The sequence below is a fragment of the Miniopterus natalensis genome, chromosome 19 (assembly GCF_054644295.1).
Source record: "Miniopterus natalensis isolate mMinNat1 chromosome 19, mMinNat1.hap1, whole genome shotgun sequence".
Classification (NCBI taxonomy): domain Eukaryota; kingdom Metazoa; phylum Chordata; class Mammalia; order Chiroptera; family Miniopteridae; genus Miniopterus; species Miniopterus natalensis.
The window spans coordinates 9,327,262-9,447,803 of NC_142099.1; the positions used below are offsets into that span (position 1 = coordinate 9,327,262).

At 46.9% G+C, this 120,542-nt stretch overlaps 1 protein-coding gene across 2 annotated transcripts; it reads right to left on the bottom strand.

The window, feature by feature from the left end:
- Window positions 1-5,622: 5,622 nt before the first annotated feature.
- PDE4DIP (phosphodiesterase 4D interacting protein) lies at window positions 5,623-108,419 on the bottom strand. Of its 2 annotated transcripts, XM_087827735.1 has the most exons (47): window positions 108,365-108,419; window positions 105,374-105,525; window positions 92,395-92,505; window positions 77,432-77,508; window positions 74,797-74,920; window positions 74,451-74,626; window positions 72,824-72,941; window positions 58,211-58,342; window positions 57,402-57,521; window positions 57,069-57,161; window positions 56,729-56,941; window positions 56,143-56,301; window positions 55,229-55,342; window positions 54,900-55,037; window positions 53,775-53,954; window positions 52,447-52,641; window positions 51,626-51,793; window positions 51,410-51,491; window positions 49,986-50,077; window positions 47,262-47,378; window positions 46,812-46,949; window positions 45,715-45,827; window positions 44,465-44,592; window positions 35,586-35,674; window positions 30,570-30,802; window positions 29,943-30,378; window positions 28,702-28,894; window positions 27,689-27,805; window positions 26,523-27,051; window positions 24,840-25,075; window positions 23,894-23,945; window positions 22,565-22,788; window positions 21,799-21,951; window positions 19,711-19,875; window positions 16,159-16,410; window positions 15,500-15,631; window positions 14,705-14,824; window positions 14,045-14,234; window positions 13,421-13,545; window positions 11,977-12,216; window positions 11,095-11,208; window positions 10,322-10,548; window positions 8,890-9,018; window positions 7,703-7,841; window positions 7,358-7,404; window positions 6,443-6,494; window positions 5,623-5,785 (listed from the first exon to the last, which is right to left on the bottom strand). In XM_087827735.1, the coding sequence occupies exons 1-47, from the start codon at window positions 108,390-108,392 to the stop codon at window positions 5,640-5,642; spliced, it is 7,308 nt and encodes a 2,435-aa protein (XP_087683861.1). In that variant the 5' UTR covers window positions 108,393-108,419; the 3' UTR covers window positions 5,623-5,639. The 2 variants fall into 2 exon arrangements, with proteins under 2 accessions (XP_087683861.1, XP_016078876.2); XM_016223390.2 differs by lacking the exons at window positions 6,443-6,494; window positions 72,824-72,941; window positions 74,451-74,626; ... (3 more) ...; window positions 105,374-105,525; window positions 108,365-108,419 and adding an exon at window positions 64,919-66,117 and having other exon boundaries at window positions 5,697-5,785.
- Between the last annotated feature and the right edge of the window lie 12,123 nt (window positions 108,420-120,542).

A 120,542-nucleotide genomic window follows, 5' to 3' on the forward strand; every position in this document is an offset into this window, starting at 1 on the left:
GAGGCAAGAGCATACAATGGAGTTAAGACAGTCTCTTCAATAAATGGTTTTGGGAAAATTGGACAGGTACAAGGAAAAAATGAAACTAGATGACCAACTTACACCAGACACAAGAATAAACTCAAAATGGATAAAAGACTTAAATGTAAGTCATGAAACCATAAAAATCCTAGAAGAAAACACAGGCAGTAAAATCACAGACCTCTCACGTAGCAGTATTTTCACTGATACATCTTTTGGGGCAAGAGAAACAAAGGAAAAAACGGGACAACATCAAACTAAAAAGCTGCTCAGCGAAAACAACAAAATGAAAAGAGAACTCACACTGTATGGGAGAACATATTCACCAATGATACATCTGATAAAAGAGTTAATTTCCAAAATATATAAAAAACTTACATAACTCAACAGGAACCCAGAATTGGATCTACAATCCCATTGCTCCTCCTGTACTTGTTGCTTAAGGGCAGAGCAGGGTCTGCTGCTGCAAGCCAGCCAGGCTGCTTCCTTCTCCTCCTGGTGCCCACCTCCCCTGAGAGCTGGTTGAGGGGTACAGCAGTCCCACAGGTGGGAGGAGGCATTGCCCTCCATATTTAAGCCAGAGGTGCTACATAGCCAAAGGGACAAAAGATGTGACGCTCCCCACTGTTCAGCCTGGCTGCCCAGCACCAGGAGAGGAGGGACTGCGGAGAGCCCACACCTGCAAACTTGCCCTAGAGGTCTCAGGGTGCAGCGAGGGGACCCTCCGCATTCCCCATAGCCTCCACTTCTTGGGTGGTGGTCTCAGCCCCAGTCCTGGGACCCATGCCAATGACCCTAGTGGTGGTTTCTCTTTCTTGGCGGTGTGAACATGTGTCCACAGAGTGATGGGCAACCAGGTGGAGAAACTGACTGACCTAAGTTATAAAAGAGTTCCTATGGCCTACCTGATGGGTGTGGACCAGAACTACAGGCCTCACATGGATGTCTCCTACATCTTTACATATATATATAATTTTTTTTTTAATTTAGAGAGCAAGGAAAAGAGAGTGATAGAGAGACGGAAACATCAATGAGAGAGAAACTTCGATTGGCTGCCTCGTGCACGCCCCCTACTGGGGATTGAGCTCGCAACCTGGGCATGTGCCCTGACCGGGAATCAAACCAGGGACCTCCAAAGCCCTGCCTCTAATTTTCCCAGCACCATTTATTGAAGAGACTGTTTTTACTCCAGTGTTGTTATATGGCCAGGTCACTCCATGTGCTTGCAACAGGATGAAAACAGTGGAATTCACCCCAAAATAAGGAAATGCTCGAATGCCATTCTCCTAAACAGAAGCAGAAGGCTGCATGGCACAGATGGCAGCTGGCATGCGACTCGAACACAAGAAAAGAGTGGCATGGTACTTTTCAGTCTTTTTTTTTTTTCCATTCAAATATTTGTGGATTCATTACTAAGCTTTGTTGACTGGTCCCTCGGGTAATAAAGAACTCATGAAAAAACTGAACTTAAATTTACAGCCCTTTCCACATTTTCCAAATGCATCTTAATTGAGGCCAGGAACACTAGGTTTCTAAAGGGTAGTTTACGTCGTCCCATGAAAGTGGCATAAGATGAGCATGCAATTGGCATAAGTTCAGAAGCAGAACTTGGACCCGCGGGGTGGCATTTAGGACCCAAACAAGGGCGAACTTACTTCTGTTCTGCATCACTTTCCAGACGTGAGCGGGCGGCTCTGCTCCACGAACCGTCCAGGGGCCCTGACGTCCCTCAGGGGATTCAGTCACCCACGCGGTCAAAACTGTCCCAACACCCGCGCTCCATCCCGCGGGGCGAGGAGACGGGAGGACTCGGGCACAGAGTCTCCTTCTAAGGGCAGGCCCTTGCCCGGAGCTTAGAGACAGGCCAGGCCTTCTTGTGGGGGAGGCTGGGGCGGGCCGTCAACAGCCGGAGGGCCTGGGCCCAACCACAGCTCGGGGGGAGGGCTCGGAGCTTAAAGAAGATGGACACAGGCGCTGGAGGGGTTCGCCCAGCCACACCCCATTTAAAAAGGCACCTGTGTGCGTGTCTAGGCCGGAGTCTGTGTACTTTCAAAGAGCTGGATTTCCAGAGCTACCGGCAAGTTTTTTCTCTTGTTGCCACCCTAGCACCACCTCCCCAAATCCTCTTTGCCCGGGTGCAGGCGGCCTCCGGGCCCCGCAGCAGGAAGGGGTGGCTACTTCCCCGCACCGAGTAGGCCGTGGCCTGCAGGCGGGCTCGGCCTCCCCGCTCCCCAGCCCACCCGCGCCGCCTCCTCCTCCAGAAGCCCGGCTCCTTGAAGGATCTGCCACCTGCTGTGGCCCGTGCTGACCCTCAGGCCTCCCATGTGCTTTCCTTCAGCCACCAAGACCCTCAGCGCCTCGGTCTGTCTCCCCCGCCCCTGCTCCTGTTGCCATGTTCTGTGACTTCGGCTCCCTGTGGGAACCCCACCCCCAGCAGTGACCCCTCAAATCCTTATCCTCCTCCCTTGGACTCTTTCCTCTCACACCGCAAGGCCCATTCCCGTGGTCGTGCCTTGGGCCTTGCCACAGAGCCATCAGCACGCTGCCCCCAAGGTATTGGGGTTAACCCCTGGTCTCCCGCGCCTCCTCTCGCCCTCCCGGAGCACCCCCTCTAGGGCACCGCTCCTGCAACTGCGACGCCGCGCCCCACGAACCCACGGACGCCACCGGGTCTGTTACCCACCATCCCCTCCCGCCTGCCTTCTGCCCTTCTGCGATTTCTCCTTCACTTCGCGTGTCTTCAAGGTTCATCCACGTCGTAGCACCTATCAAGATTTGATTCCCTCTTTAAAAAGGCTGAAGGAGCCTGGCCTGCATCTCAGTAGTTTAGCGTTGACCCATGATCCAGAGGCCAGGGTTCGATTGCCGGTCAGGGCGCAGGCCCGGGTTGGGGGCTCGATCCCCAGTAGGGGGCGCGCAGGAGGCAGCTGATCAGGGGCTCTCATCAGCGACGTTTCTTTGCAGATGTGATTACGTTAAGGGCCTTAATATGAGGAAATTATCCTGGATCCTCCAGGTGGGCGCCAGGTCATGACTACAGGGCGCCTTGAAAATGGAAGGGGCAGAAGAAGTCAGAATGATGCGATGTGAGGACTCTTCCCGCCCTGGCTGGTTTTGAAGCTGGAGGAAGGGACCACCCGCCAAGCATGGGGGGGGTGGCCTCTAAAGGCTGGAAAATGCAAAGAACCAGATTATCCCTGAGAACCTGCAGAAGGTGCGGCAGCCCCGGGCTCACCTTGACTTTAGTCTGGTGAGATCCCTGTTAGCTACGGCAGCTGCAGGATAGCACATTTGTCTCCTTTTAAGCCCCTAAGTGGATGGTAACTTGTTATGACAGAAAAAGAAAACCAGCGCAAGGGTCTAGCTCGCTCCAGCAGCAGCAAGGCCTGAGGGGAATAACCACCCTGTATAAATTTCGCCTTGATAGCTCGAGAGCTATTTTCACCTGGTTTATGCGCTATGTCAGGTACCTGCCATTCCCCCTCCCCTTCCCATCTTGTCTATTGGGCTCTCACCCGGTTCTCCCCACAGGGCTCACCCTGGCTCTTATTTGAATGACGGCACATCAGAAGACATGGTGGTCACACCGCCTGAATTTAAGAGCGGGCTCTGTTTCTGTCACATGGAAAGACTATAATTCACTAAAAATTAAATGTTGGAGACTCCTCCTCTCAAAAGAGGAGGGGTATTTTTGCAACTATTTTTAAGGCACAGGGCTACTTTTGGGCATTTCTCAAAGGGTGAAACACAAGGATGGCTTTGAAGACTTTTCCCAAAAGTAATTTGTGGCTGGATCCTGACCAGGTCGGAGATTTATATGATGTCCTATGTTGTTTTCATGAAGGTTACATACATAAATGTATTTCTCAGAAGCAACGCTTGAGTTCTCCACTGATCGCTGATTGTACGACCCATGCCTGCCGGCCCTGGCACAGGGGCGAAGGGAGAATTGCCCAGATGCTGCAGTAACCACAGGGCAAGTGGTCCTCAAATTTTACTACTTTAACTTAATGGTTTTGCTGACTTTTTACCCATTTTACTGAACCTGCCAGCGAGTCCCTCTGTCCTGAGAGCCAAAGACACTCACAGAATCATTCAAACAACTGAGTGTGAACACAGATGCCGGGGCCCCGCCGTCTACTGCGAAAGGCAGGCTTGTCTGTAGCTCAGGCGTGAGTCTATTAATGGATCTTTTTTGTTGTTTTAATTCTTTAACTGTTTCTAGGAAATAACTGTGGAGTGGCAGCTTTAATTCTGGAAAGCAAGAGGGCATAACTGAGGATTTTCCCCAGGAATATGTTAAGATCTTTAGGTCAACATTTATGGAATGACTTATATACTTTTTAATTAAATTTTATTCATTAAAGTAAAATAAATGTTTTTATAGTTTTGATTCAATGCTTTAAACGTTTCTTGAACTGTGGTCTGCAGCCCACCTGCTTCAGAATCACCTGGGATGTTTATGTTAAAAAAACGCAGATCCTGGGGCCCCCACAACTAACTCTCTTGGGTTTGGGGCCCAGGAAGTAGCTTCTGTAACCTCTACAGCTGACTCTAAGGCACCCCAAATTTAAGAACCACTCTTGATATTTTTAGACTACGGATTCTTACAAAATGGCAAGGAAAACTCTTTTCTTTTAAACGCAGACGTCAAGCATGAGACCGAGCTTCTCAAGGGCAGCCTTACTCTCTGTAAGACTCTTACACTCAGCCAGAGACCGAGGCAGACGCTGGAGACAAAGCAGGCGAAGGAAAATTCTTTATTCTTTATGCACATTTGCTCTAATCACCACCAGAAAAAAAAGTTTCGTTTCCTCTCTCGGACCCTGTCCACCAGTTACATCAGCCTTCAACCCATCGCTATAGCAACATATATAAATATATATTGTACATCTATACACACACACACACACACACTAAAGCACCGCGAGGACAGACTAGGTTTTAGCACATGTGGGCATCTCCCACAGGCCACCTGGAAAGGGTCACTGGTTTGCTTTACACAAGACTTCCCATGGGCCTGGTCTGGCCTTCAGTCCCCAATCCCCGGAGAGAAGTTAGGGTGTTAAAAAGGGACAGCGTATCTAGAGTGAGGTCGGGACGCTTTGGAGATCCTAAAAGAATAAAGTAGGTGCCAGGCTAAGCGTGAGATGGTAGCCGGGAGGTGACCCCTTTCACCATGAGGGTTCAAAGGCCTCAGGTGCTGCTGGGTGGGCGACGCCCAGCCTGACTGTGCCCCAGCTGAGCTGCCCGGTCAGGGGTGGCTCTGTGAGTGGCGTTGGCCGAGCCCCCTGTCCGGCAGGGCACCGCTGCTGTCCTGTGCTTGGACTGCTGAGGAGCTCCAGTGCTGGGACGCGCCCCCTCTGCGGGAAGCAGGGCCCCATCTCCCCTGAGCTGCCGTCTGAGGAGCCACGTGCTGCTGCTGGCTCCCATGCCCTGGGCGGCTGGAGGCGGCGCCCCAAGGTCCTCTACAAACTACCGTGCTTTTGCTTGGAGAAAGCGTGGCCTTGGCTGAAGTGTCCGTGAGCGCAGCAGGGGCCCTCTGCCGTCTGCCCCGCACGCCCGGCTCTGGCTCCTAGACCCCAGCGACGTGGAGGCCGGGCCGGGCCGGGCCTTCCTCAGCAGATCGGCGGCTGCACAAAAGGGGGGCAGGCCCATCCTTCCTGCTGCTTTAAGGACCGCTGGTGGCTGCGCTTCTTGCATGGCTCCTGGAAGGCAAGGGTCACAAGACTGGAGCGCACGGCAGAGCCCTTAGGGATTTCACCTGGCGACAAAAACAAAACCAAGTAAGGCCCTGTTATCGGGCCCTGCTGGTGGCCACGGAGGCTGGAGGGACAGCTGAGTGGTGACAGGAGCCAGGAGCACAGTAAGGGCCTGGTAAAAGGATGAGCTGCGGGGATGCTCTGTGGCCAGGGTGCAACTGGCGCCACCAGGTTAGTGGAAAGTTTCCCGCCTCCTCGTGTGGTGATGTCCCTGCTCAAAGCCACTGCACATGCGGTGGCCAGGTCCTACCACCCCCTCTCCTCAGGGGCCAGCTCACTCTCCAGTCACTCTGGAGCAAAACCACGGCTTTGTGCTCTCCCGGGAGAAATGCTCAGTATGACACATGCACACACAGAAACGGCCCATTGTGAAAAGGAGAGGACACTGTGCATGGGAGTCCCCGTTATGCCACATTTACTTAACGAGGAGAAAAGGGGCCAAGTCAGCAGGGACCTCAGGGGTCATTTAGGTTAGTGCCACCTCTCATAGATGAGGGGCAGCAGGCTCAGAGGCCAAGGAGCCAGCCAAAGCCACACAAACAGTTAGTGACAGGCCTGGGATTAGAACCCAGGCCCGGGCCCTTTGCAACGGCCCAGGCGACGTAGAGAGGAAACTCCCACACCGCAGAAGCCAGGGGTTGCTAAAGCCATTGGGTTACCTTTGCTGGGGCAGGCGTAAGGCTTTACAGAGGCAATCCTGGAACTGTTCTTCTAAACAGGCTCAGGGGAGAGGAGTCATCAGAGAAAAACAGAAGGGAATTAGCCAAAAAAGGGGAGGGGGTGCAGAGTTCAATCAGGGCCCCACATTCTCCTTGGTTACTGTGTAGGAATATGCTCGGCTGCTTACGGTGAAGCGTTCAAGTCCAGGTTAAAGACTTAGTTTCTGATTTGTAAGCCATTTCTAATATCTCAAGTTTTTCTTCAAAGTACTTGCTGGGAAATGTGTTAGCGTTTTAAGTAACTGGGGAAAATGTCTGCTGTGTACATCAAATCTTCCCCTTTAGGGCTCAGTCTTTATTTATCACATTCTTTTTTAGGTCAGTAAGACCCAGTGATTTTCTTGTGTGATATTGCTTAAGAGAAAAAGACATATCAAAACCAAATTGCTGCCCTCAGCCCAATAGTGTGCAGTGGAATCAATTTATTAGGTTGCATCTTGCTTTTACTTTTTTCATAAAATAACACAGAAAACCCCAGACCATATAACCAGCCTCAGGAGCCCTTTTACTGGAAACTAAGTCAGAGGCCGACTCCCACGTGGCCTCTGGCCTCCAGAATCAATGAACTGCGTTTCTCCCGTGGGCCCTGATGTGGCAGAAGAGGAGAGGTGACTGGAGCAAAGAGAGAAGATGAACCAATGTGAGAGTGACCCGGGATGGCCAGGAGGGAGCCCCTGGGGGGAGGGCCGAGGGGGCTGGAAACCAGAGGATGCCTGCTGACTTCCTGTGCTCCCACAAGTGGACCAGAAGCCTGGGTGGTCCGAGAAGGTGGCATCACCCACAGGCCCTGACGGCAGATGGAGATGGCTGTTGGGGTGGGCTCTCTGGCTCTGACTGGTGCAGTGGCTTCCTTACCTCTAAATTAGTCCTTGCCTTCTTCAAAACATCGTGTGTCCTGGTCACTGAAACAACAGAACAGCCCGACAAGGCGGAGATTACCAGCTGGGCCCACACTGGCCTTGGGTGTGTGTTCTAAAGTGTGTCTTCCTGGCAAGCTCAGCTCAGGTCTCCAGCTGTCCCCCAGGTCCCACAGTTGCTCTGCTTTCATAATGACTCATCGCACAGGAGGTTCAGGACATCACATCAGTCTCCCCCTCCCCCAGCCACTCTGGTCACTGTCGGTCCACAGCTCAGGTGGGGAGTCTGGAAGCACCCTCCTCCCCCCCTTCCTGTCCCACTCCCTGGCTGGGCGGCACCCACACTGGCTGAAGATGAACTGCTCCATGCTCTCCTTCTGCTGGTTGGCGGTCCTCAGGCGCTCGGCTGTGCTCTGCAGGAGGCTCTCCTGTCTGGATAGCTGGGTTCTAAGCTCCAGAAGCTCCCTTTTCATGGACTCTCCCTGGGGAACAGGGACAGGTTGGCTGTCAATGGGCAGAAGGCTCAAAGCACCCCATGCTTGTTGCTCCTTACAGGATTCTACAATCTTCCCAACTATTCTTGACTGGATTCCATGGAGGTCTCTAAAACCCTGCAATACTGACAGCTCAGCATGAGCCATTAGGTAGGAACATGGAGAACCGGGAAGCCCCCAAGCAGATTGCAGGCCTTGTCTCCTGCTGCTGAGAGGACCTGACCCAGGCCAGCTCGGAAACTCCCAGCTGTGAGCAAGAGTTCGAATTCAGTGCCGACATCAGTTATATCACTCAGCATGATGAGTGAGCCTTGGTAATAGGATTATTATGCCTGGGGAGACAGGGCTGTCCTGAGAGTCTGCAATTTTGTAAATATTTGTGCCAACCTCAAGGTGGCAAAACCCCCTCCTTTGGAATTAGCATAGTCAGGTCCCCTAAGGTGTTGGCAGTATAAATCTGGAGGTAAAAGCCTGGGAGGGGATTCTGAAACCTGCCTATCCAAGGTGCTGCCACCCAGAGAGCAGGCCCGAGGTCTGAGAGCACCCGGGGGTGGCAGACACTCCCTGGGCCTGACCCAAAGATGCAGATCTAAGTGCTAAGGTGGGTTCAAGTGGGTGGTTACAAGTGTCTGCGCATCTTGTGGTGACATTCTGGGATCCTGCTGTACTCTGCGGATGGCGGGTGGGTAGGAATATTGATGCATTAACCTGTCCCTGGACTTCAGCTCAGCCCAACTTGGGAAAGTTAAAGAAACTGAACATTTACAGGCTACCAGGGTTCTCATGTCTCTCCCTTCTCTATACCCTTTCTTTTCCTCTCTGATCTCTTATCCCGGGGTTGGGGCTGGGAGGAGAAGGGATGTGGTCAGAACTGCACATAAAGCAGCCACCACAGATGAGAGGTCCCCCAGGGACACACCTCTAAGGTCCGGTCTGTCTACCTTACCACTGGGCTCCTGATGTCAGGATTGGAGGGACTGGGGAGGCGGCAAGGTGATTAGGGGGCAGAACCGGTAAAGGATGCTGGTCCTCTTACCGCTTTGCCATGAGGGCTCGGCAAGGCCGCCCGCCAGAACATGGTGAGGAGGGAGGCCGACTCCTCCAGCACGTGGCGCAGGGCGCTGGTGCTGCTCTGAAGCTCCTGGACAGGGCTGCCGCCCAGCACCTGGGAGAAGAGGGAGGGAGCGGTGGGTGTCACTGGGGCTGAGAGGTCACTTTCCCCCAAAGCACAGCGGGCCCCATTCGCTGTCATCATCCATATTAAGCTTCCTTTGTGAGCGAGGCAGACACGGGCCTGCCTGCACCTGGGAAACCCTGACCTGGAAGCCCAGCGGCTCCGACCTCAGCAGTGACCTCCCACCTGCAAGGATTCATCTGATTCCAGCTCCCCCCACATTCTCTTTACTTCCAGGCCTGCTCCAGGCTCAGGAGTCATGATGGCATATTGATTAATTTGAATTAAAGGTACCTAAGGAAGAGAAGGTGCGAGACAGATACTCTGAGCCCCCTTTGCCCCCTGGAAGCAGGAAAAAAATCCCCCATGTGCTGATGACAGGTGTGTGAGTGTGGAGGGGGGTGGAGGTGGAAGGGGGCACAGAGGGGATAAATGGTGACTAGAAAAGAAAGTAACCAGTGAATGAGTGAAACACCAAATCAACGTTTCACTCTTACTCTCCTTTCCTCTCTCTCTCAAACCTGCATCCCAGACACAGGCCCTTGAGTGGGAATCGAACCCGTGACCTTCAGTGCCTAGGCTGACACTCTAACCACTGAGCCACACTGGCCAGGGTGCAGTCCCTAATTTTTGCACTGACACCCTCTGCCTTCCCTAAGTCACACCTTACGCCTCACCTGGGCTGGACCATGCGTAGCACCAGGGCCTGAGGGGCCGCTCTCCTCGCCTGGAATGGCCTCCTGCACCCGGGGAACCTGCACCGCCCCCGTGGCGTCCCTCTAGGAGCCTGCTACTTGCCTGGGATAACGGCCCTCACACCCGGAGGGCGGTGTCCAGCACTGTGCCGGGCACCCTTTGTTGTACTTATTGACTTTGATGTGTGTCTCCCTCTCTAGTGTGAATTCTCAATGTCTGGCCATCCGGGTAAGTGGTTTTATTGTCACCATGGATGGCCATGTGCCAATGGGACTGGACCAGAGAATAAGCTACCAATGGGTGCTCAGCACAGCAACACGTGGATGTCCACACCTAACAAGCGCTCTGCTGATGAGGAGGGCGAGGCTGGGTGGGCTCCTCTGGGGTCCTGAGGGGAAATATCAAGCCAGCTACATGGCGAGCAGAGCAGAGTCTACAGTGAAAACAGGAGATGGAGAAGCCGGGCCTGGCTGGGCATAAATGTAAGATGCACCTTCAGCTGTTGGGAGGTGGAGAGCATGAAAAAGCACAGGGAGAGGGAGCTAAAATGAGAGGAAGGGCACGAGGAAGGGGCACCAAGGGGCTGTGGTGTGCCCACCTCTGCGCCCTGAGCTTCGAGGCCGGGGCAGCTGCAGGCGGATCTCACAGCGGACGCAATCTTCCTGACCAGCAGCTTGCCTTCTCCGATCTGCTGCCTGAGGGCGCTGTAGTCATCGATGTGGCCCACGACGTGGCGGCCGTGCCTATGGGCAAAGGAGCCGTCGGCAGCATCGCCCTCCAGCTTGGGAGGGGTCTTCATCACTGGGGAAGCATCAAAACCCAGCTCTGCAAAACCAAACCACAGCAAAAAGCCCCAGTGTTACTTATAATCACGTTTCCAGTTCACCTCCATCCTAAAGGTACATCAAACACTGCCGGGCACCAGGAACAGGGAAGGCAGGCGTGGAACAGCATGAGGGTGGTGCGAGGTCCAGATGTTCTGGGTTTATCATCTTTCTTACATCATCTCACAATGACAAAATTGCCAGGAGGCAAATTCTGTGCTTGTTACAAACGAAATAGTCATGACAAATATTATTAAAAATTAAAAGACTGAAATTTCTGGGATAAGACACAGAGCACGAGATCAGGCTGGATTAGAAAGCACTTTCAGGAAGGGCCCGACTACAGTGCATGAAACAAGAGCAGAGCAGAAGGAAAACCACAGGACAAAGTGTGATGACAGGAAAGGCGGCTCATGAGTGGGGCTAAAGGCCTTGGGACACGCAGAGAAAACTCCCTAAATTCAGACAACGCATGTAGAAGACCAAAGGTTACTTGCAGTAGTAACTGTCCATCGCCAGTCCCTGAGTCCTCTAGTTGCATATTTACCATTTGTGCTACTGAAGATGCCCGAGTCTGAGCCGGGAGCCGCGGAGGAAGAGCCGGGGAAGCCCAGCGCCGGATTCATGCCGACATCCCGGACTGGAGGGGAGGCAGCGGGATCTGGGGAGTGAAGACAAGCAGGGTTTTCAGGAACCCGGACACACTGCTCACCAAGCGCACACCCAGCCACCACTTCGCTGGAGATCCGAGGCGGCCTGACTCGCCTCTTACATAGTCATCACCCACGTGCCACCAGTGAAACAAGAGCAAACCAACCACTTGGTTTGGAACAAGATGTTCCTAAAACTGAAGGGTGTTCCATGAGAAAGCAAGGTCTAGCTTAAGAAATTATTAGGTATATTTTTCTAACCCCAGTTTTAATTACAATTTTGTATGTAGTCTCTAATACTATGCTTTGTAACTAAGTAAAAATATACATAAATATAGGTAGCATGTATGTTAAAAATATTGAATCAAGGAATGAATAGACATATGGGCAACTAAACTCAGCATTCTAATCACCATTGTGATGAGTCAGGACTGGAAAAAACATAATAGTATGAGAATAGGAGACAGGAGCCTTGGCGGGAGCCCAGTGGGAGACCAGGCAGCAAGCCTACAGGGCAGGAACTGGAAAGTATCACAGACAGAAACCAGCCTGCTCAGGCCAGGGTGGCCTAGGGCCTGCTCCCCACTCAGCCTCTGGGGGGACGGGAGGTGCAGTGGCTGAGCCAGTGGGGCTGAGTCCTGGCTGGTGCTGGGGAGGCAGCAAGAAAGGGGAAAGCCTGGTTAGAAGGAGGGGACAACCATCATGGCAGCCCGCGTAGGGCAAGGCGTCCTACAGGCCTCCCCGCTGGCTAAGGGCTGCCTGCTGCCGTTTCCTCCTACCTTGGAAGAGCGGCTGCTTGTCTGCAGGGTCCCTGTTGGCCGGGGACTCCTGGCTGGCAGAGGAGGCGCCGAGGCTGGCTCTGCTGGTGCCACCATCCAGCTGCTGCTCCAGCTGCAGTCGCAGACTGTTGTTCACCTGAATGCTCTGCTCTAGCTGCCCTCTCAGGGCTCGGATCTCTGCCACCAGATGGCTCAAGTCACTGCTCAAAGTGACCTGGTGGCAGGCATCCCAGGCGTAAGCTGAAAGAAGAGACAGGACGGGTTGGTAGCCTCCATCCAAGCATTTCTCAGCATTTGTCAGAACACTCCTCCGTAACATTCCTTTCTGCCAAGGGCTCCACTGTCCTCTCAGAGTCCCAGGCCACACATCTGTGATGGAAATGTCACTTTTCCCGTGTGGAGTCTGGCACACATCCAAGTCTGGGATTTCACTGAAGCTCAAATTACCCACATGCACCTACAGGGCATTTGACTGGCAGATGAAGTCAAGCCTGTTATCTCCATATTGACTTTAGTCCTGCTGGCTAGTGAGCAGGGTCTTCTAAGACAGGAGGTCAGCACAGAACTAAAGAGGGGCAGGCGCTGGGGGAGGAGGAGAATTGATGACCACCCCCACCCCCTTAGGAGTCCATGTCTTCATTATGTTCCTGAGTTTGTCAATGTCCCTTTTACATGGTGGTGCCACGATCTGACCATATTTCTGACATGGTCTCACCATAGGGACACCACGCTCACATCGCTGTGGTCTCAGGCTGAGGTGGCCCTTCCAGAAACCTTGGCCGACAACTTCCTCGTGGAAACGATCATCTACCTCCCTCCCTCGATCTCAAGCCCACAAATGGCTACAGACCCAGGTTCCACAACCTGTGTTTCTACCACCGATATTTTTAATCAAGCTCAGGACTTTTCAAAATCATTATTTCAGTAGGTGGCATACATCTTCAATAAGACTGTAAAGTTTAAATCCAGCCTTGAAATTTAGGTCCTGTTAGTGGTATTTCCATAAAACAATTTCCATAGCTTTTCATTTTCTCCCTGGGGAAGGGGTCAGAGTGGGAGCAGGCTGCCTGCTACATGGGCTGTGTGGGTGGTCGGTATGTATTAGTCACAATATTCAAGGCCTTTTTCAGATGCTGACACCATCAGGACAGTTCTTCATATTTAAACAATGTCATTGTATAATCTGGGCCTTGATGAACTTGTTTCTGGCCTAGATGGTGGGTGAAGTTTAACCCTTGTGACCTATTTTTGAGGATGTCTAGGCTCCATCTTGCTGTAGTCACCCCTCTCTTTTGATTGGCAGCCCCAGGCCTGGTTGGTGGTTTTCTGAGACAGAATTGTGTAGCTTCCCAAGCTCTCTAAACTCCTGAGCTTAAGAAGACCTCACTGGGATTCTAACAAGGATAGGAAGCCACGGGGCAGGGGAGTCGGGGAGAACACACACCTTTCAGCCCCTTCTTGGAATTGCCATAAAGGGCCTCGTAGATCTGCAGCTCCGACTGCAGGGTCTGGAAGAGCTGCTGCTTCTCCTCACACTGCTGCTGCAGGAGGGCCAGCTTGTGCCGCAGCCTGGGGGGAGACGCGAGGCCTGCTGAGCTGGTAGCGCCTGGCTGCAGCAGGGCAATGCACTGGGAGCCAGCCTTTGCATCAGAGAGTTCAGCCCTAGCTGTGAACCCAGGGGTCACGGGGACCATGGCTTTGATTTTACAGATGTGAAGACAGGCTGGAGAGGGAAAGTGACTGTGCTTGTAGTCGTGTCATTAGCTACAGCAGCTGGGACACACCGGCACAGTGCTCCTACTGCCCTGGAGTGAGTGCTCTTCTCATGCAGCCAGGCAGTTAGAGAATCTATGCTGGGGACGAGCATCATGGCTGAAGTTCTGTCCTCTCAAATTTGGAGTGACACAGGCATCCCAGAGAAGCCCTTCCTTCTGTGCAAAGTCACCCATAAATCAGGAATAGCAAAGGGGAAACTGAGGTTTCAAAAAGGGGCGATTAACTATCTTGCAATCCCTTCTTCTACATGTGAAACTGGGGCCACCTTCCCTACCAGTGGGCTCCCCCGAACCTGGAGTCTTTCTCCTGGAGGGAGAGTCGTTCCTCCTGGAACTGCAAGATCTCCTGCTGCTTCTCCTTCAAGTCTTCCAGAAGCTGCTGCCGGTCCACCTTCTGGTGCTCCAGCTCCACCTCCAGCTCCTGAAGCCGGGACCGCGAGGTCAGCAGGGCCTCCTTCAGGCGCTCTGTTTCCTGGGAGTGCTCTGGTGGGCAGAACGCAGGAGCGTTTAGAGTGGGGGGCAAAGGCCAGCAGGAAGATGAGCCGAAGCACACAGAGCTGCAGGAACGTCTGGAGAGACTTGAGAATGTTTACAAGCACTCAGGTTCCTTCCTTTTCTGGTTCAAAACCAGCTGTGAGCTGGGGGAGAGGTAGACCAGACACCCAATATATACTCTGACAGCCAATGGCTACATATCTGCAGGCAGGTTTGCATGGAAGGGGTGGATTTCCTAGAGCTGCCTGCCCCTGGAGCCTGGGAGTCTGAGGGCACACAGTGGGCACCTCTCAGGAGCAGCCAGTCCAGGCTGAGAACGGCCATGGGAGTCTGGGTGAGTGGGCCTGGGTAGCTGCTCTTTCCACCTCCTCTTTGCTTCTCCAATGGGCAGGTGACTGGTGTGGCAAGGGAAGAAAGGGGACCAAGAGTGACCACAGCTTGTGGCTTTTGACACCCACCTCTGGAAACATGACTCAGCTGAGCCTGTAGGCTGCGGTTTTCTTCTCGAAGGGCTCTGTTCTCGTTGTAGAGCTGAGGTGTGGACTCCAGGCCCTGGCTGCAGAAGGTAGAGGTGGAGCCTGTCCAGAAAGTGCAAGCAGGCCAGTTACGCATTTGGGAAACAGATGCCTTCAAAGTTGCCACTTCTGTATCTCCAACGATACTGCCCCACCCGGCAGAAAACCACGAGGACGCGAGCCTGGTGGGCCTAGGCCTGGTTTCACACCCGTCTTCCTCTTGGTGGGTTCTCGGCTGCATCATTTCCTGCCCTCGATGTGGTCCTTAGGGAGGTTCACTCCCCTAAACAGCTGCTGCTGCACTGTGGGCAGGACAGGGTGTGTGGGAGGGATGGCCTCCCAGCAACAGCAGCCTGGGGGGACAGGAGGGGGAACCACCACTGGGTAGGTGGCTAGGGAGGGCCCCGAGACCTGGCTCTACCACCTGCCAACCATACGACAGGGGCGCAGAGGAGTCAGCAGGAAGTATGTGAGCAGGTTAAGGATGGCTGAGAAGCCCGGCTCTGGGGACAGACCTGGCTGGTTCTGCCAGAAGGAAGGTTCCTCTCTGAGCTCCCCTAGCCCCATCCACACAGTAAGGGCAATGGCACTTGCCCAGCTGCCTTGCTGGACTATCTGCAGGGAGCAACCAGAGCAAAGCCGACCGTGGTGCTTTGAAAACCCAGAAGCTGTGCCCGAGGGCCCTCCCTCCAGAAGCTCCGACCCACGATCAGACCGGGAAGCCCGTGGCCGGCCTACCGCTGCCGCGGGCCGTGGAGCTGAGCCGGTGCTCCAGCTGCTCCCGCAGGCGGTCGTTAATGCAGATGGACTCCTCCAGGCGCTGGCGCAGGTTCCGGATCTCACCAAGGTGCTCCTCCAGCAGGTCGGCCCCTGCAAGGAGAGAGGAGGGAGCCGGGATCCTGGTCACGGGTGGGGCCACACCTATCTGAAGGCGATGGGACAGGAGGAAGGGCCCACCCCCAGGGAGAGGGTAACAGGTGCAGAGGTGGGAGGGGTGCTAACGACAGCCGGCCGTGCCTGCAGCGCCCGCATCACCTGCGCCATTCTGCTTCGGGCTCAGTCTTTTTCTGCAAATGACAATCGTCTCACTGTTGGAACAGAGCTGCGCCCCAGCGTCACCTGTATAGCTAACCTGTCCACTGGGTGCAATGTCCTGGCCCTGACGAGGAGAGCCAGGAGTAGAGGCAAAGTCTGAACTGGGTTTCGTACACAGGATCTCCTTATGGGGTGGGGAGCTGGGTAGAAACGGCCACCCCTTCTGTAGTAATTCCTGGATGAGGGAAGCATGTCTGGGAGTGCCGGTGCCCTTTCACTTTATCCCCAGGGACCAGAGAAATGAGAAAGCCTCACCCAGGGAGGAAAGGCACAGACTCTAAATCAGGTTTCATTTCACTTGCCTGTGGGTTTGGAGTTCAGCTGGCACACAGAGGAGCCTGAGGACAGGTCCCCAGATGTGCTCCCTTTCTGGGGCCTCATCATATCCCACTGGCCGCTGCTGCCCAGGTACCTAGGCTCCAGGATTCTGCCCAGCTCTAGGGTGCCCCTCGGAGGAGAGAGGGGCTGGGCAGGGTTGAGGTAGTGGGAAGAGCTGGCTTCCAAGTGGCTGCCCCGCAATGTGGCCGGGGGGGTGGGATGGACGCTGTTGACACCTGGGCAGAAAGAAACACGAGTGAGAAACAGAGGAAAAGAATCAGTGAGGAAGTGTGTGACTGCTAAGAACAGACACTGGCGGGTGCATGTGGGATTTCAGAGATCCCAGCCACTGCGGAATACCAAGGAGATGGAGACATACACTAAAGGCCGTGTATTTGCCACCATGAGACACCAAGAGGCAGGGGACTGATAAAGTATCTGAAAGTCACCACTGTGCACAAAAGAGAAGCCCAGTGGGCCCAATCCTGGCTCCTGCTATAACTCCTATGGTAGAGTCTAGGGAGGTTCCAGGAGTAGAACTCACTCCCGAGTCAGGGGTCAAGGGTGTGATGGGTACAGCACTGAGCACACCTGTGACCAGGACTATTTTGTTGGCCTGTGAGTCCTTGCCTTCCCCAGAAGCTGAGCAGTCCGTTTTTCCTTTCCCTTCGGGGCTGTCAGAGGACAAAGGGGACATGAAATCCAACTAGACAGACATGGTGACCCCAGCTCCTCCAGACCGAAGAACTCCTTGTTTAGGCTGCGGGAGGCTCGATGGCAGGCGAGGGGTGACTGGGACCTCACCCAACATGATTCGCCACTCCTGTCTAAAGAACCCCTGAAGACTTGCACGGAGGGAGCGGGGGAGGGCCTCTCCTTTCACAGGCTGAAGCCTTCATAGATCTTACGAAATCATGGGCCTTCCCTTGAGCACCATCATCGCTGCTTCTGTGCAAAAAGCAGCCCGGCTTGGGGACAGACAGAGAGGCGGACAGGGCTGTAGTTTAGGATGGCCACAGTCACATAGCTGCTCTCTTGCAGGGACTATAAGGATGGGCGGCAGAGCCAGCAGGTAGTTCCACCCAAGCAAACAGGAGTGAGGTCACATTTCCTCCTGCAGAGCCAGGCTCCTCTGAGTGCTTATTGCCAATTTTTATCTCCATCTGTAATTGGTTCTCAGATTTGGCTACATACTGGATACACTTGGGACAACGTAAAAAACATATATACTGATGCCTGGACCCCCCGAGATGTTGCCCTAATTGGTATGGGGTACAGCCTGGGCACTGGATGTTTCTCAATCATCCCAGGTGGTTCTAACAGACAGCAACACTTGGGAAATGCTGCCATGGGTCTCTCCTTCCCCAGTTTTAAAATACAGATATCCATTAGGATGACTGGGAGTTAAAGAAGAGGGTGAAAAATGTAAGCCTCTACGTTTTACTTGGGATTTAATAAAGATGGGATTTCCTACCTCCTTCAACCCACCCAACACAAGGCAAAGGGGGAAATCAGTGGTTGTTGAGAGCCAGCTTACTGTTTCACCGAAGTTATACTAGGTTCCAAATCCATTAGCACCAGTAATCAGTGCTCTCATTTTCCCGTCTCCCTGGCCCCACAACACAGAGCACATGCCCCCCAAACATGCAAGGACACCCGACAGACTCTTGCACAAGATTTTAGCCCCACAGTGACCTGCAAAGCCGCCATGCACTGCTGTCCACACGAAAACTTGGTTCAAAGCAAACAAGAGACGCTGGTAAGTGATGGTCCTTTGGAGAAGACTGAGCCTCAGGAGGGCAAAGAAAGGGCTACAGTCTTCCTCACCAACGCTGGGACCACCCCAACTCTGGTCAACGCCCCAGACTAGATATGACTTCAACCCACATCACCAGACCCCTTTTTATGCAGTGTTCTCCTGCGTTTCCCTTGGACAAAGGTAAATCGACAGCTGTGGAAAGGGAAAAGTAAGCTTGATAACACGTGCCGTGTTGGCATGGGACAGGTTTGTTAGCATCAACTGTTGGTTCCAGAACTGCCACAGAAATACATTCTAGGTCAGACACACCAGCACTTCCCACTGATCTCTGAGAGACACAGAGAGAGGGGTGAGGGGAGAGAGAGAGGGAGGGGGGAGGGGGAAGAGGGGGAGAGAGAGAGAGATTGGGAGAGGGATTGTTGCAAGGGGCCTCCAGAATTTGTTCGGCTGAGCTCAGCCCATGATCTGAGCAGGACAATAACAAAACCATCCCAAGCAGAAAAGGTATAATGGAAACATGGAACTGGGAGCGGAAGACCCAGATCAAGGCAGGCCCATCTCTCCCGCTCACTAGTGACCTTTAACTAGTAACTTCCATGAGCCTCAGTTCCCCTCTCTGGCTCTCCCTATCACGTAAGCTGTGCTCACAGCCTGAGGCTCAGGTAAGATCGGTTCGGTTCGTATTGCCAGGTAAGCCTGGATTGCTGGACCTGTGTGAGCTGATAAGCAGAGGGCAGCCTCTTAGGCTCCACTGACCGCAAGAGGGAAGATGTACAGACTCTCCTAAAAATGCTCTTAGTCTACCTGGTTCTGGAAGTCAAAGAGGGAGGGGGAAGTGCATCCATTTTCAGGGCGGACAAAAGAAACAAGCTGGTCCAAATGGCTCTGGAGGCTTCAGGTGTACACACTCTTGGCTGTGGTCTCGGGTCACTGGACTTCCTTTGTGTTATTTTAAGGTAATCTCAAACTGCTTTCTAGTTGTTTTTAGGACTACTAGAAAGCAAATTCATCATGTGAGGCTCTTTTCTTATTTCTTCTAAGCTATAAGTAATCACACAAAAATTTTAATGACGAGGCACCTAACGCATATATACATCAAAGCCTTTTCTAAAAGGTGTACACAGTCTAGGAATTCTGTGAGTCAGAGGACTGAATCCACAACAGACATCAGGGCCTGGGCTTCTGGGTCTGGCTGCCCAAGTGTCCCCTGTCCAGGGGCAGAAATGAACCCTGTGCAATAGGAAGAGGGGCTTCCACCCCCTTCTGAGTCCCACTACGTAGCATCACCCCTTTTGGCCTCCACCTGAGGGTGTCAGGATCTGAGCTGACTAAAAAAAAAAGCATTTCACAGCAGGAGGGCACAGAAAGGATTCCCCTGAATGTGGCCATCTTCGTCAGGGTCCCTGCACCTTGCACAGGAAGGGCACAAGGGGGCGCTCTCTCCCAAGCCCTGACAGCAGGTGTGTTGCCAGCACGCCCAGCTTTCTGCACACCTGGTGGTGTTCCACACAGTCAGCAGTGGGGAGCACCAGGTCTGGGGCCTGGTGAGCTAGAAGCCTGGGAACAGAGGGACACACACACCAGAAAGATGACAATAAATACATTTCAGGAAAGAAAAAAAAAAAAAAAAAAAGCAAGCAGTTATCCCGCCCTCGTCCGCTGGTAATGTGCGCCCCTAGGCTTTTCATAAAAACTCTGCCATCAAACCAAAGCCATGCAGAGCCACATGGGGGTGGGGCTGCCACTCGCAAGCACACAAACGCAGAGAAGTGCTCACTTTCTCCCAGCTGCTTCTGCAGCATCTGCAGCTCCTGCTGAGCCTCGGCCAAGGAGCCGAGGAGGGGAGGGCCAGTGGAGCGGAAAGGCAGGAAGCTGGGTGGAGCTGAGAGCAGCGGTGCCTGGGGGAGGCTAACCAGTGTAGGTATGGAGGGAAAATGAAGGCCTAGAAACAGAAAGTTAGGGAGAAAGCAGAGACATCATTAGACAGAAAGGAATGAGTGAAAGATTGAGAAGGTGAAGCTGTTCCCTGACCAGGTGTCTCCTTGGTGAGTGGCTGCCTGGGATGCTAAGAGTGATCATGGCCAGGGCCAAGGGTGAGCACTGCTCCCCAAGAGGCTGGCCTGGCTGACTTTCCTCCCTTCCAGGGCTACCCTGCAGACATAGTTAGTCTATGCTCATCTTGGAAACAACTGCCTATAGAAGGCAACATGGCATTGCCACGAGCCAGGCAGCCACAGCCCCATCCCAGTAATCCAGGGCCCTGGCAGGCCAGGAGTGTGGTGTCTGAATGCTTTCCAGGCCCCCTGGGGAGGTGCTCCAGCAGCTGCTAGTCCTTCCCCTGTGACTAGGAACTCCTTTTTCTGAAAGCATTAGGGCTCATCTTGAGGAGTGCAGGAGTGGAGTAGGACTGTGGGGAAATTTGCATTATTAATGCATGTAAGTCAAGACTCTGATGGAAACAGATTTCAGAATCCCACATCAATGAGTTCATTCACCAAATGAAAAACAGAGGCCTCCAGGAAGTGACTTCGACACAGTGGCTTACAAACCTGTCTGGGCATTCGCATCACTTGGGAAAAATTCTTAATATACACAGACTCCTCGGGCCCTAATGCCAACCTACTGAAACTGGGAATGGAGCTTGGAAACTTGCATGTGAACAAATCTTCACAGGTGGTCACTATGCTGCTCATCTACAGACAGGTCTGCAGGAGCCCTGATGCTTGAGTCCGTCTCCTTTCCTAAAAACAGGTAGAGGGCAGGTGGTTCATGGAGGGAGCAGAAACCAAGACTGCCCCGTGGAGAAGGTCTCTCGTGGAAGAGATGCTGACATTCTACATCACACCCATTGCCCCAGGATGCTGGCCCTGAATCAGAGCAGCACTGCGAGATGCCTGAACTGCCAAGTGACACTGCCCAGGTATCCTCCGGGGAGGCCTTTTGATTTTAAAACCCTGGCTTTCTGCTCTGAAGCATTTACGCAGCTGTCTACAGCACTAGGTGAGCAGCTTTTCCCCATGAGTCCCTGGTCCAGCTGCTGCTCACTATGGCCAAGAAATGTGAGCCCAGGCTCAGGAAGACTCAGACACACCTGCCTCGTCAAGATTTTGGCTGACTTGTCCTCAGAAGAGATGGGGGGGTGACAGAAGGAAGCACTATGCTTTCTGGGGTCACCTCTACACAAATCTGACCCCCACCACAGCAACCAGTGAGGGGTGAGGTAGGGAGAGGAAGGCAAGACTAGGTTTACCCTTCCCCTGCCCTGGCTGGTGCAGGCCTATGATTAAAAAGAGCACCCATGGCCACTACACCGAGGCAAGGAAATGAAACATACCCCTCCAACTGGCCCCAGGATGCACACCATGTACATATCAAGGACTTCCAACCCATTCATAAACCCTGAATGATGACATAATATGGACAGAATCTTGTCTGAGAGTACTGAGGCCTCCCCAGCTAGGAAGTGAGCGGCCCCACCCACTGCAGAGGCTGGGAGCAGGTAAAACGGGTAACGTGTATGGGCCAGCAGTGGACGCGAATTTCTTTGTTCTTTGGCTACTATAATCCTGGGAGAAACATTTTGCCTCTTTGCTCCCGAGGGTGAAATGAAAAAAAGAAATGAAATGTTTGTTTAAAAATGACTAGCTAACTACTGGTCAGAATTAGCACGCAGCTCAAAGTCTGTTGAGGATCACTTATCTTTCAAACAAAGAAAAGTCAGGCACAATTAGCAAATTAGGATGGTGTCTTGATTTTGTCTAGGATTTGATGCAAATAAGCCCCTAACAGTGGAAACATCTGTCTCTGAAGAAAAGTCGGACAGCTGGGGAGAGGAGACGGCCCCTGCCCGCTGCCCGCTGCATACCTGGATGGGCCTGGACGGCCTCCTGGGGGGCGTTCTGGGGAGCAGGCAAGCTGCTGGGGTTGCTGCTGGGCTCGGCCTTTACCCCCCGAGGTGCAGTGGATGACGATGGTTGAGAAGACAGTACAGCAGGATGGCTTGAGTGATGGATGGAATCTACAAAACCCATGAATGAAAGAAAATGTTTGATGTTCTACAGAGAACTGGAACCTGTACCAAGGGTACCCGGGCAGAGCCCTGCTTTCAGGGAAAGAGCCAAGCACAAGCACCATGAGCAGGGCTCATTTCCTTACGCAAAGATGCTCCTTCAGTGACACAGCCACCTGAGAGGTGACATGGGGGGCTCGGGGCCCTGAAACCATGAAAATGGTGCCTCTGATAATACCAGGCAAGACGGGCAGCATCTGTGGGATGCTGCTCAGGAGACGCAGCTGACAAGGATCAGCTTTCCCACCTTAGAGGCGGCCCGGCCCTGAGCTCAGCAGGCACGGGGGGAGAGAAACCCGCCGTCATCTGCTCACTGTCCCCACGGAGGCTCGCCTCGGGCCTCACCGCACGCACGTGCTGGTGGAGCCCCCCGACGGCGCTAAGTTGTAGAGTCGGCTCATCAGACAGAGCAAAGATCCTAACTCACTGGGGCCTGTGCTTGGCACTGGGTCCCAGAGCCGTGTTCAGCCAGATCCACCCCAAGGCGGATCTCTAAGGCCGGGTTATGCAGGTCTCCTCTCAGCCTAGATAAAGCTGGAACTGCTCAGAAAGCGGCGGCTACCTGGGTGGCCGGGCGAAGCCTTCTTCTCTTCATAGTGTGCGTGCTCGCTGGCTATGTCCATGTCGGAGCAGGCTTCCAGCTCATCGGACAGGAGGGAGGAGCTGCTGGGGGAGCGGTGGGAGCCGGACAAGGCGTGGCTGCTGGACGGCGTGAGGCACTGGGCGTCCAGCCTGGCCTGCAGGACTTCAATCACTCTCTCCTTCTCCTGCAGCTCCTTACTGAGCCTAGTGGGGTGAGGGGGCACAGCAGGCGAAGTCAAGGTCACCGGCCAGCTAGTCCTGACTGGCGCACATGGGAAAAGCCACAGGAGTCAAGGGGACCATTCCTGCAGAGTAATGGGAATAACCCATCTCTGATTGGGGGGGGATAGGTGGGGTGCAGAGGGAGGGGAGGCAACAGCTACCCAGTGCACTGGCCACACGATATACCCAGCACTAGCGGGGACCAAGCTGGCCCTCTAAGGCATGGCAGCTGAAAGTGTGGCCCCCACTACAGCTACAGCCTGAAACTGCTGGTTACCCATCTCTGAGAGGACGAGTACAGAATGGGAGGTGGGCACTGAGAAACATGGCAGTTTGACCCACTGCCTTAACACGCAAGAGCAGCGAAGTCACCTGGATGACTGAGGCACAGACCGTGTGTGTGTGTGATGGATTAGAAATGGAGATAAAAGCAAAAACAAAGACACTTTGTTCTTCACCACGGATATTTTGAGAAGCACTGTGTGGCCAAAGCACACTCATGACACAAAGTGGCTTGAACTAGTGGCTATGACAAACTCGGAGCCCATATTTTACTGGGCATTATAAGGCTATATGCAGTGACTCATTGAAAACCGGTTTCCGAGGCATTGTAGCTTCCCAGAGATCAGCAGTGTCTAGGCCTTTTGCACTAGGAACGGTAATATAATTATTTTTTCCCAAGGAAATTGGGCGGCTATAAATGAGCAACCAACTCAACTGGGGGGGGGGGGGGGCTGGTGGTAAGCCAACTAGGCGAAAAGTACACCCTGGTCTTTAAATCCGGGGAGGGGGGGAGCAAAGGAGACCCTGGGGGGGGGGTCACTGAAACGTGGTTAGTTCACTTTTAATCAGACTGACTCTAGGTTACCGAGCCTGGAGAATAAATATGCAAATAGAAATCAATAGGATTATATCAAAAGAGAGTAAAGAATTAGTTGAAAACAACAGTAAAGTGTTCCATGAATAAGTGAATTAATATTATCAGCATTTTCCTCACCCCCTCCACCCCCCATTTGTGAAGCTGCAGCCACGTGTAATCCCTCGGGCCTTGTTCCTGGTGCCTTTACCAGATCCTGTTTGGAATTACCTGAGGGCCAGCGGCTCCAGTCCAGCTTGGTCTTTCTCAGTTTTATGATCCTCTGCAAACCAAATTCAGAAAAGAAACAGTAAAAAAACTTAAACGGGCCCTGCTCCACACATTATAAATGCAGAAGCCTACTTGTGTACAGAATAGTGATCAGACTTTCCCTGGCCTGGTGATCACCATCATGACTTCCTCTGCCCTAAATCAACGTGAAAAAGTTTAAAAGGCATTTGCCCAGCTTCCCTGTGGAATAATCCAGCCTCCAAGCCTGCCACATACTGACTCCCAGTCGTACAGTTTTCATGTAGGACCTACTTTTGCCCTGAGATGACTAACAGCCCTGTCCCACCTCGGCACCTGCGACCGACTGGATGTGGGGTGGTTGGCCCCAAAGACTGGTCCCGCTGTACCCAGGAAGTTCTCTCTAAGCAAAGAGCTTCAGTAATAAGCCATGTTCCTAGCCCTTGAACTATGGCAATCAGTGCCCAACCATGTCCAAAAGGGTATGGTGCTTTAGCTATATTTGAATTGCATTTGTGTACGATACCAGGCAATATATAAAGAAACAGATGCCAAAAACGTAAGGCATTTATCCAAAGCAAGTTCATGGCAGCGTCCAGGGCAGAGTTTGGGTCTTGCAAGTCTAAGTTCAGGGCTCTTTTCACTGTCACAAGGTCCCTCTGATCTCACCTCCCTTTCTCTCCCTCAGCACTGGGTGGAGGAAGCTTCCTCCCCTAAAGGTCACACTCCATGAATGATGACGTTTCTACAGTGGTAATTATGGCCCCAACCCCGTGTGCTCCTCTTCAGTGCTTCCCACTAACAGGCCTGATCCTGTAAGGCCCCCAGGGGATGAGGTGGAGGCTGGATGCTGGGTTAAAAGGCAGCTGCCCAGGCCTGAGGCTGTGAGAGTGACTGACAGTGCCCCAAAGCCCTGTGGCCAACTTACTGGTGCTGAGTTTGCTGGTGAGCCTGTCTGTCAGCTGGCCTCCCTGGGCGAGCTGCTCCCGGAAGCTCTGCCCCAGGTAGTAGTCGATGTCATTGCTCCTTAGCAGGTCCTCAAAAGATTTTACCGTATCTTTTGCATGCTGGGTGAGAAGGTAACAGATACCTCTCCCTTCTCGTATTTTCTGGCGTAGGTAGGATAGCTCTCGGGCCTGATCCTGAATCAGGGAATCGTATTTCCTAACACAGGAAAGAAGGGGAGAGATTAAGAATGGAAAAGAGGGAGTGATAAGTTATGGGGCTTCCGTGGCCAAGTGGAATTCTGGCACATAAACCAAAGGAGAGATTTAAGAGTAAATTCTGCTCTGAGAGACTATGGTATCAAACAATTGATACCACTTTCTTCCACTGTTTTACATATGTTAGTGATACATCCAAAAATGAGTCATAAGTTCTGTGGGACAGCCATGATATTTTATACCCCTAAAAGCCCAGTATAATGGAGACTCACGGGGGATACTCAATAAATACTGAGATTTACTGAGTATATACTAAATAAATACTAAAAATGAATTGAGTAGGAGTAGAATCACTTCATCTTAGGTCTGGACAGGACCTTCCATGTCATCTGTTTCTAAGACGATCTATGCTATGGCAGACAGTATTGCCTGTATGGCCACTACACAGCTCTCATTCTGCTGCTCTTCTGTAACAAGGCTTTGCATCTCCTTAAATCTGACTGGGCTGTGTGACCACTTTGATCAAAATAATATAGTGGAAGGGACACTGTGCCAAGCCCAGAGCAGCCCTTAACTGGACTGGCAACTTGCGCTTCCTGTGCCTTGGAAGCCGGCTGCCATGCACAAATGAAACTCCCCTGAGACCACTATCCTGTGAGAAGCCCAAGCCCGGAGGAGAAGCCCTGGAAAGGAAGCCACGTGGAGAGACAGAGACGCCAAGGAGCAGAAACACCAGACCGGTTGAGGAAGAAGCCATGTCCAGCCCAGCCAGGCCTTGCAGAGGACTCCAGCCGATCTACCGTCGGATGGCAGCCATGTGAGAGGCCCCCAAGCGAGAGCCACTCGGCTGAGCCCAGTCAATCCACATGAATTACTGTTTAAGTTTTGGGGTGGTTTGTTACTCAGCAAAGACAACCAGGACAGATACCAAGATGGATGTCTGCCTAGTGTTTTTCAACACGAAGTATTGAGAACAGTAATAACTACGGCAGGTAGTACTGAGAGCTTACTATATGCTAGGCATTATCATGAGTACTTGTATTAATTCACTTACACCTAATAACCACCCTTTGAGATAAATTCTCTTATTAGCCTCATTTAATATGTAAGAAAACAGGCTCAGAAAGACTTACATGGGTTGCAGAGCTACTGAGCGCCAGAGCTAGGACGCAAACCTAGGCCGTCTAACTTCAGTCTCACTCTTACACTGTATCTGCTATCAATTTCCTAATACATTCCCAGGAGAAAATCCCAGAGACCTGGCATCTCCCAGGCTGGGCCGCCATCCAGTGCCCTGCTGGATGCCTCCCTGTCCTTTCTTCAGACCTGGTCGACCACTGAAATAAGTGCCCTGATGGGTTTTCTCTTCTACCCGCCTGGCTACCCTACTTCAAGCACAAACTCAGGCATCATCAATCTAGTAAAGGTCCAAGGAATGCCCTCCTTACCCAGGCCATGAGGCTGATCTCAGCTCCTCGGCCAGCTTCCCCTCTAGTCCAGTTTTGGGGAGCTGGGCCTCCAGCTGGGACACTCTCTGGATCAGACTCTCCAGATCCCTTTTAGCCTGATTCCCTGGGGAGTAGAAAGCTCCAGTGCCATCAGACAGCCACCCCTCGTCTTCATCAGTGACACTATGAGGTGAAGATCCCTCGAGGGTGCCGACAGCCTTTAGTTTGCGGGGTCTCTCCAGACTAGATGAGTAATCGCTTGTGACTGAGAGAGAGCGGACCCGGCTCTTGAGGTTTTGAATGATCTTGTTGGCGGTCTGCAGCTGGGCCTTCAGATCTTTGATGTCCTTATGGAGGACAGAGATGTCTTCCGACTTTCCATATGCCTGGAACTCCTCCTGCTTCCTCAGCTGGTTCTCCAATGGCTTCCTCCCAGGGGGACCGGCCAGTGTCGAGCCCAGGCGCTCCTGCTGAGAGCACAGCCCCTCCATGACGACTGTCTCCCTGAGGCTGTCATGCTCCTCGCACTCTGAGAAAAGACAGAGACATCTTCCTGAGTAAAGCTGGGCATGCTGCCGTAGCCTCTCCCTTCAGGGGGAGGTAGGTTTGGTCCTAAGGACAATAATTTCGAGACCAACACTCAGAGCAGTTCTTTATTCAGCCCTGGCTCTGGACTAGCATTCGGATACGGTATTACTTATCCTCACAACAGCCCTGCAAGTCAGCTATGGTCACCCTCTGTCTTCCTGAGTGTTTTTCTTCTCTTCCTGATTTCTATTTGGTGGGTGTCCCTACAGTCAAAGCCCTTCTATCATAGAAAGATAAGTTTTTAACTTATGCTTTGCACATTACCAAAAGCTCATTAGGGTTTTTTCATTAATAAGTAAGCCTTAGCATTTTTTTTTTCTATAACAATCAGTTGGATAGAAGAGTTTTTTCTTTACTAGTAGTATGCTGGAAACTAATTCTAGAAATTCAAACTCACACTCAGCGTCATTCTTGGACAAGAGTTTTCCTCCAAACTTCCTATCCCTCTCTGGTCCTGTGTCCTCCCCAGTCTACAATCCCCGCACCCCTCCTCCTCATCAGGTGTGGGATTGGCCAACAGCACCCCAATGTGAAAGCTGACTGGAGAAGGAAGGTGAGGCCCCCACGTGCGCTCTTACCGGGGCTGGTGCTCTCCTCCCGCTCTGCCTCATTCTCACTTCGGCCACAGGTCTCGTAGCCCAGGTCCTGGAGGTCCACCTGAACCTGCTTGCTGTCCTGCTTCACCAAGGTTTCACCTGCTCGGAAGAGATGGGGGCGTTACCAAGTATCTGAGTTTCTCACATACTCAGTGGTACATATGCTGGCCCTTGGGGGCAGTAAGTCAGATCCAGAGCGGGATATATGCTCCTTTGGACTCATGCAGTAGAAGAGACCACCCTCTCCAGGCAGCAGGACTTCCCTCCACCAGGATGAGCCTGTGTTTGCCGCCGATGATCTCACCTGCAGAGGACCCAGGTGTAGTTGGGCCCAGACACTGTTAGACAGGTATTGCATACTCTCCTCTCTGGAAGCCCCAGTGAAACTAGCAAGTGCCTTAGCCACGGAAGCTCAGGAAATATGTGAAGGACGCTGAATTAGTTTAGAATCCCAACACATCTAGATCTGCACTGTCCAATACGGTAGCTACTAGCCACATGTGACTATCTTACATTAAATTAAATAAAAACATAAAATTCCCAAGGTGAACTAGCCATGTTTCCTGCGTCCAATAACCACACGTGATATAGACACAACATTTCTGTCACTGTAGGACGTTTTACTGGAAAGCACCGATTCTAGACCAACAATGATGGTGTATTTTTGAAGAATCTGATGTGGTGCAGAGAGGAGCAGAAGAGAAACTACTAGCATACACTGAGCGAGGTAAGGCAGTTTGCTGACCACGCCGGCAATCACCAGGCCTAGCTGAGAGCCTGTTTCCTCCCTGCACTCTCGCTGCAAACGTGCTTTATGGGTCCCTTCTTCCCTGCCACCTGCAAATGAGAGTTACATATCCACCTCCACGACTCGCGGACCATGGACAGGGTTAAGTTTGTCTTGAGGTTGGGGAAGAAAAATGAAGTCCGCAAGGCAGGCACGTAGCTTCAGAGGGAGAGGACAGACATTTGGTGAGGAGGAGCTCAGCACTTACTGAACATGACCCTGTACTTCTCCAGCTGATTGGCCTGGGCGAACACCGTGGCTTCCGATATCAGCAGCTTCTCCTGGAGATCTTGATAGCGCTGCCTGCACTGCGCCAGCTGGGAACGCAGGTGCTTGGTGGGTCCCGGGAGGCTGAATTCTGACGGTGGCCCAGGGTCACCGGCTGGGGGCTGGCCATCCAGCTGTGAAAAGGAGCCGGCACAGGGAAGTGAAGGGATCGGGACAGTCTGGGGTCACCTCCCAGGCAGCAAGGGCCGCTTCCCCTTCTGAGCCCTGCGGACTTCACTCGTGTGTCTGTCACAGCCCTGCTCGTGCCATTTGGCAGTGACTTGCTTTCCAGATGGAGCTCTGGAGAGCTGGGGTGATGTTTTATTTACCTCAGGATCTATAGCACACAGCACAGGGCCAATCGAGTCTTCGGAGGGGACACTCAGTAAATGTGTTCAGTGGTTGGAAAGAAACCTCCACTTCTCTCTCCCTGCATTCCTGCCCCTGTCATCTCTCCAGATCCTCAGCATCTCCATTTTACTTCATGCTAAGCAAAGCCTCCCCTTAAAAAGGATCCTGACAAGCCCTTCTGAGACCCAGACACCTGTGATGAAAATGGTAGGAAGGGGGCAGTGAAGGGAAGTGGGAGAGGGGGGGAGGTGGGATGAACGGTGATGGACAGAGACTTGACTTGGGGTGGTGAACACACAATACAGGGTACAGATGCTGTGTTGTAGAACTGTGCACCTGAAACCTATATAATTTTGTTAACCAGTGTCACCCCAATAAACTCAATAAAAAGAGGGGGAAAGAAAATGCGGTGATAAAAAAAAATGTGATTACACACCACTCATCTAGGCTGCCTTAAAAGCCCGTGCACCCCTACACCGCATCCTATTGGGGGTGATCTGTTTCTGTGCCACCTTTCCCCTCCATACTGAGTACCTGAAGGACAGAGACCAGGTCCTATTGCCTGCTCCCAACACCTAGTGTATTACTAGAAAATTAAGCACTTGAGATACAATTAGGGGGAATTAATTACTCAAAAAGTATTTATGGGACAACGCAGTAAAAGCCCTTCTAAAGGCTGAGCATGTGAGCGATAGTATGACCGCTGCCTGTGGTGCAGAGGTGCCCTTCCCTCGGGACCTCCTGACCCCTGAGGCAGAACTGCCTAAGGTAGAAACTGACGTCTCCAGCCCTTCTCCAAGCGCCTTTCGTTCCATCTAATCCCACACTTACTTGGCGGGCATCCACTGCGAGGGCAGCCCCAAGGTCAAGGCTCCGGGGCCTGGGGCGGGGTCTCACGGTCAGGTCCTCCTCCTCTTGGCCTTGGTGCTTCCCAGAAGAACCACCTGGCTCTGTGTTCATTCCGTCGATCTCCCTGGCCAGGCGCCCAAGGAGCTCTGGACCAAGTTTACTATTCCCTTCCTTGCTGCTGAGCACCAGCTGCTCTTTGAGGAGGCTGATGATGTTGTGGGCATTCTTCAGTTTTCCCTGGAGCTTTCTGAACTCAGCCTGGAGGCTCTTCTCATTCAGACCCCCTTTGGCCACCACAGTCTCCACTATCGCCTCGCCCTTCCCCCTGTCCTCTTCGATCTCCCATCCATCAGACATCGCTTCTCCCATCTGCTCTTTCAGCTCGGCGTTCTCAAGGCAAAGGCTCAGCATGGTGTTCCTGCAGGGGACATACATCGTCAGGGATGCACTTTTCTCAAAAGAATTTGTAGAACCATAAATGCATGGAGCCTGGGTGTGGACCAAGAAGCCCCATGGCAGCGTGGATGCCTTGGCTGCAGCAAGGTGAGCCCCTTGGCTATGGTGGCCTCTCAACTGGCAGGCTCCCTGTCTCTGGAGGGTGGTCCTTACCTGATGTGGGCCACAGAGGAGAATCCTGCTTCCTCAATTTGAGCCTTCAGCTCTTTCAATTCCCCCTCAGCCTTCCTCTTCTCCTCTAGGTGCTGGTGGATCTCAGCTCTCAGGTGGAGCATTTCCTCCTGGAGACCCCTGTTATTCTCCCCTCCTGTAGGGGGCGGCGAGGAAAGAGACACGTTCTGGCTCTCCACAGCAGCCAGGCTTTTCTCCAAAGCCACCTTGATGAGCTGAAAGAAAATCATTGTTTAAAGAAGTCAGGTCATTAAAGAGGATCCAAGGGGAACATCAGATCCCAAGGGCAGACTCTAATGGGAACAAAAAAGAAAAGGTAGACCTAAAACGAACTCCCTCCAAGGTCATCCTCAGTCATAAGGGCCCTGGAGATCGGTTTGGGTGCAAGGACGCACCGAGGGAACAGGGAGAACTGTTGCCATGGGCAGGAAGAGGAGATCCCAGAGGTGGGAGAGAAAAAGACACGAGCAGATGATAAAAAACAAATGCCAACAAATGAGGTATGAACAGGACTGGAAAGCGTGGGTGCTGTGACCCTTCTCTTCCTGAGTGCGCAGAGTTCCCTGAGTCAGTCTTCTCACATGCCAGGAAGCTTCGCCAGCGCCACGAAGACACCAGAGCTCGAGACACCAGAGCTCGAACCCTCAGGCTGTGCCTGTAACTCAGACTCCAAAAAGGAGGGTCAAGGGGGAGGACTCAGGACACTCAACAATCAGGAGTCACAGTGACAGAATCAGAATGTGGGCGGAGCTGCAGGTAAGACACAGCAAGCGTAGGTTCACTGGCAGCAGGAGAGCCACAGCCAACTGCTGAGAAGTTCAAGGGAGGCCACCTGCCAGCTGCCAGTTTCACCTGTGGGTTAATCACCCTTGTTCTGACGCTGCCAGCCAAACTCTCCCTACAAATCTAAGCCCAGGGGAAGAAAACAAGGCAGGAACAACTTCCCTACACGCCCCCTTTTTTTTGAGTATACTCTTGACATTACTCTTCAACGTTTCAACGAAAGCAGATGGCACGGTTTTCCCTCAAATGAGAATTTTTAACTTTTAGACTTCCTTATTGTCTGTCTTGGGCTCCTCTCCATTTTTTCCCACGCTTTCAAAAGTGTAGAAACCAAAATCTGAGTATGATAATTGACTTAGTGTATAACTAAATTATTTTAGCACAATTTGCCTGCCTGCCCAATATTAATCTTATATCCCAATGTCATCTTGACTTCTTTTCCTCTCAATTCTGACCTCCCAATTTCCCACCTCTCCCCACAGCCATTTCTGGGTCATGTTGTTTGTCATCTTTTATCTCTGTAAATACTATGACTTGTACTTGTCACTTATAAATTCATTCTGGCTATACAAAATCATTTCCCAATTATGAAAGTCATCAAATTATTTATGTGCATCTCCATACACCTTGTAGTGGCCACTTGACCAGGGACACATTGTAGAATTAATTAACTGCTTTATTCCTTCATTCAGGTCATGAAGATGTTGAACAGAACAGGGTCCAGAGGAGAGCAAATGGGTTGATGATCACGTGGCTGCTTGGCTTGGCACAGAGCCATCGACCTTAGCTTCTGACTTGGTAACAGAGCATAGTAAGGTCTAGGCCCTGGTATGTGGTGGGGCTGGTTCATGGCATATATACGCAATGGCCATTAGTAGCATAGATGTCGGGGTTGTGAAGAGATGCGCATCCACGTCAAAGACGAAAGAGATGAGTGAACACAACTGCTCATTTCCTAGGCATCCTATCCCACCTGGGATTGTGAGCCTGAGATTTGGGAGGCTCTGGGATGTCTGTCGCTATGCCTCTGCCGCCAAGTGGGTGAGACTGGTGGCCATCCCTGCATGTGCCTCAAAGCATCTGGGACAAACTAAAGGAAGGGGACTGGATAAAACCTCTTTCGAAAGTTTATAACCTCAACCCTTATTTAAACTGTGGTATCTTTCTGTGTAAACTCTTTGCAACTGACTGAACATTGCCATCAGCTCTGACTATGGACACAACATTTGATCTTTTCTAAACCTTCTTGGTTCCTTCTGCTTAAAAATAATGTCTAACTTTAATGATGCCCACCTATTTTTAATGTGCCTTCTGGATGCATGTCTTTTTCTATTGACTTAAATATACCTACTTTCTTTAAATAAAAAATGAAGACCAATGGAATGTTAACACTGGAAGGAACCATAAAGTCCATCTGGTCTAATTTCCCACTTTAAATGAGGAAAGAGAGATCTGATTTGTTCCCAGGCTAATTTGGGTTTCATAGTTCCAAGTCAAAAGGAGCTTACTTTGGCTAGCTTGTCTTTAAATTTTAAATACAAATGCATGAAAGCTAATATCCCTCTCCTCCCAAATAAAACTCCAAGTATGTGTGGTGGTAGTATAAATCCCTTAAGTCTATTGTTAATTGTATTCTTATAGGTTTTTTTTTTTCTTTTTTTCACATTACCTAATTCATCTGTTCTATTGTGTCCACGGTATAATTCAACTTTTGTGTGCTGGGTTTCCACTCGTCCCACAGAGATCTGTGTTGTAGCTCTGATCTCCTATTTGGGTAGAGTTGTGTTGTTTTCACCCCACTGCTTCATTCACATCTCTCACAATGCAAATCAGTTCTCTGACAGTATCGAGGGCATTAAAAATATTCTTTCCTCAAGTTCGTCACACTAAATCTACTGTCTTTTCCTTTGATTTGAATCTTGAATCATAACTTTTCTCCATTGCAAAAGTTCAAATAAGAAAGACAATAATTGATTACTCTAGTTTCTTTTTGCAGGAATTTCCTAGGTGTTTATTAGGGATCTCACATTTCCTTGAGAATGGAAATTACCACCACAGCCAGACCTGAGACTTCCCAAGGTGGGTGAGCGCAAATATCAGGACAAGGCAACTTGCTTTAGCCAAAAGGTGGTTCTTGCCTTGGAAGAAACACAAAGTTGGAGGTGTTTGTTAGGGGACTTGCGCGTCTGCTTGAGGTGGGAGGGAGCTTTGTGTCGAGAACAAAGTCAAAGTCAACCTTCTAAGGACGCAACTAGAATAAATTCAGAGCCTAATCTTAAGGGACCATTTCCCTGGACACAAGCAAACACATTTTGAGAATCTGGACACAAAACAGTTATGGCAAAACAAACTTTATTTAAATGGTAGCAGAAGAGTCACACCCTCAAGCCCCAGAAAAGTTGAAGTAGATTTACAATGTTTTCACACACCTCTTACCCCAAACTGAAGATCTGAGTTTCAAGGAAAGGTGATGGAAAACAAAATGGTGTTTACCCAAGATATCCTGTATCCAATAGGTATAGACTTTATCATGAGTCAAGCCCCAACCCAAAGATTTTTTTAACCCATAATTTATTATCTTCTATGCCAAGTAATAGAGAAAACATTGCAAGAAAAATACATATGCCCCAATGTAAAGATTTACTTCAGGGTTGAACTGACCTTCTCAAAATGTGCTCTGGTCATGTTCTCCATGCTAGGCTATAGGAAAGAAGGTTAAAGAAGAAATGGCTTGACTAACCCGTTTGCCTACAACTGAGAACTAGAGTGAAGGACTTGTCCATCAGAACCTGGCTCTCTTCAGATCTGTGTCTCTTGCTCATTTATTCTAAAGTTAATCCTGTCCCACCGTAGCCCTCAGTGGCCTGCTGACATCCCAACTGAGCTCTGTCTTACGGTGGACATTTGATCATCCCGAAGATCCCTCTTGCTCACCCCAAATCCTCAATGAAATCAGGAAGTGAGCGGCAGAGGGACCTGTGCAAAGGGGCTGGGGTGTACATAATTAAGGTTACAAGCATCGGTTAGGAGGACTCCGAAGAAGCTGTTCAAGCAAAAGCGTAAGTAGGGCTCATGCGGAAACTCAAGGGGAAAGTAAGGGTCAGGTATGTCTAGAGCAATAAAGAGAGGATCCTGAAAGAAGGTAAAGAATCTGTGTTGAGGACGTGAGGAATTCCAGACAACTACTCATGTCAAGAGCCAAAGACTGTGCCAAATCCTGGGAGATCTGGGGACTGCTCACTTGGGCTCTTCTTGTTGGCTTATTAGATGTCTCCTCTTTTTCCTGTGCAGGAGATATACAGGCGGACCCAGAAAGCCTCATTTCCCCTAGTTTTCCTAAGAGCCACAAGGAAGTTATCACTGGAAATGCCCAGCTGCTTCCGAAGAAGGACAGATACCAATAATCCACTTTCTCCTTAACAACTCAGAGTCACAGGCATGGTCCATCTAGGAGATTTGACGGCTAAATGTCACTGGGCTAGGTGGAGACACACAGGAGTACCAGCAGATGCTACAGGATCATTATTGGGGACTTGCTCTCTGAGGTCCAGGCGGTTCAGTTCTTGAGCTTGAGAAGATGCTGGTCATTCCTTCGTTAACAGTTGGTGAGAAGTGTTTCGGCCTTGGGTTCCAAACTCTGAGGTTTGATAGGGGCTTGCTCTTAAGTGTCATCTCCTGGTCACTGATGTGTCAGGACCTGGGTGGTCTGTCAGGTTGCCCAACAAAGTTCTCTTTTGTATAATGAGGTTTCACTGAGGATTCTGATCCTCTTAGAGTTTCCCAAAGCGCGCTCTCCAGAAGCAGGTCCCAGGCCCTGCCACCTCCCCAAGTAACCCTTCGATGACTCTCTGTCTTCAGTGGTGTGTTTCAGTTACAAAAGCCCAAGAGAGGAAGTGTCTGTGGTCTTATTGTAAGCAAAAGTTCTCCTGAAGCTACAGCTATAAGCAGTACATAGGGACAAAGGCGGGCGGAGGGGCAGGGAGCAGGAGTAAGGGGCAGAGTGGAAACAAAAGGGCGCGGTGGAGAGAGAACTGGAGTGAGGACAGAGGCTGGCAAGGTGGCCGGGAGGCTCCGGGAAGGCAGGGAGAAGGCTGGGAAGTGGTTTATATAAAAAGATAGCGTCTCACTCTAGGTCCACAAAGCTGCAGGAGACCGGCAGACCCCGAAGAGCTACAAGCCTTCCACCCTGGGACCCAGAACCTGACTCACACTTACTTGCTGGTGGCCATTGTGCGCAGCTTCCTCCTCAATACTGTCGGTGAACTCGGTGCTGGCATCTTCAGTGTCATCCCCTGCAGCTACACCTGGAAGCAAGTCCAGAAGAGAAAGGTGACTCCCTCCGCAGATGGCTTCCAGACAGCAGCTAAAATTTCACTCTTTTTGCCACCCGCCTCTGATTTCTTCCCTTCCCCTTACGCATGGCATGGCCCCCTGACCGGCAGGGAAGGTCAGAACCAATGTGCCAAATCTGCAGAAAAGCCTTCTGGCTGTGTCCCTGGCACTTTCTTACGAACACCCAGGCTGAAGCCTCAAACCAGAAGCTGGCTCTGATTGCACAGACCTGTACCTAAGGAGCCAGCTGTCAGCGTGGTTACCCCTCACCTGCTTCCAGAAAGTCTGAACTACTCCCCCTCCTCCCCCTGACCGGCTATGTCACAACTTTCTCTTCTATAACACGGGCCCAGCATGGCTGGCCTTTTCCCCCACCACTGAGTGCAGAGAGGGTCCCAGATTTTCTGGGATCAGCTGCGCACGGGGCAACAGTCTCTCTGAGGAACCCTCTCCTAGGGGCCGTGTGTCCTACAGCAGCTCAGGTCTAGTCAAGAGCGAGGCACAGAAAGGCTCAGGTGCTCAATTTCTCCTTTAATGTCCGGCCTCCCCATCTCTCACCCTTGTTCAACGCCAGCACCCATCGCCTGAAGGGCTTGAGCACTGCTTTTTCCAATAAGGATTTAACCCATTTCTTTCATTCCCCAAAGACAGGCACAGTCGCCCTAGGGCACAAACATCTATGCCCTGCACTAGGGGACAAGAAGCTGCAGCTGACGATCTGGGCGAAGGTCTAGAGCTGTGCTGAGCAATAGACTTTCTTCAATTCTGCGCTGCCCAATAGGCACCAGCCACATGTGGGTGGCTACTGAGCACTGAAAATGTCGCTAGTGTGACTGAGGAACTGAAATTTTAATTTAATTTAAAGTACAAACAGCCACATGCGGCTAGTGGCTACCATATCGGACACCTAGGACATTTCTTCTTTTTTACAGCTGTTAGAATAAAAGACTGTCCATCCAATTTCAGATTAAAGCCTGTGGCCCACCACCACAGATGTCCTCTGAAAGTCTAGGAATTTATAAAGGTTAATTCATTTGAATATAAAGAAAATCTACCTCGACCCTCCCTGGGTCTTACAGAACCTACCCAAGTCAGAGAACCCAGAGATCTAGCTGTGAGCCCGGCCTTGGCAACCAACCTATTAACACTCCTCTTCTGACCACTGAGCAGTAACCTGGGCCTCAGAGGTCAGGTGGCCTGTCCAAGGTTCTAAAGCCAGTCTGACAAGAGCTGCGCCAAGAAATCAAGTCTCTGGACTTTCAGAGGCAACTCACTCCTCCTTCTAGTGACAAATCACATCTTTACCTTTGTTCCTTCCTTCAAGACTCAAGACCCTGCTCCTGGGCTCAGACATTCCTGGATGAGAGGCCTGCGTGAATGACGGGCATTTAGTACCATCTGCAGATGAGGTGAACAGGGGTGTTCACACCCACATTCCATCCCGGCACCTGCAAGTTCATGCCAGGGTGTTTGCCAGGATCGGGCCAATCTCATTAAAGTGCTGACAGGTAGTAAGCATGTTGTCCTGACAGCTTAATCGTATGACTCATTCCCTGTGGATGAGTCACTGTGCATCTTCACTGTGGATGTTAACTTTGGATCAAGGCAGTAAGTACTCTGTTCAATGAAGTCCTACTTACAAGGTACCTCTACGACTCAGTGTCATTAGAGACCAGTGACGGACAGTGTACAGTAGGGATTCCCAATACCTGCTCTTTTAAACCAGCCCCAGAGCCATCTCGCTCAGGACACTGGTTGCGTAGAGGTGAGTGGACACACTCCCCAAGCTTTGGCTGTTTTGGAAACTCATGGACTCCAGGATGCTAATTCACTTGAGGACTTACCATATACTAGCTATGATATACTATGCTTACTTTCAATTTTTTTTCTCCTGTACAACAGTACAGATCGGAATCTTTATTTTTTCCCTGCAAAGAAAATGAACTGCCCCACTCAGTGACAGATTAAGAAAACACACTTTGCATGGTCTCCCTTCTGAGCGCTGGGCAGAGAGTGGCCCTGCGCTTGGAGGAAGCTCAGCTCTGAGGTCAGGATCCGCACCATTCTCGGTGGGCTGTGTAGCCAGGCTGGGCCCATGCCCCAAAGGGATTCCTGTACTAGGTTCCAGGAGTAAGGTAAGTGGGAATCAGAATGGGTGACTGTCACTGGTCTTGAAGGCTTCTGTCTTTCTGCCCTCCACTTACTGCCACTGCTTTTCTGATGCCACATCTGCCTAGAAAGATAATGCTGCTTCCTTACTTCACTGGGGCAGGATACCATGGTTTTGACTCCATCAGTTGTTCAATGGAGACCAAGCAAGAATGCCCATTTCATCCCCACACTTCCTGACACACTTCCCCACACTTGCTTTCCTTATTTATTTTTTTAGCTAGTTTATAGTCGCTATACTTCCTTTGGGACAACATTAAGGGCTGTTCAGCCTTTGTCAATTTGAATTAGAATGCAGAAGGCTTTTCTGTTTATTTGAGTGGGGTGAAATAAAAAAAATTATAGAAAATATTGGAATGAATGGTATCCCACACAAAGTCCTATGTATGTTTTACATTAGACATCCCTCTTTCTGTGACCATTTCTGGTGGTGGTTTTTTAAATCTATAAACAATACTTCTCTTGTGGGAAATTCCCCTTTCTAAAAAGCTTTTACAAGGCAACAAAATACTGCGTTGAAAACTAACTTGGAATACTTTAGATTTCTAATTTAAAGGTGCTATATTTTGTATTAATGAATCTAGTACTTATTTTTCATAAATGTGAAATAAAACAGCCTGGCACCTTTAAAATCTCTGAAAGCTAAGAACCTGTTCACTCAAATTTAACTTGCTCCTCCAGGCTTTATCTCCAGGGTTAAGCTTCATGGGTGAAGACTGGAGATTTTACTAAAAACTTTGGAAACTTCGATAACAGTTCTCAAGTTGTGGTTCTTGCAAGTTCCTAGGCTTTGAACCACACATGCTGAGGCGGTACCAAAATCTTCCTCTTTTTTTTAGATTTAGAAAGTTATTTTCTGCCAGCTACCTGATTATAAAGTATACAGAAATAAAACAAACCTCTAAAATACTATAAAATCCTTGGGCGAAAATTGAAGCATTATGCAAATATAATTTTTTATCATTGAGGCAAAAATGCATGCGTTTGCAGAGCTTTTTAAATTGAGGATGGCTGTAATTATTAGGAACATGGGCTCTGGAACCAGAATGTCTAAGTTTGATTTCTGCTTCTGTCATTAGTTATGTGACTTCAGGCAAGTCACAACCTTTCCGTAACTCAATTCCCAAAGTTATTAATGAGGTTTAACAGTGACATCCACTCCCTATAGCTCTGAACTTGAAAGCATTTGCTGCTTTTGAGGTGCTCAGAACAGTGCTTGGCATACAGCGTGTACCAATAAACACTGCCCTTAACCTATAGTATTGTTTTATTATTATTGTTGGTAAACAGAAGTGGCCCATGGGCTGAAAAATTGAGGGTTGAAAAAGCAGGTGACCAGCAGAGGGGGATTTTATACCCGTGGGATTAACTGGAGGACCTGGGTTGAGTCTATTGCACTTCTGCATGTTTCCCCCAACAGGAGGTTGGAAAAAATCCTTTGTTCCTGCTTGACAGGTATGTTGAAAGAACACAGTTGTAAGTAAGTAGGAGGAACTCTTTTGAGTAACAGGCGCTTCACACACAGGGCTCATCATTACATTATACTTGCCCTCAAACTCCATTATGCACGAGTAGGCCTTAGAGGGAGAGCCATGAAGTGTTATTTTAATTCAGTAATGAGCCCAAACTGGGTTGAGCAACATTCAGAGAGCCAAACACTTCACATGAACAAGTTCGTGGTGCCAAGCGCCCGGCTGTTCTCGCCCCTGGTGCCAGGCTGGTGAGGCAGGTGCTCTGGGCCCGTCTCACTTTCACTCCTGGCACGCCGCCCGGGGCTCATTCCGAGGACTCTCACATGTTCACATCGTGAACCAGATACTGCGGCCTCGAGTATCGTGATGCGCTACGAGATTATCCAAGAGATTCTCCTACCGAACTCGGCCATTTCACCTGCAGCCACTCCCTCCCGGACCGTAAGAAAACTTTAAATCTCATATAGTCCTCCACAAGCGTCTGCCGAGAAAAAAACCTCTTTAACCAGATTCTGATCTTAGAAGTAGCTAGAAAACGGTTGCTGCGGTCAAGCCCCCTCATGGTGTCTGTCTTTAAACCGCAGCCTCTCTCCCGCCGCCTCCCAGCCTGCACCTGCTTCGGAAAGCACCTGCCCCAGTGCTGCTCAAACCAATAGTTTCTGTTTGGCCTTGGATTTGCCTTTATTGGTCAGTAACGACTTTTGTGTGTCTCAGCTAAAGTAGCTGAAACTCTAACACTTGTATGTAGAAAAAGTACACTCTCCTTGTCAGCACGAGCGTCAACACAGCTCAGCACAGCACAGGGCCAGGGAGAAACGGCTTCCAGGGCGCGCACAGCGTATGTCGATGCGGAAAGTCCCGGGAATGATCTAAGGCCAAGTTACTGGGTCATGTAGCATGTCGCTTCCTCCTTCATTTAAATTCTATGAACCACTTTCACTTTTCTCAGCAGCCCTAGGAGCAAACTTCTAAGTGATAAAAGTAAAGCTGTTTGGATTATCAAACTGATACTACTTCAGGGAAACAGATTCATGATTTATAAAACACACCTGCGTACACACATGCAGCTTGAGAGAGGGGTCGGTGTTTTAGAGCAATGACTTTGATCACTGCAAAAAGAATCGGTGGGTACTCATGTTATATATATACTAAAAGCAAACCTCCTGCATTTGCTAGACACTTATGAGCTCCTCAGAGGGAACGAAGAAGCTGATTTGGTTCACGAACTTAACACCCCTACTCTTCAGATTATTTTACATCAAACATTTTCTGATGTCACTGAACTTTCCATTCTATCCTTCCGGCTTTAGCAAGAGGAAACAATATGGTCAAGATTTTTATTTCTGGAATTTGACTTTATAAACAACAAAGAGGGAAAGGAACACAAGAATTAGCACTTCACTTTATAAGTTTAATTACTCTTATTTGAAATCTGGTACAATCAGTATTGTCAGCTCTACAGTTTCGTGTTTCCCTTCCATTCCCATCCTTTGCCGGAAGCTAATTACAATGCTAATGTTTTACTTGGGGAACCATCCTGGCTCCTGTGATTATATAGAAAGAAGCTGAGAACTTACCTTCTGTCAGAAGACTACTTAACAGCAACGTGCTTGCCTTGTAATCATAATAAAAATGGTTTAACAAAGTTATCGCTCTAAATGTCTAGTGAGGGTGGCGTAAATCATATGCCAAAGTGCATTAAGACTCAGAAACTGTTACCCCCCAGGAATCACTCCAATGTACTGCTCCATGAACTCGCTCCTTGTTTTTCACTATTGGTCGCCTCGTGAGCTCCACATCCCTATTCTTTCTACAGTACAAATGGTTCTGTATTACCACAGGGAGAAAGCTCTGAGCTTTAACCCAAAGAGAAATGAGAGAAAATGCTCCACAGCTTCATCTCGCAGGATGTTAGCATCCAAAAAACAAAGCTGATGCCATTTATTCTACCTTTAGAACAATGTTTACAAGACAAGATGGAAAGTGGACTGTGTGGGGATGACTCACGTCTCTTCCTAACTTCATAGGAAGTCTGCCACATTTCCCTGCAGGGCACTGGCTGCAGACCTGTGTAATTATTACTGAGAGTCTAGTTGAAAAGGCAACTTGAATTTTTCAGGGACGTCAAATGCGAAGTTCTGTGATTTTTTTCATATAAAAAGACCATGAAACCAGAAAACAATGACTTTGTCCTAACAACAGGGACAAGAGTTTCCTGATACCAGCTCAAGGAAAGCCAGGGTATTAACATATTGTCCCCTCTGAGGCTTCCAGTCCAAAGGGAAGTGATTTTAGGTAGGTGGATCAACCTTTGTTCCTTGAGGAAAGGAGCAGTTTGGGGTATAATCTGATCTGCTCCCCCTTTTCCCAGAGGACTCTACGCCCAGCTGGAAGACAGAGAAAACCGAAATCAATTTCGTGAACTGCTTTAGAGCTATAAGCCACACTTCTCAGGATCAGATACTGAATTAGGAGCATAAACAAACATAATAGTGATGGGTCTTTGATAAAGATTTGCCACAGAGATCACTTACATATAAAATGTGCAAGTTAATATACTAAAGGACATTCTAAGAACGTCCTGTAGCTAAAATCTAATATCCTACACAGATCAAGATTTTCTCCATCTTTCATAAAGCTCTTGCTACACATAGCGGCACTGACAGATCTTTTAAACATTTGAATAAGGAAGCAGAGGTACCAAAACTACTGCTGCTGCCCACAAGTGACGGACACGAAGTGGGTGGGAGAGGGGTGGGTGGTGGTAAGGATGAAACATCCCATCAAACGAAAATGCTGACGATATTAGAATAGCCCAATCTTGTCTTTTCAGAAGTTATAACATTGGCTAAACAGCTATGACCTGAGGAAGAGTTTAATTCATTCACTTTCTTTCGAGATTTTTTTTATTCAGGCACAAGGTCCTAGGAGCAAAGCACACGATGCTTCACCTAAAACGATGGCAATGTTGAGAAATGCCTGACCAGGTAGAATAATCTAGTAGGAGAAAGGACTACTACTATATCATGCTAAATAAGAATGAAGCTATAAAGGATGCGGTCAGTCACAGCATCACCCATATGCAGGTTACAGAACAAAACGCATCCGAATTGTTCCCTAGTAAGACGTCAAATGAGCACGCGGAAGTGTCAGACCAGCAAGCTCCCCGCAGGTGGCGCTGTTTGCAAGCCTCGCCCCAGCTACCAACACACCAGAAAGCTAGTGCCGGCTTTCAGTCGCACCTAGGGGATCCAGATCAAACTCTCAATTTAGCCTTTGCCATTAAAGCACTTAATTTTCTAAAATGTTTTCCAAAGACCAGTATCAAAAGCAAGTAACAAGTTGGTCTTTTCAGAATACAAACCAGGACCAGAAATTCACGTCCACTCTCCCCCAGTCTACTTTGATAATTTTTCAATAGGAGGCTGGGGTTCTCATTACTCATCCAACTACCCTAATATTCCTAACACTTAGCAAACATTCAAGACACCATGAGAAATGCCTACTTTTGTTCGGGGTTGACAGAAGCAGCCATGGCAGCTAACGTTAAGTTTCTGAAATCACAAGTGTCACCATTCTGCTTACATTTCCTATCTCCATCCTTAAATGACTCCTTTCCTCCCTGAAGCCATTAAACCTGGAAAGCACTTCCAGGAAGAGGAAGGCTTATGGCTATCAATCTATGCAAAATGCTTCATCAGAAAATGCTAGGTTTCTCTTGGATGGAATTTAGATGTCAGGCAAGCCATGTCAACACATGAATGTGAAAGAAATCAAAGTGTCCTGGAAAAAAATGGAGGGGAAGCAGGAAACTCACTGTGCTCCACCCAGTTTTCAGAGAGCAAGTCCACAGTCACACGTGCAGGGCTAGAAAGCCTCAGCCCCTGCTCACCGGATTCCATGTTTAAAAACTGGACTCTCAGCTTCTAATCTAAGAAATGTCCACCCAACGAAATAAGAAACCTCATATGAACCCACAAAACTCCCAGGTGATCCTAGTTACTTTTTATACTGTAGACACTGGAGACACCAGAAGTACAATCTCCAGGGCCCCGTCCTTACAACTGTCATGTGGCCGTAAGGAAGCACTGAGACAATGGTCAAAACCTAGGAACACACATCTGTGACATTTCTTTCTAAACCATTCTAACACCTCAAAGCCTGGCATCTATTGCAGATTTTAATATGGAGGGTGTAGAAGCACTGAGAAGAGAAAAACAGAACTCCATCCAGCTGAAACAGACAAGCAATACACTCCTCTGACTGACTTGGTGAAACACTAAATTTAAAGGGGGGCGTTCATTTGAAATTGTCGTTTTACTTAGGGAATTCTGACTCTGGAAGACCTGGGAGCTTTCTTAAAGTCATGTTCTAACTAAATAATATACCCCTGGCTTAAAGAAAAATAATGTAATGGAATTTAACCTGCTCCTAATCTAATTTCACTGTCATCCAAGAATCAACTCTGAACCAGTATCAGAGGTAAGATTTACTGTCACCTCGTGATTAGTCCTTGCCTCCGCTCTTTAACTTGGGCCTCCCAATACTGGAGTCTACCATGGCAAGACTTGGCTCTGATTACCTTCTAATAAGGATGATACCACTTTTGCAAAGTCCTTCTTAGAGGCTTTCAATCCCTCTCCCATCTTGAAACTTTAAATTACTCTCCCTCAAAGAGCAGGTGTGATTGAATGGCAAAAATAACACACACGCATGCAGTTATGACATGACATGGAACATACGGAACGGACTGTGAAAGAGGGGGAGGAATAAACTTTATTGGCCCAGAGAAGGGATGAGGGGATCCGAAGGAGGGGCTGGGGAAAGAATGAAAACTAAAATGGAATGACGTAAAATGTGCAAATACATTGTCACCTCCACTGTTCAACTCAGAGATAGATATGCACTGTGAAATTCAAGCGGACTAAAGTGAGTTTCACTTTGTAGCTGATGCTACTTGTACCAGTTTTATCATTAGTTAGTCACCATTTAATGGTGCCCAGGGCAGGCAAGGCTCTCTCTGGTTAGTACGAACACGGTTTTCCGTCCTGGTTGCAGTCTGACCCGCCAGTGCTCAGAAGGCATGCTTGTGACGAGCTCGCACACTCTCCAGTTGCCCACCTCCATTGGCGGCCAGGGTCTCCAGGCGGCTTAAGCGCTCCAGGCTTCTTCCAAGAATTTCTTCGAGCCGACCGCGTAGCACCTGGGCCCCTTCCAGTTCCACCTGCAGAATTCGGTCTCTCTCAGAGCTGATTGAACATGCCACATGGAAGGAAAATGGATTAGCCATCAACAGTAATGAGTCCACATGTGTTTCCAAAGAACCATCAATGCCAGGAGACCTTCTACAGTAACTGTTCTCAGGACACAGTAAATGAATGTAGTCTTTGTTACGGTTGTTTGTGGTCATTGCCAGTAGATTCGCAAGGCCTGCTCGTTTCTTTAAAGTCTGTCCCTTTATCCTAGGCTCTGGGTCAATCTCACATAAAATCACAGTTCCCGAGATTTATCTCACACCCCTATAGCACATAAGAGAATTTCATTATTTGACTAAGAGTGTTAGTTTCTGAAAAACCAAAACCCAGGAAAAGCTAAACGCAAACTGAAGCAATACTGAGCCAAGTAAAACTGTTACTGAATATATTTGTTTTCTTGTTTGTTAACCAGACTTGGACAGTGCTCTGAAAAGGAATCCAGTTCACAGAGACTAAAGATCCAGGCTTTTTTTTAAAAAAAGTAACACAATCAAGGGGTCATATTCTACCTTCATTTGCTTGGCATAGAAAGAAAAAAACCTTAAACTCAACAATAAACTAGAAGAAACTGAATAATGAAAGAATAAAAATCAGGAAAGAGAAAAAGGGGCTAGGAGGGAAGGCAAAACGCAGAAAAAGGGGGTTGGGGGTGGGACACAAAAGGAACTAGAACGATAAATTATACATGACCCAAAATCAAGGGGTACAAGCATACAGGTTCCTCATGACGGCTATCAGTGATCCTGGGGTGATATTTGCCATCACAGTATAGTTTCTTCAATGATATTCAATGGATATCGGTTCCCTTTATAGCTTTAGTCTTATAACAGAGCCGCCTTTAGTAGGGCATGGAGCAGAGAAATAAAAGGCCTATACACTGAGCGCTTTCTATATGCAAGGCATTATTTAGACACCTGCCAGGTCTTCTCATTTGAAATCTGCAATAGCTGTATGACTGACCTAAGACTTAGACACTCGGGCTCTGAGTGATCCACACGACCGAGGACAGACTGGGCAGTCCCAGCAGCCGTCTCTGCTTTCTTTCCCCCTCTTCACTATCGTAAGCGTCTGAGCGTAATGAGAATGAAAGGAAAACCAGTACGGCCACTCTCTTACCTGCCGGGATGGGCATGGAACTTCACCAGGCTGCCGTAGAGCTGTCTCTCTGCTTGTAAGGCCTCGTTGAGCCGACTTCGCTCATCTACCAGGCCTTCTAGCATCAGCAGCAGCTGAGAAAAGAATTGAAGAAATGTGCAAATGGAGACATGAGACATGAAGCCAGTTAATCCTGGGAAAGACACCAAAGGAATGTATTTGCATGTACTGTGACTAAGAGGAAGCTCACTATATTATTACTGTTATTACTTTCAGTTTTCCATGGTATTTTAGTTTTTAAATCAACGTCACATGCATTACCTTTTTTCATCTTTAAAACCCTATGAGGCAGAATTTAAACATGGAAGAAAGTAGAAAACAGGGAGGATCCAGAATCATAGGAAAGAGGCTGAGAGAAAGGAGTGGAAGGGAGAGAGGAAGGGTGCGAGGGGAACATATAACAGGACTTGCTCGTCTCCATTCATTCAGTAAACACTTACGGAGCCCCTTCTTATCTGTTCTAGGAATGACCCTACTGTCTAGTCGGGGGAACCGCGTTTGTCACGGTGTCACTGTAAGCTCTAATAAGTGCTATCAAGAAGAAGTGCTATGACAGTGTATGACCAGCAGAGACCGGTTTAAGTGAACTGGAAGAGTTAAAAGCCAGACTGGAGTGAGATGAGCAGTTAGAGAGAGGGCTGACAGGCAAGACCAGGAGCACAGGCAAGTAGGCCTTTTTGAAAAGTTTACCACTGATAATAGGTTAGACATGGGGTAGGAACTACAAAAGAATTTGGGACAGAGGCAGAGGTCTTTTTCTTTTCTTTTTTGAAACACTTTAACCATTTAAAAAAAATGTTTAAATGCAGGCAGATGAGGATTCAGCTGAGACGTGACTCCAGGATGAGGGATAACTGACAGTGTGTGACAGAAAGGGACTCTTCTTTCACAATCACAAGTGTCAGGAAGGAGGCTCGTTGGCTGCCACCGACCAGGCAGGACACTTTACAGCAGATTCTCTATGAAATTCCATCAACAGACCCTTTCACAGCTGAGACTGACAGCTTTTCCATTATTTAATTCACAGTAAAAATGAGGTGAATATTCCAGTAACTTACTTGTTGTCTTCGGTTTCCTGAAGCTTCCTGACCCTGTGATTCTACCAAAGCCACTTTTTCCCGAAGAAGCAAGACTTCTTGAGTCAGGCGGTCCATAGCTGGTATGTCCACAGGATCAACCAGTTGCATCTGCAGGTCCTAGAAGTAAAAAAACAAGAAGAGTAATAAAAACACTACTCGGCAAAGGGGCAAATGCTCCTAAAATAGTCTGCTATGCTTTCAAGTGGGATATTGGTAAGCTATATGAAGGTAATGATATATTCTTAACGAAGTCTTAGTAACTCTGATACAAGTCAAAGAGAAGGTGGTAATATCAAGAGACTCTAAGAGTGTATCAAAGAAATAAGCACTGGCCAAGGGATTCAATGCATCCAAATGTTGCTTGTAGATGCCCTACAGGTATCCTGAGCTGCCATTATTTCCAATAGTCTTTAGAAAGCTTTGAAAGACCTTTATGAGGTCTTCTTTAATCTGTATGCTCCGGGTCAGGGACTCCATATCAGCAGCTTGCACCTGCAGTTCCTCCTCTTGCACAGCCATCATGGACTGCAGAGCAGAAAGTTCCATCTGTGCAAAGAAGAATTCACAAGTCAGTGGGCTGAGAAAGCAGTATCCATCACATTTATATTTTAACACGGAGTTAGTAATGCAAGTAAAACTAGATCATGAACAGTGCTCTCCTGGATCAGATCGATACACCATACAGTGTGGCACCTAAGGATGCTTTATGGGAAACTGTGACAGTGGTTTTAATGATGTCCTCCAATTTCCTCAACATTAATAACACAACAAATTTGTTGAATTAATGAATTTTTATGTATCATAAAAAGATGGTCACCATTAGCAAATGCAAGAATAGATGGAGTTTTTCTTTACACAAGAAAAGATGATGAAAAACTGATGGAGTAATTTCATTTTGCAACCCTTAATGAATGAATGGATACAGGCATCGAGCATCAATAGTTGCTAATATCACAAGACATCACCAAAGTTACCTGTCTCCTGACAGAAGAACACACCACCACCCATGAAGTCCTAGCAAATGTTAGTAGTGTATGCCCTAAACTTTTGGTGCTGTATCATCCATCTCTCCTCACCAGAAAATGACAAGTATTCTATTATGACAAAGTTCACTAATAATCATGATGATAACCGTGGCTGTTAACATTTACTAGGTGCTTAACCATATGTCCTAGGCGGATCTACTGAAGCCCAGTGTTACTTGTGACTGGGTAGGTAAGTCTACCTAATTCCGGGGACCAGCTAGCAGGCCCACTTGTCTCACGCGTTCAGTTCTTTACCTAAGCCTCCATCAGTAACCCAGTAGATAAAGTATCACACTATCTGCCATCACTTTATTTCTCAGTTTGTTCAGGACTTGGTTATAGAAAAAGGGGTGCTATGTACCAGGCCCTCTTCAGAGATCTCTACCATTAAATGTCCAGGTATCTGCTCCACTGAAGAAAAATGAAAGCATGAGTAAGAAACATCATTGCCGCATGATAAAGGTCTGCAGTCAGACACTCATGGGTTTTAGATCATGGCATAATATCCCTGACAGGACATTCAAACTGAGCTTCCATTTCCTCAGTGGTAACATGGGCATACTATCTACTCTTCAGGGCTTGTGAGAAGAGAAGAAATGTGTCTCAAGTGCCTGGCACACAGCAGGCACTCAATGAATGACAACTACTACTGCTACTACTACTATCATCTCAAGATAGTGGGGGGCGGGGGCGTAAAAATTTGGGAAAATCTTCATGGCTTTTGGAAAATACCGAATATTAGAGGAAAGGTGATAATAAATATAAGACGCTAAACTGAGAAGTTGGTAGTTATGAACACATGAAGGTATAATATAGCTAAATATCATTCACTCAAAATACACATTTCATCATTATAATTTTGTAATCCTGAAAACAGGACCAGACAAAAAATTAACATTGCTCTGAATCGAGTATATATAGAAAAAACAAGAACAGCATATGAAAACTAAACATCTGACATGAATAATCAGCTAATGGTTAGGGCAGAGCCCGCCTCCCCCCAAAAGGGAGGGGAGCTAGGGGATTTTTAAAACTGGTATTTTTTAAATGCCACACAATTTCATATCCTCAAACTTTAATCATATAAAGTGAAGTCTGTTTGAAAGGAGATAAATGGTGTAAAAAGAGACATTAAGAGGTATAATAAGATAACTTCATCACAACTATGAACACAGGTTTTATGCTACAGACCTAAGACAAAGAGGTGGAACAAGACTGAGGAGCTATACGGATTAGCCAGCTGAACTTGACTTAGGAACCCGTGACACTGACTGATCTTCTAACATAGATGCCATGGTAACATAAAGGCTTTTGGTTTCCGTCTGTAACACCCTACTGTGGCCCCAATATTTCTTCCACATCATAGCTGGACACACAACTGGCTGCATAGGGAGGCAGAAGGGAAAGAGGTTCTGTAAGGCTGAGAGGTCACTTCTAAGAAAATTGATGAAAACTCTATTGCTAGAAATAGAGCATAAAGATGGGGGGGGGAACATCTGTTCTGGGAAATGACCATTTAAAAGGCATTTCAAGTCACAAAAGACCTGAGTTTAAATCTTAGCTCCGGCATTTCTTAATTATGTGACTACTCCCCACCTCCATGTTTTAAAAAAATCCGTGTTTCAGCTCCTTCACCTATAAACTAGAGCCAATACCCCTTGCTTTGCCTAGAACTGTAAGCATTAGTGCCAACTTAAGTACCCAACACGGTGCACTGCAGACAGCAAGTACTCAATAAACACTGTTGTTCATTCTCAAATTTCTCTTATTCCATGTTTCCAAAACTAATTTCATGGATCTGTCATAATTCTAAGCAGCAGTTATATAGCCTGTCATTTACCCCCAAGTACTTGACAATTATTTTATTCCAGTTAGCAATGGGCAGAGAAAACTGTGTTATTTCAGCACTTACAAAGTTTTAATAGTCCCCATTTATAAAAACAAGAGCATCTTGGGAGGTAATGTGTATATGAAGTGATTTATATTTTTTTCTCCAGAAAGAAAGAAAAAAGGCATACCTTGTTTTTGGACCCAGATGCTATACCTGGAGAACCGAACTCTTTTAAATACAAACTATTTTGAAAGAAACCCCAGGAATTTAGAGATTAGGCTTGACTAGAAAACTCACCCGACTTTCTCTTTCTTTTTTAGCCATGAGTTCGAGTTCCTCTTTGGCATTACTCAGTTCTTTTTCCAGCCCTGCAACTGTGTCCAAGTCTCCTAAAATTGAAAAATAGTGCTAGTTTTAGGCACTATCAACATAATGCGATCTCTGCTGCCTCGTTTCTCAGAAGTTTACTCTGAAGATACTCTCAGACAATAAAAAACAACTTATACATACACGTTGTTCTTTGTGAGGTTATTTATAAAAGCAAAACACTGCAAGCAACCTATATGCTTATAAAAAGAAGATGAAATAAACCAGAGAATATCCACACAAAGGTTAAATTTCCTGCGTGATAGTTATACTGTAGTTATGTAGGCAACTGCCCTTGATCTTAGGAAATAGATAATGAAGTATTTTAGTGATAAAGTGCCATGATGTCTGTGATAAAATTGTAAATGGCTCAGAAAAAAATTATATCTTTGTGTGTGTACATACAAAGAAATAACATGAACGTGGCAAAATGTTAACAATTGCTGAGTCTTAATAAAAGTGCATAGGGGTATTCAATATACTATTTTTGCCACTTTCTATAGGTCTGAAATTTGAAAATAAATTGGGGAAATGTACTTTTTAAGAAAAGGCATATAGAGAGTAAATTAAACAAACCCGGCATTCTTCACTCTTTGGCCAGCATAAAATTTCCTATTAAAAAATGACTACCTCCATGACTTATCTATGGAATTCAAAACACTCTACACTGTAACACAGACACTAAGTTTCTTCATTCTTAATATCATTAAAAATCATACGTCCACAACCTTTCTTATCATAGGACTACAGGGACCACTTCATTAGTCACGGAACTCACTGGGGAATGTCTTCCTCAAAGCTACCCTAGATCCTAATCTTTTGCTCTGTGAAGGTCAGAGACTCTATTTGAAGGTCAGGCATCCATTTGAATTTTGCTCCGACCATCCATAGAATGTGGTTGTTTTTAGGGAGTTCAAGGTCTACAACCATCCCTTGGGTGGAGCTGAGCCTGGCAAATAACTCAGTGTACAATGTCTGCCCCTCCCAACATGGTAATGTAGGTGATGTCAAGTTATAGCACACGTCCTCAGCCTTCTTAAAAGACACCAAGGTGTCAGCCCCGAGGTCCTGCTGTGCAGGACTGAAAACACTACTCCTGTGTTTCTGAATCCTTGCAAAGCTGTCTGAAAAGGAAGATTCGACTTCCCTGGGCCAAACTGTGTGTCCTCCCAGAGCAACAACCTCAATTAAGGGGCGTCCTTCCTAGAGCAGACATGTCTCTGTCCTTTCAGGGGAATGCAAGTTGGGTTTTTCTATTAGGTAGGAAGGGAAAGAGAGTCTTGGCCAAACACATTAACAGAGAATTACAGGAAGGAAAACAGAGATTCCGTAACGAAATGAAATTCGGTACTTACCTAATGAGGACTTGGGTATGCTGGCATCCCCTTTGGTAGTCAATGATGTGCTATCATCTCTGGAGAGCATATGCATTGAGCCCTGAAAATGGGAAGAGTTGGGGGGTTTAGGAAGATGCAGGCACTGTGATCACAATGACAAGGACTTGGGATGTTCTCAGACAGTTAATTATCAAACTTAGGCCTCAAATATCTGCACAAGTCTACAGTCCTTACTTGATCAATCTGCTCTCCGAGGTGGGGGCTGATGGAGGTAACTTCAGCCAGTTGGTTAGAGGTGAGTACTTGGGATATCGCGAAGTCTTTTCCTCCTAAATACTGGCGCAGGGCCTGTAATTCTGAATTTCTTTCCATTAGGGCTTGTACCATCTTCTCTGCAGCAGCCTAGTAAGGGAATCACACATCAGAAAGTTACAATAATAAACAAAATTTGTGTTCTGATGTTATTTGTAAAGAGCCAACCATTTATGAAGCCATTGGGACCCTAGAATATAGTTTCCTTGCTTTCAATTTACAGGAGAAAATATAGTCAATGAGTGAAAAGTCCCTCCTGGGTAGAACATTAGAAAAACCCATATTATTATGAGATTATTTATTCTCATCATGGCTTTGAAAAAATATAATCTCTTTTTCCTCTTAAGGTTTTACAAGAAGAGAAAATACACAGAAGTTTTCCCACACCTTGACTGGAAATACAAAATATTACTCATGTCTTAATTCAGAATGTAAACATTCCTGACCCCATAACCCTTTGTGTCAAAATTATCAGAATACTAAGGAAAAGAAAATGTACACAATGGAGTTAATGGGTGGGGACATGCATTGTTGGGCAGCCTTCCAAATGCAGTGTTCCAAACACATTTCATACTTTGATGACTGACGTAAAACTGTAGTCTCGCTAATAGATCGAAGGGAAAAATCCCTAACAGAGTGAACTGTAAATGACATGAACAGACACATTACAAGGTTCAGTGCTCTCTATTTGCAGACTAAAATGCACTAGGTGACCCTTTCCTGCTCTGTGCGTTGGTCCTTACTTGGCTCTGCTGCTCCCTGGTGCTCATGGACTGAAGCAGGCCCTGAATCTCCACTTCGTGTTCCACCGCTTGTTTGTTTCGATCACTGAGAAGGTCCTGCAGCATCCTTTCCTTGCGCTGCAGACGTTGGCACAGCTCCTCAGCGATCTCGCTCTGCCCAGGTCCGAGTTTGCAGAGCAACGTTGCGCTAACATCCTAAGACAGAAAAAACAGGGTAAGTTTTGGAGGAAAGAATTCCCTCTACTATACATCTAAGGGCTTATAAGAGTCTATCATAGAAGAAAGAGCTGTGAGATTCTGAAGATTCTGAAGATTCACTTGCTTTTGTTTCCCCAGATCTAGCACCAGCCTGCACATAGAAGGCTGTAAAAAGATGCTCAGTGAATGCACACTAACAATACAAAAAATACTGATCATGGCAACTGACATATTGTTTTCAGAAATAAGTCCTTCCTCTATTGGCTCAGGGCACATAATTAATATTAGATGAGAATAAACGGACACTCAGTTCATTTATTTTCTCCCCAGTGTAACCTTATAGGCGAACACAAAATGATAAGCTGGAAACAAACAATGCGCACTCTCTTAGCATGGTGACACAGCTCCCATTTCTACACTAACCACACCTGGTGGTTACACACTGCCGGGCTACACACTGGCTCTGCCACTTACGAGCTATGTTAATGGGTGGAGACAAGTTACTTCACAAGTCTGTTTCCTTATCTGTAAGAGGGGTTAAAATATGTACTTCATAGACTTGTGAGGATTCAATGAGTTAATATCCATTAAGCTCTTAAAATGGTACCTGGCATAGCATGAGCACCATAACCAATAAAGGTTATTCATCACGTTGTAGGTGCACTTAAATTTTTTTTTAATTTTATTTTTCAATTACAGTTTACATGCAACACTATTTTGTATTAGTTTCAGGTATACAGCATAGTGGTTAATCATATACTTTACACAGTATTTCAAGTATCCACCTGGCACCACATACTGCATAGTTATTACAATATTGACTATATTCCCAATGCTGTGCTTTACATCCCTGTGACTATTTTGTATCTACCAATCTGTACTTCTTAATCCCTTCTGTAGGTGCATTTTTTAGAACTCACTAATCCTCACACAACCTCTTGGAGAAAGATATAGTTTTCCTGAGTTTATAGGAGATGGGAGAAAAGTCCCAGTGAAAGCCAATGACTTGCCTAGGCACAGAATGGCATTAAAGACTTGGGTCACTGGCTTCCCAGACCTCAAGAGTCCTAACCCAAGACAGAGATTGTGCAACCACTAAACCAACTGCCTGTAAGTTACTGAAGTCTTGCCTCCACTTCTTTGTTCCTGTCATGCAGAGATGTCTGTAACTGCTGAGTGATGCTTTCTTGCTCCTTCTGCCAATGGCTAAATTTGGTTTCCATTTCTTCTTTCAGCCACTGGAGGTTTTGACAGGTAGCAGATAACTGTTCCACTTCCAGGCCTTTGGCCCTCAGGAGACTCTCCATACTCTACGGTCACAAAGAAAGCAGCGATAAGTCCCAGCACCACCCCACACACCTCAGGTTACACAAGAAACCCGATCTACCTTTAAATTATCTCCTATATTATCAACTATTTTTAAAAAGGAGAAAACTTAGTATCTAATCAAAAAATGACATACTAATCTATTTTTTGTTTTTAGAAACTCTCATCTAGCTTGTAGAGAGATAAATATACATGATAAATGACATTCTGGAGTAAGTAGGCTGTACTATACAGGAAGCGAAGAGCTGCTGTAAGAAGAGGCAGACAGATACATCAGCTCCAAAATAAATATCCCAAAATAGCCCACAGTAAATATTAATAAAATAAACAAATGTTCTGATTTTGATCATACATGACATGTATGAAACATTAATGAGAAAACCACAATGTAACAGTTGCGCCCTGGTAATGCTTATGTAAAAGTATACAGATATTGACAAGGATTAGAAATTAATTAGAGCCCGGCCGGGCATGGCTCAGTGGTTGAGCATCGGCCTAGGATCCAGGAGATCGCAGTTCAATTCCCGGTCAGGGCACATGCCTGGGCTGTAGGCTCAATCCCCGGTAGGGGGCGTGCGGGAGGCAGCCGATCAATGACAACTCATCATTGATGTTTTTCTCTCTCTCTCCCTCTTCCTTCTTCTCTCTGAAATCAATAAAGATATATTTTTTAAAAAAAGATTTTAAAAAAATTAATTAGAACCATGTACAGAAATCTATATTCACTGGCTCCCCCTACAAAGCTCATGAAAGTGCTAAAACTCTTCACTTCCTAATCTCTAATGATGAAACCAATGACTATTAATTTCGTTTTTGTATTTTTTTCTTATAAAGCAAACACGCTGGTTTTCAGAAAAACGATCAAAGGGCTGATGCTTCAGGAAGGCAAGTGAGAGAGGGATGCCGAGTCACGCAGAGTGCACTCTTACCTGCATGGTAGCTTCGTTGGAAGAGAGGATGCCACGAAGTCTCTCTAGGTCAAGGTCTCGCTCTCTCACAGCAAGACGCAGCTGCCGAAGCTCTTTTTCTTTTTCTTCTAGAGTGGAGAACTTCTCATCTATAGCCCGCTGCGAGGAAAACAAGGATCCTAAAGCTCTGTAAGAGTCACTATTCTCATCACCCTTTTTCAGTAAGAACCCAAATATAAAGAAATGGAGAATCAACTCTGAAAAGCAGCAAACCCAGTAGACACAGATTTCTACAGGACCTATGTGGACAGAACAGTCCGTAGCATTGTGAGTAAAATTAAGGGACATACCTCTAGAGCAGCATCTCTATCTTGTATTCGCTGCCGCAGCTTCTCCAGCAACATTTCATTTGCTTCAAGGGTTTTGTCCGAGTTATCTCGATACTGCAGGAGCTCCCGAAATTCCTAATGAAGCCAAAAAAATTTTTCTTTATTCATTTATCCAGTACTAACTGAATTTTCATACTCAGCCAAGCAATTTGTTACTTATTCAGGAAAAAACCTAAAATGTGATCACTTTCAAGGGGAACAGTTTAGCAGACATATATACATACACACGCACACACACAGCTAGCTAGGGGAACACAGGATGCATTGTCTAACTCTGCCTGAAAGTGTGACTAGAGGTCTCACAAAAGATCACATTTGCTGGCTGAGTCTTGAAAGCACTAGGAGTTTCTCAAGTGAAGAGGTGATGGAGGTATTTCTATCAGAGAAAAAAAAAAGTGCACAATATATGTATATTATGACAAATTGTATGCACAATAAAATAGAAGGGATTCAATGTGACTGGAGCTTAGAGTTGGTGGTAGAAGTGATCACTGTCTTTTTTAGTGTTCCATTTTCTCCTAAAACTTTCATTTTATCATCTGGGGAAATTTCTACACAAATCTCTTCACCTACTAGACTGAGAGCAGGGGGCATATCTTCTCTGTCTTCCTAGCACCTAGCACACTTTCTGACTCACAGAGTATTTACTGCCCAAGTCTTTCAGGTCTATATTTATTGTTTCCTAGACTTCCTGGTTAACATCGTGGTTCAGGGATTGTACTTTCTATTTATTTTTAATCCTCTTGATTCCCACCTCTCACTACTCTACACATGGCAGGTGCTCAACGGAGGTGCACTGATATCTCAAGATTACATGGACAGGAACTTCAGAGCTCTAGGAGCCCAGCTTCCATTGAAATCATCGTGTGACTCACCTGAAGCAGCTGCTCTTTGTGACTCAGACTATGGTTTAGGTGCTGAATGTGTTGCTCCTGGGTTCGAATCTCATTATATTTTTCAGCCTCCAGGGTACAAAGCTGTTGGCTCTTACTCTGCAATTCTCCTTGTAGCTGCTGCAAGGCTTTTCGCAATTCCTGAATTAAACAGATTCCTTTTGCTATTTTATTTGAGTTTTTATTTTTTGAATTTTTGTAAGAGTTTATTTGAGCCAAACTGATGACACAAGCATGGTTTTAAATGCTCCCTTCCTCAGCCCTTCCTATTCCTTTTAGGACCCCATATATACCTCCCCCCCACAGTACTTACCACACCGAGATTCTGTTCATGTGACTGTAACTCATATTAAATTACAAGTAACTTATGAGGCAAGAGCCTGTGATCGTAACTATTGTATTTCCAGAACACAGCCCTATATTCGGCACACGGTATGAGGGCAACAAATGTTGAACTGAATTACTCAGATAAAGTAAGTGCCTAAAGGGTCAACAGAAACTGTCCTGATAAAGAATTATTATCAGGGCAAAGTCAGTCTTCAGGGCCACAAAATGATTAATGATTTACCTGGTTATGTTTCCAAGAAGCCTCTTTCTGCTGTTCTCTCTCATGGGCCGCAGCCTCGACAAACTGCGCACATCGTTTGGCGTCAGCCAGCTGGCGTTCTTTCTGCCGTACGGCCCGCTGGAGCTTCTGTATTTCAAGCTGGCTACAGAATAAAGCACTCTGGAGGTCAAGCAGAGCCACCTGTTGCTGAGCTGGAGAGGTACCCTCTGAGCTCTGAAAAGAGTAAAAATCATGATCACAAGGAGGGCAAGCACTGAGCAGCTGAGAAGACCAACAAGATGAGACTGTGACAGAGAATGGCATGCCCTCCCCTGGAGTCTGCCCATGGGACCCCACATACATGAAGCTGTCCAAGCTGGCTTTGGTGCAGCATCTCTCGAAGCTTTGCCATTGTGTCATTTTGACCTTCGATCACCTGGTACAACTCCTCAGTCTGAAAATGAGACAGGGAGTACCAAATATGTTAGTAAACGAAGTATTAACTCCACTATCTTGTCTGTACTGATTTCAGTAACAGGATTAGTTCAAAATACCAATTCAGGTTAAGCTACACTTTCTCTAGGGTAAGATTTATCAGTTTGACAATATCCATTTCTACAAAACTATAGAATACTTGGCAACTTTAATGGGACAAATAATTTCCTCGTAGGTCCTCAATTGCCATATATTTTACCTCACTCTCCCTGCTTTTCAGAGTTTCCTTGAGGCTTTGAATTGTACCATCTTGCTTCTGAGATGACTCCTGAGCAGACTTTAGTTCATAGCTCATTTCATTCAGTTTCTCTTGAAGAATCTGAATCCGGGAAAGTAAAAGAGTTTATTAGACCAATGATTTCTTTTAATCTCAAAGGCAACCATAAAACCCTCCCTCAAATCTAGGTTTAGAGGATTTCTTGGGGAATATTACCTTGTTAATTTTCCCCAAATATAGTGACTACTAAAGTGCTAAGCCAATTAACAACAGAAAGCAGCAGGAAATGTGAAATACTTCCTTCTACACTCAGCTGCTTCAATTCTCATGCACTGTGCTCTCTCTATAATGGCAGCCATACTGGGCACTTACACAAAGACCAAGGAGCTTCTGCTGTCTAGTATAGAATAGGACTACACCAGGCCAGAAGCTCAGCATCCCAAATTGTGGGACTTTCCTTCTAAGCAGGTGTTAAAACCCATGGGCTATGAAGGGGTGAAAAGTTAAGCTAAAATCAAAAGCACAAACCTCCTGTGTTGCCACCTTATATAGTTAAAGGTTGCATTCAAGTTTTAATCACAGACCTAGATGGCACCAGAAATTATGATCTGTGCATAACAGCCTAAGGTCCTGACGCGAAATAAAGAGAACTACGCTTTCAAATCAAGTATTACCAGGAATACACAGTATCCATATTCCAAGTCCTTCCCAAAGAGGTCAGCAGACTCAGCTAGAGCTAGTCCCACCCTCAGGAAAGCCTGTGATCTCCAACAGCCACCAAGTGATCATACCTTGTTGGTGGCCTCTGTTTGCTGGATTTTTTCCTGGAGTTCTGCCACATGGGAATCAGACACAGACTGCTGAGTGAGAATGGTCTCGTCTGAATTCGGCTTTTGCTGTTTGAGTAACTCTTCGGTCACGGGCTAGCAAGAAGCAGCAAGACGAGCAACTTGAGTTGAAAGTAGCCAACAATAAATTTTATCTTCAAACCAGAGCTGTTGCATGAATCGTCGGTATGAATTCCTGAAGACAGTCTTGCTCCTTACTAATAATACTGATTCCCTCCTACACACTCACACCAACACTACCTACTCGGTTAAAAAAAATGAATTCAGAGTTTAGAGAGAAAGGAGGATTCATAATAGAAAATGCTTGATGATGACCAAATTATTCACTTTATACTGTTTTCGATGAGGGAATTCAAAAGGCACACTGATCAAACTTATGCCCTCCCTGAGAGGGAAGTTATAGTCCAACCATCTTTCTTATAATGTGCCTGCTCACATTATTGGAAACACTGGCAGATTCTGAATATGGACTATACATTAAATAGTATTTTATCAATATTAACCACTGTAGTTATGTAAGAGATGTCCTTGTCTTCAGGAAATAAATGCTGAAGTATTAGGTGTAAAGATGCGTAGTATCTCCAACTACTTCTCAAATGGTTCAGGAATGAAAAAAAAGTGTGTCTATATAGACAGGAGAAGCAAATGTAGCAAAATATTAGGCAACTGGTAATCTGAGAGTTCCACGTACCTCCTTCACGACTTCTCTAAGTTTGTAATTATTTAAAAATAAAATTGGTGGGAGTGGCTCAGTTGGCTGAGCGTTGTCCTGTGCATGGAAAGGCTGCAGTTGCCGGTTCAATTCCCGGTCAGGGCACATGCCTGGGTTGCAGGTTCCATCCCCCCATTGGGGAGCGCGTGGAAGGCAGCTGACGGATGTTTCTCTCTCCCTCTCTCTCTCCCTTCCTCTCTCTAAGCATGTCCTTGGGTGAGGATCAAAAATAATTAATAAGATAAAATGTAGAAGTATTTAAAAATAAATTTTAAAGTCCATGGTGCTCTGAGAAGGAGGTATGTCTTACAGAAAGAGCAATTCACCAAAACAATTCTGGATAAAAAACCCCCACATATTATTTATATATGGGATGATCAATCGGACTAAGATGAACTTACTGAACTGTACCAGTATTCATCATGAGCTAAGAGTCCTTACTAAAATAAAGCTTTAGGAATTCACTGTGGCATTAAATTCCATCTCCTTCCCCCTGCTCCACCCTCTTCCAATTAGAAAAAAATATAAACCCATTAGGTAGAGAAAAAAGGCACTGCTATTCATTTTTTCTTTCCTTTACACTTTCAAACACTAATTACCACCCTGCAGGCAGTGGAGTTATAGCTAACCTTAAATCCCTTCCTGCCAGCCACTGACTGGGAGTATAAAGATTTCGAAGAAAAACCTTTTCTGTTTCTCCAGTGCTATTATCCATTCTTCTATTCACTGTGCATTGTATCTCCTTTGCTCACTGTACTCTAGCCCTGTACTATCCAGTGCATCTGTTAAATGCCATAGTACACAAAGCACTGCGGAAACTGGAGTGGGAGCTACATATAAAGGAACATGGAAACACACAAAAATGTCAGATAGGGACAAGCCTTATGCAGCAAAATAGAAAGCATGGAGACGCAATTAAGTTACCCTAATTGGTTGACCAGCGGAAAGTCTCTATGAGGCAGCCTTTACATAAACATCTGAATGACAAGGAGCCTGTCCTGAACTAGATCTGCAGAACTAGCTGGGCAGAGGGAACAGCTAATGAAGAGACCTAGCGTGGATACAAGCCTGGGAAAGAGAAAGGTGTAAGTGACTAGAATATCACTTTCCAATAGAAATGCAATGAGCCACATAAGTAATTTTATATTTTCTAGTACCTTCATGGGCTAAAGTAAAAATAAATAGGTAAATGCAATTTTAATTAAATACCTTATTTAACCCAATCTATTATTTCCAAAATACTATCATAAACATGTATTCAATACAAAAATTAACAAGACACTTTACATTTTTTTCATACTCAGTCTTTGAAATTAGGGGTTTACTTTATACGCACAGAGCATCTCAATTCCGATTAGCCGCATTTCAAGCGCTCAGCAGCCACACGAGGCTAGCGGCTGCCTTGCTGGACAGGGCACAATGGCCAAAGGAGACAGTAACACACGGGGTGGAAAGGAAGGCAGGGGTCAAGTCACGCACAGCTTCTGTACACCAGGGTTAATGAAACTGAATCCTTCTCACTGAAACGAGAATGGACTGCAGTGTTTTTTAACAGAAAAGTAATCCAATCATATTTAATTTTTTTAAAAGGTCACTCAAGCTGCTCTGTGATGAGTGGATTATGGGGGAACACAGTAGAAATGGGGAGACGAGAGGGGAGGCTGATGCAGCAATGCAGGTGAAATGCAGGCTGGATTATAGTGGTAGTAATGGCGGGGGACAGAAATGGATAGGTATGTTCTGAAGGCACAGTCAACAGGACTAGATGGCGAGAGAGAGAGAGAGAGAGAGAGAGAGAGAGAGAGAGAGAGGGAGGGGCGCGGCAAGGAAAACGACTCCTAGAAAAAGTGAGATACTTGTTGTGATGTAAGAGGGAGAGGTTTGCCCTGAAGCAGTGTAAATTATGTCTATTAACTATTTAATTGACCTGTACAAGAATTCTAAGTGATAAATACTTTTATCATTTATTAAATGATAGAACATTGTCTATAAAACCTGGCTTCATTCCTCAAGTAAAACAACTTTCCAATAACATCTATTATACCTTTCAAATTTAAACTGTAACAAACAGAATTAGAGACAAGAGTCTCAAGTTTAAAATGGCAGGAAAGGTGGTAATATCTGCACTTTAAACCAAAGAATCTTAGCACTGTGAGGAAAACTTTAAAACTAATCATCTGGTCCAATCCCATCTTACGTTTGAGGAAATGGTGACTTGGAGAGGTAAGCAATGTGTCCAAAGCTACAGGGAAACTCAGGAAAAGGTTCCAATTTAACCAAGTGCACTTAAGTTGGTAATGTATCTCTCACCTCTGTTAAACCACTACCTACCATGATGCCTGAAATTTAGAGGGACCAAAAGTTTTTGTTTAATAAGAACAATAAAAAACAAACAAGCAAAAAATAGGCCTGTCTCCTAATTCTCAGGCAAATGTTCTAATCCTTCAGCGGCTCTCTTACAAATAGATAGGTGGGTAGAGAGATGATAAGTATTTAATATAGATGTTTCAACAACAGTTTTAAAGCCAAAGAATGCCATTATGAAAGTACAAATGAATCTGGAACCCATCTGAACCCATCTTGGCATAGATGATCATAGGAAACTCCTAATTCTGTAATGTACTGACCTAAAAGCTGGAAGAGGCTTGTTTCTTCTTTATTCATACTACTTTGTTATTTTACATCTCTGAAAAATGTCCTTTCAGGTAACATAGTGCCAAAGGAGCACTTAGTCAAGCCCCACTGAGCCAACAGCTCATGAATTCTTGGGAAGCATCAACTGCATGAACCAATCGCTCCTACGAACACTTTATGGAGCCTGAAATCAGAAATACTTGATGTGGTGGATCAGTGTTAATCTCCAGACTATCAGCTACTAAAATCATGTTGTAATAATTTCAATTAAGTTGCCTTTGACTCAGGACAAATCCAGGATCAGAAAAGAAAATTGTTTCCAGGCCTAATGTTGTGTATATTGTTAAGACCTTTAGGCTAAAAGGCAGTAATTTAGACCTTCTGGGTTAACAGCATTTTTCTCGGCACTTTTCTAGTCCTCACAATAGCAAGTCATAGACCTCAAACTGCTATAATTTTCTATCCTATTGTTAATAAGAGGAGATACAGGAGAACCATCAGCTAGCATAAAATTAAAGACCTAATCTTTGACCAGCATCTAACACACCTTCCGGAGGGCCTGACCTAGGCTATGTAGCTGAACTATGAGAGGTATAATTTACCACAGTCACACAGGAGCAGACGCTGGCATTGCAAAGCTGGAAGCAAAGATCTGCTCTTTGAATTCACCCAGAAAAGGAAACTGCACGTGGGCCAGAGTTGAACTGCTGTTTATGAAGGAACCACACCCCTCCTATCATAGCTTTTCTAGTTTGGGGCCAGACAATAAAGGATGAATAATTACCAGCTACAATAAGACTTTAAAACTTTCTTTAGATGTTTAGACAACCTTGGGTATTCAGGCACAGATTCTGCAGAAGGCAAATAAGTCAATTTACAGTCTTAGAATGACACTGTTGCTACCTGTCCATAACATAAGGAAGCAAGAAGGAACAAGAAAGGGAAAATAAGAAGAGCCATCAGGAGGCACCGTGATGCTGACACTTTAACAGTGCACATCGTGGGATAAGTAGGGGGCTGAACAAAGGAATCAAAATGACCATACAGAACAATCTTGCTCTTAGGATAAGCGGCTTTCTTCCTATTTGCAGTAGAATATAATTAAAGGAAAATTTTTTCTTTTATGGTTTTTTCTTTCTACAAACTAAAAAGACAACTAACAAAAATAATTTACATTTATTTGTTCTTTCTGCATTTGTTCGGAGAAATAGACAAAAACCAGTCTGCCTTTGTTCCACTTGGCTCTGGCTTTGCCATAAAGCACAACAGGCCTCGGGAGCTTAAAAGTCAATCCAGCCTAAAGAACAGACGGGGGCCCCAAAATACACATTTTATTTGCAAATATTTTGAGCCCAGTTTATCTTCCTATTTTCCCCCGCATCCTTAATTATTAGAGAAAAGGGCATGGTAATTAAACGCTGTAATTCAAGCTGGATGCTATTTTCTCTTTCCTCTCAATGTTTTACAAACAGTTAAGAATGTAAGCCAGGTGACGTCTATTTTTCTAATGTCCAAATTTAGTGAAGTAAAGGGACTTAGACCTAAAGATATGATCAACATAGTTTAAATGTGCTCCATTTTCTTCACAGAATCCCTAAAGAACCCTCCCAGAATCCTTAGGTTATAGAAAAAAGGCTCTTTGTTTAAAATGTAATTCATTGTATATCAGGCAATGTGGCTTAATATACAGAATAAAAAGGTCTTGGCTGAGAATGGTTAGGGATCTTTAGCTCTGCCTGGGCTAAGTATTTAAACTATGAGCTTTTCAATCTCTAAAGTGAGGGCCTACATGAGATGATCTTTAAAATCCTTTCCAACGCCAACAATTGCTGAGTACAGGCACCAAGAGGTAGAACTTTTAAATAAATGTCGCTTTAAAAATTCCTCTTGTTTTGCCTGTAAGTCTTTACTTTTCTATAATATTGACTATATATGAGAGGCTAGAAAAAAAAAAAAACCCACTTATTTCCCACCCACCCTGCCCGGCCTACTTTTAGATCCTAATATGAAAACAACACCATGTTTAATTTGTGACATCTATGTCTGGTCACACAAATACTGTAAAGCCCAAATTTAGCTGCGAGGCTCTACTCCAAGAAAAGCAAGCAAAAGAAAAGCAGCACATAAGCATCAGGCATACTGATACTTACTACTTTATACAAATGAAAACATTTTAAAACTTTCCCTAACACTTCCATATGTACTGTCTCTGACAATTTTGTCATTGTGATGCAAACTTTACATATAATAAAACCACTTTCAAAAATTTCAAGTGAAAATCAACAATCTGTCATCAAGCTGTAAATTTCTAGGATGCTGTTGACTATGGCAGGCTTTCCAAAAAACGCCTTCTAGATGGTCCACCTTTATTAGGGCATCACTAACGAATTTGTATCAAGTGAACATGCCAGATGTTTCACAAAGCTAACTGAACCTAGCATTTACTGTTGCTGTAGAAACAAAATAGCATCTGTCAGGTCCCTGTACATAGCTGAATTTTAAAAGGTGGCATGAAATCAATTGGCCAGATATAAGCAGCTCAAATGAAGATCAACTGCCATCTTCTAGTCACTTAGAAATTCAAGAGTATAGTGGATGAAAGCTCCTGTTACTTGATAATGGATGAATCCTTTCTTCACATCAAACATCTTCTAAAGGAGCTCAATAGACAAGCTGGCTATGAAGCTTTCTCCTTAACACTGTAAAATACAACACTTGAATTCCCTAATCACTTTTATGAGCCAGTCACCATCAGTCCTGTATTAGTTTAGTATAAATATTGCACAGCTGTTGCAATACTTTGGTGAATTAATAGGTTTTCCCGAACCTTTACGCTAGGCTCTAATAAGTTTGAAGCACACCTGAGGGTGAAAGGCTTAATGCTCCGGGAAGAACTATCTCCCTCAGGGAATGGGAGAAAACCTCTACAAGTCTAAAAATAAAAACACAACAAAAAAGAAAGGGGGGGGGCGGGTAAGAGGGAAGAGTTCTAGTGCCAGAAATAAGATGATGGTTTTTTTCGTCGGATCAAAGTGAATTAGAAATCTTTATCTTTTTTTTGGTCCTCACTGCCGTTCTGATAATGGAAAGGCCACTAGATGTTGCTACAAAGAGGACTGTGGGAGGCAAACTACCTTGGGTGTGCCTCACAGGTACTAAATGGGACACAGGCGGAAAAAGGTGCAGCAGAAATGGTCTCGAAGATTAACTTTCTTATCAACCTTCACCTAGACAGAAATCATGTGAAGCTTGAGGCCGGATAACCACAATCAAACAGGCACTCTGCAGCCCTGTTGTGTATGTACCTGGACCCGGAGTGGCAAATACTCTTCACAGAGATCGTCCCACAGCTCCTGCAAGTCTGAAATCTCCAGGGAGTAAGTGACAGGTGTGCTGTAAAGGGGTTTCAAAGACCTGTGAAGGTCACTGGAACTGACTCCATCTGCCAGGCCCTGGCCAGGCCTGGCTCCGGGCGGGCTGGACTTCACTGGGATAGGAAGCTTGCTCCCTCGGGGGCTCTGGATGGGTTTGTAATCGAGACCTTTAATCACGCTAAGAGCTAGCTCCAGCTTGTGGCTGCACCCAGGCGGCGGCGCCTGCTCCTCGGAACAGCAGTCGCACCTCGCAGGTTCCTTCGCACTTCGCTCCGCTTCCTCCTCCTTCTGCTGCGGAGGACTGGCCTGGACGCTCGCCTCCAAAGACTCCACGGAGGACGCCGGGGTCCCTTCCTCCATGCTTTCTCCATCCGGGGGTCCCTTCGCGCTCGCTAAGTCCGGAGGCCCAACCTCAGACAAGGCCGGTTCCTCCGTGCAGATGCTGGTGGACCACCTGGAGGAAGGGCCACCCGCGATACTCCGCGCCACCTTTCGAGGCACTTTGCAAATGGCTTCATAGTCGGCATCGGCGACGCGCAAGGTTGCGCAGCCGCGGCACCGCCTGGGCCGGCTCCCGGGCCCTTCGGGAGCGTGGCAGCTGTGCAGCTCCTGAATCTGGTCCTCGTTCTCCACCCAGCACTCAAACCCCGAGTAGGCGAAGTCCTCCTGGAGCAGCGCCGAGTACCTCACGTCGGGCAGGCCCGAGAGGTCCACCGTCCCGCCCCCCGCCCTGGCCTCGGCGCCCGCGTCGTCGTTGTTCTTGCGGTACAGGCTGGCGATGCAGAACTTGAGGCGGTCCTTCTCCAGCAGCAGCTTCTGCAGGCGCTCGATCGACAGGGCTTCGATGCGGGCAATGACGGTGTCGAACCTGTAGATCCGATCGAGCATGAAAGCGCACTTGCTGCAGGCGAACTCGGCTCTGCCGTCGCGGGACACGTCCCGGCCGAGGACGTGCGACAGCAGGACCTGCAGGTTGAGCTTGGACGTCGTGTGGAAGATCCAGCGCCGCTGGTTGCCGCACAGCTCCCGGGCGCAGATCCTGCAGATCTCCTTCATCTTCCCGGTCGGCTCCCCGGAGGCGGCTGCTGCTCCGTGATCGCTCACCGGCGCTGGGCTGCGCTGCGTCGTCCGCCTCGGTGGCCTCGGGCCGCCCGCATGGCACAGCCCGGTGCGATCCCCGCGGGGCAGCGGGTCACCTCTGCCGCCCGCGCGCGAGCTCCGGGTACCCGAGAGGCCAGCCCCGCCCCCCCGGGGAGCGCGCGGGCGCAGAGGCGCCTCAGGGCGATGCCGAAGGACCGAAGAGCGCGGCGCGCGCGCGGAACCTGCCGCGTCTCCCCCAGAGGTCCCCGCTGCCCGCTGCCCGCTGCCCGCCGCCGCGTCCTCCCTCTCTGCAGGCTGGGTTCGCGGCGCACCCGCTGCCCCCGGCGGCTGACGCGGAGCTCGGGGGCTGAGGATCGGATTTCAAGATGGCGCCGGCGACTGCAGCGCCACGGCCTCCCGCAGGGCCCTCTGGGAACTGTAGTCCGGGCGGCCGCCCTGGGCTCTGCGCATGCGGAGTGGCGGGTGTACGCGTGTCCCTTCGCCCCGAATCGGCTCAGCGCTCCTCGAGGGGGGAACCCAGACCTGGCTCACAGTGCGCTGCAGGCAGGACGGACGCTGGCCCCTGTCGGGCCGCTTGCCCCGCTCAGATTTCCCCAAGAAAGCGCTCGAGGTCCCGCACGGGTGCTCCCCGCACCCCCTGCAGCAGGACGCGAGGCTCTGCGCGGGGAGGAGAAAGCCGAGCCCCTCCCCGTCTGCACCGCGAGCGCCACGTCCTCGGGCCGGAGCCGCGGGGCAGCGCCTCCAGGTCCCGCCGGCCCGCCGCGCGCAGCCCCACCTCCTCCCCCCCAGGCCCGGCCCGGCCCGCAGGGCGTCGCCCTTTTTCAAAAGAAATCGGGAGACCGCACGGAGCAGTCGCCGGGGAAAGGGTCCTGCGGACACCACGGGGATGCCGCTGGGTAGCCAAGATTTGAAAGGCAGTAGAAGAGAAAGTGGGCTTTCTCAGGAATGCATACGCCTCCCGGGAGTCGATTACCCGCGCGAATTCTCTTTCCGGTTCTGGAAGGCGACACCAGAACCAGAGGCCCGGCTCTGCGGCTGCGCGCTCAGGGCTGGGGGTTCTCCGACTGCAGGCAGAGCCCTGTCCCACTCGGCGCTGCACGGCTGCAAGTCACCCCACCCTTTTTGGGGTGCACACAGAGGCTGGAGCTCTGACTCAGGAATCCAGGTTTCAAATCATTTATATTAAAGAATGTTCTTGGCGGGAGAAGCTTGCAGACACCCTCCGGGAAAGAAAACAGCCCAGCCGTTCACCTGGAGTCCCGCAGAGCAGGGCCTTTCCCAGTGACAATAATGCTGAATTTCACCAACGTGACCTTGTGAGAGGTCAAGGCCGGCTACCGTCTAAGTCAATCTGAGCCCCTGCTTCTGTTGGGGAAAATGCTAATGAAACACTGATGAATGAAACAAACTGCTTTTCAGGAGCAAACTAAATACTACTTTGTATTATTCTCTACTCTTTAATAAGATTTTGCTTCTGACGGATAGTCTCTAAACTATGACTATATAGAGGTAGAGACAGCTTGGTGTAGAAACTCAAGTTAGTCTAAATGGAGGAAAGGCAATTTACCGTTGAAGACTATGTTTGCTATAAGATCAACATACCGAGAGAGCTGTACATATCTAGGCTTCCATCAACAGGAATAAATCAGTCAACAATCAAAGAAAACCTGAACGTGCTTATGGAATGAGATAAGGTGATAAATGCAGCTGTATGTCCTAGGTCAGATCACTTACATCCAGTCTTTACCTTCCCAGTCTATAGAGTAAACATGTTGAATTTAAACAGTGGTTTCCCACCTTCGGCATGTGTCAGAATCATCTGGAGGATCTGCTAAAACACGGACTGCTGGGACCTATCCCTAGAGTCTCTGATTCAACTGGTCTGGGGTGAGGCGGCAGATTCTGCATTCCTAACAAATTCCCAGATCATGCTAATATACTGCCTTTGGAAATCACAGTGTGAAAACCACTGAATTAGAACTATCCAACTGTATTCAGTAAAATCTCAGTCAAAGATCAGAAATTCTGCAGATGAAGTGAAAAAACCGTCAGTGAAGAACTAACTACTTACAAAACTGTTGACTTTAGAGAACTGTATACTAATCTGGAACAAGATTCCTAAGTATTACTATGGTCAGGATCTTTTGCACTATCTCTCTTTTGATCTCTAGATTTTGGGGGCCCTGGGAAGTCTCTCTGAGGACCGTAGTCACTTTTGTGCCCCTAGCACTCTAGTGTTTCTAAGACCTGATTCTTGGCTGGGAGTTTCCAAGAGAGTCAGATGTGGAAAATCCCCATGTCTCAAATCAGTTGTATTGGGTTTCAGTGCCCTAGTTATGACATTGGAAATAGCTGTTCTAATTACTAAAAACTACGCCCCAAAAAAGTGATTATGTCAGAGAAGTAAAGCAGATGAGGAAGTGAAAGAATATCAGCCAAGCCAGTTAGGCTTTATGGTAATACCACAAGCACGATTTCCCTGTACTGCCTGGAAATCTTTATGATGTCAGAAACGATCGTGTTTTGCATTAATTACTAACATAGCATTTCACAACACTTGTTTAAAAACCAGGAGATTTCCAGTTCAACTACAGATTGTAGTAATATGGGTATCAAGCAGGATCCCTTAAAATAGTAAACATCAGAGTCTTCCAAGTTAAGTTATTAAATACCCATAGCTATTAAAGTGAATTTTAAAGTATTGTTAAGTCAATCAACCCATGAGCAAGAATTTATGCAAACTCAGTAATGTCTTTTCTCTGCCTTCAGGGAGCTTTCAGCTTAGTTGAAGGGGAGAAAATGTGGACACTACCATGAGAACAATTGATTGGTAAACTAAATGGTACTAACTTAAATTCAACGTGACTGCAGAAAAAGTTGAGATCAGCAAGGGTTATTGTAGTTGAAGGGGACAAGAGTGTGGCATTGGAAATGGGTCTTAGAATGTGGGAAACAAAGGAAGGGACTGCAGACAAGACGGTATCATCAGACGTCTTGGAAGTTGAGTTAAATACAGTTGAGTTAAATAGCCTATAGGTGAAGGAAGATTAAGATCTTGTGGGACATTTGAATGGCCAGTTCATCCTACTCTACGTATCTTACCCTCTTTCTGATACGTGTTATCAATGGGAGTTAGGTCTGGGAGACTGGGACGTTGGCTGAAGATTTGCCAGTGAGTCTCCAGCTTCAACATTCATCAGCTTAAGGAAGGGGTTGCAGAAAAGCTGCTCTAGAAAAATCCTATATGAAGCTGGCTGGGGCCGCCTGAGCTACTAATCCCTGCAAGGTTTCCAGTCTGCGCCTTGAGCTTTTGGAGCGAATTGTTGCCTTACCCTCCCCACTTCGGACCTGTCCGTGGTGACGCCTGAAGGCCGCTATTTCGGGAGCCGTGCCTGGCTGAATGGGGTGCGTCTGCTGGCATTCCGAAGGAGCCATGGACGCAGTGGCTGAGGGGCTGCCGCTTTGTGGGGTGCCTGACTGTTCAACGAACGCCTCTCCCTGATGCTGTTGTCCTGTTTCGTTTTTGAGGCCAGCCACAGTGAAATTACGTGTTCATGAATATTACCTTATCCTGGGGGGACGGGGGATGGATAAAAGAACAGAAAAAAACAAGACGAGAGCTTCTCTAGACTTTCCTTTGCAGGCACATCGTTTCCCCTGCCTGCACCCCCTCCAGGGTCCGTTTCACCTAAAAGGTTCTTTGGGATGAAGCTGCCACCATTCTGTAGGAAGGAATCAAACCAGCCACTGGAAGCGCCGGCCGCTTTCCCCTGCAGCGCTCAGGGAGCCTTCATTAGAGGAGAGAGAAACGCTTTGTAAACTTGGCCTTATTTGGTTTTCTGACTCCCCAGTGAAAAAGCCACATCTAACGGCTGCTGGGCGCTCCCATCGCTGAATGGATGCGAAAGAGCGAAGCAAACACGGAGCGCTGCCGTCGGCTGGTGGCATACCAAGCTTATGGCATCCTTGTGCTGTTCTATGAAATTAATTACATAATAGAAGCTCCGAGGCACTGTGCAAGTACGCCCCAGCTAACACGGACGCTGTGCCATGTTTTGGTAGAACGGAAAAGGAAAACGGAGGGATAGTGAAATCAATTACATCAGATAATCTGTATCAAAGCCGAGTATCTTATTTGTGGGAACTAAACTGCAGCTACTATGGGCAGATAAGGTCAACACCCAGAGCAAAGCCTTCCCGTGGCACAGATAGCAAGTTGCACACATCCCTGTATACAGAGGGGGGAGACAAAGTGCTTTATAACTGGTTTTCTAATATTCTTTCTGCCCCTATCCAATTCACAGGATGGATTAGATGAGGCAGTTCACAGCTGTGTCACACCACAGTTTTACTACCTCCAGGAGTGATATCAAATATCTGCTCAGCCAATCCTCAGTCTAAACCAACAGCAGGATTATCTTTCTAAAATGCAATCGTGTGGTTTCATTCCCCTTGCTTAATTGTTTAAAAATTCTCTGTTGCCTACAACATGAAGTCCTTAGCTTGACATTTATGGAACTTTCCAGCTATTTCACTCTCCAACATTTATCATATATTTGGTAATACCAATTCCTCCCAGTTCCTTAACTATGTTCCACACCACTATATATATACTGTTCCCCTTGCCTAGAATGCAAGTCTCCAGTTTTCTGCCTAGCAGGTGAGGCCTTCTCTGGCTTCCATAGGTAGACTTACTCCCTCTATCTATGAGTTTATTTGTCATCCTGTATTTTAGTTCTTTACATGCCAGTCTTTTACTGGACTGTAAACCCTGTGAAGGCTAGGACCCCCCTAGACCATGGTTCTACTGAGCAACTGTACAATCTCCTATAAGTGTATTTTGCAAATTCCTGGGGGTCTTTCTTGTTTTTATTATAGTCACAATGATAAGTGGGGCAAAGGGTGCTACATAACTTGCAACGGACAAAGCATGACATTTGAATGACTTTCAAATGTCCCATGGGGCACTGATGGAGGTAATAAAGCCATTTATATAATCATCTGAACTTAGGACTGACTTCTACTGTACATATGACCACATTAATACACACTAAATTTTCCATTAATTGAACTGCTATGTAAATTAGGAGAGGATTGTTTTTGTTTTATTTGGAAATTTACCAAGTTTTTCACGTTGGCCTCACCACTAGCTCATTACTAACAGCACTGCCACTTGCCATTTCTGAAGTGCCAATGTAACATGCCTGCATATTATAACATCAGACTGCATCTGAAGCTGCGATATTCACAGTGATTTTCATTACAGGTATAAGCACATATTTCTTTGTGTTTTTAAATATCGTTGTGCTCAAGAATTTACATATTAAAATAAACATTATTTTATAAATTACTCTCTTTTTATGTCTCATACGTCAATATATACTTCATAGGGTTGTTTTGAGACTTAAATGAATCTGAGTTAATATATAAGGTATTTAGAGCCACTCCTGGCACATAGAAAATGCTACAATATGGGCTGATTTCACTGCTACAGAAAAGTTGTTGATTATTCATTGATAAATATTTTAAATTAACTTGGGATATGTAGTTAAGAAAGCGTATAAGTTCACTTCTGAGTTTTATATTACAATAACCTGAACCATCTGAGTGTAACCAAATGTTCCCAAGATGTTACAGAAAGTGCTTCAATATTTCTTTTTGTCTAGATTAAGTGGGGTGTAATTATCATTGTGGCCAATTTGCCCTGAACCATTCATACTCCACCATGGTCCTCCTGAGGCGCAATAACTCGAGAACTCTGAGTTTGGTTTTTGCCTATGAAATAGTTTTTCTATGTGCAAGGCTAACAGGTCCAGAGGGAGAATTATGACCATTAATCTCACTAATAAACAGCGGCTATATTTATTAGTTCTGTCTTTGTTATAAAACAAAGAGAGTTACAATGTGAGTGAGGTTTGCAGTATCTGACTCACTATGTCTTTATAGCTGACACTCATTTTAAAACAGCCTCACTCTCTTTCAGGTTGTCAATAAGGATGGTGGTGATAGTAGTTACCATGTTCTAAGTGATATGCCAAAAGCCTCATATATGTTATTTCTAATCCATACAAATAGCTGAACACTAGGGATTTTAAAGCCTATTTTATAGAGGAGGAAACTACTCAGAGGGTTTATGTTAAGTGCCCAAAGCCATACATAAAAAAACATGTTGCCACTCAGACTCAAAATCCAAAACCCGAGCTCATTCTTTCATACCACTTTCTTTCCCAGGTTAAAATTCAAGAGACTTGCCCTGGCCGGGTGGTTCATTTGGTTGGAGTGTCATACCACACACCAAAAGGTTGCTGGTTCAATTCCCGGTTGGGGCACATATGGGAGGCAACCAATCAATGCTTCTCTCTCACACTGATGTCTCTCTCTCTCTTCCTCTGTCTAAAAATCAATAAAAACATATCCTCAGGTGAAGATTAAAAAAAAATTCTTCCAACAACCAGAGGAAGCTTAGTCGTGGATCATTTTTGAAGCCTCCAGAAGAGAAAGTAGCCCAGATGAAACCTTGGGTTCAGACATGTGAGAACCTGAGCAGAGAAACCAACTAAGCCATTCCTGGACTTCTGGCCTACAGAAGCTGTGGGATAACAAGTGTATATGGTTTCAAACCACTAAGTAAGCAGTCATTTTTTTATGCAGCATTAGATAGCTAATACATTTAGATATAAGAAAGCAGGACTCCTGAAAGCATGGAGTGCTCAGGAAGTACGGCCCAGACCTCACCTGCACTTCCATGCTAGTCGGCTCCTCCAACAGGTGTAGCAGTTGTTGCTTCTCTTGAGAGAGCTGTTCTACAAGCTTCTCCTGGGCAGCCAGGCTCTGACTCAGTTCTTCAATTTGTCTGGATCAAAGAAACAGTTAAGAACAACAATTACGGTCATGATACTATTATGACCTTCAGCCCACTCCAAAGAGAGCCTGGTTCAACACACTAGGTTCTTAGCTTTTGGGGTCATTGAACTCTTGGACTCTTTTCTTCGGAAAGCCATGTATGATCTGCTCCAGCCCTAGAGATTTACACAAGTGACTTTTTGCTTCCATTGTCACCAGGTTTATGGGCCTCCTGAAGCTGATCCATGGATCTACAGACCATAGGTATATAACTCTTAAAATAAGGGCCCAGAAGTTGTGGGGGGTTTTGGGTGGTTGTTTCAGTCAAGAAACAATTTTCAGGTAATAACCATTATGTATACTCAATGCACTCTACCAAATACTGGGAACATAAGGTTGGAAAAGACACAATCTCTGCTCTGTAGAAACTCAAATTCTTTTAGTGTGTGTGCCAAGAGTTTGGGGAGTGGGGAGACACAGCAAGAGAAACAAACAACAGTAATAGGATGTAGTAAGTGCTACCATTCCAGAGGTGTACGTGTACCATGTAGTACATTGCGTGCTTTTTACCTGGTCAGTTAAAAAGCACTCAAGGCCTTTTTTGCCACCATCATATCATGCACCTAAGAGGCTAAGTTATTTGTCAATTTGATAATGCTGAATTCTGCACTAGTTATGTAGAACTATTTGCAGGTCTTGAAATATGCCCTTCCCTGTGTCTCCCCTCCACAGTTTCTCTTATTTATTTATTTATTTATTTATTTTTTATTTATTTATTTATAGAGAAAGTGGAAGGGAGAGGGACAGACAGAGAGAGAAATACCGAAGTGAGAGAGGCACATCGATTGGCTGCCTCCCGCACCCATCCCAACCGGGGCTGGAGATCGAGCCTGAAACCGAGTTACGTGCCCTTGACTGGAATTGAACTCGAGATCCTTCAGTCTGCAGGCCGACACTCTCACCACTGAGCCAAACCGGCCAGGGCTGCAGTTTCTCCTTCTGCACAGAAATGTTCTACGCTTTCTTCTAACTTCTATTCGTCCTTCAAAACTCAGCTCAGATTTCAGCTCCTCTGAGAAACGTTTACTCTGGGAGAGATGACAATCCTCCATGTCCCAAGCATCCCATATTACTTCCATCAGAGAACTTATTAAGACTATGCGACATGTTTCCTGATGAGAGAGCTGGGCCTTTCATCTCTGTAACCTTAGTGCTTAGGCCAGTGCCTGGAATGCAGCAGGTGCTCAATACATGTTCACAGAATAAGAAAATCCAGGTCTCCTGCTCGCCAACATTTGACCCCCGTTCTCTTTATACCTCCTCAAGGCTCCTGACTGCCAACAAATGAGCTCCTTAAATGAAGACCATTGAAGACTCAACCCTAAAAAGAAAACCTTTGGTTGTGGGAGCCACGGAGTCTTAGAAATGGCCAAGGTAAGTCCTAAAAAGGGAACAGTGCAGCACTATAAGGGCTCCTAGCCTCGAGAACAGGCAAAAGTCAAGTGACAAAAAGACCTACTTGTCCCTCTGGGCCAGGGCCTCAGTGTATCGGTCGGGCTTGCCCGGGTCTCCTGGTACACCCTCCCTGTCCTTGGTGACGCCCTTCAGTTTCTCCGAGAGCTCCAGGTTACGCTCCTTCTGGGCTTCCACCAGGGCTGCCATCCGCGCAGCTTCATTCTTTGCTAGCCTGGATTCCTGCAAAAAGGACACGAACCCAGAGGCTGCAGGGTCCCAGCGGGGGCAGGAGCCCGAGGGCGCAGGGACACCCGATGAGCCTGGGAAGCCAGTTAGGGAGGGAGAGGTGAATGCAGGGGGCAGAGCAGCAGGGAGGGGTCAGCCAGGGGCCCTGGCCTCGGGCCGCTCACCTCCTGCAGAAGCTGGATCTTGCTCTCCAGGAGCTCGTGGACGTGCTGCGTCTCCTGCCGCCTCTCCGCGGCCTGGCGCCGGAGCTCGGCCTCATCGTGGCCGCCGGGACTCCCCGCGTCGGCACTGAAACCACGAGCGTTAGCCGGTCAGCGCCGGTCACAGAATTTAGCACGTGAACCCATGGAGGCTGTTTCACACTGATGAGAAAAATGAAGCATTTCCCCCCTCGGCCATTATTTGTGGAACGGCTCTCTCCAGCCTTTCCAGGTCATCGCTTAAGAACGCTAAGCTTTGGTTGCTCCTCCATGAGACTACACTTGGCTCCTACAGGCTCCACCACTGCTACAGCTTCAGGGGGGAATCTTTCATTCGGAAGGTGGGCAGCCATCAAACGGTTCAGAGCTCAGCCATCCAGGTCCACTATCATCTTCCTTCCAGAGTGTTTGGCTGGTTCCCTGCCTTTCTTGCTATTTCAACTGAAAGTGTTCCTTCCACGCGGGTTGCTGGGACAGAACAGCCATTTGGACAGCCACAGAAATGCTCTCCTCCTTTATAGCCAGTAACCCCTAAATATCTACCCCGAATCTGGGCTACCTGGCCAGGGTTCAGCCCGGCTTTCCCATGGTCCCATGCAGAGAGCAGGCATTTAATCTACAGAGGCTCGGGGTTCGGGCCCAGCGCTGCTCCTCTGACGTCCGCAGGAATGAATGTCCAGGCCCTAGCATGAAGCGGGTAAGGTGTCACCGGCTTATTTTTAGCCAACAACAGCTGCCCTTGGATGTCTGAGGATTAGAAATCTGGGGGCAGTATCGGGTGCTGAGTGATCTTAATTCCGGTTGGGTTTTATTATTGCTTTAAGCCATTTGTTGAGAACCACAGACCATCTTCTGGTTCTCAGGGCCGAGAGCAACACTGAACCTTCACAGGCTCATGATAAATCAAAGCTCCTTGACCCAAGCCCAGTGGTACTTTAATATTTGACCCAGAAGGTTGGGTCCATGGAGACCAAATGGAACTTCCCTGAAGATGACAGGATTCCTTGGTCACTGGTGGACACTGCTCGGTACCATCCCAGAGGCTATGTTTAACTCGAGCCTTCCAGGGTTAGAAGGGTCTTGGTTGTACAAGGGACACATAGTCAAAAGAATAACCCTAAGTAGAAAGACCCCTAAATAGGCAGACCTCGGGAACCATCGACTTTTACTTTGACTCCATGCTCCTTGATAAATGCGACAGACAAAAGCTCACTATAATATCTTGAGAATGGAAGTTACACATTTTCTGAGTAGCTCAGTTGGCCAGGAATTCCTGATTTAACAGGCTGCAGCTGTTGTAGAATCAGAAGAGCCTGAATCGACGCCCGAAGATGCGGGTTCTGCCACTCATTTGACAAGACTTTAATACTCTGTACCTTATTTTTTTCCATTTCTAAAAATAAAGCCACCTAATTAAAAGCTGAGATGACATAAAAGATTTTTAAAGTGTTACACAAATCTCAAAATCTATTACTCGATTGTTATTTTACAAGTTTTCCTAAAGTCTATCAGCTCACTTAATGCTTCAGCAAGTGTTTAATAATACCAGTATATCATGAATTATTGAGTCTGGTTTTGAGTATTCTGATCTTGCTGGACTTGTCATCACAAATATCGAGACACTATGGCGACAGGAAGAATCCCAGATCAGAGTGAGTGTACACTGATCGCAAGATAGATCTGAAAATTTTTTTTAATGACAATTTTAATAATACCAGTTAAAACTCAGTTTTTTAATTATAAAAACTATAAATTATAAAAGTAACTATTTCAACAACACAAACATATATAAAGAAAAAAATCAAGTCTTCCTCCCATCACAAACTCCAATCTCACTCCCTTGATATATGCAATATTAAAGAGTTTGATACGTAATCCTCCAGTTTTTTTCTATGCATCATCGAGCAAACACATGTACACACAGAGAGGACTGTTGGTCTTTGCTCAAAGGGGATGATACTATAAATAGCATTCAGCACTTTTTCGCCTTACTTAGTCTTATCGGGGCCACAGCAGGATAGAGCTAGCTTATTCTTTTTAATGACTGCATAATATTCCACAGTATGGTTAGATCAAAACTCTTCCACCATTGCTCTATTGATGCACAGTGGATTTTAGGTTTTTGCCATTACAAATAATGACTCAGTAATCATCCTTTCATACTCATGCTTTTATTTATAAGGAATAGATTCCTTCTAAGGATTATTTGATCAAAGGAAATGCTTTTTTTTTTTTTTTTTTTACTTTGCTAGGTAGTGCCTCATACCAAAAATGTTGCCACAATCCACACTCTCACCAGCAGTGTATGAGAGCGCCCATTTCCCCCAACTCTATGCCAGCCTTGGTGTTATCAGTGGACTACTGAATAGGACATTTATAAGCTTAGGCCTGGTGAATTTACCAGTCTACGGCAAGGTCTGTCAGACTCAGACAGAGAGCCCAAGGGAAAGAAAGCACATCATTTCAGGTCCTGAATTGGACACGGCATCCAGACGCCAGAGTCCAGGGTAAGGAATTTGGTTCCAAATCTACTGTTCTCAAATTTGCAAGCCAGACTCTGGAAAGGACCAGAACTCAACCAGGGCAAACTACAACTCACCAAGTTTTATCCAAATGCTGTTTCTTGTCCTGGAGTTCTCGTTTCAGGCTCTCTACTTCAACCTTCAGCTCGATGTTCTGAAAGGCACACAGGCATTCATTGTCATTAACTGCCACAGACCCTCTACCCTGGAACCAGGTTCCCGCCTGAACTAGCCTTGGTCCTCAGCTTGTCATCTCAACTCAGCTCTCTTCCTGGCCTTTGACACAGGTGTGGATTCAGCCGGGTCAGTTACCTGGCCAATGATGAATGAACTGTACGCCTGAGGACTTCCCCGAGCCACTCACCCACCCTCCTAATCCGTCCATCACTGCCCCTGGTGATGAGCACTGCCCAAACCTGTTTGCTCTGCATGATAAAAACCCTTGCTATTCCCTAGCTCCCAAAAGAAAATGTCAGTGGTCTAGAAACAATCCTCTTTTGTTATTAGCTCCCTCTCCCCACCCTTCTTCCTGTAAAAACCTCCCATTTTGTACAAGCCCTGGGATCATCCTAGTTGTTAGATGGGATGCAGCCCGATTCAGGAGCTGCTTAATAAAGCCAATGAGATCGTCAAACTTACTGGGTTGAATTCTGTTTTTTAACAGTCCTTAGACCCTATGATAAAGGAAAGACTTTAGAAAGAGGTGTAATTTCTGCCTTTATACAGATGCCAGGTTCACTGTCTTCTCCCAGTGCAGTTAAGTCCCAAATTAGACACACAGGTTGCCCCAACATGTGACAAGCGTCCTTCATGGCCAGAGAAAGGACAGCAGGGCAGTGTCCACAGCCTCTGTAACCAGAAGACTCTACAAGGCCAGGCACTTTCTTGCCAGAGCCTGCTTTAATGTCCAGTCCCCCAAAGAGATGGAAAAAAACAAGTGGAAAATTTCAGTTTATACAATACATAATACAAGGATCCACATCCAAATGGCAAAGTTCCTCTGTTCGGGTCACTCCTTCAAGCCCAACCCATGTCCGTCCTTAGTAGGGGCCTGAAAACAATACCGCTCTCTTCCCAGCCCAAGCAGACAAACACGGTCACACCTGAGTAAACACTGAGGCTGTGAATGACATCTAAGAAGGTAAGGAGGTCAGGTGTATGAACAGACACAGGAGAGACGGAGCGAGGGGAGAGAGAGAAAGGGTGCTCACTGGGCAGAAGGCAGGGTGACCTGGGAGACGGTCGCATTTGTTAATTTATTTTTCGATCAAATATTTCTGAAGCACCTACTTTGGATGTGCAAGTTCTTTAATAGGTACTAGAAAGGGCAAGGCTGGCACAATCAGTCCTCAGGGAACTGACAGTCTCTGGGGACAATGAAACAGATGATTAGAGTAGAGTGTGATAAACAGAAGGGACCCAGAATCAGACAGTGTATGGAAATGCACACAGGTGGCAACTACAAATAGCAGCAGATACATAAATCAATACGGGTTCATTCTGTAAGTCCAGCTTTAGCCCCCGAGAAACACTCCTAGGCCCAGCTCAAGGTAAGTCGGACCTTGGGCTGCCCTTCCTCTTGGCTCCCTAGTGCTAGTGTTTTAGGGGGTGAGAGAAATAAATCTGAAACTACAGCACTGAAAGGGAAAATAAAGAATCCTGTGCTTAGGGCAGCGTGTGGTACACTGCAAAGCGTGGAGACTTTAGAACTAAATAGCTAGCTCGCTCACATTCTATTGGGTTGAATCACAGGAAAGTGCATAGTCAACCATTTTTCAGTTTCACATAGTTCACATAGTTCCTGGGAGTTCAACCTCTGTGTTCTAGAGGTAAATCACTTAACCCAAGTTTTAGTTCCTTCAAGGGCTAATGACTACCTTTCAGGAATATTGTGAAAATTAAACGAGGAGATATAGTGAAAATATCTGACATAAAGTAGGTGTTCAATAAATGTCAGTTTCCCCCAAGGTAGTAAGATGCATGAGTCATAAAAAGGAGAGAGCTATTTCTGGTCAGCGCTAACTTTAGGAACCCAAGAAAAGACAGATTAAAATGAGGTGTCTTTGGCTCTGGCCAGTGTGGCTCAGTTGAATGGGCATCGTCCCATGTACCAAAAGGAGACCGGTCTGATTCAGGGTCAGGGGACATGCCCAGGTCGTAGGCTCCATCCCCAGTAGGGAGGCGTTCAGGAGGCACCTGATCATGTTTCACTTTCACATCGATGTTTCTCTCTCTCCCTCCCTTCTCCCTTCCTCTCTCTCTCTCAAAAAAAAAAAAAAAAAAAAAAATCAGTAAGAATTTTTTTTTTAAATGAGATGTCTTTGGATTGTGATGGAGGGGAGGCTGTGTGTGGGGGGGTGGCAGGAGGTATATGGAAAATCTCTGTACCTTCAGCTCAATTTTTCTGTGAACCTAAAACTTCTCTAAAAGTAAAGTCTGTTACAAAATACGGGGAGAATTATGAGGTGTCCTGGGCTTGTGTTAGTTAGACTCTGAGCTCAGGGGTCGCCGTGTCCACACTGCCTCGGTGTCCACACTGCTCTCCGCTGGAACTGTTCCCAGTGTGTCTCCAGCTATTCCTTCCCCACAGTCACTCTACCAAAATCTTGGTTGAGTCCCCGAAGCCGCTGTTGATCTGGCAAGTGAGAAACGGTACACACAAATACCAATGATCTCAGTGCTTCTCTCCCCTCCCAGAACATTCCTTAGCTGGACGAGTCTCTCTCACTTGGCTGGAGCCTCTGGATCCACAAATAGGCCTGGCGGGGCTTAATTTAGCCAGGAGCAGGCCTCCTGTGAAAGCTGGGGTGAGGCGGGAGCCCCTTAGATCCCCAGGACACCTGTGTGGAGACAGGAACCCAGCCCACTCCAGGGGCTGAGAGGGATGCTCAGGATGGCTCGTTTCCCTCAGCCAGTCAGGAGGTGGAGCTCAGGGAACCATCCTGAGCTTTCCTGGGCTTCTCTCTGGGCAGCGTGTCTAGAACTGGAACAAAGGAAAAATTTACTATGGAGTTAAAAAGTATAAAAGCTATGTTAATTTTTCTATAGTTATATTGGTGCACAGGAAACATAATGGCCTACTCAATGTTTTTAAATTATCCGTGTGGTCTAACGCCATCTGACATTTATCCCCACATTCAGCTCACTGGCTTTTATTTTTCAAAAGGATAAAGCCACTGATCGGTGTCCTGCAAAGTGCAGGGCAGTTTTTCTTACACTGAAGCTTACCCTCCACCTGGAACCTAGTCCCTCCTCCCTTGAAAGCCTCACTGTGCCCTGCCGCCAGGCCCATGATCAGGGGACTCCTCTGAGGCTGTGCTTCGGTGTGGGACCAGGGACAGCACTTGGACTGTAGACTCCACAGCTCGCCGCCCAGGACAGCAGACACGAGCCACATGTAGCTACTGAACTCCTGAGCTGTGGCCAGTTCAAACTGAGAAGCTCTGTAAGGACCTCGAAGACTCCATGGCCACTGATCGCAAAGGCTGACCGCAACGGAAGAACATAAACTCTCCATGCGCGAATATTCATTTCAGGTCGAAGTAATATTTTAAATATATGTTAATGTTAATTTCACATATTTCTTTTTACTCTTCTTTTAATACGGCCACTAGAAATTTTAAAATTTCGTCTGTGGCTCACATTGTATTTCTACTGGACAGCGCTGCTCTGTGAGATGTCAGGAGAAGGATGCACCGGGCCTTCGGCACATTACACAGAAACACGCTCTGGCCTGCGTTACACTTAATCCTGTGGCACAGGAGGATCTTCTCGCGTTTTACGTGACTATGGCCTTCAGCAACCAACAACACACAGACGTGACTCCAGCTCATTATCAGTGAAGCAAAACGAGACGGGCGGTAACAAGCATGACACCGAACAGGGGTCAGGTCACGGTACGACTCACACTGCGTTCAGGCACTGACCTGGGAGTGTGTCAGGAGGACAGGGTCCCCTCTATTTTCTCACCACTGTATCCCCACTGTTGGTAGCACAACGCCCATACACAGAAGTTGATTGTGTCTTTATCAAATGAATGAATGTTGTTCAAAATAAAACAGAGCCCACTTTTAAGCGATTCTCCCTGTCAAGAGTTTCCTCTTACCTATTTCTCTTCTCGATTTGTTTGCTTTCTACTTCTGCCAGCCCTTCTCTTGGAGACACTGCCCAGAGCCTGGAAGAGTTGAAGGTTCACCCAGTGCACCCCAAAGCCAGCGTCTGGCCCCTCGGTGGAGGGGACAGCAAAGGGCGCAAAGGCAGCCACCGCCTCCTCTTTTCCTGTGCAGACGAGCCTCGCCTGCAACGCCCAGGGTGTCTGCAATCCATCCGCACCAACTTCCTGAGTTTCTACCACAGGCTCAACACGGCTGAAGGCCACAGAGGGCGTCCGAGACCACCCCACCCCACAAAGTGTTCATAATCTTAAAAGAGGGATGAGAACTATATACATGGAAAGCTCGCTGCCAGCCAGGAATTGAGTGGCATTTGCTGAATAACGTATCTGCACTGTATTTCTGGAGTTCCAGCCCGGCTCGGGACGGCGCCCTCGGGTAAGGACAGCGCAGTTTCTATGACGTGCCACATGGCAATCTGCACCGGGCTCGCAAGCGAAAATGAGGTCAATGCTGCCTTTTACTGCAGATGCACAGGGAGACAATGCCACCCCTTCCTGTCACAGTCCTGGTGAAGGCCACTATGAAAATAGATACAGGTTTACTACAACTCTTTCTTTTCTCTTTAGTCAGGCCTTAATACAATGCAGAGTTGGCCGCTAAAAAACATCATTTGCATTTGAAAGAGGGACTAACTTTTAATTCTAAAGGATGTGCCAAGGCCTTGGTTCTTAACTGAAGAATCAGGCCTTGTAGCTGCTGGGATACCAGGTACCCTCCCTGAGGCGACGGATGGCAAAGCTGGCCCTGTGAAAAGCGAGGACCAGACGCCAACCAAACAGGGCTCTTAGGCGGTCAAGATTAAACATGTATAAAATGCAAAGCCTAGAGCCTGGCCCAGTAACACTATAAACGGATTTCCTTCTTCAGAGGGTTTAAATGGAAAGCATTTAGGTGTGGAATTGGGGAAAACTGAGAGGGGGTATGGGACAAAGGACAGAAAGAGACTAAAAGTGGGCAGAACACTGACACCAGAAGGTGGAACAAGGCCCAGCTCTAGAAACTTCTGGAGAGCAGTAGCCTAGAAAGGAGAGAGGCCATGTATTTTCCTCCTGACCATGTATTTTCTTCCATCTTAAGCCAAGACTCTGAGGCACTGGTGACATACCCTGACACACCTTGAAGAAGTGGGGAAACAGGAGAGGAAAGAGAAGAGAGCAATTCGGAAGCAGCAGTGGAGGGCCAGCTGAGGGTGGAGAAAGCCTGAGGTAGGGCTCCAGTTCCGATCGACACCACCACCCTCTACTGCAGCAATGCGGGCAAGCGCCCGCACGGGACCCGCTCATCTGAGCCCACAGGCCCGCTACGTTCATCTGAGTTCTGCGCTAGAAAGACCCTGGGATCCAGCTCTGGGCTCAGGAGTTCCTGACTGCGGAGTGGCGTCATGACAGCTCACCTTGTGCCGTCAGTTGAGTTGTGCCAGGTGGACGGGACCAGGTTTATGTTTAGTACTGAGCATTGACTCCGTTTGATAGAATGTGCATGGGGAGGTCTGATGCAAAACTCTGAGAGGGGCAGCCACCTATGTGGCCTCAGAGGAAGCTCAGAAACCTACCAAGAACAAGTGACCTAGAAGGACTTCTCACTTCTGTCCCTCGGCCAGGGCCGGAACTCTCCTTTCGCTGCTCCAGGTCCTGGCCTTCATGCTGGCCACCTCCCTGCGCTTACCCAGGGGCCCCCGAGCAGGCTTCTTCCTCAAGCCTCCAGGAGGGCCTCCAAGGCCCTGTGTACAGAAAGGGGTGGCTTCCTGCCCTTCACGCAGCGGGGCCTTGCCTGAAGTTGGGAGATGAAAAGCTGGCATTGCAAGGCAGCCAGTGCCTTTTATTTACTCCCAACCTCTTCAAGCCAACTTTCCAAATAACAGGTATGGTAACTGCCCAGTGTGGCCCAAAGTCCGTTCTAAAGTTGCTGGGCCAACAGCCACCTGGACTATTACTCAGTTCTGCACGGAACAGCATGTACCAAGCCTCCTGGTGTGTGGGTGGCTTAGCTGCAGTTTAACATGATAGGGTGGACTCTTTCCAGTGTGCACCAGCCCCCAGTCTGTGCCTTCTCCATGTACATCACAGCCTCATTTAGCTATGAAGTGTGTGAGCTTGAACTTGCTTAGATGAAATGGCAAAGGCCAGAGCAAGAAGCAGAAATAAAATAAAATAAAAATCTTCGCAGTGGCTTTTGGAAACAAATGAAACTCCAAGGAAGGCTTATATAGGCTGAGGAACTAAATATATTCTTTTCATCTGTGTATGAATTACCCTAGCTCCTGCTCTGTATATTCTATTAAGAAAGTCTGAATCTTTGACAAGCATGTAAATTCCTTGAAACTCTGCTGAAGACCAAGGAAGTCACTGCGAATGCCTGGATGGGTAGCAAGGCCTCCTAGATTCTAGTCCCAGCCTGACCGACCATCCATTTGCTGTGTGACCTCAGGCAACTTACTTTACTATTTGGGGCCTCAATTTCCTTATCTTTAAAACAAAGGGTTTACTCATTAGGAAAGGCTGAATAAATGGTATAGAAGGACTCTCTCTAATATTTTTTGCAACTTTTCTGCAAGTCTAAAATTATTATTATTTTAAAATAAAAGGCTTTCTTAAAAAGTGAAAGGACTATATAGGTTACTTCCAAGATCCTCTCCACTCTACGCTGTGATTCTAAGTTCTTATTTATCTCCCTTCATGTAAAAGGAAGTCTCTTTCCAGCTCTCCAAATATAGCTCAAGCAGAATGTTGCCCACCTCTCCTGCCACACAGAAGATGCTGATTAGCCCCAGCACAAAGCTGTTTTCTGCTTTTAGCACATCTTATACCCTAGGCAAAAACTGAGTCCTCTAAAACCACATTAAGACACTATCCCTACCCACGCTGTTCCTGCAAACCAGTCGCTTCTCCGAGCAGGGAAAAGTTGTTTCTGGCAGTCCAGGCTCACAGAATCTCAGTTTTCCCCTAGCAACTGGGCTAATTATAACCCCAGCTACCTGGTAACGGCACTAGATCTTTCTGACCTTGGCTGGCAGTTTTAAAGCCATCTCGGCTCTGCTGGCACCTCCCACACTGAGAAGGCACCATGAGCTGAGAGGCTGGGAGAGGCAACGACCTAAGCTAGGGTGAGAGTTTCCAAAAGAGGCCGTTCAGAATTGCAGAACTTCGGGCTGGGAGGGATGCTGCCATCAATCCGGGTCCTCCCCACTCATTCTATCCATAAACAAACAGAGGCCCCGAAAAAGTGACCCTTCTTAGCCAGGACTTGACAGTGTTCTTGATTCTTGCCCCCCAATCTTCCCATCCCATCAACTACCAAGTCCTACAGATATTTCACCTCCTCAATATTTCACAGATCAGTTCCCTCCCCTCTATTCCTACTGCCCCTGGCCCTCATCGTCTCTTTTTAAAATTAATTTCTATTTTTTAGCTTTTAAAAATAGACTTTATTTCCTGGAGCAGCTTTAGGTTCACAGAAAATTGGGCAGAATTATACAGCGAGTTCCCACATACCCCGCCCTCACACACACCGCCTCCCCCATATCGACATTCCCCCCCCAGAGCGGCATGAGTAGCAATCGATGGACCTACATTGGCACATGACCATCACCCAAAGCCCACAGTGTACATCGGGGCTCACCCTTGGTGTTGGACGTTCTACAGGTTTGGACAAATGTATAATTACATGTACCCACCACTACAGTATCCTACAAATAGTTTCTCTGCCCTGAAAGTTTTCTGCGCTCTGCCTAGTCGTCCCTCTCCCACCCCCGCCATCCCCTGGCAACTCCTGATCTTTTGTCTCCACAGTGTGTTTGGCCTGTCTGTCCCGCTTTCCTGCCTTACCCCCCTTAAGTCCCTCTTCGTCGTCCACCAGAAGAATCTGAGTGTTCCCTGCTGTCTAAAGCCCATCGACGGCTCCTTATCACCATCAAGATGAAGTCTACACTCTTCAAAACGGCACAAAGGCCTACACCCTGCGTACTCCCAACCTTATTCTGCTACTTCAATTTATCAACGCAAAACCACTTTCATTCTCAACACGAACCACGTGCTTTCTCGTCTCTAGGTTTTTGTTTCTGGCAAAACCCCTTTCTTTCCACCACACCCACCGTCCATCAGCTAACTTTGTACACATCTCAATTTTTGCTTTTTACCACACTCTCTCGCTTGTGTTTTACAATCTTTGAACCCCCAAGTTCTAGCACAGTACTTGGAATATAGTGGGTACTCAATTCGTGTTTATTAATGAATGAATGGATGGATAAATCCAAGCTCTCCATGATCTGCTTACCTTCAGGTTTCACCTTACCGCCCCCACAAGCCTTACCGCGTGTTCCAGCCAAACTGAAGACCTGCAGTGGGCCAAGCACACGATGCTTTTTCACGCCTGTCATTGTGCCTGCTGTTTCTTCTGTCTGAAACGCTTTTCCCCATTCCCTGTTGCGTTAATTACCTTTCAAGATTCAATTCAAAATTCGTACACTAGGCAAGGCCTTTCCTGGTGGATTTTATTACTCTCCTTAGTACTAAGGACCAGTCTGTGCATACCTCTATGGAAGCCCTCATTACACTATTTTTATTTATTTTACTTTTTAGAAAAATATATATCTTTATTGATTTCAGAGAGAGGAAAGGAGAGGGAGAGAGAGAGATAGAAACATCAATGATGAGAGAGTCATTGATCAAGCCCACAACTGGGCATGTGCCCTGACCGGGAATCGAACCCCGACCGCCTGGATCCCAGGTCGACGCTCAACCGCTGAGCCACGCCCGGCCAGGCTACACTATTTTTATTTATTTGTTAATATCTTTATCCACCAACATCGAGCACAGTAACTGGCACGTAGTAATCCATAGATGCTTGAATGAATGCATGGCTGTGTGCAAACGTGAGTTAACAAATGGCCCAGGTGACAATGCAAATAAGGGAAACATCTGAGACAGAAACTTAGGGTGCCTCCTTTCAACTCCACCATGCTATGGCTATCAGTGTGTAGACCTGGATGGGCATAACCAATAGGAAGAAGGGGCTTTGCAAAGTTCATGCAAAAGTATAAATTAAGCAGATATAGCTAAGGGGATACCTGAAAGTGAATTAGAATTAAATCAGGCTCCAGCATGTAGTTTGAAATTTGTTTCCCAGTGATTGGGGGGAAAAAAGATCTTAAGTATTCAAAGGAAAAAATTTCTTCTTCCCAGCAGGCAAGTATTATGACTTCTAATTAAAAGCTCTTTAAAAAATGTGAAAAATTGTATTAAGCAAAAACAGGAAACAAAGTTGTTTTGGTCAAGGGTTCCACAGTGTTTTTAAAGTAACTGTGACAGTTATGGGAAAGTTGCTTTAAAATTTTTTTTATTGTGGTAAAATATATACATTTTATATAAATTTTACCATTTTAACCACTTTTAAGTATACAGCTCAGTGGCATTAAGTACATTCGTATAGTTGTGCAACCAACCATTTCCAGAAGCTTTTCTCCAACTGACTATATCCATTAAATAACTTCCCACCTGCACCCCCATGCTCCACTCCCGCCCCTCCACAGCCCTGGCAACAGCCATTCTAATCTTTGTCTCTATGACTTTGACTGTTCTAGGTCATATAACTGGATCCATACAATATTTGTCCTTTTGTGCCTGGTTTATTTCACTTAGCATAATGTCCTCAAAATCCATCCATCCATGTTTTAATACATGTCCGAAATTTCCTTCCTTTTTAAGGCTGAATAACATTCCTTTGTAAGTGCAGGCCATATTTCCTTTCTCCATTCCCCTGTCAATGGACACTTAGGTTGCTTCTACCCTTTGGCTACTGTGAATAGTGCTGCTATGAACACGAAGTGTGCAAATATCTGTTCGAATGCCTGCTTTCAGTTCCTTTGGGTATAAATGAAGAAGTAGAGTTCCTGGATCATATGATAATTCTGCTTCATTTTCTGAGGAATCATCACGCCATTTTCACAGTGGCCACACCATTACACATTCCCAACCTGCTATGCACAGGGTTTACAGTTTCTCTACATCCTGGCCAACACATTATTTTTTGTTTATTTATTTGTTTTGTTTTTTAAGAGCCATCCTAATTGGTGTGAAGTTTAAGCTTTTTTAACCAAGAACACAGGTGCTGGTTACAACGGTTTAATGAATGGAGTCTCCCAATTTCTTCCTACGTCCCCTCCGGAGGAGAGGACAGGGACAAGCACTGACAAGGAGGAGTCAGCACGCACAGGTGCACAGGCATGGCACACACAGACTGGCCATGCCAGGCTTCCAGGGAACTGTTTAAAAATAGTTTGGCCAAAGTAGTTCTTATTTTTAGGGAGAGAGAGAGAGGGAGGGAGAGAGAGAGAGAAATATCCATCGGTTGTCTTCTGCACACACCCCGACTGGGGCTGGGGCTTATTTTTTTCTTTACTTATACTTCTCCCTTCCCTACTATACATATTTCTCAAAGTTTAGGCAAATAAAACATAAGGGGGGGAACCTTAGCAGCCAGTTAAACAAGGTAGCCAATGGTAAAAAGAGAGTCAACTCTGTTAAGTATAAGAAAACCATTCACTGTGCAGCAACAGCCGCAACAGCACTTTAGAGAATCATCTGAGAAGTGCATACTCTCCAGTGTGTGTCTCCAGGTGGATCGGGCCCTGTCAGATTTTAAATTCCATTCTTAAATCTTTTTTAAAGCACCTTAATAATAAACTCACAGAAGTTTAACAAGTAAGTAGTCATCATAAGGCGGAACACAGTGGATAGTGTTTTTATGTGCTGTTTGGGAGTTGGGGGTTTACCACACAGCAGTGGATTTCATAAATTCCAGGGCACAACATATTTCTAGGGGTGGCACACTCAGCTATAATGAGAAGACGCAGGATTAGATAAACAACAACGAGGAAATCGACCAAGTTGCCACCCAGAAATTATTTGCCAGAGCAGCTGCAGTCCAGAAATGCGAACAAGCCACTCTCTGTAGGGGTGGGCCATGCTCAGCTGTGGACCAGCCACAGCATTTCCTCACTTTACTTTGCTCCAGAAGCAGCAGCTAATTGTACTGCAACGGTTCCTCCTTTCCTTGCTTTACACATTCAAAACTGTCTTCCCCAAACACTGAACCTACAATTACTATTTGCTACCAAGAGGGGGCAGTGGCACTTAGGTAGGTATATGCCTCAATTTTTCTGAGCTGAGGATATGCAGCCTCTTTCTGTATTTGTTTGTTTTTAATTATTTACAAAAGTGGAAGTTTAAAGGATAGTTTAAACACTCAGCAGAAAAGTAGCCAGTCTCACAGAACCAATTTTTATGTGTACTTTAATACTACTAGTTTATTAGTCCATGGTTAGCATGAGTCTTAAGATTATTTCTGAATTCTCTGAACAGCTTGAAAGAAACCTTTAGCTCCTTTTTTATTTACTAGGTTTTTGTATAACTCTCTAACTCTTACAACTTCTCTTACAATTAGTTAAAATCCCTATGAATTATATCTATTTTAGTCTCCCCCTTAAGCAACTACATAAAGCGTGGCTTGCCACTTGGAAGGACAGAACCCTCTCTCCAGTCTTTTCCTCCTAAAGTTTCCCGTATTTCCCTTCCCTGCTGCCATCATGGTAAAAAGCTTGACTGTCTCTCCTTAAGACAGTAATTTTTCACTCTGAAGTACAAATATCTCAACAAAATTTGAAGTAGCAGAAATATGTAAAATGATTAACCAACAGACTTACATGTTTCACAAACGCTGGTTTTATTTAAGAGAATCGTGCAGACCGCACCCAAATTATTGCAGATTCTAATTCAGCTGGGTGTGATTTAATGTTTTTACTCTATTTAAGGAAGTGTCCTTTCAACATTAAAGAAAAACCAAACTAAGTCTGGTCACAAAACAGGGCCTGGAATTCCCATCTGAATCACCTGACTTATGTGTGATGATGCAATGCATGTCACCCTTGATGTCTCTTTGCCAACATGGCTGTTATTTAATCCACCTAATCTTGTGGAGTCATGATGTGACTAACAAGGATGAACATTGGACACTGTTGGGGCCCAAGACAGGCCACCCCGAAATGTCCCACAATGGCATATTGACTACTTTGAATTAAAGTTACCTGACAAGCAGCTGCTACCAGAAGGGCACCTTGACCTTCCCTTGTCTCACTGAAGGCAGAAAATAAATCTCGCAGGTGAAAGGTGTCCTCCCCGCACCTGGAGGACACCCCTCATCACTGGTGTTCAACAACTCAGAGCTGAGAAGCTGCATAAACAAATCTCGGTGCCTCTTTTCAAATGTACTACTTGGCTTCAATTCCTCATTACTCAATACCCAAACCTTGCTTACATCCCAATCTAATGAACCCCAACTTTCTCTGACCTGTAAATTCCTCACAGGTGGACTGTTTCTTTGTCTAAAAAGTATGAAAAGGTGCCTGGTTTCATAATTTCTTTGAGCCGCATTTTATGGTCTGAGTATCATGTTGTGATTCTCCTATACACATGTATTAAGTTGTTTTTTTCCCTGTTAATCTAGTTTTGTGTCAATTTTATTACTTTATTACTAGTCTAGCCGTAAGAACTCAAGAAGTGGGGTGGGGGTGAGGGTCTCCCCTTCCCTAACAACACATTCAGGGGAATATCTGAGGGTGAGATTAAATGTGCCAAACCTCTTCCTCATTTTTAAATATCATAATAACTACTAGTAGACATATAACTACTACCCTTTCTTATTTGTATGAAGCTATGAAGTTTAACGAAGTGGTTTGATATGTCTTCTTATTTAATCTTTACGGCTGCTATGTATTCACACTCTCAACAAATAACTTTCAGGGCCTATGGTGCTGTGCGCTGTTCTTCATGCCAGTTCTACCGGGGCTGGAACAAGCCCAGAGCGGTTAATGACTTGACTAGGTCCCCTGTTTGTCCAGGGTCCTCATGGGCTGGTTTTCTAATCCCTTGTCTTTCCATCCAAACAAAACTGCCCTCGTCCCTATGTGGTGTGAGAAACTAATTTCAATGATGATGTTAATGATTGAAACAGCTGTATGAGTTCTGTTTCCCAATAAGACCATCTGAACCTAAGCCTTTAGGGTTTCCCAAGTCACAGGCAAATGGGATGAGTGTGTGACAGGTGGGATGAACGATGGTTTGGTGAGAAGGGAGATACAGGAACACAGTAGTCTGAGATCCCTCCAATCATGGGGTCTGACTTCTCGGCTCTTAACATCAGGAGGGGACAGGGCCGTGTCTGCTTCCTAAACCCGACAAGTGGCAACACTGATCTAACAAAATGGTTGTCGCCTCTGCAGAGGACAGTGTGTTGTGACCACTCCCTCCCCACCCCTCAGCAGCTCCTACAATCTAAGATCTAAATCACTAAATCACGCTTCTTCCGGACACCAACACTGTCTCTGCACAGCGCCCCCCCCCCAAGTGTTCACTGGGGAGGGTCTCCTGAGCCAGGACAGAGCAGAGGGTGAGACCAAACAATTCAAGCAGTCTGTTGATTCAAGCTAAAAAACAAACACACACAAAAAACCCTTTCCCTCAAATTCTCTAAGAAATTACTCTTCCTTCGGCCTTGTTTTGGGGACAGTTAAAGCAAAAATGCTCCCCCGTCTGCACAGTGCACAGATTCATTCACTATTTCCACCCCCAGGCAAATACTGACATTTACTCTCTCCCTCTCTCTGAGCCACCAGCTCTCACTTGGCAATATCCTCCTGGGCCCTGGCAGCGCCACTGAGGCACGTCACTGCTCAGCCATGCAAACGGTGAAAGGTGAATCTAGACCAGTTTCAGGGAGATTCAGGTTAAGACATGGACATCCAGGAAAGACAGAAAACAAGGCTAACTCCTCCCAATGCAGCTGTCCGCATTAGTTGATCCACCAAATAAATGATCACTTGGGCGTCACAGACACCAGCTACTCTGAGCAAGATCCTACCTAGGAGCCTGTAATGCTTCCAGAGCGCGCCCCTGGCCTTATCTGTACAGGCTTCTGTGCAAACAGCTGGAGACCTGGGGTCTCTGGTAAAGTCCAGGCGGCCAGCTCCAGGTCGCTCAGGCCACTTCGGCCCTTGCCCAGACACAAAGAGGGCTGTGGAAACCAATGTTGTGGAAACCAGTTGGGACGCTTAATCCGCCTAACCCACAGCCCCACGTCCTGCTACCAGGGCGCTGTCTCATCTCACCCACAGCTGGGCCAACCCCCACCCCAGTCGCTCCGCTGTCAATCAAGGCAGCCCTGCGGGCGGGGAAGCACCGTCTCCCCTCCCCCTCCTCAGGCTCCATCGGGAGCACCCAGGTCTTCATTCCAAGGGTACCTGTTCCTAAGGCTGCAGGTGCCTACGGTTCTGTCGTCAAGCCTTATGTGCATGACGGTCTTCTAAGCCAAACATGAATTTCTCAAGACGCAGAAGCGCCCTGCTCTCCGCAGCATCACTCCGGGCCTTCCCCGAGGCCGGGCGGGAACGGGCCCTTCTCTATCCCGGCCAGTGGCCTGGGAACTACCCGCTTCTGAGTCCCCTGGGGTGGGGGTGGGGGGGAGCTTGCACTAAAATGCAGATTTCCCAGCTCCCCCTCCCGTTCCCAAGTCAGACTCCCTGGGGCGCGGCCCGGCATCGACGCTGCAGCCCGCTCCCCGGCGCCTGTTCTGCGCCCTTGCACGCTCGCCGGAGTTGGGGAGCCTCGGGCTCTACCCCGCTCCCTCTTTAGAGAGAGAAAGGAGACCAACAGGCACGAGCGAGGTGAGCTGGGCCCGGCCAAGGTCGCGCGGCGCTGGCACCCGCCTCCCCCGCTCGTGCGCACGGCGCGGGCCGGGAACAGCTCCGCGCGCGCCGCCTGGAATATCGATGCGCGCCGGGCCCCGCGCTCGCCCCGCGCTCGCCCCGCACTCACCCGCTTGTACACGTCTTCCCGGCCGGCCTCGCATTTCTGCTGCATGCGCTCCTCCAGGAAATAGATGCGCAGCTTGAGGCTGAAGTTCTCCTTCTTCAGGTCATTGAGGTGCTGGGACAGAGTGCGATACCCATTAGACATGGTGGGCGGCCCATGGGGAGGAGCATGCCCAGGCGCCCCTTCACCCCAGGAACGCGCTGCGGCGGCCCCGCGGCATGAAGCGAGCGGCCGGCCGGCTGGGGCTACGGCGACATGGCCCCCACGGCTGGCGCGCGCTCGGGGACACGGGGCCTCGGGGACACGGGGCGTCGGGGACTCGGGGCCTCGGGGCCCGGCTCGCTGCTCTGGGTGCTGGAGCGCAGCGCGCTTTCCTTTTTTAACCTCGGGGAGATATTTGCGGAATCCCTGACAGCGGGACATGCTGCGTGAACTCAAGACACACACAAGTGGTGTAACCTGACGCCGAGCCAGGGCTCCAAGCTGCCACCCTCCCCGAGCCGCCCAGGCCCAGCTGCGGGCAGTCAACAGCTTCTCTTCTCGGAAAAAGAGAGGGGAGCGACCCCCAGGCGCTTCCAGGAAATGGGAAAGGGGCGTAATTCAGGGCGACTGGCGGGGTTACAAAAAAGGGAAGGAAATGAAAGGTGTTTGTGTGGGGGGAGGGGGTATTTTAGCTCCTGGAGGCTGATTTGCACAATAAAACACAACAGAGTGTGGCCAGGAGTAAAGAACGAACCCGTGGACTCGAAATGGTGAGCCCATGTCAAATAGCCCCTTTCTGTCCGGCGCAAATCTTAAAAGAGCTACTAGCCAGAGGGGTCCCTAATTTCCTTGGATGATCCCAAACCTCTAATCACTTCCTTGAGTTTTCTCCCCTGACTTTTCCATCCCAGAGTTAACTTGAATCAATTGCCTTTATTTCCATAAGCCTCCCCTCCCCCACCATGCATGCGAGCCAGCCCAAAATAAAGAGCGAACTTTCTCGTTCACTGGAATCTTTGCAAACTCTGTTGACCAGTTACAGGAGCTCACAAAAAGGCAGGGTCAAGGGCTCCTCCCCACAAGGGATGAGGGAAAGGGAGGGGAGGGAGGCGGCAGCCTGGAGCCCAGAGATTTCGGCCAGCCCCTGGTTCTCACTCAGGCACCTGCCAAGTGGTGCCAGGCACTCATCACCAGATCCTGCTCCTAAAGCAATTTAAGATCCTTGAATGACAGCTGCAGCATTAGCAGGAAGTGTTATTTATATCACATCACACAGGAGGTGAAGGTCACTGGAGACACACACACCAAACACAGGTTCTCCGTTGCGGTAAATATTAGGTTGGAAAAAAATTAACATTATTAACATCCAAAGTAAAGGAGACTAAAAGTTTATACTTAATTCAAGTACCCACTTCCTCCCCAGCCTACCTGCTCTTCATTCGTCTAATTCTTTGTCAACTCTTCACAGTAATTCCAAGAGACATCTCCGGAGTCCCCTCCAGGTAGTAAGAATGCTGGGCATGAGGGGACTCGAAGATGGACACAGTCCCCACCCTCAAAGAGCTATATAGATATAGGTGTGTGTTTTACACTGTAATCCTCCAAGCTTGTGTTAGTCACACTTTTTACATGTTACACTGCAATCCAGCACACACACTTAAATGATGTGAAGGTGTCATTAAGTAAAGTCACCATCACTGCATGTGGAGCACGTTGATGTTATTCATTCGTGACACACTGATGTTCCCACCTAAAGTTTGAAAAACACGGACTCTCTGGGAACCCAGAAGACACAGTGGGTAATAGTTACTGGCCTAATGACAGAAAGCTTCATTCGGAGCTGCACTTGCCCTTCGCTTTGAAAGATGGAAGAAGTGAAGTGAGTGGATCAAGTGGCCCTACGAGGGTGTAATTAGAACTGAGCATTCTCTCGAATAGATTTGAATTGTAAGTCGTCAGTATGTTTTTTACCATAGACTGTTAGCAACTTAAGACAAAATATTCCGCATTTTTTAAAAAATGCAGACATTTAAAATTCATTTAGCTATTTTCGTTAAATCTGTGCTCTTAGAATAAATTAACATCACTTAGGCTCAGGGTGAGGAAGAGAAAAGTCTAAGTTAAAACTCAAGAATCCTTTTCTGGTCCCAGCTCTGTTACTGAAGGGTTGTCTGACCTTAGAAGTGCGCTTCTCCGGGCCCAACTGTCCTCATTTATAAAATGAAGAGGCTGGGAACTGGGTGATTATTTTATTTATTTTATTTTTTTATTTTAATGTCTTTATTGTTTTCAGCAAGAGGAAGGGAGAGGGAGAGAGAGAGAAACATCTATGAGAGTCACTGATTGACTGCCTCCTGCACACCCCTGACTGGGGATCGAGCCCACAACCCCGGCATGTGCCCTGACCAAGAATTGAACCGAGATCTCCTGGATCCTAGGTCGATGCTCAACCGCTGAGCCATGCCCAGCCAGGCGAACTGGGTGATTTTTAAGGCACTTTCTGGGTCTCTGCTCTGAGAAGAATAATCTAGTTATCATCACCTCCGTCTTGCACACAGGGAGCCAGGGTGCCGGGTTCGTGATTAGTATTTGATAATGCTTTCAACGTCTACTTGGATTCTTTTATCAAGTGAGATAATTTAATAAAAGCTTTATGAAATGCAACACTGCATCCGAACGCAGGGCATTCTTCTCCCACCTAGATACTGCTTCCCGCACATGAACGTCGATTCCCTCTTCGGCCCTGTGATCCCTTGCTCTCAGTCTCTGGCCCCTTTCCTGGTTTTTGCTGCTCCTTAAAGTGAGTAACCTAAATGATGGTTATAACATCCTTAGTCTGCTGGTTTTTTCTCTCTTCATAATTTCTCCACTACCACTGGCACCTCTACCACCCTGGCCCAAGACAGTATGATCTCTCTCCTAAATTATTTGAATAGCCCCTTTAACTGGTCTCCCTGCTCCTAACCTTGCTCCCCTATAATCTATTCTTAGCACAGCAGTCACAGTGACCCTATTAAAACATATCAGCTCGCTCCTCTGCTGGAAACCCCACTGTCATCTGTGTAGTTTAGAGGGAAACGCTGAGTCGTTTCATTAGCCCATAAGGCCCAAGGCCCTACATAATCTGGAGCCTCTCTCCTTGCTTGGTCTTTTACTTTGCTCCTCTCCTCTCCCCCTACACATTCTGCATGAGCCACACTGTTTCTCTCTGCTGTTTTTCGAACACAGTGAACACCTCCCTCCCTCCTCAGGGCCTTTGAGCTTGTTATCTCCCGTATGGTATGCTCTCTGTCTATATAGTTAAAACCATAACTCACTCTGTGCGTCCCCCCAGCACTCCATATCTCCATTGTTTTTTCCCTTCCGTAGCACTATCACTATCTAAAATATATTTACTTACTTATTCTGTTTCTTGTCTGTCTCCTCCCACTAGCATGTAAACTCCAGGATTTTTGCCTATTTTGTTCACTGCTATATCATCAGTACCAAGAGCGGTACTTGGTACACAGTAGGTGCTCAATAAATATTTGCTGGATAAAAGAATGGATGAATAGTTAAGCTACTACTGACTTTGACCTAAACAGATTTAATCCTAAAAGAACTCAGTCTGTATACAAAATTATAGAGGTGTTTTAGGATGAAGAGCATATCTAAAGGCATTCTCTCTTTATAAAAAGATTATCTTCTAAGTAAAATAAATTATTCTAACAGACTAATTTTAATACACAATGCAGAATCTTAACTTTGTATGAGTTCTGAACAAATGGGGTATGATATATGACAAATCACAAGGAAAGGACAGTCTGAACCGTATCAAGTAGTAAAAACCATAGAAAATAGGAAGGAGAGCAGGCAGGAGGTTCCACAGAGAACCGGCATCCCAGCTCTCCCTAAAGGCTGAATCAAGTTTGGCCAGGCTTCGGGGAAGAGCACAAGGCAACCTAGGCAGGTGGAACTTAAGCAAAGGTTCAGAGAGCCCACAGGACTGAGAAAATGGCACATACTATCCTGTAATGGGGGAACAGAGAGGATGGGGGGTGAAGGACCATTTTGGGAGATCTTGAAAGTCCAGGTAAGGAGCCAGATCTAGGCACATCCTGGCTCTCAATTTGGACAAAGCGTAAGGAGAAAGGCCGTGCGGGAGGGCCAGGAACTGCTTACTAGGAAGATCGTTTTGTTTGTTTAGTGCTTAAGTTTATCTTTTATAGCTTTAAAAAATGAAAATGCACATACCTACTAAATGGGATGCGCACTAGACCTACTAAACCAGGGCCTCTGGCGGGCAGGCCCCAGGCCCATGTGTTTCCCTCAGCTCAGAGTTACTTAGGGGAGGAGCACTGCGGGCCCTGAGCAAGGCTTAGTCTTCTATCCTGGTTCTTTCTTTATTACACAGGACGTCGAAAACCTTTACTCTTACCTCAAAATATTTTTCCAAACATTAATGGCTCTCCCCTGCTCTTTCCTTAATTTCCTCTTCCCACTGCTTCTTAATGTATTAGCTCAAACTGGAAATAAGACTTTAATAAGGGCTCGATCAATGCCAACAATAGCACGAGGATTACAACCCAGCTGTCGCATGTCATGCCCCATTAACACAAACAACTGTCAAGTCAGCCTTCAAAAAAAACTCAGTCTCACATCTGCCTAATCATACTCAGACCCCCCACATAGCTCTCATAAATGGAGATGCTTGAAAACATATTAATCTCTTACCATTCTCTCTTCTAAGACTAAAGTTCCGCTCCACCAAAAATGATTAATCATCTTAATGGACACATTCTTTTCAAATATAATAAGGCTTCTGCAACTTACACTCTATTAATTTGATATCTGTGATAATTTGTATCTTTACATTTCGTGAAAATAAAAATATTCTTAAATAATATGGTAAACAGAGGAACAGGAGAATAGCCTTCTAAGTAACCTTTGACACTATACTTACTATCCATTTACAAACAGGCAATAAATATTATCATTATTGTGTGTGTTTATCTAGGTGAAGTAGCTGGGAATTGCAGAAAGAGAAAAAGCTCTTGAACCAAGGAGGTGTAGGTTCAGATCCCAGCTCTGCTGTTTTCTAATTATGCAACTTTGGGGAAATTACTTTCTAGTAATTAATTAACTCTAGGAAAGGAGTCAGGAGACAGATCTGAGTAGGCTACTAAGAAGCTTGTAACTGCGTCTGAAATGCTAACCTTTGCTTTTTAGTCTGAGCCAGATAGAGTGAAGCATCCTTTAAGTGGCTTAAAGGATACAGGAAAAATGTCCTCGTTCTGCCGTCCTGAAGAATATGCACAACTTCTGCAGACCACTCCAACAAGGAAAGCGTCAACCCAAGTCAACGAACTCGGTCTTCCGTTCACCAACCCTTTCACTTCCGCCCAGGGTTCCTGACCCGTGTACCAGATGCCAACTCTTGGTGCCAGCTTCAGAAAGCAGATTGCAAATTCCACAAAGACCTTTTTCCCCCCTTTTTGGGCCGCACGATAAACATGTCTTTCTTCTGAAACTGTGTTTCTGAAATTTCAACATCATTCCCGAAGTTCCAGCATCTTTTAAATGCTATGGTATTAATATCATTCCAGTTTCTCCCCTAAAACTCAGAAGCAAACTAATACCCATCCTCTACAGGGCCTTTTCTTGAAACAACTGGCCTGATGACAAGAGAGCTAACAACAGACCTATGACATCAGGTCGATAAATAACCCTGTCTCGGCAGCGTCATCATGTGGATGGAGGACAGGGGTTCAGACGATGTTCCTGCTGACCTCCCCCACCACAGATACACCCCCACACCACCCCCATCCTGGAATACCAATGTGCTGTCGTCATCACATTAGAGAACTATGAACTATATAAAACCGAAACAAAACAAATAACAGCTTCCCTGACTACCAAAAATACATGGTCCAGCCAGAAACGGTGCCGTCAGACAGTTAAACGAGCTCCGTGGCAGAAATGACAGTTGAGCTGCACCAATGCTGGCAGCTCCCAAGGACTCCCAGGCTCGAAGCTAGATTTTCCATCGGTCTGGCTCCATCAACACCAACAGGACTTGGTGGTGTTTTTTCATCGTTGGTTCAAACCAGCAGGATTATTTGCTGAGCTTCTAGTACTCAAAGGGGAACATATCGATTTATGGCCTACCCTGTTTTTCTAGGTTTTCGACAAACCTGTCTCCACACTTCTCTAGGAAAGGAGGTGATTTCAAGAGCACAGTTAGGGTTCTCTCTAGGCCTAAGAGCTGAGAGGTCACAGTCCCCATGAGCGACCACGGCTGCAACAATAAGGCTTTGACCAGGAGCGGGGGTGGGAAGGGGGAGACGCTGCCAACTGGAAAGCTCAGTCGACACTCTGGTGCTCCAGCCATGATGAAAAGCCTCCTACTTCTGAACTCACTGTGCTCCCTGCTGCCTGCAGGACGTGCCATTGGTATCGCCATGAGCCTGGCAAGTCTCTCCTCTTCACCACCCACTCAGCTCTGGCTGAACGATCTCCAGCTCACCCTGGAGTTGACACAGCACCTACTACAGGACGCCCATCTGATCCTAAGGCCCGGGTCAGGGCGCCTCCTGAGCGCGTCCCAGTCTTACCCCCGGGACTATCTGTTTGATCGTCTTATTGATTGGATTTAGAGTTCCTGAAGAGCAGAAGGATCCCCTCAATTTTCCTCCAAAACGGCAAACCCCTTCCCTAGCTTTCGGTTTTCGTCGTTGTCGTTTTAACGATTATAGAAGAACTGCTTGTGCTTGCTCCACTCGTTCCCTTTCTCAATGATGGCATCACCTGGCAGCTGCCCAGGCAAGAAGGCTTGGTATCATTCACTCACCCAAAGCACAACCAGAAAGAAGGCGGCGTGCCTGCTATGGCCCGCACTGCGCCAGCACCGCGTCCAGCCTGGCCGAGGCAAGCCAGCTGCTCCAGCGGAGCTCAGGCGCCAGCGGGAGAGAGCGGCTTTGGACGGTAAACCATGTTATTAAAGGGAAAGTACAAGGCGCTCGGGAAGTGCACCCAGCCACCATGGGAGTGGAGAGAGGAATGGGTGGGAGGCCACATTCGGGCTTCTCCATCACCGGTCGTACATCCAATCAGTTGCTTAGTCCTGTCACTTCTCCTTCTGAAATCTCTCTTTCACCTGCCCATTTCTCTCACGCCCACAGTGTCATCTCTAGCGACCTTTGTCTGGACTACTGCATCCTACCTGCCCTCTCTGCCTCAGACTTGGCTCCTCCAACCCAGGGTCCATACAAAAGCCGAAGGGATGTATCTAAAGGGAAAATCTGATCATGTTGTCCTCCCTGAACCACTGAAGCTTTCAGTGGTTCCCCGCAGAACTCTGGGAAAATCTAAAGCCCTTTACATAACTCACAAGGCCTCTGCACCGGCTTCTCTCTCTCCTCCAGGCTCAGCTCTTCTCCACATTTCTAGGTGGCATGGTCTAAGACGAATGACCTTACTACAGTCCTTTCTCTCATCTGGATCTTGATCCATGCTGTTTCCTCTGCAAGGGCCATGCTTTGCTGTCCCACTCGCAGCCCGTGTTAGCGGCTAATGCGAATTCTTTCTTCAGGGCCCTGGTTAGATATAGTTTCCTCCAGGAAACGTCCCCTGAATAGCCCCGCCTCTTCGGACTGAGTTAGGAGCCCCAGCTGTAGACTGTGTAACACTCCTTCCTTCTACCATAATGATTATATTCTGTTGTAATTGGCTCATCTGCAAACTCTATAAGGCAGGACCCATGCTAGCATATTCATCATTGTATTCTGTCATTCTTAAGACATTGTGTCGTACACATAGTAGGTGCTTTAGAAACATTTGTTGAATGACTAGATAAATAAAATGAATACATAATTATTAAAAATTCAGATAATACAGAAAGTTAGAAAGAAGGCGAAAATCATGGCTCATCCCATCACCCAGACATAATCACTATCAATATTTTTATGTATATTCTTCTAGGCATTTCTATTTTTCTCTCCCTCAAAAATGAGGCCTTATTTTATGTAATATTCAGTCAAATTGTTGTTGTTGTTTTGTTGTTTAATCTTACATTTGTTGTGATGGACATCCTCCTAGCCAGTACATTGCTCTATGATGTCCTATTTATATATATGTCATACTTGAAATAACCAAGCCTTGATGGATAATGAGATTATTTCTAATATTTTATTAGTATAAAAATACTGAAATAAACATGCATCCTTGAACATTTTAAAAAAATTACAGTCATACTTGATCACTGGGCATTTAATAGCTAGAACTGGGCCTGGCATACAGGAGGCTCTCCTACACTGAGGGGACGCATGGCTACACAGTCAAATGAATGAGAGGATCAGCTGTCCATAGAGAAGCATAATAAAAGCGTGGCTAAGCCCTGGCTGGTGTGGCTCACTTGGCTGGAGCATCAGCCAGTGTACCAAAGGGTTGCGGGTTCAGTTCCCGGTCAGGGCACATGCCTAGGTTGTGGGTTCCATTCCTCTCTCTCTTTAAAATCAACAAAAACATATCCTCAGGTGAGAATTAAAAAAAATAATAAGTACACTTCTGCTCAAATCCCAGTTCTAGCAATCAATGGTCTTTTTCTAGCTTCAGTGCCCCTCTCTGTACAAATCAAGATAATGGTGGCACCAGCCTCAGCAAACTGTTACAAGAGCTGAATGAGATAATACAAGTCAAGTGCATTCACAGATCCCTGCACACTATAAGCACTCAATCAATATTAATTGGCATCACTATTTTCATTGCTATTCTAAACATTTACTTTTGGAATGGAAGTTATTACTGGAATGAAAATTCCTCGAGGCCCATAGAAGACAGAGCTTTCTTCATACAGTGAAGAAATGACATTTACACATGTATATATGATACAAATTTTGAAATGTTTTTCTAATATTTAGGTTTTAAAGACATATGTTTGCTTGGCAAATACTCTAACCTTGTGATATCTCTTTCACTGTTGCCTTAGCTGTCATTTAAGTTAAATCCTGCATAATGTACATTTCATATGCCCCAATCAGACTGTACACTCTTTGATAAGTTGTGTGCAGCTCTGTATCCTCTACAACACTCAGAACCAGTCCTTTCCTTCGCAGTTTTTAAGAAAAGATGGTTGTGTTGATACACAGCTGGCAATGATGCTTAGGAATGAAAACCTTTCTGAAGTTCTGTGGAAAGGCTGTGTGGAATCCCTCTGAAAAGTCATGTTTAGAAAGAAGAAAATTCTGTCCTTATGATTGCTGAAAATTTAGGACTTCCCCCTTCCCTTCTCATCTAGTAACTTTCTAAAAATTTATTCCTTATTGATTTTAGAGAGAGAGGGGAAAGGAAAGAAAGAAGCACAGATTCTGTTGTTCCATTTGTCCATGCTACTCATTGGTTGAATCTTGTATGTGCCCTGACCAGGAATCGAACCCTCAACCTTGGTGTATGGGGACGAAGCTCCAACCCGGCTGGGGTCATCTAACAGCTTTTCAAATGCCTCAAACACCAGTGGAAACAAAATCAGTGTGCTTGGGGGACTGTGGTTCCGGGGGCATAACTGCCGGTTGGTTATTTTCTAAATGAAAATGCACTTCACTGGCAGCGTTCATTTCCCAAGGCTGCAATTAGACAGAAACTCACAAGCAGCAGGAAGCTGCTGGCCTAAGCCGCGGCGACAGGGTCCAGATTCACCTAACCCAGAACAGGAGCCCAGGCTGAGAATTCAGATCTCCAGAAAGGCCGAAGAGTCCCTTTTAGGATTTGCCCCCCCACCCATCCCCACGTCCCCTGCCCCTCCCCCACCCCCCACACACAATTTCAAGATTCAAGTGGAAAAATTTTCCAGGATGGGTGGAGCTTCACCAGGCTGACTGACTCACTGTGGTTGGATTCAGACTACCAGGGAAGGCTGGCTTCAGACTATAATTAGGCCAACACTGCAGCTGGTTTTACTGGCATTTTCACGTTAAAGACAACATTACTAAAAATGCGTAAACAGGAGGGGGCGCTGGAGGCCCCTTAGGACCTTATGGCCATAGATTCCCCACCTCTCCGTAGCTTTTCCATAGCATCTGCCATTTGATTCTATAAATAAAACCACATTACGTATTTTGCCAATGTAAACCCCTTTCTCTGAATGGTTGGTTCTCTCATTTCCCAAGGAGCCTTGGAAACTACTGGAGTAATCTTGGTTCTGTCACGTTAAACCTATATAGCCTTCGGTAAGTTATATGAGCCTTGGTCTCTTCACGGGTCTAATGGATGTAGTAATACCCATCTCATAATTAGGAAAATGAACTGAAAAAGAGTTGAAATAAAGTATATTAAGTATATCTAGAAAAGTACCTAGTGTATGATAAACACCCAATAAATATTATTTATTATTATTAGCTACTATGAATGATCTTGCTAATAAGTCCTGTCAAATATTTTAAAAGGTTTCTGCTTCTTTCTCTTACTTGGCTGTAGAACTTTATCATAATCCCAGTTTAGGTGGAAAATGGCCTTCCTTTAAACTCACTGTTAAAAATAAATGTACTTTTCTTGACTTCCCAGTTTCCTATCCTAACCATTCAATATCCTCCTTAGAAACATTTGACTTACTGTGAGTACATTTCAGTGAGTCCTGAGTAGAGGCTGGGGGGATCCACATCCAACAAGTTTAGTTCTGGTGGTGGTGTGTCTTTACTGAGCACTTACTATGCCCCAGCATTATGCTAAATTCTAGAGGCTAGAAAAAGAAAAGGAGGTGTTTTCTACCCTGGAAGTGCTTAGAGTCAGGGCACATATTTTGAGATTGGAGAGTCAGGGAAGGCATCCTAAAAAAAAACCAGAAAATGGCTGAATCTTGAAGGATGTGTAGGTTTTAACCAGGTAAAGAATAGCAGAGAAAAGGCATTCCAGGCAGAACCAAGACTGGGAAATATCACACAGCTTGGAATTGCAAGCCGTTCAGGATTAATGGAGTAGAAAACATGTGCTGGAGAATACTGGGAGATAAAAGTAGATTTCCAGTTTACCCAGAGAACAGAGTTGCACTCTGTACCTGTCTAAATAGGAGGAGCTAATGGTTCTGGTTCCATTATCACCAAACCTTCATCGGCTGAGCTCCCTAACCTAGAAAGTACGCACTCTTTTAAATCACAGAAATGAGTGTTTTCAGGCCCACATTATGAGACATTAGGTAAGACCCTTGGTTACTTTTTGTGTCTTTATTTCTCATTTCTAAACTGGGGTAATAATCATGCTTTCCTCGCAGGGCTGTCATCAGCATTAAATGAGATGATACTGCACATGCTTAAAACAGTACCTGACACATAGAAAGTGACCGAGATACGTCAGCTAGTACTATCCACGTGTGCTCTAGTCTCACTCATCCCAGACACGCTGGGGGTGGGGTGGGTACTGTAATCGGAAGGAGTTTTTCTCAACACCGTTTACATGTAAGAATCTTTCAGACCCGATAACCTGTCAGGATTTATGATCATGGTACATAAACTCTATGGCCCTGAAAAAGTCACCATTTCTGAGCCCTGGCAAGGACCTCTCTGACAAAAAAGTGTGTCACAGCTGTTGTTATTTATTAATACTTGACACACAGGGAAGAGATTTAAAATATCTCCTATTGGCCTTTTCTCTGAGTCCCGGCTTGGTTTCCGTCGGTGGTTCCCAGCGTAAGGACTAATCAGGGCTCTCAGGCCTGGGTGTTAAAAGAACTTAGAGCCCCGCACCGGAAAGTTAGGCGACTTCTGTTTGCCACCTAACTCAGCCCTTTCTTTTCCCTCTCCCACAGCACCCGGCCATTCGTTCTGTCAGTGGAGGTGACAGCCCTCGCTTCTATGTTCCAAATCCCCTCTCAACCAGGACGGCGACGGGAGGCCCGCTTTCGGGGAGCAGTGCCCCAGCCAGGAGGCGCGCTGAGGCAGAATCCGGGGCGAAAGAGGAAGGGGCTGGGGGCTCACCCGCCCACCCCCACCGTCAGCACCGCAGCCGTTCAGAGGTTCAGTCTTCAAAAGCCACTTAATGTTCCTGAGAACTCTGTGTCCTAAAAAGCACACACCCAGGATCCATGACAACTCCGGGTGAAAACCAAACCAAACCAAACCGACAACAGGCTGTTTAATTGTCAGCCCACGGGACGTGGAGCATCTTCTCGGTCCACAGGAAAATCTGGTAGGACGCGCATTAGCTCCCAGTGAAACATTTCCATCTACAAACTGAGGGAAGGCAGGGCAAACCCATGTCAACGCTGCTTTATTAACCCTGTTTTGAAAATGGAATTTTATTATTTTATGTCAAAAACTGTCGATTCAAGAATGGAAGAAACCCACGGATCTCAGGGTACAGACACACAGAACTTCCCTGTTGACTGATGCCTGGGTAACCCCCAGGGGGCACCAAAGAACTGTTTCTATTTTTAGCGCACAGCCGGGTAAGAAATCCTGGGTGCTCTTCTGGGTCATAGAAATGCCAACAGATGGGTTCTCTTTGCGCAGCCTTCCTGGGACCAATCCAGGGTGCCGGGAGCTGGGGACCCGCATTACGTTATCAGTAATCTGGCTCGGCCAAATCTAAGGATAAACATATCAAGACACAGAGCCAGCACTTCAAGAGTTGAGTGTGGAGTTTCAAGCCACAATGACAGATTCTTGTTGAGAAGCAAATGGTTGTGGCTGAGCCACCTCACACTGTGGACAGTATCCACATAAGTAGAGTTGTCCGAGCCAGCTACAGAAAATATAGCGCCAGCCAAGTGGGACTAGGTTCCCTGGGCTTGGGTGCCATTTAAACCTCCTGACTTGATCTGAGGAATAAACCAGGGATGAAAATGGTGTGGCGGCAGAATCGCTGGTACAGGCAACGACCCACACGCCACACCGCTCAGCACACAGCTACTATTGGGACACACGGTCGCACAAGAGACACCATTATGGTAAGAATGCCCACAGTTTTATAAGACATCACTACCCCATGGGGCTCCTTCTAATCGGGGTACCAATTACCCACCCACGTAACTTACCTTCTCAAAATCTCGAAGAGCCTGGGTCTGCACCTGAGGGGCTTTTTCAAATGCCCTCAGGTAATGCGTCTGCCCAGAGGGGACCTTCTCGCCACCTCTCCAGGTCTGGGGCTGCACTGGAGGGCCTCGATCTTTCGTGTCACTAAGGAAAGCTGCCAGTGAAACAGAACAACAGCTGTTACACAGTGATGGCATTGTGATCATCATAACCTGTATGATCCCGCAGAATCTGGCCAATTCTTGGGCAATCTCTCTACAGAGAAGCTTTCAGGTTATCATTTAGGAATAACAGTTGTAACAACCAACATCTTTAACTGGCATTGCAGGTTACAAAATAGTTGTACACGAATTATTTCATTTATAAAGGTCCTGCAACCAGTAAAACAGACCGATGTAATCATTAAATCCATTTTATGAACTAGTAAATAAAGGTTCAGAAAGTTTGCCTGATCAGGATTACATCTCCAAAAAGTGGCAGAACCATGCTCTCTCCACTCAGCTTTCCCAATCGTATGCTAGTACTGTGCTGTTTTAGCATCAGAGGGGATTGTAACACCGATAAGAGTTGGGGAGAGACAGGCAAAGGGACAGGGATGCCATCTTTCCAATAATCAAAGGAAGCACTGGCCTGGGGGAAGCTTGTGAGGGCGAAGCTGCTGCTGACCTCAGGCCCGCCTTTGAAAGTAACTCTGGGAATGAGTAAGAGCCCAGGGCTTACGTCAAGCGCAGCCCTCAGAGGGTCTGGATTGAGCGCAGGGCTGTACACTCAGGTAGACGACATAGGAAAATGCGTCTTTTCTTGGCTGAGGGGCGGAAACAATGAGCCTTTGTTACCGAACAGCTGTGTTTTTTGAAGTCAGAAAGAAGGACAGCCGTCAGGACACACTGAGCTCACCGACGTCAGGGCCAGTGAGAGCAGAGCGGGCTCAGTGCGCCCCACGGAGGAGGGGGTAACTGGACACAGACACGGGCCAAGGGGGTCCTGAGGGGCCAGGAGGCAAGAGGCCACCTCGCACTCTTCTGTCCTCTGTTTCCCTCTCCCGCCCGCCCTCCTGCCTTCCACCCTCCTTGGCTCTTTCCCTCTTCCCCGCCCTTGTGTGCTCTTAGCTCCTTGTCAAAAATTAACTGACCGTCGGTGCGTGGGCACCGGAAGCAACAGCACCAGAAGCAAAAGCGAGCAAGTGGGGCTGCGTCGGAGCAAAAGGCTTCTGCTCCGCCGAGGAAACTGCCAAGGGAATGAAGAGGCCGTGGGGTGGGAGACAACACCCCTCTCTCCCCCCCCTTTCTCTCTCCTCCCTCTCTCTCCTCCCGAACACTTGCCAGAGGGAGCGCAAGAAAAAGTACCCAGACGCTCCCATCGGCCGCTCAGAATTTTTTTAAATGCTCAGAAAAGAGCATTTTCTGTTTAAAACAAAAATGATAGGAGAAGAAAGACAAAGGGATGGGGAAGGGACAGTGAAGAGAAAGATGAGGCCTGGAAAGGACGCGGCGATGACACGCAGCACGGTGTCGGGGCAGCCTGTTCCTGTCTGAAAGTCTTTAACCTCCCGTCACACCACCGATTCTACAGGAAAAAAACCAAAAAACCCTGAAGTGTAAGGCCGCACGGTTTCTTTCTGAACTGGATTCTGGACAGTGTCTTCGGTTTTGTAAAACTAATATACTTCCCCGGCCACCCACTAACCCCGCGTGGCAGAGAACAGGGGTTCAAGTCGGCACGGAAGCCTACAGCAGGGGCTGCCAGCGCCCCACACGCGCCGCACACAGAGGTGGCCCTTCCCCCCGCCAGGTCCCTGTGTCAGCCTGTGCAAAATGACGGCCTTTCTGTCACCCGCGTGCCGCTCTGGGATCGCGAGTTCGTGACAGGAGCAGTAATACTGATGTTGCACCTCTTCTGGTGATATTCTGAGTGTTTCTAAGTAAGTGCAAAAATTTCAATTCAAAGACATCAGAGAGAATTATTTCGCCCATAGTTAGGTGAAATTAAACAGAAGAGAATTTGATAAAACAGAACAAGAATATATTAAAGTGGGGTGAGTGGGATATGATGGAAAAAGAAGAGCTTTTGAGGCTTGCTAATCGTGGGAATTTAGGCAGATCTCTAAATTTCAATGAGCTTCGTTGCCTCTGTAAAAACGGGCATAATACTACTTACCTCGCCGGGCTTTTATATGGGTTAAATAAAACAATAAGTGAGAGCGCCCGATCTAATATCGTGCCTGTACTAGGCATTTTTTCCATGCCCCTTCCATTTTTACCTCTGCATGGGGGAGATCCTGATGCTAAAACGAGTATGGTAGGTCCTTGGAATTTGTAGATTTAACACACACAATGACAAACGCTAATGTTAAGTGACTCTGAAGTCCCAACACGCTCGAATTATAAACTTATTCCGCGCCACGCATATGAGCCACTGTGCTCCAAGGCTGTATGAAAAAGGGGGATCCCTTAGCACAGTGGAACCCTCCAATGACTACGTTTTTTGAAACCCTGTCCCCAAAAGGGACACTGGAATGTGGTGGTGTAACTTAGGCAGCCCGCTGGCTAATGCCAGGGCAGTCATGGTGAGACATATTATGAATACATTAACAATTCCGTCTACTGGGTGCTACTCCTGCACGGGCTCTGTCCTAAGAGCCCTGCCCACTTAATCTCATCTGTGAGCTCCACACTGTTATTATATTCATTTTAAGGGTATAGTCCAGTAAAGATGTCCCTGAAGTGGCAGACTCTGTTTTAATCATTTCACAAGTAACTTTAATCTTGTGATTACAGAATCATTAGAAGTATGAAGAGTTCACGTAGGATTTCGGATATGATTCACAGCACTGTGCTGGGCAGGTGAGGAATTACATGCCACAGGGGTATGTTTGGAAATTCACAGAAAGTCTGAGGACACTGCCATGGAGGGTTTTAAGGGTCCATGATTCAAGGGACTCATGAGCAGCGAGAAACCAGGAATTTAGAAGACAAGGCCCGTTGCCTCCTTACCTGTAGCATGGCTTGTCCTGGGCACCATCTCCCCTTCATCCTCGGCAAAATAATCTCTGTGGAGAGAAACAAACAGTGAGATAACCTCTCTGCCTGGTCCCCAGTCCCTGGGGTGGCGGGACACCAGTGTTCTGTGTTCATTTATTTCTCCACAAGTATTCATTAAAGTCTTGCCATGTATCAGGGACAGTGCTAAGTGCTGGGGATACTAAGACAAGTCCCACAGGAAGGGTTCCTATCCTCAATAAGTATACCTAGGGACAGCCCCTGACCAACCAATTCCATGAGTATTGAACTACCACGTGGCAATGCTATGAAGGAAAACGCAGAGTGAGTCAACTAGTAGAGAGGCTCAGAGAAACTCAGAAAGAAGAACATTAAAACTGAGGTAAAGAGAACATTGACCAGCTGAAAAATGGGAACAGAGGAGTATTCCATCAGGGGTTACAGCAAAGACCCTGGGTTGGAAAGGAACAGAGAAAATTGGATTGTGACAAGACTTTGTCTGGCCTTGTGGGATGGGGCAAGGATACTGAGTTTTACATGACAGGCAATGGGAAACCAGTGAAGGATTTTAAACGAGGGAATGAATGGTACATGATCAGATTTAGCTTTTAGGCAGATCGTTCTGGCTGTTGAGTGAGGCTGTGGAGGAAACAAGAATACATGGGGAAAGCAAGAAGTTGTGATGGTCTTAACCAAGGAAAAAGACCGTGGAGATGGAGAGAAGCGAAAAAAATGCAAGATATATTTAGGTAGCAGAATTGACATAGAAAACTCAGAAAGCAAAGTCCATTAATGGAAATGCTAAAAACACCAAAATTCAGCAGCAAGAGGTGTATCTATCCACACAGCGAAGACCACCATCCCTAGCACAGAAGGGGGGAAAAAAATCTCAAAATTATTTAACAGATACTTGTCAAGGGCCTACTATGTTTTTAGGCACTGTTTTGAGCTCCATGAATGTAGCAGTGAACAAAATAGACAAAAACGCCTGCACTCATGGAACGTAGAGCAAAGTAAGGGGAAGCAAGGAAAATGTGTAGCTAGCAACTGGGGACAGGGAGTGCTGGAGGTAATGGGGGTGACGATTTTCAGTAGATAAGATTTCTCTGGAAAGCACTAAGGATAGCCATGGGGTATTTGGGGAAGAGTCTCCTAAGCAGAGAAAATCAAATGCAAAGGCTCTTAGGAGGCGCACGCCAGAGCGGTTTGGGAACAGCAAGGAGGCCAGTGTGGCCGGGCAGAGTGAGCATGTGGCGAGGAGCAGGAGGTGAGGTCAGGGGAGTAATGGGAAGGCCGGGGGGGGGGGGGGGGAGATTCTGTAAAGCCTTTTGGGACATTGAAAGGCATTCAGCCACTGAGGTCCTGTGAGTCAGAAAGAGAGATGAACTGAGTGATGAATGTTTTAAAAGGGCTGGCTACCGTTTTGACACGGGGCTGGCTGGGTGGGGAAGGCAGAAACAGAGAGAGGATTGCAATAATCCAACAATGACACTCTTTCAACATTTAGTTTATTCCTTAAACCTTGGGTACTCCCAGCTGCTGGTTGGAAAAATAATTCTGTCGACAGAGATTTAGAGGGCTTTTCTCTTTAAAAGCCAGCCGCCACTCACAGGGAGGCAGAGGAGAGCCTGGCATTTGTTTAGAAACTGTTGATGGTCTTTGTTCTCTGTCTCAGGTCTGGATCTTGGCACAAATCTCCACTTTGTTAAGTTCCAGATGGACGTGAAAGTACCAGAAAGAACACGTTGGTACACACACGCCACCTGCCAATTTTTGACTACTCAAGAGCAGGTCACCAGTTTGGGGTTCCTTCCAGGCCCCCTGCCTCTTTCTTCTTCCACTTCTCATTAAAAACGTTCCTCATGAGTGAACGATGAAAGAGAGAAATGTACTACTTGGGTGTTGAAACTACCAGCCAGAACGATCTTGAAAAATGTGTAAGGACTAGCATTTACACGTAGCTGCTTCTGTTCACGTGTTGGGTGGATTCCTTTACGCTCAGCCCGCAGACCCAGGTAACCATCGGGAGCAGGGTCATTCCTCGGGTCAAATTCAGCCCATCCAGCACGTTTTATTTGGTCAACACAAAGTGGACCCATTTCTAACTTCTCTTGGAAAATGAATGGGTCTAGCAATACTGGGCCCGTCTTCCCACATGAGGATGACCTGCCGCCTTTAAACAGAACAGACGTGCTCTCTAGTTTGCCACGAGCTTGTAGTCCCAGCTCATGAACTCATTCGTGATACCTGCCAGGCTCCTTATAGGTCTCGGAGGCTGTTATCCTGATATAGATGAAGCGCAGACAGAATTTCATTTCTGCTTTTAGACACAGCCTCGAGTAACCTACTGGCTTTAGCACATGATTCATTAATTTGTGATTATACGCTACTAACTGGCTTATAAGTCAGCTTTATCTCTTCTGGGCTTTAGTTTCAGATGTCACAAATTGCAATCCCCTAGACATGTATATGTCTCGGGAATAAAGGTCACACATATGACCTTTCCCCCAAGATGCTTTTACCTCAAATATTTGTAAAAGAAGTGCATGACTTTCTACGGTTCCTTGCAGTAGCTACTCAATTCTATTCTAGTAGATGCTGAGGCATAAAACCCATTTTAATACTTTCCATGGGTCCAGGGATCTGTTCAGACGTGATCTCATTTAATCGTCCTCGCTCTGAAGACTCCACTTTCTAGGTCAGGAGCAGGTTACAGCAAGGCCACGCATATGGGCCCATGAGACACCACCTCACCTTCCCCCCGCCACGCACACCCACTCTGAGCTAGCTGCCTGCCCGGGATGAATCCATAACTGAAAGGGGAGAGAGGTCACTTTGGATGGGTACTGAGTTAATGGGTTTATTGTAGTCTCAGGAGACTTTTAAAAAAATCACTCTAACTCTATTAACAGCTCAAGTTCCCTCTTATTGCCAGAGAGTAGGGCTCACTCAGCTGCTCCAAAAGGCCGGTGAGGAACCTGATGCTACCCTAGGGAAGGGGCTCAGAGTGAAGAAACACAGGGTATATGTCTAGGGGATTGCAATTTGTGACATCTGATAAACCAAAGTGCAAAGGGAATTGGAGTGTGCTAGAGACAGACTCCCAGCTTGCCCGCCCCACTCCACCCCAGCACACACACAATCACACACGCAAAGCAATCATACATATTGGTAAATTCTTCCGTATTGCCCAGGTCTGGAAAAAAGCTTGTATATCCTTTGTCCTGGTTTCTCAAATGCAAGTGTTTCTAGGTTTCTTTTTTCAACAGGAGTCCCTGAATGAGTCATGCTCAGCGAGCACGTGGGTCACCGGGGCATGTATAGCTCTCCCGCAGAGATGGGCACATGTGACCTTTCCCGCAAGATGCTTTTCCACCGCAGACGCACCATACTTTCCCTCAGTGAGCTTCACCCTCTTCTCCCTCCCTCGTCAACCCGTCAACACTGACACCGAGGAAACGAAAATTACACTCCGCGACTTTTACCAAGACACTGTTCTGCTGAATTTGAAGAACCAGGCATTTTCCAAATACAACCCACACCCACCAGCTGTTCACTTACTCTCTGCATGGCGCATCCCCCCCATTTCCATGATTCGCTCATAAGCAGCTCTAAAGACCCTGGGCTCAAACAGCACATCAGCACTCAGCACCCCCATGACGCGCTTCTCCCGCGGTCTTCCGGGGCCATCGGGTGGAGGAGCATCGGGAAGCAACCGCTCCTCTCAAAGCCACCGCTGCCCTGGGCTGCTCTGCGGCTGTGCGCTGCGCTCTCGTTTCTTCCCACAGCGGCCTCAGCGTGGGAGGTTCGCCTGCGTCGGGCATGTCCAAGGCAACCGCACTCACTGACGTTGCTGGATCAGCACTAGTCTGGTCCCCACCACTTCATCACTCACCACCTCCCTGCTTCACATCCCTGAGCCTGGGGACAAAGGCCATCTCCCAGGAGCATTTTCTATCGTTCGAACTTCTCTTCATCGGGTTTTCTTATTATAAACAAAAATTCAGAAGGAGGGAAAACACTATGCTATAGCAGTACTTAGAGCAAAAAAACTAGGCCTCTGATTGCTACTTTTAGGGGTTTTCATTCCATTTCATAAACATTTATCGAGAGGTTGCTTATGTGGCAAGCCAGCACTGGTAAAATACAGGTTGAAAAAGAAATACGCCCTGTCATCAAGGCGCTAGGAGTCAATTGGGGGAGGAAGGCAGGATTCAAAGAGATAATTGTGAGAATAATGAGATTTACAACAGATTTCAGAACATAAACAACATAACAATGAGTTTTGTCATTCAATCTAGGCCTTGAAGGATGGGTATGAATACACAGAAAACATGACAAATGCCCCAAAATCTTTCTCACGTTCAAAGATCTACCTTTCATACTTTTAATTTATATCCACACTCAGCCCTTGCAGATATAAAAGGGCCTGGAGGCAGAGGAGAACTCTGGCCTACTTTCTTTAACATGTGCAGCTCTGGCTCTGAGAGTTTTTGCATGGTAGGGTTTCACAGGAGGTGCCAACTTAGAAACAAAGGCATCGCTGGGTAACAATCTCTGGACTGCCCTGTGCACAACTTCACAGTCCAACATGTTTTCTTACATTGGAATTTTCCTCAACACTAATCTTGAATTGAATGACCATCATCATTATTTAGACAATCACCACCACCCACCACCAATGCTGCCGCCATAATTTAGTGAGTGCCCAATATTTTCCAGGCAATATCTCACTCAAGCCTCACAAAATCCTTTAAAATAGGCACCGTTACCCCAAGTTAACACATGAGGAAACAAGAGACCCGGAAGGACGAAGTAACTTGCCCAAGGTCATATAGCTATTTGGCCAGTTGGTTCGGAAACTGGAAAACTGTTACCTGTCTGACTCCAGACTTTTACTCTGTCCTATCCACCCTATTTGCACCCACATGGTTACCGGGTAAATGAGCCTCCTCTGGACCTGCCTGGACTCCAGGGAAATGACCCCTGAGAAAGTGAGGTGAGAGGAAGGGTGGGCAGCGGTGCTGAGGGAAGGAGATGGGATTTAGATTCAAATCCTGACACAAATGTGTTCACACCTGAGTATGTGAGTACTGGTATAAACAGATGCCACGTGGAGGATGATTAAAATCCCCAAAGGGAAGTGGCGGGTATGACTTTTTAAATAGATCCTACCCTAAACAGTGAGTCATCTTTTATTTTATCTTTCCCTATTTCTGGCCAAATTCCTCCAAGTATTTGCGCCTTCCTTGAACCCCTTCTGTGATAACACTTGGCACTGTCCCTAACAGACAAGGGGAATGACCTGCAGGCAGGAAGGAGGGGTGATGGACATAGACACAATCAAAATGGGAGAGGCCATTAGTGAACGAGTTCTGACACTTCCCAGATCTTTTTTCCTCTTGCCAAGGGAGACACTGAGTATATGTCTCCTATGTGCCAAATATTGCCGGCTACCCCCTATTTGGCACCATAATTGCAAAAACATACGTTCAAATGCAAATAAGGTAGCAGTCACAGATGCAGAGCACAAGACTACTATATAATAAATGCAGGAAGATTATGATTTTTTCTTACCTCAAGACCTATCATTATAAAATTGCACCCTAGATGCTTAATTGGCAGCCCCTCTGACAAGAGAGGGCATCCCTCGGAGCCTCCCTCCGCACACTAAGTGCGGGCTGACTTGGCACTGCTACAGGAGCATCCAGTTTTCTCCATCACCGCTGCAATCTACACCCTTCACTCAACAGTGTCCATTCAGTGAGACTGACCATAGCCAATGGGGCTCCAGGAGGCAGTTTTTCTGGAGTGTTAAGTCCTCAGTAGCTGCAGGGACCTACAAGCGTTATTGTGCATCTGCAACAACGTTGAGTTTTATGGCCTACTTTGCTCCTGCACTAAGTCTTCATCCTAAAAGGAACTAACATTATTTTTCTTGCTGCCATCCATCAAGGCTCAGAAAAACCACTTATTAGTGTAAAAAGATAAAGGCAGTTCAAGTAATTATATTCCTCATTTTGACCTATGAGGTTATCAGACATCCAAATATCTAATGAATTCTCTTCCCAGCCCCCCGAATCAGCCAATACGCTGATATCACTCACTGTTTTAAAAGAGACATGAAAATAATGTGCTTTAAATTCAGTCACGTCACCCAGGGATGGTGCATGGGCTCTCCACCCACTTCTAAAACTTAGCTTGTGCTTTTTGCTTTGGGTTCTGGCAATGCATTCCGTGCCCCTCAGTTTTCATGAACAAGCACCACTCGCAAAGCACTGGGGTAGGCCGGGCAACGGCTCAGCCCATCTCAGAGCCCAAGACCAAACATCCAGAGAGGTGACTTTTTCCTGCTTTCGTCTTTTTATTCACAATATCTTCTACTGTTTCCTTTCTTAGTAGTGCCTGATTCTAGTGATTTGAGAAGAACCACAGGCTGCTTCTAGAAATTTTGGAAAGGAGAAATGTATACAGAAAAAAATTTTTAAATGCTACCACCTGCCCGGCTGGGCGTGGCTCAGCGGTTGAGTGTCGACATAGGATCCAGGCGATCGCGGTTCGATTCCCGCTCAGGGCACATGTCCGGGTTGCGGGCTCCATCCCCAGGTTGGAGCAAGCAGGAGGCAGCCGATCAATGACTCTCTCATCATTGATGTTTCTCTCTCTCTCCCTCTCCTTTCCTCTCTCTGAAATCAATAAAGATATATATTTTTTAAAAATGCTACTAAGCAATATTGATAAAGGCAATATTGATAAAGATTTTTATGTATTTACTTTCAGTTGCTCTTCAGGTCACATGCCTGTGTGAATGCTACAAAAGAGAAATAATACTGAATGAACTATTTGCACCTTGACTTTACATTATTGAAATTGAAGGTTTTGGGGAATGCATTTTTCAGCAATGGGGAAGAGTAGAGGAGGAGGCAGGTGAGTAAGAAGGAGAGAGTGTGAACATTACAGACCTGGCGGAGATGAGAAACAGCGAGTCTAGAATCTTCCTTCTCAGAACGGTTTCATAATTGCCTAAAACAGAGCCCATAGCATCCCAGAGGATAATAAACTGACTGAGGGTGACCAAGGGTGGGAACTGTTGAGGCAGCGAGAGATTCTAAGGCAGCACTGAGAACAATTGGAACGCTCAGCAGGGGGATGAATGAAGAGCAGGGGCCTGGGAGACACGGAGAAGCGGAGGAACTGGAACAAGTGACAAGGAAAACCGAATATTCAGGAAGCACGGAGAGCCGGGGGCCTTGACCTTGTGGTCAGGGAATCCAATTTTAGAGTTAAGGATCGGAGGGATGGGGAGTCTGGAGTGAAGATGAGCTACAAGGGTGGCTGTGCTCATGGTGTACTGAAGTGGGTGGAACGGAGGAGCTGTGAGGTCAAGGTGCAGAGTGTGCTCTGGCTACAGAAGACACCCAGAACTCGGGCCCAAAAATTCCAAAGGAGGCAACGCTGAGACGCACCTCTGAAGGATCCACAAAGTTATCTTAGCGGAGGCAAGGCTAGGTGTGTGGTGGGAACTGGTATACTGAGGCCCACTCACAATCATTTTAGCTCAGGGTAAATAAAATGACGCTCTACAGCCAGCTCCCTGGGTCTGCCAGCACCAATGCTCCGCCCATGGCACCAACAATCTGGAAATCTCCAAGCGAAGGAGCGCAAAACCAGCTGGTTCCAAACTTTACATGTTGTCTTTCCAAAACCAGCTCGGTTCCAAACTTTACATGTTGTTGCTTGGTGGACATTAATGTAGCCTGATATAAAAACATACACTGACTTGGTTTTAAAGCAGCATATCAAGAGTGTGGCCCAGGTAGTGGAATATAGGAGGAAACAAGACGGCGGTGTAGGTAACCGCCTCCCGCAACCACATCAAAATTACAACTAAACTACAGAACCACCATCACTCAGAGCCTCCTGAGATCCGGCTGAACAGAAGCCCCACAACCAGGGAACTGAAGAAGCACCGAGACCGGGAGGAGGGGCGGAGATGCGGGGGGGATCTCAGCTGAATCTCCACGGCCTCCGGCCCACAGCCGGTGCCGCAGGGTAAACACGGAGGGACATCCCCGTGGAGGAGGTTTCCTGGAGGAGTGACACTGACGCAGGCAACAGACGATCATATCTCAGAGGAAAGAGGGAAGGGGGTGGAGGGTGGGAAGAGATTAACCAAAGAAGTTATATGCATATATGCATAACCCATGGACACAGTCAATAACGGGGTGAAGGCCTGGGGAGGGGGGGTGGGAGCGCAGTGGAGGGGGTCAATTGGGGGGGAAATGGGACACCTGTAGTACTTTCAACAATAAAGATAAATTAAAAATAAATAAATAAATAGTGTTGTCCATAATCCTGTAACCAAATACAGCATGTCTTTTTTTCTCTTTCTCTCCTCGGAATAAACATCCTAATATATATGCACACTTTTGATGTAAATTATATCCACTTTCACTTTCTTATATTAAAATACTCTGTTTATTTCAGGAAACACCTCAAGATGGTAACAGAGATCACAGCAACAGTGAGGCATTTTACCGCAGAGAGAATTCAAAGTTGGGACTAATGCTACTGACTCACCTAGGATATCCTAGTGTATGTCAGTCTGTGCCTCCATTTCCCCTTCTGCAATAAAGGGACTCAGGTCTTGAAAGAAATACTTAAATTGAATGTAACATCCTCTATATTAGTGTGAGTTATATGATTCTAAACCCTAAGCAAACTGCAATGTATTTTCAAGAGCCAGAAGTGTTTGACATAGCTATTCTACTTCTGAACACTTATCATTCAAAAACAAACCTATGAAAGAAGATGCTTTATGCACCTAGATGTTTATCAAATGTACATAATAGTTAAGAAGTGGGAACCTAAAGGCTTTAGTATAGGGGAATGACTAAGTAATGCCTATTCCACATGACATGCTGTTCAACATTTAGGAAAGTAATATACTACATTATGAAATGGAAAATAAATACATTCTTCAATTGTGTGAGATGCTAGGATTTATGCAATTTTCTCAGTCATTCAATGTTTTCTACATATCAGCAGCTATTGCTTCTTTACTCCCCTCCACCTGGGCCATGAGGAGGAGACACCCCCCCTTCCCTAGGGCCCTGGGGAAGCCAAGCGAGAAAGAAGTTTCTACAGAGTGCAACAAGCAGAAAAGGGCCGGAACTAATGACATAGGTGAAGGGAAATGTGTTCGAAACTATTAAAGTGCAATGAAAACACAAGTTATTATTATAGTTTATGACTAATGAAGTGCTTCAGCCATGAGGAGAGAAAATAAAATTCAGATCACACTCGTCTTGCTGACCACAGAACGCAGAAGATGTTCTAAGACGGAGAAAAACAAGTCCTCAGAGCATTTGAACGCTTTAAAATAGAATCGATAGAGCCATGTTGGGTCATCATGACATCTCTTTTATTCTGGACTTTCTTCTAACTTTAAATGCTATTTGAGTTTTTGCCAGAGACAACTTGTGGAATGTTCTGAGCCCAATTTGGAATTTTATTTATAAAATAAGGTCAATTTCAATAGGAGTAGTGAGGGCATCCACTGAATGAATGGGTGCTCCACACAGCCTTGAATAAATTATCCCTGAGTCACCCCAGAGTGGAGAGGGCACTGTGATGGAGCAGAATTAGCCAACTTATCCTCTTAGAAACAAACACAACCTTGTCCCAGTCTTCTGGCATTTTAAATCCAGCCTTAACATGTAAACTGAAAGAAGGGGGGAGGGAGGCTCATCGGATCTAGTATGTGGGAAATAAGTGGGGGTGAAAGCACGGATTGAGATGAATTCCTCAAGCCAAAATCCAAGTATGGTCCTACTTAAATCAGATCCGAGCTGTGAAGGCAGAAATAGTCCTTCACCAAATGCAAAAAAGGAACTGCTAGAAGTGCTGACTGTTAAACAGGAAATCCAATGTCCAAAGATGTCCCGGTGATAGAATTATGAAAAGGAGCATGCCCTAAAATGCAAAGCTGCAGCACCAGGGTGAGCAAAGATACGGAAATCAACCTGATCTTCACGCTCCAAAGCTTACTGAGCCTCCCGAGCCCAAGCGGCCACATCTATAAAATGGGGGAGACTCTATCTCTGGCTGTCACAATGCGTTATTAGTACACAGGACTCTGCTAACTCACCATGAATTCAAAGAGAAATCAACATCCTTGCTTCCTCTAGCTTAAGAGTTAATATTGAGCAGAAAAAATGCAAATAATCTATATCAATGGGATCATTTAAGTGCAATTTAACTGTATCTCGTCTTATTTGAAGACTACTCATTAGCTATGTGGGAGAAAAACAAAATCAAAGTTCTTGAATTGTGAGACCAAACCACTATTTTTCTTGGATATTACTTCCCTTCTCCAAATTTTCACAGCCACAGCAGGCGAATACAATCAATGCTCATCTTTTATTAAATCAAATTGCAGGTTAAAACAAGACAAACAAAACAGACTAACTTGTTTTCCTTCCTAACCTTCCTATAGGTAGCCCTTAAACATTTCGAGTTCACTTTTCCTTGATTTATGTGCTCAGGGAGACTGCGTAAGGGTCACGTATGACTCACCTGACTTGTATTCAGCTTTCCCATATGCTAGAAACAGGGCATTTCCACCTAAAAGGGGGAATGACTTTTCCAGCGCTTCCCAGTGCGGTCGGCTGGAGAGTGGCCTTCCAAAGCGGCCCACGTGCCTGATACCTGGAGCCTGTGACTGCTCCTCTGCAGGGCAAAAGGAACTTTCATGCGGGACTAAGGATTCTGAGAGGGAGCGATTAGCCTGGATTATTCAGTTGGGACAAATGTAACCACAAGGGTCCTTGTAGGAGACAAGCAGGAGAGAAAGAATGAGGGGAGGAGAGGAGATGAACAGAGGCTGGAGTGATGCTGTGTCTGGAAAAAGGCAAGGAATGGAACACAGTCCTGCTGACACCTTAATTTTAGCCTAGACCAATTTTCAGACTTCTGACCTCCGGAATGGCAAGATAATAAATTTGCATTGCTTTAGGTCACTAAGTTTCAGGTGACTTGTGACAGCACCAAAAAATACTAATACAAACAGAGGCCCTGGAATGCCCCATGGTCCTAGGGAGTTGCTAGTCCAGAGAGATGAAGACTAAAACTCAAGAGCAGTAGAAGAAACCATTTGTCTGATTGCAACGATCGCATCCCCAGGCTCCTCACAGGTCATGAGCTCGTACCTTTGACAGCTCCTCCCCTAGTCGTGGGTATCAGTTTGATTAGTGACCAAACCAGCTTTTTGTAAGGCTTAGGCTATGTATTCATGTGAAATGTGTTATTCCAGAACCGACCATGCCCTCCCCGAATGATTTAACCACAGAGTCTGGTAACAGCGAGGCAACACCCCTGGGAAAAAACAGTCCCACTGACCTGTGGCAGGGAAGATGCGTACAGCTGGGGACAGGGGATATTTAACTTGGAGAACTCAAATACCCAGCACCCTGTCCCTTTCTGGAAGACTGGGCAAGATAAACAGTATGTGGGTCACGTGAAGGACCCCGCAGGGAGGGGGCTTTCCAGAGCCGCCGAGAATTAAAACTTGGGAATAGAATCACAGTCTTGCTCATAAGCTTACGCGCAGGCAGGTTAAGTGGTTCGGGTCAAGCAGTTCAGGTTAAGCACAGTCAGGTCAAGTGACCAGCTTCAGAACCAATTCAGAGACTGAGTCACCTACAAGACTCAACTCAAACAAAGCGATTAAGAGCATAGCCTTTGGAGTCGAATAGCTCCAGACCATATTTCTTCCGCAGCTGGGTGCATTACCTGGGGATATTATTTAATATTTGAAGTTCCATTTTCTTGGCCTAAACATGAGTGTAACGTTTACCTTATACGTCACAGGGTTTTGAGGATTGGGTAAGATAAAGTATGCAAAGGAATTAACACACCCGCTAATGAGTGCAAGCTCAGTCAATGGCAGCTTTCCGGGTATTTTTATTCTCTGAATTCTCCAAGCTGAGCTGCCTCGCGGTGCCCCCAGAGCTGCCGATGCACGTGTGCCTTAGCCTGTCTCCATCAGAATCACAGTGAGGAAGGGAAACCCGCAAAGGCAGGGACCAGCCTCCCTCGTGGATCTACCCTGAGCACTGAGCACAGGGCCCGATCTGCACGGGGCCCTCACATTTTCCATAAAGAACTGGTC

Bases quoted from the DNA above. Each gene is read 5' to 3' on its own strand.
- PDE4DIP (XM_016223390.2), bottom strand. From the start codon at position 66,043: ATGAAGGAGATCTGCAGGATCTGCGCCCGGGAGCTGTGCGGCAACCAG. The intron at 55,343-56,142 runs GTGAGTCACACG...TGGCTTCATTAG, and splicing joins ACAAAGAGCAGCTGCTTCAG to GAATTTCGGGAGCTCCTGCA. The intron at 27,052-27,688 runs GTAAGAGCGCAC...GTCTTTTCTCAG, and splicing joins GGAGGAGAGCACCAGCCCCG to AGTGCGAGGAGCATGACAGC.